The sequence below is a fragment of the Sorex fumeus genome, unplaced genomic scaffold, assembly GCF_029834395.1.
Source record: "Sorex fumeus unplaced genomic scaffold, SorFum_2.1 ptg000051l, whole genome shotgun sequence".
In the NCBI taxonomy this organism is placed as follows: domain Eukaryota; kingdom Metazoa; phylum Chordata; class Mammalia; order Eulipotyphla; family Soricidae; genus Sorex; species Sorex fumeus.
Window position 1 is genome coordinate 19,406,172 of NW_026606108.1, and position 144,179 is coordinate 19,550,350.

The 144,179-nt window shown below is 42.3% G+C and overlaps 2 protein-coding genes and 1 non-coding gene across 4 annotated transcripts; 2 read left to right on the forward strand and 1 right to left on the reverse strand.

Moving 5' to 3' along the window:
• Nucleotides 1-3,398: 3,398 nt before the first annotated feature.
• On the forward strand, nt 3,399-68,963 carry HSD17B4 (hydroxysteroid 17-beta dehydrogenase 4). The gene is made up of 24 exons (XM_056124288.1): nt 3,399-3,541; nt 8,085-8,138; nt 13,422-13,529; nt 17,105-17,164; nt 19,274-19,295; nt 19,478-19,524; nt 21,797-21,881; nt 23,401-23,588; nt 26,801-26,892; nt 29,925-29,949; nt 31,396-31,524; nt 33,366-33,466; nt 36,532-36,768; nt 38,866-38,917; nt 42,922-42,993; nt 44,645-44,748; nt 47,705-47,770; nt 52,935-53,004; nt 53,620-53,726; nt 55,454-55,540; nt 59,498-59,584; nt 60,376-60,514; nt 61,645-61,772; nt 68,554-68,963. The coding sequence occupies exons 1-24, from the start codon at nt 3,484-3,486 to the stop codon at nt 68,641-68,643; spliced, it is 2,208 nt and encodes a 735-aa protein (XP_055980263.1). The 5' UTR covers nt 3,399-3,483; the 3' UTR covers nt 68,644-68,963.
• A 48,767-nt stretch (nt 68,964-117,730) lies between these two features.
• On the reverse strand, nt 117,731-117,864 carry LOC130033201 (small nucleolar RNA SNORA36 family). The gene has a single exon (XR_008793921.1). It is a non-coding gene; the product is annotated as a small nucleolar RNA SNORA36 family (small nucleolar RNA).
• Nucleotides 117,865-125,524: 7,660 nt separating this feature from the next.
• FAM170A (family with sequence similarity 170 member A) lies at nt 125,525-129,695 on the forward strand. Of its 2 annotated transcripts, XM_056124824.1 has the most exons (3): nt 125,525-125,594; nt 127,997-128,137; nt 128,846-129,695. In XM_056124824.1, the coding sequence occupies exons 1-3, from the start codon at nt 125,525-125,527 to the stop codon at nt 129,646-129,648; spliced, it is 1,014 nt and encodes a 337-aa protein (XP_055980799.1). In that variant the 3' UTR covers nt 129,649-129,695. The 2 variants fall into 2 exon arrangements, with proteins under 2 accessions (XP_055980799.1, XP_055980800.1); XM_056124825.1 differs by lacking the exon at nt 127,997-128,137.
• The last annotated feature ends 14,484 nt before the right edge of the window (nt 129,696-144,179 follow it).

The following is a 144,179-nucleotide window of genomic DNA, read 5'->3' on the forward strand; positions in this document are numbered from 1 at the left end:
TGGGTTTATTGGGTTGGTCCCATCACAGTGTTCCCATTTCTCTGTGTTTGTTTGTAACTTTTCTTTGCGCTCTGTTGACTTGTAAATATTGTTTTTCTCTTGTCCCTAAATCCTTTGCATAGTTTATTCAGGGCAGTGTCCTTTTCGTATGGACACAAGAAGACATGCTTTTGTAATGTTACTCACAGTGATATTTCCCTCCTGTGCATCTGTTCTCTCACCTAAGCTTCAGCTGCCTTTACTTCATAGAGCCCCTAAAAGCAGGGTCCCGACAAGGGACTGAATAGAACCAGGGCAAACCGTAAGCTATGTGCTACCCCTGGCATCAAGATGGGCCTGACCAAAGTGCCATAATGCTTAACTATAAGTTAAGAGCTTGGTCATGGACAAATGCTATCATGATCCAAAAAGTAATAACTAGATTTGGACCCTGCTAGGGTTAGGAATGATTAATCTGGCCTGAGCGCTGTAGTCTGAGTCTGTGGCAAGATGTTCCCAGGAGAGACTGCCCTACAAGTCTCAATGTTATCTCTTACTGTGTCCATACAAAAATAGCTAGTACTGATATGTTGATAGTTATTGGACTGAGGGAAAGAGGAAAACACCTTAGGATGTATTTTGCCCTTGGGCAGTCAGGAAGGGCTTTAGAATGCCTTCTAGGTGGGCCCTCAGGAAGGGCTTTCTTAGGTTGATTTGGCTACCTGACTGGGTGAGTGTCAGCCCAGACTCCTAGGGAGTAGGAGGCAAGGGAGTTGGAGAGAGAGGCAGAGAGGAGAGACTTGAGTGAATGAAGAGAGGATTGGAATAAACTGCAATTAAGACCAACCAGCTTGGGAGTCATCTCTTCCTTTGTCTGCCCTTGGCCAACAGTCATCCCAATCCAGGCCACACACAGCTGCTCAAGAGCACCGAACGCAGGCGGTGAGACAGCTGTCCAGAGAGCCCGTGAAGACACAACCTTCAGCATGCTTAGTATTTTACAAAGGCTCTCTTTTTTAATATTGAAATAAAATTCAACACAATATACTTTTTGTTTCATATATTTACTTTATATATTTCTTGCAGGGCCGTAGAGCAAACCCAGGGTCTCACACATGCAAGGTAAGTGTTCCGGCACCGAGTTTAATTCCAGACCAGTTATACATTTGTACACATTGAGAAATGATCATCACCTTAATGATTTACCACCTTTTCTTAACATCTTTCAAATTTGTAATACCACAGTACTGATCACAGCCTCCAATTAATTTTACATCTTCTTTATATATGTTCTTTCACTGGAAGTTTGTGCCTCTTGTGCTGCTTCATTCATTTGACCCATCTCCCAGATTTATTCCCCATTGGTATCTGCTATTTCAGTTTTATCCTTTATTTTTATAGATGCCACAGAGCATATAGTACTTGTCACTCTTTGAGGTTTTTTTTTACACTGCATACTACTATCAAGGTCAATCTATGTCATAAATGGCAGATTTCATTCTTTTTTATAATTGAGTTTCACACACACACACACACACATACACACACAGTTTCTTTTTGGTGAAGACACCTCTCAAGCTGTGCTCAGATACACTTAGCCAACTGGGAAAGCTAGTTTTTTAGTTCCTGGGCCTTGCAATGCTGGAGACTTGGGAATATGGTCTGGGGTTTGAACTAGAGTCACTATGATTTGTACCCCTGCCCTCTGCATTTTTCCATTTCTCTCCCATGTCCCAGGCTTGTCCATTCATTCTTCAGTGGACACTTAAGGGTCTTCCATATCTTGGCTATTGTGAATGATACTATAATGAGCATAGCAATATCTATAGTATTTTACTCTTCTTTGGGTAAACACCCAGAAGTAGAATTGCTGAATTTTTAATTTATTTTTTGAGGAACGTCCATCCTTTTTCCAGAGAACCAATTTACATTCCCACTTCTGGTGCAGCAAGATTCACATTTCTATCTTCATTGTCACGTTTATTTTTAATGTAGTTCATATTTGCTCAGGGGTTCCAGAATTCAGGGCTCAAAATTCTAAGGCAGATGAGGACAAATAATGAGGAAGGTAAGATCTGTTTTAGAGCAAAGCTTTCCCTGAGAAGACTGCTCTTGGGACACTTAGACTGGGATTACAGGGAGACTTTTATTATTAACTGAGCACAGAAACCAAGTTCTCTGAACTCATGAACTAAAACAGTATGGTAGAATTCTCCAGGTCATTGCTTCTGTTTTCTCTGCACACTGAAGTCAGACCATAGCTGTTCTTTACCACCATTCCTTATTTTCACGAATATCCCCTCATCTAGATTCTCAACTCAGAAATATGGAAGTTATTTTAATTGTTCCCTCCTCCAAGTCTAATAAGAAACAAAGATCTATTGATCCAATTTCTAATAGGATCTTAGAGTTTCCCTCTTTACCATCTTGTTGGCCTTCTGCCTCCAAAAATTTCCCCAATAAGTTTGTTTTCTTCGTTTTATCTTCAATCAACCCTCAACATTAAGGTAGAAAAATATTTCTATGAGGTGTGTGTGTTCTTTAAAATAGGTAGGCTGAAGACCACCTTCAGCATAAAATTCAAACATAACCAAGATCTTCTCACTCTGCTTGGTAATGCAGATTTAATGCACATTTTCTTCCAAATAGTGTAATTTCTTATTTCCATCACCAACAATGTTTTTCTTCATTTTTAGAGTTCACTTCTTAAGATAGTTTTCCAAATCTTTTGGAAAGGTCTTCTTTTCCCCAGCATAGATATGAATAGCTTATTTTGGTTTTATCAACATACTTATCCACAAGTGTCCCAAGACTTACCTGTTGCATAATTATTAAAAGGGTTATCACCTGACTTTGAAAGGCCTTACATTATTTATCGTAAAACTGTGTCAAGCACCAGAATATGTTTAATAAAAATTAGATGACTAAATTACCCACTTGATTTCTCAGTATACAGAGGCAAACATCACTTTGGAGCACTAACTAAAAAATTTTGCTTCTTGCGAATATTTTCTGGAGATCAGTGTGGACGTTCAAGGGCTCTGCGTTTTTGGATCATACCCAGCTGGTTTTCTTGCAGGAGGTCGAAGGATTACATTAAATATTTACCAATCTCAAGATCTTTCATTTTTGGGGTGCCTTTCATTTTTAGGAGCTTGCTTGCAGTTTCTCTGGGCCAGTGCCTAAATCCAGAAAGCGCTTGTTGATGGGTTAATGATGAGAAGACTTAGGACGCAGAGGCAGCAATTTACTGCTAACAACAAAATGACCTTTTCAGGCCAAGCTCCTTGGCCGGGCAATTGCAACCGCAGGAGGCGGGCCGGACTACATTTCCCAGGGTGCCAGCGACTTCGGCGCAGGCGCACTGACCAACCCCGGCGTCCTTTTTTACCCAGAAGCTGGCAGGTCACGTTCAGTGCTGCCCGCGACGCCCCTCGAGCTCGGGGCGCCCCGCTTAGTGCGCTCCGGCCCGTTTGCGTGCCTTTGGGGCAAGAGGCCGGACTCATGGCCCAGCCGCTGAGATTCGACGGGCGGGTGGTACTGGTCACCGGCGCGGGGGGAGGTGAGTGCGCGGAGCGGGGTCGGGGGTGGGGGGACCGCGGGGAGAGACGCGAGCCGGTCCTCGGGGGCCGCCGCAGCGGCAGCACGGAGCACTGTGGGGGGAGAGGGGGGTCGGCTTGGCCCGGGTGGGGTCCCGAAGCGGCAGGTCGCGGCGGCGTCAGGGGCCGCGGGTGCCCCCTGACTTCGCGGGTAGCAGCGAGGCGGCGCCGGACCGCGCGGCGCGGAACTCGGCGAAAGTTTCCCCGTCTCGCGTGCGCGCCCGTGGGGGGCAGCCTCAGACCCCCGGTTCCGCCCCTCCCTCCCGCTAGGGCAGGTTCGAAGTCCTTGAGAGCCCTTCTCTGCAGCGGGCACCCGGCCGAGCCTTCTGGCCCGGGCCCTCGGCTCGGCTCCCAAGTTCAGGAGGTGACAGCCTCGTAAGAACGCCGCTTTGAAAGGACTGCGGTCAAACACGGCCAGGCTGGGCCGGGGCGTCGCGGGGGGTCCACGCCGGGGTGCACCTGGTCCAGCACGCCCCCCCCGCCCGCCCGCCTGCCTAGACTTCGTGCAGAAGACAGCGGCAGCCACCACCTCCAAAGCCCCGCCAGCCGGTCCAGTCCCACTGGGGTTGTGCAATTAGTTGTTGCACCGGCCGCCTCCGCCCCCCTCACCGCCCCCCCTCCCCCCAGCGTGACTTTTAACCTCTGGAGAAGATAAACCGGAAGCACACGTGACTCCACTGCACAGGTCGCAGTGCCGTCACCCTAGAATGGGCCGATGGCTCCTTGTTTGAATTTTGTGTTTAAAGTCACCGATAATGGGCTTTTGTCAATCCAGAGGTGCTTTCACATCGCCATTGACACAAACCGTGTCACCTTGTGGAAAAGGCTTTTATTTTTATTCCAGGGATTTTTGCATTTATTTTACCTTTAGGAAGTGCTTTTAGAATTAGTTACTGACCAAGTAAATTTACATCTGTCTTTACCAATAGTTATTCTAATAGTTATATCCAGTAGTTATTCCAACCTCGTTAACTTCTGGGGAAAGCGTTTTGTTTACACTTTGCTTTGGATAGAGATAACTGATGCGTTCAGTTTTGTTTTACTTTATTTTTTGACGGAGCATTCCCTGGCAGTGCTGAGGGTCACTGGGACTACACTTTGCTGTGTGCTGAGGGGGACTAAACCCTGGGTCCTGTTCCAGTCTGGCATTTGTTCTGTTGCCCTGCCCCCCTCTTTTTCTTTTCTTTTTTTTTTTTTCCTGTACTTTATGAAATAAACTCCAGACCCATATACACCGCTCCCAGTTATATTTGAAACAGCCACGGTTTGGTACCTATTGAATACAGTACACCCAGAAATGTTTTGATCAAGTGAAGATTGCAACCCACTGAAAATTGATCTTGTGCCATATTTCTGAGTTGTGAGTAGGTAGTTAGGAACATAGCTCTCCCTGTTCACAAACAGGTTCATGTTTTAACGAATCCAGTAAACTTTCATCACCTGGATTGCAGTGATTGTTATCGATTTAGCCATAAACTGTATGCTGCTGTGAGGAAGGAACATCAGCTTGTAGTGAAGTTGATGAGGCTGTGGAGGCCATCACTGGGAGGAAGGGCATTGAGATCTAATTTCAGTTGTGTAGACTGTTGAGCCAGAGGAACTCCTGTTCCCATTTGGAGAGTGGTACTTACAGAATGCAGTCAGTGCGGAGCCTGGAGCAGTTCATCAATGCCTCGTGGGCCAGTGCCTGTGTCACTCCAACCTGCTCACATTCTAGAAATGAATAAGAATATTTATGCACTACTGTGGTTTAGCTTGGGATATAAGATGGCTGCATGGGAGACTTGGGATGAAAGGTGAAAAATGGCACAGGCATTTGGGAAACAATTTTGCCATGCTTGGTGGCGTAATGGAAACAGTAAATTGTCTATCAGTTTGTGGTTGCCCATGGAATTGCGGCAGAGCTGGGCAGTGGAAGAAGGGCATTTGGCTGTTTTGAACTTGAGTTGACTAGAGGATTAACAGTGCAAATCTGGAGATAGTGAGAAGTGTGTGTGGGTAGATTTGGAAGGCAGGAGGGATTTGGAAGTGGTTTGAATTTCTTTGATTGGTGAACTATTAACTTGGGGGTTCAGAGGATTCTAAAATCCCCGAGAACCCTCAGTACTATTGGAGGAAAAAGTCTTGAAATTGACTTGCTAAAGAAATGACGGTTACAACCCCAAATGGAGGGTCAAGGGCTCTTGAGTTTCGGTGTGGGAGAGATTTAGTACAGGATTCAAGAGCTGATTAAGACAAAATGGTGTTGGGTTATGTGTGTGACACACCACTATTAATATCATTGTAGACTATAGAATCTCAGCTAAAAAAAAAAAAAAGACAAAATGGAGATGGCTGGGAGATACCCCAAAGGGCTCAAGAGACTGCCTTGCCTGCAGGAGTGCTGGGGTTGGTTCCTGGCACTCCATGCTCTACTGGTATGCCCACCCTCTCCAAAATCATTGTTCAGATGGTTAAGAAAAGTGTAAATGGCTAAAAAAAATTGAATGTTCCTATCTGCACAGACATAGAGACATGAACAATCCCTTACCTATCTTAAGCATGAACAGCTTAAGGAAGGAAGCTGGGATTGGAAACTCACCTTTCACTTCTTACACAAGTGTGTTCGGTGTGTGGCAGATTGGGACATCATTGGAGGGAGTTGTGTAGCCTGGTTTTATGTTGAGACATTCCTGGCTAGATCACTTGATGATCTGCCCAATTTTCATTCGACGATTTTCTACTCTGTTATCAAATCTTTTGCATTCTGGTCATGATATTTTGTTTCCTCTCTTAAGTCCCGTATTTAGAAATGCATCAGCCTGGATCTAATAAAATGTGAGAAGGGTTACTGTGTTGGCTGAATTCTTTTATTTAGAATAGATTTATGTTTAAAAAGAATTTTTTTTTTTGGTAATTTATGCTGGGTTCTTTGGGATAATGGGTGTATTTGTTTGTCCATGCATGCATACTCATTAAACCATGTCAGTTACATATTCTCTAACCCCTTTGCCCCTATTTTGGGTTCTTTTTAGAAAAGCCCCATAAGTTAGGCAATTCAGTTTGGTGTTGATGTTCTTATTAAAAGAAAAAACTTTTTTTTCTTTTTGGGTCACACCTGACGATGCACAGGGGTTACTCCTGGCTCTGCACTCAGGAATTACTCCTGGCGGTGCTCAGGGTAACATATGGGAATTGACCCGGGTCGGCCGCGTGCAAGGCAAACGCCCTACCCTCTGTACTATCTCTCTAGCCCCCTAAAAATAAGAACTTTTAAAGGAAAGTTCTCAATATGTACATGAGAAACCATTATTAACAACATTGTAAATCACTGTAGCACTGCACTGTCCTCCCGTTGGTCATCATCATTTGCTCCAGCGGGCCGAGTAACATTGTGAGACTTGTTACTGTGTTTGGCATATCGAATACATGACGGGTAGCTTGCTAGGCTTTGCTGTGCGGGAGAGATACTCTCAGTAGCTTGCGGGGCTCTCTGAGAGGGGCGGAGGAATAGAACCTGGGCCAACTGGGTCGGCCACGTGCAGGGCAAACGCCTTACCCGCTGTGCTGTCGCTCCAGCCCAATTATAAATCACAGAATTCTCAAAATAAAGAAATTAAAAAATAGACATATTGGGAAATTTGAATGCAATTTAAAGGCAGGGCCTTCTACCTCTGATTGCTAATTACACAATTCTGTTTTCCACAAGTAATCACTAATTGCTAATTTCTTATGTAGTCTTTTTGAGATAGCTTGCAGCTGTAAGTCATGTATATATTCATACACATTCCTAATTTTGCATACTTTTGTTCCTTGTATCTTTGAATCAGAATTAAGTGAATTTTTTTTTTGTTTGTTTGTTTGGTTTGGGTTGTTTGGTGGGTTCGTTGTCAAGGTTCAGCCTAGTGTATAGAAATAAATCCCTAGATAACTGGAGCGAGAAAGAGTTCAATGTGGTGTTTTCTCCTCATATGCTTTGGGGAGTAATATAGACTTGGCCAAGGTTTCTGAGGCTGCCAGGGGACTGCCAGGCCCATGCAGCCTGTGGACACCAGTGGCCTAGATAATGGAAGATTGTTGTCCAGGGACTAGGGGAACTAGTTCATCCAGGAAAGTGCCATCATATCTACTGTTTGTGAATATTTTGAAAGCTGCCAGAAGGCTTTTTTTGTAACTAGAAATCAGCAGCTGGAAATTGTAGGAAAGCTGGAAATTGTAGGAAAGCGGCTTTTGCCTCATCCCCAGATCCCCAGGTTTCATGCAAATACAATCCAGTTCACATGTGGAGTTCTGCCAGCTCTGTGGAGTGCATAAAGTGGTAGGTGGAAATACAGGTTTCAGCATTCTTATCTCCGTAGGAAGGTGAAATGGGGCTTGAGCGTATCAATGAAGATTTTTTACTGTGATTATGCCATTATAATGTGATTGTTAACAAGTCACCTTAAAAAGGGTGATTTCCCCACCCCGCCCAATTATGTTAACATTTCTTCATTTACTCAACTTTCTCTTTAATTTGTTTCTCATTAGGGTTAGGCCGAGCCTATGCCCTGGCTTTTGCAGAAAGAGGTGCATCAGTTGTTGGTAAGTTGACCGAAGTTTCTTTTGAATTAATTGCTTAAAATGAGAGTTCAATCTTCACATGCCAGCTGTTTTGTCTTTATGTCAAAGACTTTGTCACAGTCTGATTCCATAAAAGTTGCTTCTGCAAAGAAAATTCATACTTTGTCCCCCTAGGCTCATTTTGTAACTGCCTTTTCAGTGAGGTTCTCCTAGAAGATGCTCAGACGGCGTGGGGGCACTTCCTGGAAATTCTTCACCAACTCGGCCAGCATCTGAGAGCCCAAGGATGAGCTGTTGCCTGGACACTAACATGCCTGGGTTCACCTGGGCTTCTCTCATGGTGCTCAGGGACGTCTAGGCTGCACCCAGAGATGCTTGAGGGACCAGGTGGTGTCAGGGATAGAACCAAGATTGACTGGGTGCCAGGCATGTGCTTTAATCCCTGTACAATCCCTCTGGCCTCAGTTTTTCTATACCGTATGGAGACAAGGATAACAGAAGAGTAGGCAAACTCCTGGGTTTCTTAAAGGCAATTTCAGCTCAGTAGACTGTTCCCCTAGTGTGAATGTGCAACTAAGCTTTAAGAAAAGGACCCCGAGGCTTTGCCTTATTATAACTTATTTCAGATCGTCGTTGCTATTGGCCCAGTGTGCTTTTATGGCAAGGACAAATGAAAAATCCTTTATTATTAGTGAGATAACATGGTTATAATAATACTTATGCTTTTAGTGTACAAAACTACTGCACCTACACCACAACCAAAGTGCCCCAAACCCTCCTTAAGTCACTTATAGACACATACCCTCCACCATCTGTATGTCATTTCTAATCTTCTCCATTCCTCCTCTGTCTCCAGCCCTGCTGTCTTGTAATTTGATATCTTGAGGTCAGTTGTCAGTTCGTGGTTTGCTGTCTATTCCCTTGTTTTGCTTCATATTGTCCCACCTGTGAGTGCAGTCAGTCAGAGTTTGTCCTTTCCTCTGGCTTATTTCACGTTACATAACCCCCTCTAGTTCATCCAAGTTGTAGCAAAGGCAGGATTTCGTCTTAGAGCTGATAGAGCTCCATGGTGTGTACGTGCCACATTGTCTTCATCTGCTCTGTTATGGGTGTCTGGATTGTCTCTGTCTTGCCTTTTGTTAATAGAGCTGCAGAGAGCGTGGATGTGCATCATCTTTTCCTGTTAGTAGTTTCTTGTTCTTGGGATGGATGTCAAGTAATGGAATTACTGGGGCATATGGGGATTCTTGTTAATTTTTTGAGTAGTCTCCATACTTTCGGTAGAGGGACAAGGACACACTTTAACAGTATGGTATTTTACCAGGATGTGTAGTGTGCAGTTTAGCTTGCCAAATTTTCTGAGTGTAGTTCATGTCATGGCCTAAAGACAACCCTCCCTCCCCCCTCCCCCCTCCCCCCTCCCATCCTTCCATCCTTCCATCCTTCCTGCCATCCTCCCTTGCCTCCCTCCTTTCCTCCTTCCCTCCCTCTCTTATTCTTTCCTTGTAGCTTTTACATTATATGCTTTTTTTGTTTGTTTGTTTTTGTTTTTAGGGCATAACTTCTCCGGGGTCTCCTTTGGTGCAGAGGCAGTGGTTGCTTGCAGCCAGCATGCTGGGGAGACCATGCAGTACTGGTTTGCGACCACACTCAGAACTATGATTCAAAGCCTGTGCTCAGGCCATTGAATTCTCCCTAGTTCTGTTTTTTATACATTGTTCTCACTAATTCTGTAAGTGCAGGGACTTAATTTTATCCTTGCACCTCTCGAAGGACCGAGGTAGAATATTTGCTGTCACATTGCCTTGGTGCAAATAGGCGACTTTGTTCCTTGGCTCTTCTAATGATGAACAGGCTTTTGGTTGGTTGCGTAGGTCCTGGGATTCTCAGCTTGTCTCTGGGAGTGTCTCTGAATACACTTTTGGGTTTTATTTTTTTTAAATGGCTAAGATAGGAGTTTATAACTTTGTTTATAACAGAAAAAATGCAGCAGTATGTGTTTGAATCAGATTTCTCAGATGAGTTCTTGAGTTCTGAGGGAAAGATAAATGGGAACAGGCTATTTATTTTTTTCATTATCTGATGATAGAAGGTGGTATTAAAGCAAGTGGTGAAAAATCCAGAAAAGCAGATTTTTATCTTAGAAAAATATTAGCTGAGCAACCGGATTTAGTTTAGTTTGAGAAAGGAGTCAATTCATGTGAAACTGCCAGAACTTGACTAATATTTACTTACCACCTTTTTGCCATGACTTACCTGGATCTTTCTAGGCCAACAAATGTTCTCCTTCATCTCATCTCCTCTTCTTTCGCTTTTACAGCACAGATACCAGGTTGCTTCACATGCACCAATATTGGTCTCTTGTTCCTTTTACTTTGCTCAGAGGTGTTGATCTGTGCTGCTATGACAGCAAGTTTCTTATTTGTGGAAATGTGAGGTAACACATTAGCCCCAAGGCCAGTAAGATGGAACCTGAAGAAACATCAAAAGACCTGGCTCCAGCCACTCACCTTTGGCACAGTTATGCTGTTTATATATAAATGTCGAAAATCGAAGTGTTCTTGCGAGACCACCCCCCTTTCTTAGACAGTGAGAAAAGTCAAATATTTTATTGTTGACCGGGAGAAGTTGACCTTTGGACCAGTGCACTGATAGTCTGCTCAGAGCAGACTGCCGAGCTTCCTTCTCTGTACTGTGATTACCTCCCGTCAGCTAGAGCCTGTGGTCAGTGAGAGCTTGTGTTTTAAATCTTCCCTTGATCTTGATGGCCAGTTGGTGAATCAAAGAGGACAAAATGAAGTTCCCTGGAAGTTAGGGCAAGTTTCGTATCCTGACTCTGTCACCTGATTCCATGATCCCTGTGAATAGGTGATTCAAACACCTGATTTATTTATAGTCACATGAGTATTTGAATCCCTGATTCATTTAAAATCACAGAAATAGGCCAAGTTCTCTACCTTCCAAAAGCTTTAACCTTGTAAACCGGAACTTGCATGAGGACTTATGATGACTGTGTTGTAAGTTGGGGTATTTTGATGGTTTTTTTGAGAAGACCATCCATAACCTTTATCTTAATGCCTCCAATGTACCTTCCTCAAGCAGAGGTGCCTTCTGTTTTTTGTAGTGGAAATGATTGTGCTCTTCTTAGGGTGAAAAAAACTTGCTTATAGCACTGACAGAGCAGTGGCATTGTGGTTGGTGGTTTCTAGTCTAGATCTTTTTTTTGCTTTTTGAGTCACACCCAGCAATGCATAGGAGTAACTCCTGGCTTTGCACTAAGGATTTACTCCTGGTGGTGCTCGGGGAACCATATGAGATGCTGGGAATTGAACCCAGGTTGGCTGCGTGCAAGGCAAATGTCCTACCTGCTGTGCTATCGCTCTATCCCCTCTAGTCTAGATCTTGCTGTTTCTGAAGGCATCCTTCGCTTTGTAGCCCAGAGCACATCTCCAAACCTCTCGAGACCAGCCCTGAAATTAGAAACAGTTGTTCCTGCCAGTTTTCTAAAAGTTTGTAGGAAATCACATGCAGCATTGTACCTAAAAGTACTTTGAAAATGCCAAATGTACTTTCCACCATTTAAAAGATGATGATTTTATTATCAGAATTTTATCCATATGTTGAAGGCTGGCGGTATCACACAGTGGGAATATGTTTCTTTGTGTGTAGGATTGCAAAATTCTCTTTTTGTCTGGTTCTCCTTGGCCTTTGGCATGTGCATCCAGTGCATAACGCTTGTCATCCCTATCATGTAATTATTTGTAGTGGAATAAGTGAACAGGGTTAGTATTAACAGGTTCTTGAGTATAGATTTGTCTTGAATAAATCTATTCTAATATTCTTTTAAAGTTCCATTTCACATTATTGATCTCAGTAATTTGCAATTCAGGTGCTTAACTGTTTGGTGCACTTTGAATATTTTCCACCTGGGGGTGGTGTTGTATTGGCAGTTCTTTCTTTACTTGAATGCTGCTTTTGTCAGTTTGCTTTTCAGTTTTTCTTTGCCTTAAAAATGGTATTTAAGGGACTTGTTAGGTGCATTTTTAAAAATCTTGAGTTTTTTTCCCCACTGGTTATTTCTTATTTGAATAATTCACAGAAATGTACAATTAGTATGCATTTTCTCTTGAGAATCTTCTTTCTTGCAAGAAATAAATTTTTCTGTTATTTTGTATTAATGTAGCATTTTAAAATTTCACAATAAGACTGGTAGGACTGTGTTGTGAGAAAAAATTTATCTTCATTCACATTTCGAAAAACTCATCTCCTTAATAAAAAAAAGTTAACTTCATTTGATTTAGTTGATAAGTGTACTAGGCTTTGACTCTTTTCTCTTGTACCTCGAAATCCACCATTTGGCAGCTGTTACCCATTTTGAAAAAAACTTTCTTAAGTAGAACAAAAATTTCCCCTTCAAGTGTGGTAATCATTAATCTAGTAGTATTAAGATCTAAACTTTCTTTATGCTCTTAGTTTTTTCTTTTTTCTTTTTGTTTTTGGCCCACACCCAGCTATGCTCAGGGCTTACTCCTGGCTCTGTGCTTAGGAATCCCTGGCAGTGCTCGGGGGACCACATGAGATGCTGGAGATAGAACCAACCGTGGTTGGCCATGTACAAGGCAAGCCCCCTATCCACTGTACTGTTGCTCTGGCCCCTTTATTTGACTTAGCATCCTCAACTTATCTCTAATGAATTAAAGACTAAAGAAATATTCACTCTGAAATTCAAATATTTCTCAGAATAGTAGATTTTATGGTAGTGTGTTTTCAGTTTTTGAGGACGCACTATACTGTTTTCTTAAAGTGATTTTTGTGTGTTTTCTTCCTTCCTCCCTCTCTTTCTTTCTCCCTTCCTTCCTCCCTCCTTCTCTTCCTTCCTTCCATCTTCCCTGCCTCCTTCCCTCTTTCCATCCTCCCTCCAAAAGCGGTTGTCATGTCCAATTCATCACAAAGTTAAAAATTTCATTATATTGCCAGGTGTGTGGCCCCAAAAGAAATAACCTAAATAATTCTTGATATGAATTTTCTTCTGTTATGTTTATTGTTACTGTCTATATTTAGGAACAATTATCTCTGAAATTATTTAAATATGTAATAAACTAAAGCAAACTAATATAAAAAGGGAAAATGTTTAAAATACAAACAAAAGCACGTTTTGAAAGTATACATTTTATGGTAATTTTGTAATGGGGATAGGGTAAGAAGAAATTGGGCAGATGATTGGAGAAATATACCAATAACAGAATTTAATTTCTAATTCATGTTTTTGACGTTCTGGAACTAACTTTTGTTTTTGCTTTGCAGTGAATGACTTAGGAGGGGACTTCAAGGGAGTTGGTAAAGGCTCCTCAGCCGCTGATAAGGTTGTTGAAGAAATCAGAAGGAAAGGTGGAAAAGCAGTGGCCAACTATGGTATGTTATTTGAAAGAATTATACTATTTCTTTTATCTTCCTTTGATGTTGCTGCCTACAATAGTAACTGAACATTCTAGTGTAATTTTGAAATTAGATTTATATGTTAGCCAAAGTTCTTTGTATAATATGTGAGGATTTTTTAACCTTCTGATATGCGTTATTTCATGATCTTAATTTAATCTGTTATTTAATACTTTATTGATGAGCACATGGCATAATCAATTATTATAGATGTGATATGAATATATTTTTATTCTTAAGACTTGTTTAAGGTAGAAAGGGCTTAGAAATTAATATTTAATCATTAAATTATTCTTTTTTAAGATGTCAATATTTTTTTTCTTTTTGGACCACACTGGGCAGTGTTTGGGGCACCTCGTGGTATGATAAAACTCCAGTTTCCTGCATGAAATCATGTACAGCCTGTTAAGTTGATTTTCCAGCCCTAGATACTTTTTTTTCTTATTTTTTTGGTTTTGGTGCTACACCTGTTGGTGCTCAGAAATTACTTGTAGCTACATACTTAGGAATTACTTCTGGTGGGATTTAGGGGACCATGTGGGATGCCAGGGGTCCAACCGGAGTCATCCACATGCAAGGCAAACACCTCACCTGCTATACTGTTGCTGTGCCCCCTATTTTTTTTCCCTTTTTTAATTTTCTTTTGTGGGGGGCCTACACCTGGCAGTGCTCAGAGGTTTGGGATTTATATTCATCTTTTAAATTATTTTCCTTTTCATTTTCTGTGACCCCCACCCCCCCCGGCAATGCTCAAGAGTTACTTGCAGTATGTATGCTCTTAGTCCATTAAACTAGCTCCCTAGTCCCCCCCAATATTTTTAAAGTATTGCAGTTTGCAGTGTGGGTCTGGCTCATTTGGCAGAACATCATCGATTTGTGTGAGGCTTTGTTTTTTAATTTTTTTTTTTTAAAGTTTTTGGGCAATATTCAGGGCTTACTGCTAGCTCTGCATTCAGGAATCACTCCTGGCGCTCTGGGGGTGCTACATAGGTTGCCATGTTTTGCGTATGCAAGGCAAGCACCTTACCCACTGTACTATTGCTCTGGCCCTTGTGTGAGGCTTTAGGTTTAATTCCTGGTACCACACTCCGTGTCCCCGCTTGGCATTGCTGGATGTGCCCAACCCTCCTCAATTAAAAAAAAAAACTACAGCCTAAGAAGTTAATGTCGTTTTTTCTGTACCAGACTTCCATCATCCTTCTGCCCAAATAATTACTGCTATATGTAGCTGACTTCTATCTGTAAAATTTCTTTCTTTGGTTTGTTTCTGGGCCACACTCGGTGTTCAGGACTCCACTCCTGGCTCTTTGCTTAGAGATCAGTCCTGGTGAGGCTTGGGGGACAATATGGGTGCTGGGGATGAAACCCAAGTTGGCGGTGTGCGAGCACCCTATCTGCACTTTTTGACTCGGCTCATAGTAAAATTTTAAAAGTCAGGGTCAGGCATTAAAGTTGCAGGAAAAATCAGAAAACGTAGAATTTACATTAGGGATATTGATTCCAATAGCATTTGTAATGAGACGTCTTGAATACATACACTTCAGAAAACTAATGCATACTGATTTTATGCAAACTAGATTATTATTATGGTCCAGGGATAAAATTAAATTGGCGATGGCTTCACTTTGAAACTTCGGAGTATAGGAAATAGGTTATGATTGGAATGTTTGAGGAAATAATGAAACAGATCAGTATCTTCTTTCTATGTTGAGGATTTTCTCTTTATTTCCCTGCAGTTCAAAAAGCTATTTTTAAAGCATAGCACTGTAGCACTGTCCTCCCGTTGTTCATCGATTTGCTTGAGCGGGCCCAGTAATGTCTCCATTGTGAGACTTGTTACTATGTTTGGCATATCGAATATGTCATGGTTAGCTTGCCAAGCTTTGCCGTGCAGGCAAGATACTCTCGGTAGCTTGCCGGGCTCTCTGAGAGGGCAGTGGAATTGAACCCGGGTCAGCCGGGTCGGCCGTGTGCAAGGCAAATGCCCTACCCGCTGTGCTATCGCTCCAGTGATATTTTGAAATTTTTAAACATAAAAGTTTCAAACTTTGTTTCTCTGCCATGATTTTGATAGACAACTTTTATTAATCTGGATTCATTCAGGAAAACAATAGCCTGTCTCAGTTTTCAAAGTGTGAAGGTTTTTAATGCAGAGCAGTAGGTAACGAAAATGATTACTTACATGAATAAGAGCCATTGGAAGGGCCGGGTGAATGTGTTGGGAAGCTGTTGCAGCAGCAGTTTAGCAAAAATGACTTAGCTGTGCTGCAGATCTTTTTAAATTTTTGTTTCTGGATCACACTTGGTAGTGCTCAGGTGGGACCCGGGAAACCAAGGGAAGTGCCAGGGATCTAACTGGGTCAGCTGCATGCAAGGCAAGCGCCTTAACCCCTGGACTGTCTCAGCCCTGTTGCCAGTCTTTTACTCAAATCTGCTCGCTGCCATTCCCAGAATTCTGTTTTCCCATTCCTGGGTGTTTCTTTTTGTAGAGCCATTTTCCAGTTTCTCCCTTAGGATTGCAGAGAGCATGGACAGAGGCAGTTGTGGTATTGTTGCCCAGTCCTTAGGCATGCAACTCGGGGGATGTTAACCCTTTTGCTGCACTGATATATCCCTGAAAATACTGAAGCTATTGTATTTGGTTAAGCTTTATTTTTTAGACACGAGTATTACAAAAACAGACTTGTTCTCCAAATGTGGTTCTGTAGCATTGAATGTTCTTTTTTCAGATTAGACTCCCATTTTCCCAAATTCTAACTTGCGTCATTGAAGAGATGTGCCTATGACAATTAATTGATTAATTGGTTTACCCATTTTTAAAATAAACCAATAAAACCATAATTATCTGGTAGTCCTCAGGGCCTGTTCCCAGCTCTGTGCTCTGAGGTTACTCCTGGTGGTGCTCAGGGTCCTGCAGTGCTGGGGATTGAACCTAGACCTCCTGTGTATAGAGCCTGTTCTCCATCCTTCGAGCGATCCCTCTGGCCCTCTGAATATTTAAAATAAAATAGAACGAAATAAAATCCAATGGCTTGGTGAGTGTTTGTTTGCTGTGGATTTGGAGCCACACCTGGGGGACTTCCCCTGATGTGTTGTTCCTTACTTGGGAACACTGAGTTGCTGGGCTTCCTTGGGCTTGGGCTTCAACACGCAAAGCAGGAATTCCTGCCCTTTGGCACATGTCCCCAGCCCTCAGTTTGTTTCTTGTACTGGCCACATTTCAGGTGAGCAGGAACCCCAAATGGTGAGTTTAAAGACCTTTAATGTCATCATAGGAAAGTGTACTGGCCTGCACTGTTTATTATAACTTGATTTTGCCAAGAGGTTCTTTCATTTTATTTATTAAAACTTTTTCTTAGGTGCCAGATATTTTTGTTAATAATGGGTCATCTATGGTTTTATTCACTAGGTGTCTTTAATATAAACTAGGTGTTTTTCTTGGGAGTGACTTAAGTTGTGTGCCTTGTGTCTGTCAAGGCCCTGAGCACAGACTTTAGAAAGTGTCTGTGCAGGATATTACCGATGAGAGTCATTGTTGTCCTTGTCCTCAGACTCGGTGGAAGCAGGAGAGAAGCTTGTGAAGACAGCGCTGGACGCTTTTGGGAGAATAGGTAAGATGTCTTTACTCCTTCGGGACATACACAGCAGACTTGTCATAAAGTTTTTTGTTTTATTTTTGTTTATTGAAAGCACTGTCTTTATGGATTATAAAGTTTTTATAGTTCCTTTACTATATACCCTACCTTCTGCTCTACAGGGTGTGAGATGAAGTTTTTCTGTGTAAGTTAAGTTTATTCATTATTTTTTTAAAAAAAACCACTTAAAGGGTATGCAGAAAATGTGTAAGCATTCTCTAAATTTCTTATTTATCATCATTTATTGGCATTCCAAATAGGTACTTTATTTTCAGGAGTAGAAGACTCAGTGGAGTCTTTTGGATAATTGCGAATCATTCAAAAGATTTGATTCAGTATCTTAAATGAACTAATTTGAATGATACACAGTAATTTTTTTAAAAAAAGACAAGCATTTCAAGTATATTGTTTAATTCTTTTAGATAATAAAAGTCCCATACTTCCATACTTTCTTAATAAAAGATTAAATAACTAGAGGAATCAATACTGCAGATAAACCCAACATGTTTACATTCTGAAAACTATTTTTATAGTTTGACTAAAGTGTGGTTGAGCTCGTTAAAGACTTGTTTATATATGGTAGAGATACAGTAATCCAAAAAGTGGGAAATGATTAGTGATAATATCTTCATATGGTGGTTGACCCTTAAACAGTTATTCCTTTTTTTTCATAGTGAGAATAGAATTATTTGGTAGACCTTGCCTATCCTCCCCCCCTTCCTCCTCTTCTCCCCCCCCACCCCCCAATCTGGACCATACCTAGTGGTGATCTGGGGCAGGTCCTGATTTTGTACTCAGTCTCACTCTTGGTGGTGGCACAAGGGAACCATGCAGTGTGGGGGATCAAGCCTGAGCCTCCAGCATGCGAAGCCTGCTCTCAGCCTGGTGTGCCTTTTTTCTCTGGTCCAGGTCCTCCATTATTAACGCTAATCCTATAATGGTATTCTTGCAGGCTTTTTTTTTTTTTAATCTGTGTGTGTGAGGGGATGGAGTAGAGCGGGGGTGTGGCTGGGCTACACTAAGTACTGCTTGGGGACTACTCCCACCCTGGTGGCTAGGGGGAATTACTCCCAGCGGTACTGGGGGACCATTCGTGCCAGGTCTGAATACAGGCCTCATGCCTGCTGAATATTTGGCTAACCTATTGCGCTAGCTCTCCGGCCCTGACTTGGCCTTTTGCCATCAACAATAACAGTAACAATAACGAGCCTCATTCCCCTGACCCTGAAAGAGCCTCCAGTATGCTACTGGGCTACGCTAGCATGCGACAGGGACTAATGGAGACGCTACTGGCACCTGCTCGAGCAAATCGATGATGTGTGGTATGACAAGTGACAAATGTTTTTGGGCCACATGTGGCAATGCTGGGGTTTACTCCTGTCTTTGCACTCAGGAATTACTCCTGGCAGTGTTCAGGGGATGTGCCCATGGCAGCTATGGGCAAGTTAAGTGCCCTATCTGCCATACTATCTCTCTAGCCCTTGATGAGCTTTTTGATTTTGAGTGGCAAGAAGGAAAAAAATCTTTATTTTTTGATTTGGGGCCACACTGGAATGTGCTCAGCGGCTGTATTCCTGGGGTTCATTGCTTGGAGGTTGCTCTTGGTGGTGCCCAGGGCATCATGCAGTAGAAGGGATGAATGCAGGCTTTCTGTGTACAGAGCATGTACTTCCAGTCTCTGGAGCTGTCATCCTGTTTCTGGAAATAGCTTTTAAACTTTGGACTTCTTGCATGGATTTTGAGGTTAGATGAGCAATGACCACTGCAGAATCCCGAGAACCTGAATTGGGCAGCAACTCATCCTATAAATCAGCTGACGTAATGTTAACAGAAAGCAGGGGTGGAAAAGAAGGTAGATACATAAATTTGGGGGCAAAGTGCTGATAGAATGTGATACTTTTGTGAGTTAGATGTCTTTTTTGGTATTAGTATAAAATTTTCTCTTGCTGGTACACTTACCTGTTATATTTACTATTGTGTGTGGGTGGTAAAACCCCCCAAGTTTGAAAGAAATGTAAGTTGTGAACAAATACAAACTGAAATGCTTGCTTTTACGTTTGTGACTTGGATCTTTTTACATTGTAGATATTATTATCAACAATGCTGGGTAAGTATTTTCTTTTTTAATTGTAGTGGAGTAATGTGCATGCAAAAGCTTTTCTCCCCCTTAAATGTTTATTAGTATTTCCTTTTCTGATTGTAGTAATGAGTAATGTGCATGCAAAGTATTCCCCCCCCCACCCCAGTGTTTATTTTCTTCTACCTAATCTAATTGTTTTTTTTTTTTAGAATTCTTAGAGATCGTTCCTTCGGTAGAATAAGTGATGAAGACTGGGGTAAGTAAAAAAAATTTAAAGAATCATGATTTACAAAGGTATTAATAGTTGAATTTTAGGCATATCATATTTTAACACCAATCCTATCAGTGTCAGCTCTTCCCCACCATTTTCTCCATACTCCATCCCATGTCACTGCCACCTTGTCAGGCACAATACAGAGTTTGCTGGTTGCAGTTTTGGTGTCATGTTTTCAGTGTTGTTGATTCTGTGCTTTGGATGTAAAATTCTGCTACTCTCCCATATCCCCAGTATTAAAAAAACCCTGACTTTGTTCTCCATTGCTTCCCTTTCTCCTCTTCTGGGATAAGTAATTTTTTCACTGTAAATCTTATAAGTTATTCCTATCCATTTAGGCTTATAAGTTGATACCTTTGGAAAAAAGTTCTTCTAACGAGTAAGATGAAATGAATATTTTGCCTTTTAAAGTCAAAATTAAAAAATAAGTTTGCTTTCTCTACTTTTGCTTCTGTATATGTGATTTATACTCATTTTACATGTGAGGACAAATAATAGGAGTAGCCTAGTTTTTGTTTAAGAATTGATTAGAGTATGAGACTAATATCCAAATTGAGGGTAAACAGAAGCCAGGAAGACAGGTCAGTAGTTGGCAGCTTGCCATAAGAGTGTGTGTGGGGTAAAGGGCACAGGTAAAGGGATATACTTGATAATCTTTTATTATCTGCGTGCAAACCATAAGGCCCAAAAGGAGAGAGGGAGGGAAGGAGGGAAGGAGGGAGGGAGAGAGAGTGTGGGAGGGAGGGAAGGAGGGAGAAGAAAGGAGAGGGAGGAAGGCAGGGAGGGAGGGAAAGTGCCTGCCATAGTGGGAGTTGGTGGGACAGGCTAGGGACGGGGAGGGAAACTTGGGGACATTGGTGGGAAAAGTACACTGGTGAAGGAATCGGTGTTGTGACATTCAGTGACTGGACTCCAATCATGAACAACTTTATAAATGTTTATATCGCTGTGATTCAATTAAAAAATAAATAAATGGGGAAAAAAACGAATTGAATAAAACTGTTGCAAACCTGTTTGCAGAAGTTACTCAGAACTATTTTATACTTTTCAATTTGTTTCTCTTTTATCTCCTTGAGAGGTTGCTGTCATTTTCTAGCATACCAGCTTTTTAAAAGAAAATAATGTTTAGGGCGTTTAGCAGTTTGTGTGTCTACATTAAGAAAAAGAACCAGGCTGTGGGAGGGAGACGGGCAGTAAAAATAACAGAGACCTGAAAAGTAGATATGAAGAACCCATTTGTAATTTCAAAGCTTTTAAGCAACAGTGACTTCCATTAGGAGTGTCACTTTGGAGAGAGACCACTTAGATAATCAAAAATCACTGTTTAAAAAAAAATCACTGTTTTGGTTTTTCCTGTTTGCTCTTGTTGGCTCTTTCATTGGACACGAGAGTGTAAAACTGTTGTTCTGAGAGTTGTCATTGTGCTAACCGAGGTGACTCACATTGCCTGTAGGGTCTGCTGTTGATCTACTGCAGTTCTCAACTGCAGTTCTCTAGTTCTTCAGGAGACGCAGAGTGTCCACCTTTGACTTAAAAGGAGGGAAAGAGGAACTTTTTTCCCTCTTGGGACAGCTGAGGGGAGCAAAGCAGCTGAGAAGGGAGGCTTGCTGGAAAAGCTTAGCTTGGCACTGAGCTCTGATGAGGCTTCCCTCTGGTTCCGAGCTGAACTCACTACTTCCAACTACTCTTTCCCTTCGACTATTTGTGTTGTGTTGTGTCCAATTATACATGTAAATTTTTGGTTTTGGGCCATACTTGGCAATGCTCAGGAGTTTCTCCTGACTCTGCATTCAGGAATTTCTCCTGACAGTGCTCAGGGTACCATTATGGGATGCTTGGGATTGAACCTGGATTGGTCATGTTCAAGGTAAGCATCCTACTCACTGTACTCTCCAGCCCCCAGTATATGTAGGCATTTCAGATATTTTTGTAAGTGAGTTTTTATCTAAAGCACTAAAGGGGTAGAGTTTTGTATATGGGATTCTTACGTACTAGCAGGGACAGTTGCATTGCCTTTTAGTTGTTGAGGTATGGCAGTTTTGTCATGAATTATGGTGGACACAGACTTGAATGTTGGCAGCATCACGGGAGTAGAGGCTAAGTTAGTTCTTCAGTGAGAGGTGTGGCAACTGATGATTTATACAAAGAAAGGGAACATCTTTGTATGAATAAATCATTGCTTATGGGACTTCTGGTGTATGCCTAACTGTGCATATTTTGACAAAATATTCTTAACAATAATTTCTTATTTCAGATCTAATCCATAGAGTTCATTTGCGGGGCTCCTTCCTGGTGACAAGGGCAGCTTGGGATCACATGAAGAAGCAAAAGTTTGGAAGGTAGTTCCATGCAGCCATGAAGGGGTGGAGTTTTGTGTGTGGACTCTGCTGTACTGGCGGGGACAGTTGCTTTGCCATTGAAAACATCTTCAGATAAGCACAGACCTTTGAAATGTAATTTTGGTGCATAAGCTCTCACTAAACGGGTGTACTTTAATGACAGATTTACTGAGCTTGGCAGCTTTCTATTTCTTTTCCTAGGCAGCTGTCTATTTATTTTCCTCGCCTGCTTTTCACTACTAATGAGTTTCCTGCTGTTTTCTGATCTTTCAGCAGAACACAGAGGGTTTAGCTGTACTTATTCTCAAAGTGTCCATATGGTATGTCCTTAGCTTCAGTGAAAGTATGGCTGTTTCCTGCTGTCTGGTATAGTCAGACATTAATCTCTGTAAACTGTTGTAGAACTGTATACCTCTGGGAACTGGAGACCTGGCTCAAGGGGTAGAACATGTCCCGAGCCTGTGTGAGGCTCTGAGTTCTCTTCTGGGCACTTGAGAGCCCATATCCTAACCCAGCACTACTGCCTGGTGGTCAGCAGCACTGCTGGGTATGGCTCGTATAGAGGAAATAAAAGATGCTCTGAATTGGGCAGAGCTGCTAAGTGGCTCTACTGCCCTAGTGTTTGAGTCCTTCCAGATAATTTAGGGTTCACTCACATCCTTGAAGTCAATCAGTGTGAAATGTGTTCTTATTGGAGATTTCTTGTCTCTCCCGATCCCAGCAGTTTGTAAAAGTAAGTGATTTACTTTATTTAGTTTACTAGAATAGCGTTAAGATTATGAGGTGGTGTTTTAGTGTGAATAAATAAATAAATAAATAAATAAAGGGCATCATTCCCCTGAAAGAGCCTCCAATATGGCAGCGGTGGGAAGGATGTGAAAGGAGAGGCTGCTAAAATCTCAGGGCTGGGACGAATGGAGATGTTATTGGTGCCCGCTTTGCAACTTGAACGGTGGGATGACAGTGGTACAGTTTTAGTGTGAGGCATTTGATGTTGTCTACAAAGGGAGAAGGAAGGGCAAAGTAATGAGGACTGAAGCGTTGCACTGGTTAACCTGATATTCCCTGCAAAAATAAAAAAAGAGAAAACTTCTCTTCATTTTGGTGTTTGGGCCATTCCTGCCGTGCTCAGAGGACCATGTGGTGCTCGGGACTGCACCAGCCCTTCTCCTTTAAAGAGTATGCTCCAGCCTTTTGAGCCATCCTCAAAACCCAGACATTTGATTCACATACTGTCAGTTTACTTTATATTATAAATATTATTGTCAGTAGACAGTTCATATTCGTTTAGTTTGCATTCAGTTTACATTATATACTAGAATTCATTTGGTCTTGACCTGATCTTTTTAGTTAAATATTATGGTTGAAGTTTAAGGAACTAATCTTATGGTTATTTAACCTATTGGCATTATAGATTGCTGCTTTTGACATGTCTCCTACTATTGAAAAAAGGGGGAAGGAGTTGTAGCATTATTGAAGTACAGGAAAGACAATGTAGAGAGATTGATTTTTCTTTTAGGATCATTATGACTTCATCAGCTTCAGGAATCTATGGCAATTTTGGCCAGGCGAATTACAGTGCTGCCAAACTGGGTCTTCTCGGCCTTTCAAATACTCTTGCCTTGGAAGGCAGTAAAAGCAATATTCATTGCAATACTATTGCCCCAACTGCTGGATCACGGATGACCAAGAGTGTTTTGCCTGAAGGTAAGTAGAGTTTTCAGTGCTGTTACACCTTTATGTGGAATCAATTTGTAATTTAATTTTCAGAAATTAAAGATTTACTTCCTCTCAATTTCAAATCCCCATCATGCAAAATTTGTGTTTCTTATGGAAAATTTAAAAAAGCTAAAAGGAAAAAAATCAAAATGACCTATTATTCTGCCACACTGAAATAAACTTTCATTTTATAAGGCAAGTGTCCTACCTGCTATACTCCTTGTGGCCCGTATCTATCATTTAAAAAACTTCTTTGCCTTCTTGTGTCTGTGACCATCCTTTTGACTTTTTTTTTTATTATTATTAGTGATACACCATGAGTTACAGTTGTAGACTTAACAAACTTTAGTGCTTGTGTTTCCTTTATACAATGATTGGGTCACCATTCCCCCCGCCGCTCCCCCCTTCCCGCACCTGTGGCAGGGAATTCCCTTTTGCTCTCTCTCTGTTCTTTTGGGTGTTGTGGTTTGCAATAGAGGTATTAAGTGGCCATCGTGTTTGGTCTGTAGTTACTTTCAGCATGCGTCTCACATCCCGACCGAGTCCTCCAAACACCCTTTACTTGGTGTTCCCTTCTCTATCTGAGCTGCCTTTTCCCCCAGCATAGTAGGCCGGTTTCTAAGCTGTGGAGCAGACTTCCTGGTCCTTATCTCCACTACTCTTGGGTGTTATTGACTTTGTTTTTCATCTTTCTGAATATGCCCTTTGGATGCCTCATAGGGCCTGTCTTTCTTACATTTTCCCATTTTAATTGAGAGATACTTTCTCTTGTCAGTGTTTTATCAATTCTTCAGAAATCTGGTTTCTGCAGTAACAGGTTCTTCAGAGCACCAGGCTCACAATGAGATAAATTGTGTCATGTAATGTAGAAAATAGCAGTGACTGAGTAAAGAATCACAAATTCTAATTTTGATTTCACATAACTTTTTATTTTATACCCTATGAGATTTCACAGGAGTTTTACCTACTCTTTTATTTTTATTTTTTGGCTTTTTGGGTCATACTCAGTGATGCATAGGGGTTACTCCTGGCTCTGCACTTAGGAATTATTCCTGGCGGTGCTTGGAGGACCATATGAGATGCTGGGGATCGAACTTGCGTTGGTCGCGCGCATGGCAAACGCCATACCCACTGACAGTCGCTCCAGCCCGAATTTTACCTACTCTTTGGAGCCTTATAAAGTCGAATTTAATAAAATGCTCTTTAGCCTAGAACTTTGGGAGAGTGTTGAAAGAACTGTAAAGCAACAGTAACACTGTCATTTTGTTGTTCATTGATTTACTTGAGCAGGAGTCAGTAACGTCTCCATTCGTCCCAGCCCTGAGATTTTAGCATTCTCTCCTTACTCATCTTTCCCAATGACTGCTGTATGGGAGGCTCTGTCAGGGTCAGGGGAATGAAACCTGTTATTGTTACCGTTAATGGCATATCTAATATGCTGTAGGTAGCTTGCCAGGCTCTGCTGTGCAAAGCAACAGTGTATATTCTTAGATTATGTGAGAACATAGTGTAAGATGAAAGGCACACTTACTTGTTCTTTCTGATACAGTGTTTTCTTTTTTCATATATTACTATAGATACCCAGTTGGATTTTATAGATGTGTTTTTTGTTGCATTCATTGTAGAGTTAGCATAATTATTGAAATATATATGTGTGTGTATATATATATGTGTGTGTGTGTGTGTGTGTGTGTATCTTCTTTACTATTCCTTTTTGTCCTGGATGCATAAGGGTGGGAAATAGAAGGAATTGGAAATGGGTGGAATAATTGTTAGGAATTTATCATACAGGGGCGGAGCGAGAGTACAGTAGGGAGGGCATTTACCTTCACATGGCTGACCCAGGTTCGATCCCTGGCATCTCATAAGGTCCACTGAGCACTGCATGATTCCTGAGTGCAGAGCCAGGAATAACCCCTGAGCATCATTGGGTGTGACCTAGAAAGCCAAAAAGAAAAAAAAAAAGATAATTTATCATACAGTATGAAGTGATTGGAATTAGTTTTCTCATGCATGTAGCAGAGAGCAGTATGGCATTCGACTTTTGTGTACACTTGAGAACTTTTGGGGGCTATAAAGTGAAAAGTTTTAAGAGCTGCTTTTGTTTTTTTGGCCCTTCCCCAAGGCTACCCAACCCCTGTCAGTGATACTTTGCCAACAGGGCCAGACAATTCAGCTCTGCCTCAGGGCTGCAGTGCTGCGTGGGTCTAGCACTGCTGGGGGTGCTGGAGACTGGGCTTGGGTCCTTGTGCACCAGAGTCATGTTCCTCATCTCTGTCCCTGGCCCCTTAGAGCTGCTCTTTAATTGCCATGACTGCAAATTTCATCTTTCATTGCTCAGCTATATTAATATATTTTGTAATTTCACAATTAAAATGCATTAACTTGATCTATTCAAGATTGTTACATTTAGAGATTACTCATTTGAGCTTTGGAACACTGGTGGAGGAAGCAAGGAGAACAGTTTTGATTATTCCCCTTTTTCTCTTTTTTTGGGAGTTGGAGGATGAATGTAGGGCCTCACATATGAAAGGCCAAGGGCTCTCCCACTGGGCTGTGTCCCTGGCGTGATAGCAGTCCTAATCATTCTTTAAGTGAGAAGATATAGGTCCGTGGCTTGAGTCGCTGTGGTGAGAGTCCTGAGTCGCCTGCATTGCTGTACAGTGCAGGCCTTTGTTCTCATTGTGTAATTCCTTTCTGCTTTAAGCTACTTGGAGCAAGTGTGTGATGGGAAGGTGTGCCTTTCACTTTTGACTCATTAGAACCATTTCTAGGGCCATTCCACACCAACAGGTGACTGGCAATTGTCAAAGGTGTTTTGTAGTTTTTGTAACTCCTGCTTAAGTAGCTGGGAGTGCAGCAGCACTTTGTGAGTGGTGCCTAAGATATTTCTGGCTCAAATATGTCTTTTTCTTGGTAGTATGTTTTCCACCGTGGAAATGGTGATCTGATTGCTTCAAGTTCAGAAGCTTAACAAAGCTTGCAGATCACCTCCCTGGGATCCTGGGATAACAAAGCTTCTCCAGAAGCCTTAAATGCTTGACTTGCTAGGTTTTTATTTACTTATTTTATTTATTGATTTTTATTATATTCTTTAAAAGTTTCTGAATTGTGGTGTGAGAAATTTTCAGAAGGTAAAATGATTAATTGAATATGTGTCTACTTTTGTTTACGAACTTAGGATTTTATATTGATTTCAGATCTTTTGGATGCTCTGAAGCCTGAGTACGTGGCACCTCTGGTCCTTTGGCTGTGCCATGAGAAGTGTGACGAAAATGGCTCCTTGTTTGAGGTATTCTTCCCCTAATATCTCCCTGGACAGTACTCACAAAATTCAGTATAAAAATGATTCAAAAACAAGTATTTGTCAGTTGATCACTTTTGCTCAAATCTGTATTTGTTGATATCACTTATTTGAAGCGATTGATTAGCATTATTCATTTGAGCGAAGAAAACTATTGTCTACATATAAAAATAGTCCCTGCATATCTTCTTCGAGCCTAATAGCCACCATCAAATGTGAACAGTGGAAAAGCAGAGGTGAGAAGAAATCTTTACAGGTCTCATTTACGGAAGATTAACAGGAGCAACATGAAGCAGACTAGAGCTCAGAAACTCACCTCCTTTCCTTCTCTCATGAAGGAATCTTAATAGCGTCATCTTTCACAATTATATTATGAAATCTATGAACAAATAGCAACTCGTGCTCTTGTAAAAAGTTTCTGTTTTACAAGAAATGTTTGTAAAACATTTCAAATATACAAGTATATGGAGAAAAAGAAAAATTACTCACATTGCCACTCTCCACAAATGACTATTTTAAATATTTTTAAGTTGTCCTTCCCAGTCTTTCACTGGATTAACATTTCCCATGAATGAATTGTTTTAGATACACATTTTAGACACAGCCTAAACTTCCACCTAGACAGTTATGTATGTTGTGTTCTTGTATAATATATGAACATTATAAAGTGAGGAATATTTGGGGGCTAGAGCAATAGCACAGCGGGTAGGATGTTTGCCTTGCATGCGACCGACCTGGGTTCGATTCCCAGCATCCCATATGGTCTCCTGAGCACCACCAGGGATAATTCCTGAGTACAGAGCCAGGAGTAATCCCTGTGCATCACCAGGTGTGACCCAAAAAGCAAAAAAAAAAAAAAAAAAAAAAAAAAAGGAACATTTAGTTTTGCCTAATTGCTAAGAGATGAGGTCTGTGTAACATCCAGATTTAAACTCTGAGACTAAATTGCCACTTGCTGAAGTTCTGATAGATTCTTTGTGTGTTTGGTGTCAGTTATTTGACTCAGTGAGAATGTTTATACTACCTGAAAGGAACTTACAGCTTGTTTATTCACTCTTGAAATAGGATAAAAGTTCATACAGAATTTTCTTTACATCAGACATTTTTCCCTGAGATTTTCTTAGAATGGCCTCTAAGGTACCAAAGTATGACTGTATCAGTGTCATCCCTCTGTTCATCGATTTTCTTGAGAAGGCACCACTGACATCTCCATTCGTCCTAGCCCTGAGATTTTAGCAAGTGCCACATTGGAGGCTCTTTCAGGGTCAGGAGAATGAGACCCATCATTGTTACTGGGTTTTGGCATATCGAATAGGCAATGGGGAGCTTGCCAGAATCTGCCGTGTGGGCAGGATACTCTCAGTAGCCTGCCGGGTTCTCTGAGAGCGAGAACTAGACAATAAGAGGTTAAAAAAAAAAAGAAAAGAAAAAAAAACCCAGAAAGCAGTCTCTTTGTGTGTTGCTATTGATACATTTGCAGATTTATCTCCCTATTAATGTGTTTTGTATGGGGCTGGGAAGGGAGTGCCCAGGGCTGGGCACATGGATGAAGCCTGTGCTTGATCTCTGTCCTGCAGGACTGCATGGTCCCCTGCATTGCTGCTGAGTGTGGCCCTACTGACCACTGTCCCCTAGCCTCACCCCTGCCATCCCGGCATCTCGGCCTGGACAGGACCCCATCACCAGGCCCAACTACCTCACTCACCACCAGACGTCAGGATGCTAAGGATTGCTCGGAGTGGCCCCCGGCACCCCAGAACCCAGCTGGGAAGGCCTGCCAGGCCCTCCTCACCCAGAGTCTCCTTGCAGTGACTCTACTGAAAACATTAATAAAGTCCTTTATTTACAGGAAAGTAAAGAAAAGGGTTCTAGGTGGTTCATTAAGTCATACCTGATTTTATTTTTGTAGGATTTTCACGCTGTTCACTAAGTCTTTTCAGAGGGAAGTGTAGTTTGAATCTGTGATCTGCTGACCTTATTGTCCTTGTCTTCCATAAGAGGACACTCTGATGTTGAGAAATCAAATCCTATCACCATGGCCACAGTGCATTAATAGAACAGCTGTCTGCCTTGGCGGCTGACATCCAGGTTTTATTTCCTGTCTGTCTCTGCATGCTGCCGCTTTATGTGTCAATATAACAGGGATGCTGCAGTCATGGGACTGCTCCTCTTAAGTAGGTCTATGTCACATTCATCTCTTGTCATCTAGTATTGTAATATCTAAGACACTTGCCTTGTTTTTTTTAACCTTTAACTATTTTGTTTTAGTTACCATGCCTTACAATACTGTTAATGAGAGGGTTTCATCTATACAACATTCCAACACCATACCCTTCACCAGAATGTTTGCTCCCTCTGCCATTGTCTCAGGGTCTCCCTCCAGACCTCCCCTGCCACTTGCATCTCTCACCATGGTAGCTCAGTTTTGTGGACTAGTTCTCAGGTTCTTTTGCCTTTGGCCCTTTGTTGGTCCCTTGAAAAAGATGAGCCTGTTCATTTTGCCATTATGTGGAACTGTGCTGAGTAAAGTCAGCTGGGATTTTTGGCAGTTTGACCTCTCTGTAGAGCTTGGTTGTGAGGCAGTGAAGTTGGTCCTTCGGTGTGGCGGCAGCTGTGGAGTGTGAGTTCTGGGGCTTTTGGCAGGGTGGAGATTCGGCCTCTCTCCGAGGGTGCCCCTGTTTTTCCAGCCAGAAAACCCGTGTACTTGTGAATTTTTGCTGCTAGTTGATATCTTTTGAGATTTCATCTCTAGTCTGTAAGACTGGCTTGATGGGTGAGCTTATATGGTAGGTGCGGGTTTGTAGAATATGGATCTGGCTGCTGGGGCTTCTGGAAATTCGGGTGGGGGGTGGTGGTAGGAGGCTGCCCATCCCTACTCTGAGAAGACCCTAGAGTTCTCAGCCTGAAGACTGGCATACCTGGGAATTTCAGTTACCTTGTAAAGAATTCTGTGAGTTGATTGCACATAAGTTGGAGTAACTACCTACCCTCTTCCCCCCCCCCCCCCCTTTTTTTTGCAGGTTGGAGCAGGCTGGATTGGAAAATGTAAGTGTTTTTCTTATGCCATATGGCTATTTTCATCTCTTTAAACCTAAGTTTCCAATTAAGCGCTGTGGGTGGGTCTTGTGAGAACCTTTACATAATCAGTCAGACATTGCTAAACTGGCAGATACACTAAAACTTCCAAGTTGCTGTGGTGCCCAGTGGCACATCAAAAGCTCTTCAGTTTTTTCTTCCTGTTCTTATCCAGGACTTGCCCTGTCCTAGTCAGAACTGACTGCTCCTTTAGATAGCACAGACCCTCCTTATATGGATGTTTGTCCTCCCACGAGTCTAGCCTCTTTCATACTCGGTCCTCTGTCTTAGACGAGAGGTGAGAGGGAAGGCTGTTTCCATGCAGATAGGAAGGATCCTCTCCCGGAGGCCATGATGGCCGTGTGCTCCTAATCTCTGGCTGGACTCTCATTTCCCTGACATGTTAGACATCAGGAAGATAGTGTGGAACTCCCTGGGACAGAAACTGTAATAACCTGTGATCATGGTTTCCCTTGAGCCCAGGAGTAAACTTGTTTGGCTTCAATCCCTTTTTGTGCCACTTCTTATTTCTTGTGGGTTCCAAATCAGAAAATTGTCTTGCACATTTTCAAATACTTGTGACAGTTCTACTGTTCTGATTCATGTTTTCTGTTGGTGGCTGCCAGTTACAGGTTGCCATCCATGGAAGGAAGAACTGTAGCCACTGTATACATTTTCATCATGAATTTTCATTCCATTATTACAAAATATATTGCTCATTTTTGAGGCTGCAATGGAGAGTTTATCTGATATGTCATCAGTTGGCGAGCTCTCAACGCAGACGTGTCTGTTCTCCCAATAGCCATTGGACTTTGACCTTTATGTTTAATAAGGTTACCAGCGTCAGAAAGAAAACTATTCTTTTCATGGTGCTTATCCGACAATAATGATTTTTGTGAATTTGGTCACTCTAGTAGTGACTTCCTGTGGGAAAAGAAGCACAGAGGGAGAAGAAGGGAGACTCATGTAGGACTCTTTCATATACTAATTTTGGATTGTTTGGAGTCTTTTGCCTGTTTCTGCACCACAGATCCTTGGTTAGCTGCCCAACAAAGTTTGGTCTTGAAGTTTATTACCTGAGTGATCCATGGGCATGCAGTCTCTGAGCGATCTGTATTCGGAAATGTTTCTGATCCAGCATTCCATTCTACCTCTATGTGTGGCAGGCTCAGAGAGGAAGATTATTTCTCTTAGCATCAGATAATAAGGGGAAGAAATGTTGACTTCCTTTTGGATTTACTGTTTTAGGAAAATTGCATATATTAAAGCTGGTAGCATAACCCTTCAGAGGTTTAGAATCTTTTTCGCCCAGCCCTGAAATTCTCTTCTGAAAGTTAAGAAACAGTCCCAAGGGCATTTATGGATTTTCCTTTCTCTTTCATAAACTCAGTCTCTTACTTTTGTCTCTATAACTAGTACGCTGGGAGCGGACCCTTGGCGCTGTTGTCAGACAGAAGAACCAGCCAATGACACCAGAGACAGTGAAGGCTCAGTGGACAAAGATCTGTGACTTTCGCAATGCCAGCAAGCCTAGCAAAATTCAAGGTAACAAGCCCAGTCAGCGCAGCCGCGCATGCTCTTCTCTAGGAGAGTGCCTTCTCTGCTCTAGGAGGTGTCAGAACCCTTCCCATTCCAAATGGGTGTGTCATTCCCACGGGCAGTCTTCCAGGTGTTTACACGACCCCCTTGTGTGGCAGGACTGCAGCGAGTGTTCACCCCCCGTGCAGAGTGCAGAAACTCAGCATCCAATGGCTCTTTCCACAGGTGTGGGCTCAGCCTATTCAATTCAGCGCCTTTCTGTCTAGTGAATAGATGGGCTTAGTTTCAGCATTTTGGGTTTAATGCTTTCTTTTTTTTCCACACCACTTTTTAAAATTTCTCTCATATTTTGTTCTTCTTTTCTACTTTTATCTCTGCCTCTGCTGATCTTAGGTCTTCTTTAAAAAAAAAAAAAACCCTCAGCCCTAGATGTTCATTATACACCCCCACCACCAACCTCCCCAGGCATTCTGGACTACATTGATCTCTCTCTTTGCTCAGCTCTTAATGCTCTAATCCTAAACTACCTTCCAGGGCTTTTGTTTCTTAAGGACGTGGTCTCTGAATTTCTCCCCTTACTTTCTCTTGCTGGCTTTAAACTGTGTATCTCTCTTTTGTATTTGTTGCTAGTACAGTGCAGAACTCCTGGAAAGTGTTTAGTAAATTCTTTCAGTTTATTACCTTGAGCTGTTGAATCATCTATGATACACAACAGAGATAGTCAAGTAAAAGTTACTGTGTAAACTCACACAAAGGGAGCACGCACTCAGCAGCGGTGGCTCTATCTCTTCTGCCGCCCATGTTCGGTAGTCTCACCCTTCTCCCACCCCCGGGAGGTCGATGGCGCTTTAGCAGTGTGAGACTGTTATGAGGGAAAGTAGTGAATGGAATTATGCGATTATAATGGAAAGAATACTTCTTACATTTAAAATACTGCTATAAAAAAATTCTGCGTTTCTGTATAATTGTGATTTTCCAGAATACTTTTCCAGTATTCTTGTTTTACAAAAGATGTTAGTATACTTAAGTGCTCAAAAAATGAAATAACTGGTCCAAACATTCTCATTCTTTGAGCTCTGAGCAGATTAGGGGTCTGTCTCTGCGTGCAGACCTTTCTCTTCCCCTGGCCGTGTCTTGCTCAACATCTGGCTGGGGAAGGCTCACGAAGGGGTAGCGGGCAGTGAGAGCCTGGGAGTTGAGGCTGTCCCAGCCCATCTCCCCCTATGTGGTTTGAGGATGGAGGCCTGCAGCTCTAAGTATGTTAGGAGACCCCTGAGCCCTTAGATTTAGGGCATATGTTGCTGTGCCAGTAATCTTTTTACTTAAACAAAAGTTTAGGCCTAGAACTATAGTGTCTAAGTCCTATCTGGAGTCACTGGTTATAATAGTTTCCTCCAGAGGAATTTTTAGTACTGTCTTTGGAGCTGTTCCTGTGTCTAAACCATTGTTAATCCCAGAGGAGGTGGGGAGTAGTGGGAGAGAAGGGCAATTTGTTGTTGCCCCCCACCAACAGAAATTGCATGTTTGGGGACTAGGGTCCCCCTGTCAGAGTGGTGAAATCTCTGCAAGAACAGCGAGGCTCAGAGCCCCTGTAGTGTTGGAACCCTGGCGGATTCAGTGATGCCTGGCTCTCTAGTCTCCTTCAGCCTTTCACAGTTTTTTCCCTTGATGGCCAGAGAGCGTCCATCCCGTTACAGAGTGCCTGTGAAGGTTGCAGCTGGCTTGCAGAATGGTGTCATAGCAGTCATTTTGTATTCTGTTGTCACTTTCCTTAGTTGCAGCTTTAACAAAACCATTATTGTTGTTGCTGTTTTCTTTATTATTGTTATTTTTTTATTGTGTTTTAGAGTCAATGAGTGGTATGATTGCCACTCTCAGTGAAATCGATGCTGATGGGGGAGTGTCTGCCAATAAAACCAGCCAAGCAGCTGTTGACACATCTGGATATGTAAGTGTGGAAATTAGCCTAAAGCTGGAGATTTTCTCTTTTTTTGTCTCTCAGGCCAAAAAAAAAAATTCTTTTTCAAGCTATTGTTAAATAGAAAAAACCAATTACCACAAAACTTTTAATAACTATGCACTAAGTATATGTAGAATTGGACTGAACATCAGACAGAAGTGTTAAATGTTGCTCTCTCCCTTTGTATTCTTCATGCTGCTGGACAGATGGCGGCCCCTTTATTTGAGCATCATTGACAACCCTGTGTTGTTCTCTACATTTCTGACTTTTTCTAGAGTCTTATTAAAATTGTTTTGTTGGTTTGTTTTGGACCACACTGAGCAGTGCTCAGGACTTACTCCTGGTGGTACTTGGGCCTCTTTGTAATACTAGGGATTGAGCGTGTGTTGTCTGCATGTAAGGAAAGCACCTTGCCCACTGTACTATCACTCCGGCCCCTTCTGACTTTGTAGGGAAAATGTTGTTAGTACCTCTTCTGAATCAAGTCTGTTAAAGGAAATCATTATAGATTGTGTTTTTAAAATATTTCACCATGGATGCAAATAAAAATCTTCCTGTCAAATCAGAAATTCTGATAAAATTGATTATGGCTCATGTGAAGTTTGCTGATTTACAATCACTTACATTTACCCTTAAAAAATTGTAGTATTCAGATGGTAAGAAAGAATGTACTTGACATGTTCGATTTAGGCGTTATCAATCAGGGTGGCTCATGATAAAATTATGTAATTTTGGAGAGACAGCTCAGAGAACCAAGTGAATCCTTTGTGTACAGGAGGCAGAGCCCAGGGTGTAATCTCCAGCACTACTTGGTGGTTTGATCCCTGAGTACTGTCAGGAACAGCCTTTGAGCCACACCAGGTTTGGCTTAATGCCACTCCCCCAAGAAAACCATATTAACACAAGAATATAGTTGGTTTGTGAATGTGATTTTTAACTTCAGGGATTGATAAACTTTTTTTTTGATAATGGCTAAATGGTGAATTTTTTTGGTTCCCTCGGTCAGTGTCATTTTTGTTACATATTTTCTTTTCCCCATGCTTCTTTTTTATTTTGGCTTCCAAGCAGTGCTCAGGAGCCACTTTTGGTGATGTGTGATGATTTGCAATGCTATTAGGATTCTGCAAGTCTGGGAGCCACTGTGGCTGCATCCATTTGGACTCAGAGGACTCCAGGGCTACAGGAGGAGCATAGGAGGACTCCTGGTGGTGTTGGGGTCAAATACCAGGCTTCATGCATATAAAGTATGCACTCTAGTCCTCAGTGCTAAGTGCTCAGCCCTTCTTTCTGATTGGTTTAGTTTTTACCATTCTTTAAAATTGTAAAAACCATCTGAGCTCTCAGTCATTGTTTGCCAACTCTGGCTTTAGAATAAAAAATGATTGAAAATACTCTTATCATTCTTTCACACTTTTAATTTTTCACTTCACTTATTAGTAAGTCATATCATCCACAAATAGAAAAAGATAATCTTCAGTTAAAGGAGATCCCTTGGAAGGAACTTCAGATAGAAACATAATTTTTTTTTTTATTAGTGAAACACCATGAGGTACAGTTGTAGATTTACAATTTTTTGTGCTTGGGTTTCGATTATACAATGATCAGATACCCATCCCTCCACCAGTGTCCATTTTCCACCACCATGGATAATATCCCCCCCATCCCCCCATCTCCCCATCCCCCCCTGCCTCTGTGGCAGGGCAATCCCCTGTGTTCTCTCTCTCTCCTTTTGGGTGTTGTGGTCTGCAAAAGAGGCATTGAGTGGCAAACATGTTCAGTCCATAGTCTACTTTCGACATGCATCTCCCCTCCTGGGAGGATCCTCCAAACACCCTTTATTTGGTGCTCCCTTCTCTATCTGAGCTGCCCTTTCCTCTAGAATGCCCAGCTGGCCACTAAGCTATGGAGTAATCCTCCTGATGCTGATCTCAGCTATTCTTGGATATTAATCTCATATTTTATTACTTTATATCCCCCAGATGAATGCAATCTTTCCATGTCAATCCCTCTCTTTCTGACTCATTTCGCTTAGCATGATACTTTCCATGTTGTACCACTTGTATGTATATTTCATGACTTCATTTTTTCTAACAGCTACATAGTACTCCATTGTGTAGATGTACCAAAGAGAAACATAATTTTTACTAAAACCTTTATGAGGCACTTTATGAGAAAAAAATCATCCAACCCTATCAAAAAAATGGGGAAGAGAAGTGGGGGAGGACGAGGGGGAGGGGAGGGGAGGAGAGAGAGCATGTGCCATAGAGACAGACTGGGTAGGGGTTGGGTGGTGGGAGGGAAACTGGGGACATTGGTGGTGGAAATGTACACTGGTGGAGGGATGAGTGTTGGACCATTGTATGACAGAAACGCAATCATGAACAGCCTTGTAACTCTGTCTCACGGTGATTTAGTTAAATTTTTTTTTTTTTTTTTTTTTACAAAAAGAGAAAACTTTTCCTTTATGAGGCCAGTCACATTTTGGGCATTCAGTAGTGTTTCACTCAGTAAAGTTTTTACATTAGATTTTATAGAGCAGTTCACTTTCTATTTATCACAAGTTAATGTTTTTTGTTTATTGTGTCATACCTGGCTGTGCTCAGGGAATACTCTTGGCTCTTTGCTCTTGCTAGTATGTGGTGGCAGGGATCAAAACTGGGTCTTCAGGTGCAAGGCAAGCATCTTACCCACTGTACTATCTTTCCAACCCTGTTTTTTTTTTTATTTTGTATTTATAAGAGACTGAATTCATAGGATTCTAAACCATCAGACAGAAAAGTTGAAAATGAAACATAGTATTTCTTAGCAAGAAGCAAGCAATAGAATACTTGCTCTGTAAACATAGTCCTTTTATACATATAATTGGTTTCTATTGAAAAATAAATATAGCAAGACAGTTATTATACTCCATCAAGTTCATTAAAGTGACAGTTACACCTTTTCCAAAGTAATAATCGGGTATATAAACTGCTAATAGTTTTAAAAAGTCAGAATTTTAAAGATTTAACAAAAATGTCAATTAAAAAATATTATTTTCTACCATTGTCCCCTAGACTGGAGCAATCGGCTATAAATTTCCTCCATTTTATTCTTCTTATTCGGAATTGGAAGCCATCATGTATGCCCTTGGAGTGGGCGCATCGGTCAAGGAGCCCAAGGATTTGAAATTTATTTATGAAGGAAGTTCTGATTTCTCGCCTTTGCCTACGTTTGGAGTTATCATAGCTCAGAAGTCTCTGATGAGTGGAGGATTAGCTGAGATTCCAGGGCTTTCAGTCAACCTTGCAAAGGTATGCACTGTGTAAGACTTTATTTTACATTTCTTTTGTTTCCTGAAAGATGATTGGTAAATGTCACATCTGTGTATGAGTACAGTAGATCTTGATTAATTCAGGATTGAAAGCTTAGTGTAGCACTTGATTTTGTGAAGAAAAACAGAAGAGAATGGAGTGGAAAGGTAAGCAAAAAGGAGGAACCATTGATTATGTACAGTTTTACAGTGCTGGTGTAATGTGATGAATTCTCTCCCTGGTGTTTATTTTCTGTTTGACCAAGGGTGAATAACTTCTCTAAGCTTCAGTGTCATCATCTGTTAAATGGAGAGAATAGTCCTTACTTTGTGAAACTGGTAAAGGAACAGGCTCAGTTATTATCTAGGGAGAAAGTATTTGAGGACAGTCAAATACATGGTAAAAGCCTTTGAGGCACATACCTAATCATTCTCCATCCCCCACACTCGGTGTCAAGGAGCCCAGTAAGTCATAGAGGGAGCATGGGAATAGTGGCAGGAGAAGAGGACCTTTTTCTCTCTGAGCAGGGATTCAGCATGTTCCTGATTTACAGGGGAGGCAGTTGAAGCACTGTGAGCTGAGCTGTGGTAGGGCTGGTTTTGTTCCCTGACAGGCTCCTCTTGTACTGTATGGAGACTTGATTGCATGTCAAACCTGGAGGCAGGGAGAGAGCCCAGTGACAGCTGGTGATTCCTAGAGCTCAGGGCCCCTTTCTGTGACTCTTGAGTATTCGGAGACCCCCCCTGATTTGAGGTTCGATGGGTTCATTGGTGTGCGGAACCCATTAGAACTTTCCAAACTACCAGAGTGCTTGATGGATGGAGGAAGGGAGAGAATAATAATATGCTTGGCAGTTTGAGGTTTCAGTCACTACCCTGTGGCGTTGGCTGCATTTCATTCTTCCGTTTGGGTAATGTAAATGCAGTATGCCCAGACCAGTGCTCCCAAAATGTCCCGCAGAGCTGGGAGGTGTTAGAAATCATCAGCAATATTCAGAGTGGGTATGGTGAGCATTAAGGAGTCTGTGCCCCATTTTCCCAGCCTCAGATGCAGCGAGGTTTCATTTGTGTGCCCAATGTGGTGTTGGGGCTCAGTCTACCCACTATCTTTATTTCCACAGTCCTGTGGGCCCATTGCCATCTGGAGTCTGGGGAAGACTTGGAATTAATCTGTTCTCAAAACAAAGGCATGTCGCAGTTTGGCTGAAGGGTCAGGTTTCATTTTCCCTGCACTTTTGTTTTTAGACATTTATCTGTGTATTCTTGCTTTGAGGTTGGAGCAGTATTGAGGGCAATATACAGTGTACCATCTCTCTGTAGATCACTGTCACTGTCACTGTTCTCCCATTGTTCATCGATTTGCTCGAGCGGACCCAGTAATGTCTCCATTGGAGACTTTTGTTGTTACTGTGTTTAGCATATCGAATACGTCAAGGGTAGCTTGCCAGGCTTTGCCATGTGAGCGAAATACTCTCGGTAGCTTGCCGGGCTCTTCGAGAGGGGCGGAAGAATTGAACTCGGGTCGGCCATGTTGGCTGCATACAAGGCAAACGCCCTACCGCTGTGCTATTGCTCAAGCTCTCTGTAGATAGTATCAGGTATTGTGTGAAGGATATGTTGACATGGATAGTGTTTTTACTGTCAACAGGGTTCAAGGTTTACCTTGATGTTTTAGTTGAGTCATTAGTGTTCGGTTTGTGTGACATGAAGTAACTTGACTAGCAATGGCCCGTTTATTCATTTTTATCCATCCGCTACATATTGGGTACCTGCAGTTTTCCAGGAACAGTAGTAAGCATTGGAAATTCTCTTTTGCCATATAGTCCATGATTATCAGTGAAGGATTACTGAATGCCTAGAAAGACACACAGAGACTAGCTCTCCTCTGCTGAAGGAGAGCTGACTGATAGGCTGAGGGGTGGGTGGTTGCAGATTTCTGTATTACAAAGAAGTAGAAGCAGAATGGATACATAATTTGGGGACCATAATATGAGCAAATGAGTAGTGAAATGCAGTGAAATACCCACTACAAAGGAAGTCTGGAAGAAGGAAAGCGGGCAAAGGAATCTTGCTAGTAAAGTTCTGCTTACCCTAACAGGTTCTTCATGGGGAGCAATATCTGGAGTTACATAAGCCACTTCCCAGATCAGGTGAGTTTTTGAAACACTAATTCTGTAACAGTACTATTATTCCCCCCTCCCCCCCCCCCCCGTTCGTCATGTTAAATGTACTTGGAGTGACCTCCATAGAGCCCCTCAGTGTTACTTATGTGCAGGTCAGTTTTTAGACTAGATAGAAGCTAAGTGATTTTTGTGACTTGAACTGGTTCTTTATTAGTCTTATTTAGCAAATTACTTCAAAATCCTGGAGCGATAGCACAGCTGTAGGGTGTTTGCCTTGTGCGCAACCAGCCCGGCCGAGCTGGGTTTGATCCCCCCACCTCTCTTGGAGAGCCCGGCAAGCTACCGAGAGTTTCTCGTCCGCACGGCAAAGCCTGGCAAGCTACCTGTGGCGTATTTTATATGCCAAACACAGTAACAATAAAGTCTCACAATGGACACATTACTGGGCCCACTCGAGCAAATTGATAAACAACGGGAGGACAGTGCAGTGCTTTCACTTCAAAATCCTAGCAATTTATTAAAGTATATGTTAACAACTGGAAGGATCATTTGTATGTGTATATGTTTGTGTTCTAAACTTAGTGTGTATAAAAAGTTGTGATTCCTGTGGTTCTTTGTGTTTTTCTCAGTAGTGATTTTCATAAAGCAAGCAATGGTGAAAAACATTCCCCCCACCCTTTTTTTTTTTTTTTTGCTATGGGCCTCACCTAGCTGTGCCTAGGGGCTGTTCCTGCTGGTGTTTGGATCGAGAGTATCTAAGCAAGTACTACTGGTGTTTGAACCTGGGGCTTCCATATGCTTCAGCCCTTTGAACTATCTCCCCAACCCCTGGAATTTATTCCCTCTGAGCCCTGGGGGTCCCAGACATTGGGTATATTAGAATGCCTCCAGTGCATCTGTCATATAGAGTATTAAACCTTGCACAGCCTCACACGTGTGCTGGACACTTCTAAACTTCTGAGTCAAGAACCTGCAGTTCCCAGAATTTCGAATTTGAGAAAATAAAACCAAATCTGCTGGAGCAGTCAGTTTGTTTTTCTCAGTAATATCTTATTCAGTAAAATCTCTGTCTCTCTCTCTGTCTCTCTCTCTCTCTCTCTTCTTCTCTCTCCTTTCAGTATAATTTGGCATGCTTGTTTCTCTGTTTGGATGTCACAATATTGTGCAATTATACACTGACTATCTAAGGTGATTTGCATTGTATAATATAGAGGTTAGCAAGTAGCTGGGGACCTACTTTCATTTCTAAAACTTTTGTGCTTTCCTAACAAACTGGTATGATTTTCATTACTGCAGGCTGAATAACTTCCAGTGTGTTCATTCCATTGACATTCCTGGAGATTATTGATATAAAGGACTTTGTTGTTTGTTGCCTTTTTTTGTTGAGTGGGTTTGTGGGCCACGTCTGGCGATGCTTAGGGGCTGAAGATTGGGGAACAGTGTGAGTGCCCACACCGGGCACTGGGAGAGGTCTCATTCTTAAACAGAACTTGGACTGTGGTGGTTCATAGGGACAGTGGACAGCGATGACCCCTGTGTTTGTGACATGCTCTAGGAGATGGATGAAGTGGTAGGTTGGCATAGGAGCACGGAAAGACATCTCTTATCTGGAATGAAAATTGAATAGTTGAGGAAAGCTGCTTGATGAAAATGAAATCTAAATTGAGATCTGAAGAATGAAATAAGAGTTAACCAGGTTTAACAGGAACACGAAAGGCATTTTTAGACAAAGGAAACAGAGTGAAGGCTTGGAAGTGAGAAACAATACTGACTGGGAACGGAAAATAGCTCATGGTTTCATAATGGAAGGTTTCGGGTGGGGTTGGAGGGAACAAGGTAGGAATGGGGAGAACTAAGAATGGTCTTAAAAAACCTTGGAAGTCAGCGGCAAGAGTTGGGGTTTTATTTTACTGGCAAAATAGTCACCAAGGGACTTTAAGCAGTTTAGAAGTGTGCCACCAGATTTGGATTTTACAAATTTCATCAATTGGCTAATTTTTGTGATGCTTATTAGATTATAAATCAGTAAGATAGAGGAAGAGCCAGTTGTAATAATCCAGCATGGTTGATGGAACAGGATATTGTCCATTCGATTAGATGTGTGCGGTAGAAGAACTGAAAAGAGGTGTAGGGAGTAGGCGTTGGTGTTTGGTTGGGTATGGAGCGCTGCTCATCTCCAGAGACCATCACCCGTTTGTTGTGCTTGTGCACCAGGAATTTTGCTTGAGCTGTGTATCAGGAGAACAGAAACAGATTTGGACCCTCTCTCTCAAGGAGTTTATAATCTAGTTGGCAGGGAGGGAAGCCCTAAATGAAAGTTCTGCACAGGTAAATGTGCTCTTGCTGCTGCATTATCAAATATTATAGATGACACATACACATACCATTGAGGCTTAGAGTCGGTTTACAGAAATGTTCTCTGAGAATTGGCAGGAGGAGAAATTGGAAAGAAAGATTTCAGCTTGGTGAGAGGTTAGACAAAGAAGGTAAAAAAAGCAGTTTCCAGACAGAGCCACTGGCTCTGAGGTTAGAATTATGGCTGAGGAGGAGCAAAGGAAGGTTTGTGTGACTGGAAGACCTGGTATGAATAGTGGGGGAAGTCTCACGTTAGGGAGACTAATATTTATCCCAGAACCTTGGGAAGGGTGAGAATAGGTTGTGGTGGAGATCCTGAGAATAGTTATGTTGTCAGATTAGAATTTGAGAAAAAAAATCACCTTTGACATAGTGCAGACCGTGTTTTGAAGTTGTTCAGAGCGGCTGTGTGGGTCTGAAATCTGTTGTAGTTGATCATGTGAAACAATAGTAATTTACATTAAGGTAGTGATAGAGAAGATGGATTGAGAAGGGAACAGTGACAGAAATCTGAATTAGACAGTTGCCATATTCTCAACTTTGCTACAATCTAGAATCCTATTTCTGCCAATCTGTTTCCACTTCTTTATTTGGGCCCTGTTCATCTATCAGCTCCTGAAATGTTCTTACTGCCTGCATTCTTGTTCCTTCCCATTGTTCTTGCTAGAATATCAACCCCAAAATGCATATTTGTTTTTCACTTCCTTATATGTGGAAAAACCCTTGATATATTTCATATATATATGAAAAATATATGAAAAATCCTAGCTCTCCTTGGACTTCAGGATGAAGTCAAAAGCTTTGGAGTATGTATAATCTTGTTTATCCCATCCTCTGTATAGTCACGACTTGCAAAATGCTTTTCTCTATTTAATGAATTGAATTGAAGATTATGTTCAAGTTTCTGTCTTAGAGGCTGGGTGATAGTAAAATTCATACAGGAAACAAAAGCAAGTTTGAGAAAAAAAAGATGATGAAATCACTCCCAACATATGAGAACCCACCCTCACCAGTTGGTATTGGAAGGAGTTGAGTAAGAGAGCTGATTAGAAAGAAACACTGACTGAAACTTGTAGAATAAGGTTTGAGAAAGAGTGGTGTAAATGGTGGTGGTTGTAAGCTTAAATGTTGATTAAAAGATTTTACTTAAAACAAAAACCTAGGGGCCGGAGAGGTAGTATAGTTGGTAGGGTTGTATACAAGGCAGACCATGTACAAAGCTGACCTTGGTTTTATTTCTTGCACTCCATATGGTCTCCTAGGCCCCTTCTAGGAGTGATCCCTAAGTGCAGAGCGGGGGAGCTCTGGACACAGCTGGGTGTGGCCCCCAAATAAAGAAAAAAAAACCCCATCTAATTAATGCCTGATCATCACTCACCACTAGGGGTCACTCCTGAGCACAGAACCAGGAACAGTCCTTACTACTGCTGGGTTGCAGCACCTCACATCCAATTTCTCATTGATGTTATTGATGTTTCAAATTTAGTGGCTGATATTCTCATTGCTCCTAATATTGAATTATTTTTTCAGGTGAATTTAGGAAAATTAGCAAACTATACTTTTTCAGCTTTACTCCAATTATGGTGAAAAAATGGTGTTAAGTCCTGACAGGCTTTAATGTAATTGTTGGTGGTCTTGGAAAAAATTACGATTTTTTATTTTACTTTTTGTTTTAGGAAAATTAAAATGTGAAGCAGTTGTTGCTGATATCCTAGATAAAGGATCCGGTTTAGTAATTCTTATGGATGGTAACTCATTTCCATTTCTTTTTTTTCCACTAATATTAGAATGATAGGCTTTGTGTTTAACAGTGCTTCACCATAGAAATATATTTATAAGTTTCTATCTTCCAGTTTGTGAGAAAACAAGCTACATACTCTAAAAATGTATAAACTCCTAAAAAATATGAGGGGGGAGGTATATTAAGGAGAAGAGTGGGGGATCAGTTTGGGCCATGAGCCACTGAAAGCCAAAGCCAGAACAGAGGGTATATAAGAGCACGGCTTAAGCTTGTTGAAGTGTGTTTGGGGCAGGCAGGAATACCAGAGTCTCATCTGATAAAGTATGCAACACTCACCAGCATTGTCGAGTGTAGCGTTATCCAAATCTTTGGAATTTGAACTTACTTTACACTGAATCATAATTATAAATAGGAATTAGATTTATAATCTTGTTTACTGAAGCATGTTGAATTCTGAACATGGTTCAAACCCCAAAGCTACATTTTATTTAAAGTGGGAAAAAGAATAGATGTTTAATAAATGTTGATGTACTAGTAACTAAGCAAAATGAAAGCAATATATATAAAAACATAAGAGACAATGTATTGTTAATTTTGGGAATGAACAGTGGAAAGTTTGCTGTCTGATATTTGGGATACAGGATTTATCATTTTTGTTCATTTAAAACAAAACAAACACAGATAATCAAGCTGAATTTTCTGTTTAGCTTTGTTTTTACGAATGCAGCATTGCATGTTTGTTTCCCTTTGCCTCCTTCCACCTCATCTTTTCCAGAATTTTTTTGAGTTTTCTTATTTTCTTATTGTTCTATGTACTGGCCAATTTTGGATTCCAAGTTTCCCACATTAGTTTTCCCCTCAAGTGTAAATTAAAACCCAAATTAAACCTTAGCTTTAATTTGTACTTTTTATTTTGATTCACTCAATTTACTTAGCTATAACTTCATAATGCATCATAGTATATAGAGTTTTTAAAGTACAAATTAAATTACATCGTTTCCTGTATAATAATGATATAGGTCTTATTTTAAGTGAAGATTGCTAGGCATCCCTTTTTTTAATAGATTTTTTTTTTGACTATGCAATTCAAGATTCTATTCTTAGTTTTCTAGAGCAAGAGATAGAGATATTAGTCACTCTCTAGGACCCAGTAGAGAAATGGATGTCTGTCTCACATTCACTTATGACTTGTGTATTTGTTAATTTTCTCATTCGTTTAATTATTGTTTTTCTTTGGGGTCACACCCTGTAGTGCTCAGGGACTAGTCCCTAGCTATGTGCCATATAGGGTCCAGTGCATGCAAAGCCAGCACCCTAAACCCCTTTCGATCTCTTATTTTTTGATTTATTAATTTGACAGCTATTTATTTGGTTCATTTATGTAACAAGTACTGTTTTAATTTCTAAGGATATAATGGATCAGCAAAACAGCTATGGTCCTGTTCCTCGGAACCATATACCATTATTTTCTCTTAGACATCCCTGCTTTTCTTGAGTGTTTTCGCAGCATGCTTGGCAGTTTGAGACTGGGAGTGTTTGAAACATTTGCGGTGCAGAGATTTGAAATGTGAAAGACAGTTGGGGTGGTGGTCGTGGATCTACTTAATGTTTTTTATAACGACTTGGTCTCCCCCCTTTCCTTTTTGTTTACTTTTCAGTCTACGCTTATTCTGATAAGGAACTTATTTGCTACAATCAGTTTTCTCTTTTCCTTGTTGGCGCTGGAGGTATTGGTGGAAAACGGACATCGGATAAAGCCAAGGTAGACTGTGACTGAATATTGTGTATTGGAGGAAGTTTATCTGAAGGGCCATGTGTGTCATTGCACAGAGAGCCTCAGGAACCCTCATTTTCTGAGTCAGAATATGCTCCTTGGATTTGATTTCTGTTTTTGTGCTCATGTTTCAACATGTAACTATGTGTGTGTGTGTGTGTGTGTGTGTGTGTGTTTAAACTCTATCTCAGTAAAATACTTGATATTATTAAGGAAATATTCTTTTTCATATACACATAGTAGCACCCAAAGACTCTAGATAAACCTGACACACACAAGTAATTCGTGTGTAAATTAAAACCATTCAACTCATAGTGATTTAAGTGTTTTCCTTATGTGAGTTCTCAAATTCTTAGAAATGTTTTATTTGTATTTTAATTAGATTTAATACACTAATTACATCTAAGTATTTAAATATTTTCATTTGACTTAATAATTACTTGTAATTTATTTGGGGTAGGAAGATTATGCTGTAGTAAATGCAATATTCCTTAGAACCTGTCTCCACTGAAACAGCCCTAACTGGTAAAAGTTAAAAAAGAAATATTTAGCTTCTGGAAATTGTTATGAAGGCTTTTAGACAGTTGAAGAGAGATTTATTCAAGAGGCTGGGAGAGAATCCAAAGGGCTGGAGCACATGCCTTGCATAGTCAGGAGGGTATAGTACCTAGCACCATCTGCCCCCCACACCCACACCCTCACCCACCCCAAGTGTAGTCCTCATGGCCGCTGAGCAGTGACCATATAGCATTTTTCGGGTATCAGTAGCAGTGGTGTCTGGATCATCTGAGTGCTGCTTGGGAGGTACCTATTCCTTAAAAATAGAAATATTTATTCAAGAAAGTCCATGGTCTTTTTAAAAAAATTTTATTTATTTTGTTTATTTTTTAATTTTTATTAGTGAAACACCGTGAGGTACAGTTGTAGACTTACAAATTTTTGTGCTTGGGTTTCAGTTATTCAATGATCAAGTACCCATCCCTCCACAGTGCCCATTTTCTACCACCACGGGTCCCAGTATCCCTCCCACCCCCATCTCCCCCATGCCACCCTGCCTCTGTGGCAGGGCAGTCTCTTTTGTTCTCTCTTTCCTTTTGGGTGTCGTGGTTTGCAAAAGAGGCATTGAGTGGCAAACATGTTTGGTCTATAGACTACTTTCAGCATGCATCTCTCATCCTGGGAGGATCCTCCCAACACCCTTTATTTGGTGCTCCCTTCTCTATCTGAGCTCCCTTTTCCCCTAGCATGTGCTGTTGTCCTCCAAGCCATGGAGCAAACCTCCTGGTACTTATCTTGTCTATTCTTGGATGTTAGTCTCCTATTTTGTTACTTTATGTTCCCCAGATGAATGCAGTCTTTCTATGTCTGTCCCTCTCTTTCTGACTCATTTCGCTTAACATAATACTTTCTATGTAGTACCACTTGCATGTAAATTTCATGGAAAGTCCATGGTCTTGCTAAAAACAGTGAGAATGTGACATTTGGGCTAAAGTTCTTTTTCTTTAACTGATGCAACGTGAGAGGCGGAACACTTGTATTTCCTGCAGTGAGGAATGCAGGGGCCCACTGTCCCTAACCTCCCTGTACATGTGGGATGCACATATGTGTGCATGTCCCCCCCATCTCTCCCCCCCCCCCCCCACATACATATATGTAGGGCCATACTTACCTTCCAGAAAAATGCTGGCCACCAGCTATTTGCTGTGGAAGCCTTACTTCAGGTAAAAGGGACTTTAGAGTTGTGGACGCTTTCCCTGACATGAAAGGAAGAGGAAAGAGGGGCAGGGAGATGTCTCAAAGGGCTGGAGCACATGCTTTGCATGCGGGATCCCCGTTATTGATTCCTGACATTGCTGGTATAGTGCCAGGCTTTAGTGCCTAGAAGGAAAGGAACAAAGAAAGAAAGAAATAGGAGAGAAAGATCCAGACACAGTCAACAGTACAAGACAAGCAATGGAAAGGACCCGAGTAGACTTAATAAAGATTTCAAAGTAACCGCCATAAATATGTTTAAGTAACTAGAGGAAATCACTCTTAAATAGAGGAAATAATGATAATAAGAGAAATAGAGAAAAATTTATAATTGGAAATTATTTAAAGAAAAAGGATATTATAAGCTAAAAATACAACAAAATGAAGAACTTACTAGAACAATTCAGTATATTTGAACCGTATGAATGTATTTTTTGTATGTATGCTGCAAACCCTGGGCCCCACATGTGCGGGGAATAAGAATTGATCATTTGAGGAAAAACTCAATGAATTCCAAGTAGGATATAAATTCCAAGTGATCCACAGCCTTTGTCAAATGCGTTTTAAGTTATATTAAGTTATATTGAATGTGATCAAAACTGTATCAAATTTATTTTTTTAATTTTTTAATTTTTAAAAATTTTATTAGACACCATGAAAAACTATCAAATTTAGATGTGACTTGATTATCTTGTTCTTTATAGTTGTCATCTTTAAAACGAATGTGAAAAGGTCTTTTTTCTCCTTTGTGGCCTAGAACTGTGTTTCCCGGTCTTTTTCTCTTGCCCCCTCCTAACATTTTGCCTTCCTGTGTTCCCTTGACCTGCCTTTTAGGCCCCCAGTCTCATGCCAGGGTCCCCATTTATGTGATTTTTCTTGTAGCCCCTTTGGAAAATATTCTGGCCTGTCTGGAGGTGGTGGAGGGGTGTGGTCTGTAGTTGAGACAGCCTGCTTAGAAAGCGGATCTGGTTATATCATTCTTTCTGTTTAGGCTTATTAGAGGCAAATTCTACATGCAAATGAAGCCAGCCATTTAAACAATTTTCAAATGCCTTTTCCTCTTGTATATAAAATACTTAAAAAACAAAAGGTCTTTCTATTTAGTGGAGCCTGGTTGTGTATGAAATGCCAATGTAGGTGAAAACAGTTAACAATGGCCTTGTTAAAAGGTAAACAATGCTTTTGATTCTAGGATGCTGTAGCCATCCCCAGGAGACCCCCAGATGCCGTGCTCACTGACACCACCTCCCTGAACCAGGTAAAAACTATAACTCTGAAGTGCTTCCAGATCCCTTTCATGTACCCTTCAATAGCATGGAAATGAGTTTTGTGGTCATTTCCTTCCTTCCTTCCTTCCTTCCTTCCTTCCTTCCTTCCTTCCTTCCTTCCTTCCTTCCTTCCTTCTTTCCTCCCTTCCCTCCCTTCCCTCCCTTCCCTCCCTTCCCTCCTCCCCTCCTCCCCTCCTCCCTTCCTTCCCTTCCTTCCCTTCCTTCCCGTCCGATCCTTCCTATCCTTCTGATCCTTCCATGAATCACCATGAGGTATTGTTATAAAGCTTCCATGATTGAGTTTCAGTCATACAATGATCTAATACCCATACCTCCACCAGTGTACATTTTCCACCATCAACGTCCCCAGTATCCCTCCTGCCACCCCCACCCCACTCCTTGCCTCTATGGCAGACTTCTTATTCTCTATTTTTGGGCATTATGGTTTGCAATACAGGTACTGAGAGGCAATCGTGTTTGGTCCGTTACTCAGCTTCCAGCACACATCTCCCATCCCGAGCATCCCTCCAACTATCATTGACGTAGCAATCCCTTCCCTGTCCCAACTACCTTCTCCCCAGCTCATGAGGCTGACTTCTAACCATGGAGCAGTCTTCCTGACCCTTGTCTCTACTGTCTTTGGGTGTTAGTTTCATATTATGTTATAGAATGCACTTTTTAAAAGAGTTTCCATTGCCAGTCTTCACTAGACAGCAAAAGCGAAAAAAGAAAAGACTTTTTATTGGTTACTCAGAAAAGCAGCATGCCTTGTTGGCAGTGGAGTATGGGCTGGCCTGAAGGAGACTTAGTGAAGAATTTCACTTTAAAGGGTAGGATAAAAATAATCAAAAGACACACTTAAATCAGCTTTCCTTTGGGTGGAGGGGGCGGGGAGAAGTAGGGGAGTGCCGAGCTGTGTCACATCACTTGGAGACTGTTCTTGTTTTTGCTAACTTGAGTGAAAAGACAACAGTGATCCTGAAAGAGGCTAAGGAGAGATAAAATGTTCTGTCAGGTGGCAACTTCTGTGAGCATGCAAAGATTTAAGAAACCCAAGGTAATGATAAAGATGAGAAAAGTAGTATCGATTTTCAGAGACCTGAAGATCCTTCTCTGCAGTGACCAGGAGATTAACCAGGTAGACAGAGCTGTAAAGCTCTGAAGTCATCCTCAGAGGAACATTTCATGACCGCTGATGATTAGACAAGTTCACATGTTTTGGGGAAGCTAATTTTGTTATCCTTGATATAAAAATCTACATAAGATTTATAGTCTGCTGGCAAATAGAAATTTAATTTCATGAGCCAGAAGAATTATAAAGTTGGTACCTACTTTTGTTGTGGTAGTTTTTCTATTCAGTTAGATGAACAATACTTTTTTCCATCAGATTCAGTTTTCGCCTTAAATGTTTTTCCCTCATCCCTTACTGGTTCTTATCAGTTTCCTAAGAATGCACCCGTGTTTATGTTTAATTAAAGTTTCACAGAATACTTTCATCAGGGCAGTAAAGAAGAGAAAAGACTTCGGGGTTTTATGGCTCAGAGAACCCAACAATGCTGTTATTATTCTTGGGGTACTGATAAACAGAGTGTATCTGCTGTAGATAAGAAAAGCTGAATAGTTTTCCATGGCTTGAATTTCTGCGCACAGTAAGGAGGGAGATTTGCTTTCTTTGACTCTTTTTGAGATGGATAGAACTTTGTGTTACCTTTAGCAGAGTTTTTTTTGCTGTGATAATGCACACTTTTAAAATTAATTTGTGTGTGTGTAAATGTGTAAATAATGGGTATCTATCCTGTGACTCCAGCTCTTGGCCATTTTGTATCATAGTGAATATTGTGAAAGCTACAGGCAGCTTTTTCCAAAACCTTTTTTTAATAAAACAGCAGAAGTTTCAGGAAACTAGGAGCGATAGCACAGTGGTAGGGCATTTGCCGTGCCGAGCCGGGTTCGATTCCTCCTCCCCCCTCAGAGAGCCTGGCAAGCTACCGAGAGCATCTTGCCCACACGGCAGAGCCTGGCAAGCTACCTGTGTCATATTCAATATGCCAAACACAGTAACAAGTCTCACAATGGAGATGTTACCGGGCCCGCTCGAGCTAATCGATGAACAACGGGAGGACAGTGCTACAGACAGTGCTCTAGGCTATTTTCACCTGCATCCTGTGGTGGAAGAGACAGAAATCAAAGACTGAATGGACAGTTGGATACTCAAGGAACGGCAGTTTGAATAACTAGGGCGCCTACTCCAAGCAATGATTGATTCAATAAAGGCCTTGAATTGTAGATTCTGTGTTGCAGATATTCACTGAGGGCATGCTCACCAGGATTGATAGGATGTAACTGATGAAGGGGATCAAAAGGAACGAGTGTCCGTGGGGCGAGAGATCAGGATGTGTGTGCAAGGAGGAATAGTGGGAGGTTTCAGTTTGGACAATAGGAGCAGGTGATTGTGGATGGGCACTGCAGTTTGTGGTAAGTTAGCCACGTTCAAGTGAGAGCCACTGGTGTTGGGTGTCGGTGCCTCTATGCCAGCATTTTATTTATTTATTTTTTTATTGAATCACTGTGGGAAAAGTTACAGAGCTTTCGGGTTTAGGTCTCAGTCATGTAGATACCAAACACATTTCCCTTTACCAATACTCATTTTTAACCCCGAACCCCAATAGACCCCCACCTCCCACCCCTCCCAATTCTTGTGAGGCAGATGAGTTCTAGTTAATACTCTATCTACTTTGACTAGATAGATTATTTCGATAGAAGATGCACAATTATTGTTTAGAGTTTACGACCCACCCCCCCCCCCCCATCAGACATGCTGAAACAGCGTTGTGAAATGATTTGCTTTCTACAACGTGGTTTAAGAATAAAATGATGTCGCGCGGCCGCTATTGCGGCCGCGTGGTTTTGAATTTCTGCTATTTTACTTATTGACCCTGGAAGAATTTCTATTAAAAGTTAGCTAGTTAAGAGATTGGTTTCTGTGCCCTGGAGTCGTGGCCGTGCCGGAGAGCCGCTTGTGGGGGGCAGCTGGCGACCTCGGTGGGGCGTGGGGGACGGCCCACAAAGCCCCCCTTCCCATGAGGTCCCCGCCGCTCCCCCGAGCCCGGCTCAAGCCTGCTTTCCACAAGGCTCCCGTGCGGCCGCCATCTTTCTTTCCAGAGAGGAGCGGGCGGGCCGGTCAACGCCCTTCCCCCTCCGGGCAGGCTTGGTGGCGCGGATCAACACAAGTCCATTTGCTTTTCTGCTCCAAGCGGCTGGTTCTCTGTGCAAAGTCCTTGTGCCTCCGGGGCTGTGGCCGTGCCGGAGAGCCGCTTGTGGGGGGCAGCTGGCGACCTCGGTGGGGCGTGGGGGACGGCCCACAAAGCCCCCCTTCCCATGAGGTCCCCGCCACTCCCCCGAGCCCGGCTCAAGCCTGCTTTCCACAAGGCTCCCGTGCGTATGCCAGCATTTTAAAAAGGAGTCGGAATTGGGGAGGAAATGTGTCACTCACTCTAGCAGACACTTTGCTCTGAGAATTGAGATGGAAGTAATTTTTCCAGGAAGAAAATTGGTGGCCATATTTTTTAATCTCAAGTATACTTGACTCTTTTTCATAATCAGTAAGCAGAGGATTCATTTCTAGCAACCTAGAAATATCAAAGAATAAACAGACATTAGATGTCAGGTTCTGCGTTTGGGGAGAGCAAAAACAAGTTACCTGTGGTTTCCTCCAATACATAGCTTATACTGCCTACTCTAACAGGGTCATAGCTTATCACGTTATTAAAGAAACTCTTGGCATTTAGTTAGACTGTAGATTATAATGTACATTTTCATTAAAGTGCCATGTGTATCTTATATGTTCTGCCCTAGTTCTGTGGGTTGCCTGAGTGGCCCTCCTGCAGCAGCTGTGACTTGCCCTTTCTGTCATCTCCTATGAGGACTGAACATGCTGATCCAGGATCCAGCTGCTGTCCCAACCCTGGGGCCTTCATGCCTCTCCTCTGAATGGGACTCTTTTTGTCTTGGGGTATCCCGTCTCCCAGTGCCTTTCCACAGAGGTGTCTCAGGCGGACCTCTCTCTAGGTTCCTGCAACTGTTTGCTGTGCATCTCCAGTTACACAGCTTTATGGAACTCTTGTCTTCGAGGCGCTTTGACCTGGTACACAGGAAAGTCCTATACTTGTGACAGTCTCATTGCTCCTACCTCAGCTTATCACTCCACAGCACTTCTGTTTTTATTGGTGTCTTTTGCTTCCTACTTGTTTCCTGTATGATATAGAGCCCATTTTATTTTCTTGTTCCCTTTTCCTTTATTGCTCCCATTTTGAGGGAGACATTAAATACATTCTGGAGGATATTTAACATTTATATATTCTTTCTCTTCTGTTTTTATTCTTGTATTTGCAATTAAATACGTTGCTGGAGCACTGGGGTAAATCGCCTACCCCACTGGTTTCTTGCAGACAGCCTTAGATGGATGAGGAAAGGGCAGAATAGTTTAATAGCATTTGGGAGATTAGCATATACAGGGCCAAGTAGTTCTTTCCTGAGCTTCACCATCCTCTAATTTCTTTTTTGTTTATGGGTCATTTATATTCTTTGTCTTTTTTTTTTTTTTTTTAAATTTCAGATTCCAGGTCCTTGCTTTATATCTGCAGATGTTAATTTCTGTGGCAGTGGCAGTTTTCCTCTATCCAGCCCTAACTCCAGTGCCCATTCTCTTCTTTGGCATTCTCCTTTTCCCCCCACACTCAATGGCAGGTGTTACAAAAGCGTTTGATTTATGGTTTTTCTTTTGGGTTAGAACGCTATTTTTTCATCAGAGCCTCAGTTAGGTACAATTAAATGCAGACTCGTATATGCAAGTAAGTTTGTATGCACGTTACTTTTTTTTTTTTTTTTTTTTTTTTTGCTTTTTGGGTCACACCCGGCGATGCTCAGGGGTTACTCCTGGCTCATGCACTCAGGAATTACTCCTGGCGGTGCTCGGGGGACCATATGGGATGCTGGGAATCGAACCTGGATCGGCCATGTTGGCTGCGTGTAAGGCAAACGCCCTACCCGCTCTGCTATCGCTCCAGCCCCGCACGTTACATTTTTTCTGTGTTTTATGTAAAGGATTCCAAGAAAGCACTGAGCGCTAGTTATTCTTTTTGACTCTCTCCACAGGCTGCCTTGTACCGCCTCAGCGGAGACTGGAATCCCTTACATATTGATCCTATGTTTGCTGGTGTAGCAGGTGAGTGGCTAATAGTCTATACCAACGAAAATTATTAGCTCTGTTACCTAAATAACATACTTTAAAGACATTGCTACATATCATGGCAGTTTGAATTTGCACTTATGGAAGTCACAAGGGAAGCGGGGAATGTGGTATCCAGAAAATGATGTACTTGAAGAAGTTCAGTGTATGGTGGAAAGTCCTGCTAGTGCAAAGCCAAGGATTGAGCAGTGGAGGGGGTATTGGTTAGTGTGGGATCAGGGTGTTGGAGGAGAGGGCAAGAAACGGAAGGGTTAGAGAAGGAGCCATCTCCACATGGAGACTGAAATCACCAAGAATGACTTTGTTTTACAACCAAAGCCAGACAGTTAACTCAGATAATTCTTTATATAGTAATTAAATATGAGGAAATAATTCTTTGTGTTCTCACTCTCTCACATCCCCCTTCCCCTGCCTCCTCCCCACCCTCACCCTGAGCCCTCGGGTTTCATACTTATCTCAGGAAATATCATTTGTAAAATATTCTCTTTACTCCTTAAAATAGAATTCATGTCAAGGAAACCATGGAGGCATTATTTTTGAACCCTGATTTAACTACTTAAACATGAAAAAATCTCTATATTTCCTGTCTAGGTTTTAAAAAACCCATCTTACATGGATTATGCACATTTGGGTTTTCTGCGAGGCATGTTCTGCAGCAATTTGCAGATAATGATGTGACAAGATTCAAGGCTATTAAGGTATGTGTGTAGTATGGCGCAGTGGCACTTTTATTTTTAGAGAGTAAAGGGATTTTAGTGATTTCATTGAAAACAGGTACATCGGGTAGTGTGCTTACTTGCACACGGCAGATCCGGGTTCAGTCCCAGGCATCCCATATAGTCCTGTGTGCATTGCCAGGAGTTATCCCTGAATGCAGAGCCAGGAGTAACCCCTGACTTTATACTTGAGCACCACTAGAGAGCAGGGGCCAGAGATGAGCTCAGAGTCTGTGCTTCTTCTGCCTCATGAGCTAGGGGAGAAGGCAGCTGGGATAGAGAAGGGATCACTAAGTCAATGATGATTGGAAGAATTGTTCGGGATGGGAGATGTGTACTGAAAGTAGATAGAAGACCAAACAGGATAGCCTCTCAGTATCTGTATTGCAAACCATAATGCCCAAAAGTAGAGAGAGAGTATGGGGGAAATTGTCTGCTATAGAGGCAGGGGAAGGGGTGCAGTGGGGGTGGGGGGACACTGGGGACATTGATGGTGGAATATGTACACTGGTGGAGGGATGGGTGTTACATCATTGTATGATTAAAACTCAAACATGAGAGCTTTGTAATTGAAAAAGAAATGTAATCTGGAAAAAAAAATATATGTCTGCGTTTCATATGTATGATGTCCTGGATTCAAGTACCAGCTCACTCCAACCTCCCAAAAGAAGAAACCCTGAAAGACAAATCAAAATGAAATTTTCTTGAGATTTAATTGTTTTTGTGGATTTGCTTCAGTTTATTAAAAAATGTGTAGAGGCCCTTAAAGACAAATCGAAATGAAATTTCCTTGAGATTTATGCTAATTATTACTTTTTTGTGATTTGCTTCACTTTAATAAAAATTCTGTAGTGGGCATATTTGAATACTAATAAACATTTCTGTATCAACTTGATAGTTACTTGTTGAATTTTCTATATTTCTGAATTGGTTTTAAGTTTGTACCCATGAAGAATGCCAAAGAGATATATGTGTGTGATATTGTTGAAGTATAAATTAAATTATGTACACTAAAAAAGTTTAAGACATTGTCAAATAGCTCCACTGGCTTTGATGAATAATGTTCTGCGCAAACAGTAAAAATGCATTTCTTATGTCTTTCCCTTGATAACACTTTATTCTTAGGCTTTTCTTTTTAGTAAGACTCTTTATTGGTATCTAGTAATATATACACAGAAAAACTAGAAAGCAGTGTAGATAGCTTTGCAATTAAAAAAAATAGCATAATTTTCTCATTTAAATGTACTACAGATTTCATTAATGAGATTTACTTAGTGCCTTATGTTTTGTTTGGTTTTCGGAGCCTGCCCAGTAGTGCTAGGACCAGTAGAATTAGAATGACCTGTACTAGGGATTCTGGGAATCGGTACAGGCTTCCTGTATTCCAGATTTGCTTTCCAGTCCTGTGAGCCAGTCTCGGTGATCACCTGTCTAACTCCACTTAAGATAATCATGCTTTTGTTTTTTTTATTTGTCAGCATATATTGACTCCATACTTTGAAAGAGCAAAGAATTAACTCAGTTTTGCTATGTCCTTTCTTTACTGATTTTATTATATTATCATTATTATTTTTAGTAATTTCTGTATAAATTGCTTAAATTGCTGTTTTTTTTTCCAGTGCTCTAATTTCCCATCCAATTTTTTTCTCCTTCAAGTAGAAAAGTTTTCAAAATATTTTCAACCCTAATACTCTTTTTCTTTCGTAAAGGTTCGTTTTGCAAAACCAGTATATCCAGGACAAACTCTACAAACTGAGATGTGGAAGGAAGGAAATAGAATTCATTTTCAAACCAAGGTATGCATAATGGAGTTGTAGTTGTTTTGTCACCTGCTTCATATATATCCTCTGTTTCTGTTCCAGCTAGCTCTTAGTGGTTAGTACTCAGGCTTGGAGACAAAAGTTAGAAGGTGTCATTATTTCAGTCAGTACTCACCTTTACTGGAAAAATAAGAGACCTATGTGTCTTTAAAATATTTTTTTCCTTTTTTTTTTTTTGAACCAAATTGATAATAGCTATTTGGAAAATCCAACCAATTAGATATTTATTTTGAGGGCGCAATCATAGTCAAATTGTTCAAAATACAATCTTCAAAAAATTGAAGATTGACTCTAAGATATAAATAGGACAAGCATTTAGTTCATTTGTGAGGAATGGCTTCAAAGAGAATTGGAACAGCAGTGATGAGATAGAGAAGAAAAGTGTCTGCCATAGAGGCAGGTGGCTGGGAGGGAAAATGGGGACATTGGTGGTGGGAAGGGACGGGTGTTGGAACATGGTATGACTGGAACCCAGTCATTAACAACTTTGTAACTGTGTATCTCACTGTGATTCAGTTTTTAAAAATAGATATTTTAATAGTGTTGTTCTGAAATAACTCTGCTGAATTATAGGCATCACTAGTTAATGTCTGCCAATCCCTTATGGTTATCTTTTCTACTGGACAGAAAGACTGTGCGTCTTGATCATAAAAAAATCTGAAAATTAACATGTTGTGTCCCAGGGTTGAATCCTAATTTGTGAGAAGTCCAGGACAAATAAGAGTGAATCTCCTATAGAGTTTAGTAATGGGGGTGTGGTGGGAGCTTTAACTGTGCTCCAGAAATCCTAACGGAATGTGATCATCTGATACTCCTTTATTAGTACGCTTCTTAAAATTTTGTTAGCACAGTTGAACAGGCTGACACTTTCTAACCTGGTTGTTGTATGACAGGTGGTTTGTACTGAACAGTCTAAGCACCACTGTCAGTAGTAGCAGTTTCCGTTTACTGTGTACCTGTATTCTGCAGCCCTCTGATTTTATGATTTCACTCAAGTTTTGTTTTTTGAATAAGAGGATGAACTCTAAAAAAATTCTATGGCTAAATTATAGCCCTACCCTCTGTCCCCACCTTCATACACCCCGCCCCCCCACCAATTCTATTAACAGAATAGTACAGGAAGTTTCTTGGATCTAAACTTAAAGGGTGGAGAGGATTATAATAAAATTCTTGTCATTGTGCTAAATTCTATATAATTCTTATCTTAATATATTTAAAATTCTCTGATAGTGACTAGACATACTCTTTTCTTTTATATAGTGTGTGTATGTATATTTTCCTTCCTCTCTTCCCTTAAACTAATATTTTAAGATATGCTTGGCTTTATTAAAAGAAATTAATTTACAAAAGTGTATTTTGTTCTTCAGTTTTCTCTTTTCCTTGCTTTTTACTGTATATAATTTACAGTGAAATGAATTCTTTTAGAGATTCTTTTTTTCCCTCAAGTATTGTATTCACTTTGTGAATGTTTAAACTTAGTTTTAATAAATGCTGCCTTAATTTTTAAACAGTCCTACACATTTGTAGCAGTGTCCTGCTTTCATGAAAGCATAGCCTTTGGAATAGTTTCAGGTGAAACATTAGAAATTATATTTAATGATTATTTCGATAAAAGGCTATTTAAGCTTTAGTTTGATCTCCATATACTGTTTGAAATAAAACTAGAATTGTTGCTTTAAAATGGTCTGTTCTTAGCCAGTTGTACACCTTTTTTGTTTGGTTTTGGTTTGTTTTTTGACTTGGGGCTATTCCCAACTGTCTTCAAGGCTTACTCCTGGCTCTTTGCTTAGGAACTGCGTCTGGCGGGGCTTGGAGATCCTATGGGGTGTCTAGGTTTGAGCTCCGATCTGCTGGGTACAAGGCTAGCACCTTCCCCGCTGTACTGTCTCTCCAGCCCTGCCCAGTGTAGTTTATATTAATAGAATAAATGCATTTTGAGTACCTCTGTGACTTACTGTCCCATACCTTTGTCTATGTACAGTAAGTTAGCAGGTCACACCTATGCTCCCCCCTCCATTAGATACACTTACATTCTTTTTTTTTTTTTTAATATTTTTTATTTATTTGTTGAGTCACTGTGAGAACAGTAACAAAGCCTTTCAGTTCAAGTCTCGGTCGGTCATACAATGATCAAACACCTGTTCCTTCACCAGTGCACATTTTCCACCACCAGGAACCCCAGTATACCCCCCTCCCAGCCACCCCCCAACTGTGTAGCAGATTTCCACTTTACTCTCTCACTATGTTGATCACATTCAATATTACGACAAAAGACCAACCATTGTTATTTGGAATTTTCCCCAACATTCAGACCCGCCACAGAGACATCATTAGAAAATTTGTTTTCTAATATTGATTATGAAGAGCATATGATGTTGTGTGGTCACAATGGTGGCCACGCGAATTTGGATTTCTAATATTTTAGTAATAAACCTAGAGGGATTACTGCCAGAAGCCCCTGGGTTCTGAGATTGGTATATGTGCCTCTGGGTTCATGGTTGGTCAGAAGCCGGAGGAGGTGTTTGAGGGTGGCAACCCGGAGCACTGTCTTGGCGGGGAGCAGGGCCGATTCCATCCCCCATCCCTGAGGCCCCACGTGCCTCGTCAATGCAGTCACATACCTGGCTGTTCATTAGACCTTAAAAGATGCAGGCCACCATGTTGCTGCCGCAGAGGGGGACAGGCGGAGGGACAGACACCTTCCCCCTCCCAGGGCAGCATAGCACCATGGTTAAATACACAGTCCAGATGTATTTCGTTTGGGCATTATCTTTTGCTGAGATTTTCCCACCACCATTCAAACCTGATTTTCAGGGAGAAATGCTGGATGATTTACTTTCCATTGATTACTTTGCATGTCAGGAAATGTCGTAAGGCCACATAAGTGGCCACGCGGTTCAGAAAAATTGTCCTGGTACCCGCATGCCAGAGCCATGCTTGTAGAAGCTCATGGTCACTGGGATTTCATCTGGAGAATGTGGGGAGACAGCACCTACCCCATCTGGGACCTCCTGGTGATATTGGTTCTGTTTGGGGCCTGGAGTATTCTCCGGGAGCTGTGGGTCCCTCCAGCCGGTTTTCTTCTTTGCTGCTCTGTGCTGTAAGATGGCACTGGGGGATGAGTTGTAGGCGTGACTTCTGGAATCAGAGGTTGCCTGGGTGCCCTGGCGGCCCCATTGCAGTTCGTAAAAATTGTCCTGGTACCCGCATGCCAGAGCCATGCTTGTAGAAGCTCATGGTCACTGGGATTCCATCTGGAGAAGGCGGATAGACAATACCTACCCCATCTGGGACCTCTCGGTGATATCGGCTCTGTTTGAGGCCCGGAGCATTCTCCGGGAGCTGTGGGGCCCTCCAGCCGGTTTTCTTCTTTGCTGCTGTGGATACACTTACTTTCTTACAAAATCCTCTAAATACCAAAGCCCAGGCTTACTTGTACCATTTAAATTTCAGCCTGCCTGGTTCATAGGTTTGTCTTGTTTCTTTCCTTTTTGTTTTGCTTTGTTTTCTATTTTTTTTTTTTTTTTTGCCATACTTAGTGTTGAGGGCTTACTCCTGGCTCTGTGCTCAGGAATCACTCCTGACTTGGCTCAAGGATTGTCGTGCCAGTGGTTGAAACTGAGTCAGGTGCTTATAAGGCAAGTGCCCCACCCGCTGTGCTATCTCTTTAGCTCCCATAGGTGTTTAAACATAATGGCTATGGTTGAGTCTAATATGGTTGATTAGTCAGAGTTAATGTAGTAAGAATTATATTAAATGAGTAAACCTTCCTATTTACCTCTCTTGATAATTTGCGAGCTCTCTCATTTGGGTTAGTTTGTTTTTCTTTTGAAGGAAAATTATAAATTTCTTTCAGATGACTCTATACTATTTCACAGAGAAGTCACGTTTTCGTAAAAGTCATCAGTGTGATCTTTTTTCCCCCCTCTTTAGAGTCAGGAAACTGGAGAGATCGTCATAGCCAATGCATATGTGGATCTTGTGTCAACATCTGGCACTGTAGCCCAAGCTCCCTCTGAGGTGGGTTTTATAAACTGTGTCTAAGTCATTTTCTAATGTCTGAATTTCAGGTCAGATTTCTTTAAGAATATTTAGAATACTTTAGAAAATTTTTAATTCTGAGAGATTTTTATTCTTGAACTAGAGGAGAATAATTCAAAACTACTTGGAGTAAAAGGAATGTCTTGGTGTTTGAATTTTTTAAAGATTTTTCTTGGGGGGGGCAGGCGGAGGGCAGATTTTAGGCCATATTTTAATAGTCTCATGTTCTATTGGCTGAACATAAAATATGGTTTAGGCTATGTTTTAAGAGAAAAAAAATAAAGGTTTAGAGTAATTGAATTTATTTAATAAGAAATATTAACCTAATATATTTTGGAGGGAAGTATATTAAAAAGTTAAATGTCCTATATATCTGAAGATTTTTGAAAAGATTATATGCAAATGTAAAAATAGTACCAATTCTTTACAAAAATTAAAATAAAAAAATCTCACTGAGTTTTAGAGCTAGAAATTTAAGCTCACACAATTTTAGTCCATTTTACAAATTGTGTCCTGTGTCTTCTACTGAAATTAGGACATATGTTGTCCAGTTCTTAGTTTCAAACATCTTTTTCTAAATTCTGGTGATAGTAAAATCTTGTTAGGAAGACTGGAGTTTTGCTTGATGAATTTATATAAGGGGACTATGAAAGAAACAGAATATGGAAAAAATGTTTCCCCTGTTCATGGTCAGGTTTTTACATTTCTTCCCTCTTGTGCATATAACTGTAATAATTTCACCCTCCCTTGTTTTTTTTTTTTTTTACTAGGGTGGCAAGCTTCAGAGTACCCTTGTATTTGAGGAAATAAGTCGCCGCCTCAAGGACGTGGGGCGTGATGTAGCGAAGAAAGTGAATGCTGTGTTTGAGTGGCACATCACTAAAGGAGGAAACACAGCAGCGAAGTGGAGTAAGTCCCAGCCTGGCATTTTTAACCTGAGGGAAGAAAGTATCTTTGTCCTGATGAAAATCGATCTCTTAGAAGGGAGGTAAATCTGACCTTCTTGGATGCGTTTTTTTTTTTTTTTTTTTCCCCTTGGGACATATGGGTTTCAGAGCACCCAAAGACATGTGGAAGTTTTAGAGATAATAAGGTATGAATTCAAAATAAAATAGGTATTTGAAAGACTTCATTGTAATATCTGAACTTGGTGTTGTTGAACAGCCGTTTTTAGTGGTAAGCTGCATTAAAATTGAAAGTTCTCTGAAACTTAAAACAAGTACCTCTGAAGTATTTTTTTTTTTTTTTTTTTTTTGCACCCTCACCTGGTAGTGCACATGGTTTGTGTGGATCAGAACTCAGGGAACTATCCCAGAAGCTCGGGTGACTACATGGGGTGCTGGGGATATAACCTGGGCCCACTGTACTATATCCCTCTGGCCCCCTAGAAGTATTTTTTAAGTATTTTGATAATTTTAAAATTGTCTTCCTCATCTCAGAGTTGTAATAATTTGGATTGGTCCATGTAGGCCATATTTAGCGGTGTTCATGGGCCCCTTTTGGCTTTCTTTTGGGGGGGCCATGTGGCTCAGGGGCTCAACTTCCTGAACAGTCTAATTTTTAAATATGAAAAACGGCATCACAGGAAAAGAGATTGGGATGCAGGGCAGCAGGAGATCACTTGTGTTACTGTTTTTTGTTTTTGTTTTTGTGTTTTTTTTATGGGTCACACCCGGCGATGCTCAGGGGTTACTCCTGGCTCATGCACTCCGAAATTACTCCTGGCAGTGCTCAGCGGACCATATGGGATGCTGGGAATCAAACCCGGGGCAGCCGCGTGCAAGGCAAATGCCCTACCTGCTGGGCTATTGCTCCAGCCCCCCACTTGTGTTACTTATTTAAGCTCCTGGGTTCAGAAATCCATATGTCGAAAAATAAACAAAGGCATCTCAGAAAAAAGGACTTAAAGACGTTTTGTAAATGACAGATGTAGAATAATAATTCCTATTTTGGATATCTGCATTTTCTGTTGGTTTATTTTACTTTCCTTTTGTGAAGAATAAAGTATTCATTTTGTATTCTTTTCTCTCCCCCCCCAGCTATTGACCTTAAAAATGGTTCTGGAAAAGTGTATCAAGGCCCTGCAAAAGGCTCCGCTGATACCACGTTTATCCTTTCAGATGAAGATTTTATGGAGGTCGTCCAGGGCAAGCTGGACCCCCAGAAGGTAATGTTCCTAAAATAGTCAGTTACTCATATTATTGCTTTGTTTTTGACAGTTGAAGTATCTGAGCAAACCTCCCACATCCTTACTTATAAGACATTCCTTAGAATTCTGAGGAAGACATTGTTGAACCCCTGCACAATTGAGACAGCTGTATAAATTTTCACTTCTCTGAAAAATTAAATCAAGATCTGCCTGTTGGTTAGAACCCTTGCTGGTGACAGCAGCAGTCAGACAACATGCATTTCATTTTTTCATGTGTATTGGTGTTCTGTTTCACGGATTGATGATCACGGTCCTCCCGTTGCTCATCGATTTGCTCGAGCGGGCCCAGTAACGTCTCCATCATGAGACTCGTTGTTACTGTGTTTGGCATATCGAGTACATCACGGGTAGCTTGCCAGGCTGTACCACAAAGAAACTAGAGAAATGGAAATATTACTAAGAAGTTATTTTCTTGCTAATAATCACAAATACTAGCTAATATTTGGTATTAAAGAAAGTATTATAAAAATATTAAGAAAGAGAATATACCTGTAGTAATTTTTCTGTTATTTTATTTGGGCCCCACCTGCTGTTTCCAGTGGGAGCAGAGGGCAGAGGTCTGGCTTGTCCCTGCCTGGGGTTGCTGGTCCCTACCATCTTGTTGGCGGGATCTTGTGGTTGAGGATTGATTCTGGGCCTCCTGCATGCTAAGCCTGTGCTCCACTCTCGGAGTCACCTCCCTGGGCCCCAGTTATAGGGATTTGATGACTTGAGATTCCATGATCAACTGTATATTTATCTTAATAAATTTACATGTAACAGATCCATGCAGTTTATAACCTCTTATGCTATGCAGTCTGAAGAGAAAGCAGAGTACAGGGCTGGAGTGATAGCATAGCGGGTAGGGTGTTTGCCTTGCATGCGGCTGACTCAGGTTCAATTCCGCCGTCCCTCTCGGAGAGCCTGGCAAGCTACTAAAAGTATTCTGCCCGCACGGTAGAGCCTGGCAAGCTCCCCCTGATGTATTCGACATGCCAAAAACAGTAACAAGTCTCACAATGGAGATATTACTGGTGCCCACTTGAGCAAATCAATGTACAACAGAAGGACAGTGCTACAGTGCTAATGTTAATTGAATTTGGATTGGTGGATCTTGTATATGTGTATCTTAATAAATATTATTTTTTCATGGTCCTAGGGCTCAAAACCAGGGCCATATATATGAGAGACGTGTGGTCTGTAATTGAGCTGCATTCCCAGCTACATTTAATACATTTAGATGTATTTTTATTTTAAAGTACATTTTTATAAAATGAAGTTTCATCAACAGTATTTGACACTGAACTTTGGGTGAAATTCTTCAGTATACAGTAGAACAATATAAAACCCATCTAGATCTTAGTTTAAAGAGGAAGCCCTGTGTTCTTAGATATTTCATTAAGTTAGTCATTTTATTTTGGTACATAAGATAAAAAAGTTGTCATAATTACCATTAAAATGATAAGGAAAAGTCCCAACAACTAGTGTCTTACCTGATATGAAACATACAGAGGGGAATCATGCTTCAGACAAGAATGCCCTCTTTGACCATTATTATTTAAGATTGCTCTGAAACTTTTGGTCGTTAAAAAAAATATAAAATAAAATTATTTCATACTAGTTACGATGAAATAGTTTTTAAAGTCATAATTATGAGGCTAGAAATTGCAAAAGAATCAGCTGAATAATGCTTTTTAGAATGAAGGACTTTGAACAAATAGTTTGGTGCACAGTAATTGTTTGAAAATAGTTTCCATGTAACACTAATACCATCTGGAATATCGAATTAAAAATTTTGTTTAGGGGTCAGAAAGACAGCTCAGTGGGCTGGAGAGCACATGCTGTTTGCTTGTAGGAGGCCCAGCTTCACAGGCTATCCAGGTACACTGCGAGGAGAGTACAGCCAGGAATACTCCTGAACTTCACCTGGTATGTCCCCAAAACAGAAGGAAACAAAATCCATTCATAATCAGAAGAAGTGCACACAGAACAAACTGAATACATGAGAAAACAAACAGTTTTCCTGGATATAGAGAATCAGAAGTCGCAGAGTGCTTAAATATATCATCTCTGGCATTCGATAAATGTAACTTGCCTCTTTGCTCAGTCACACACTCATTGGTGACATGAAAATAATAATTACAACAACCCCACCGATTGTTAGGATAACTAAAACCCAGCTGTGCATGCCAAGAGCTGCCTTAGTCCCTGCCTGGTGCCAAGTGAGCCCGCTTAGGGATCTGCTCAGCACCTGCTCTCACGTGGGTTCGAAGCACGCAAAGGAGACGCTGCCTCTGCCTGCAGGGTTCAAGTGGCCATCAATGAAACATGAGCTCGTGGATGGATATGGCTGTGTTTCAGTCAAATTGCTGATGAAAACACTAACTTGAGCCTCACCAGCTGGTTTTGTTAGGATTGTTCAAAACAGGGGGGCGGGGGGAAGCATCATTAAGAAAGGCTTGGACTCGATCCAAGTGCCAGCAGGAGCTGCTGTGCGGAGGACCCTGTAACTGAGAGGGGCGAGGAGGGGAGGCGGGAGAGGGGCATGAGGGCTCTGTGGCCGCACAGGCTCTGGGGTGAGCTTCAGGTAGGTGAGACTGTGTGTGATGGGGAGTTACTCGAGAATTGGACAGGCGCTTTTTAAAGAAATATCACAGTCTGGTCATTCTCAGAGTCTGCCCTCAGAAACGGGATGGGAGCAATGATCCTTGGACAGAGTTCTCCCACTCTGGCTGTGAGCAAATGTGGCTGCATGTCATCCACTGAGCGGTAGGCGGGAGATTAGCTCCATTTGCACTCTCGTGGTTCTCGGGGCCATTTCTGGCTGCTGCCGTCATTTGTGTGATTGCAGGGAGGGTGGTCACACTTTCAGCCTTCCATTTTCCTGGCACACTTACCAGATTCTGCGAAGTCCCCCTTGATGTTCCTCTAAATTGCAAAAACATGCATTCTCTCTCTCTCTCCCTCTCAATCACCATGAGATATAGTTACAAAGCTTTCATGTTTGAGTTTCAGTCATACGACCAAACACCCATCCCTCTCCCAGTGCATGTTTTCTACCGCCAATGTCCAATGTCCCCAGTATCTCTCCACCCCCCCCTCCCGTCCCACCCCTTCCCCTGTCTTCTGTGGCAGACAATTTCCTTCTTATTCTCTCTCTACTTTTGTTTTCCATCCTTTCACTTTGAGTCTATGTTTGCTGACTGTTCAGATGTGTTTCTTGTAAGCAGCAGAATGTTGGGTTCTGTCTCTGAATTCATTTTGCCACTCTGTCTCTTAATTGGTGCATTTAGACCATTGACATTGAGAGAGATTATTGTCATGGGGTTTTGTGCCATCTTTCTGTGGGGGTTTGTTGTGCTTGTAGGGGTTTTTCTTGTCTTATGGTAGCCCTTTTTGTTCTTCTTTTAAGTTTGGTTTTGTGTCTACTTTTGGTTTTGCAATACCGATACTGATCAGAGGCCATCATGTTTGTTCCTTTACTTTGAACACACATCTCCCATCCCGAGTGAGTGAGTCCTCCAACCATCATTGACTTAGTGATGCTTTTTCTTCTCTTTTCCTTTTTTTTTTAAGTATTTATTTATTTATGGGTCACACCTGGCAATGCACAGGGGTTACTCCTGGCTCTGCGCTCAGGAATTACCCCTGGCGGTGCTCAGGGGACCATATGGGATGCTGGGAATCGAACCTGGGTTGGCCGCGTGCAAGGCAAATGCCCTACCCGCTGTGCTATTTCTCCAGCTCCAGTGATGCCTTTTCTATCCCAACTGCCTTCTTCCCCAACTCGTGATGCAGACTTCCAGTTGTGGAGCAATCATCCTGACCCTTGTCTCTACAGTTCTTAGGTGTTAATCTATTATTTTATATTTCCAGAAATGAGTGCACTCATTCTATGTCTGTCCTTTTCTGATTCATTTCACTTAGCATGATAATCTCCATATTAGCAAATTTCATGACTTCATCTTTCCTCACAGCCACATATTATTCCACTGTGTAGATGTACCAAAGTTTTTTTTACCAGTCGTCAGTACTCGGACACTTGGGTTGTTTCCAGATTCTGGCCATTGTGAACAGTGCTGCAATACAGGTGCAGATGTCATTTTTAATGTGCTTTTTTTGCACCCCTGGGATATATTTTCAGAAGTGGTATTGCTGGGTCATACGGAACCTCAAGTTCTGGTTTTTTAAGAATGCTCATATTGTTTTCTAGAAAGACTAGACTAATTGGCATTCCCACCAACAATGAGAGTTCCTTTCTCCACACATCCACGCCAGCACTGGTTGTTCTTGTTCTTTAAGAACACGCATTTTTAAAACAGCCCAACACATGCCAGCGCACTTGAGAAGCACAGCCACCACTTCATCTCGGCTCGGCTGAGACAAGAGTACAGTGAAGTTCTGCAGCACGGCCAGAGGAACCGGCGCAGAGAGCCACCAAGAACCAGGCTCGCTGCTGCAGCCCGTCTGCTCTGACTGGCAGCAGCTTTATCTCACAGGCAGATCAAACGGTCAGGGTCCTCCCGTTGTTCATCAATTTGCTCGAGCGGGCCCAGTAACATCTCCATCGTGAGATTTGTTGTTACTGTGTCTGGCATATCGAATACGTCACGGGGAGCTTGCCAGGCTTTGCCGTGCGGGCGAAATACTCTCTCGGTAGCTGGCCGAGCTCTCCGAGAGGCGCGGAGGAATCTAACTCGGGTCGGCCATGTTGGCTGCGTGCAAGGCAAACGCCTTACCCGCTGTGCTATCGCTCCAGCCCCCACAGCCAAATAAACCCTCAATATAAGATGAGCAAAATTCACTTAGGCCATTTACCCCAGTGGGAATATGGGGGACCTCGTGGAACCTGGTTTGCGTGCCAGGAAAGTAGAAGGCTGAAAGTGTGACCACCCTCCCTGCACTCACAAATGACGGCAGCAGCCGGAAATGGCCCCGAGAACCACCTGCCAAGTTCTGGAGTGCAAATGGAGCTAATCTCCTGCCTACCACCCAGCAGATGACATGCAGTCACATTTGCTCACAGCCAGAGTGGGAGAAATCTGCCCACAGATCTTTGCTCCTATCCCATTTCTTCCTGCTTTACATATCCCTTGATAAATAAAAAATGGCCTTTGTTGTCCCTTCAAATGTTTTTCAACCTGAAATACATGTTGTCGGATACTAGTAAGGCCACCCTGGCTTTTTTAAGAGATATTTGCAGGAATTATTTTTGGCCTTACATTCCCTATAGTGTTTTCTCAGTAAAAGAGCCAGCTGTGAGCACTGTGATTTGTGTTCTGGATTTTCCTCTTTGGGAATTTGAGAGAGAATGCAACAACTTGCATGAGTATCTGTGCCAGGTCGGTACAGGTTGATACAGAGCAGTTTTTTTTTTTTTTTTTGCTTTTTGGGTCACGCCCGGCGATGCACAGGGGTTACTCCTGGCTCTGCACTCAGGAATTACCCCTGGCGGTGCTCAGGAAACCATATGGGATGCTGAAAATTGAACCCGGGTCAGCCGCGTGCAAGGCAAACGCCCTACCCGCTGTGCTATTGCTCCAGCCCCGGGTCTTTTTTTTTTTTTTTTTAACTCTTTTATTGAATCACTGTGAGGTAAGCCCTAAACAAAGCTGTTCATGATTGGATTTCAGTCATACACAGAGACGGTCTAGTAGCAGTTTTGCAGCGTTTGGCTTGGTAATGAGCTTCATATGCTCTTAGAACAGGTCAGACACTAAATGCTTGCCACCTTTTCCTTTAACTTCCCCATCAGAGCTGTGGTCAGTAGCTGATGTGTATACCCTCTGTGGATGAGGAGGATAGTGTTTTCCCTTACTAGTATGGCCACCGAGCCTAGCTTTTAAAACACTCAGACATTCTGGTGTGACAGCCTAGGATCTGTTCACCACTTAGTTACAATCTTTTTCTGTCATCAGAGTTTTGTTTTGTTTTCAGACCGTACCTGGAGGTGCTTAGGTTTTACTCCTGACTCTGGGTTCAGGGCTCTTACAGGGATCAGGGTATTGAACTCGGGCTGTCTGTATACATGCACAAGGCAAGCATTTTTCCCGCTGTATTCTCTCTCCAGCCCATGCTATTATATTTTTAATATGCTTTTCAAAATTATCCAAGAGATAGCTCAGCTAGAATTCATGCCAGGCCTATTTGAGGCTCCAGGTTCCATCCTCAGCACCATTTGGCTCCTGTGAGCACTGCCAGGGTAGCTCTGGTGGCCCCCAGCACCACCAGAGCTCAAGCAGTACCATACCACCAGGACTGACCATTGAACTGTCAGGCCCATGCTGTAGGATGAGCGTGACTGGGAGCAGCTCCAGGCCTTTGAGCACCATGGAGGAGGCCTCCCTCCCCACTATCACATGCACAATTCAGGTTTGTGATTATTAGGTCCACAGTAAGGCTTTTGATTGTAGGGTCACAACTTGATGTCTGTGGAAAGAGACTAGAACCAGGTTGATGCAGAACTTTGACCTCTGTGAGCCCTCATCACCTCATCATTCATTCTGTGGTGTGTGTGTGTGTGTGTGTGTGTTTGTGTGTGTGTGTGTTTAAATATCTAATGCATCTTTTTTTTTTGTACCTGAAAATATGGGTGTCATCTGTAAGCATTAAACTATCCTTGCTGAGAAAAAAAAATTGTCTCTCTCTAGAGACAGTTGTGTCCAGTGAGAACAAGGGTCTTTTATTTATAAGAGCAATGCACTGTACAAGAGCAATGCACTGTAATCTGCTCAAGGCTGGCACGCTCTCTCCTTCGCAGGCTTTCTTCAGTGGCAGACTGAAAGCCAAAGGGAACATCATGCTGAGCCAGAAGCTTCAGATGATTCTTAAAGACTACGCCAAGCTCTGAAGGACACCCAGCATTGTGAACAGAAACAAGAAAAATTGAATGCTCAATTCCCCCATATCTGCACAAATGGTTCCATGGAACTGATCAAAATGATATGGAACTGATCTTCACACTCTTGAGATTTCAGATAACTGTTCAGATGTTTATTTTCTACTAATTTTTCATGTTATTATTTTTACAAGGAACTATAAGGAATTGTTAACTATCCTCCTATTCTTTGATCAATGGCTTCAAAATAAAATATAATCATCTAAGTATAACCTCTGCAGCATTTGGGAAAGCGTTATAGGTTGAAAGGAAAATTAAATAAGTGAAGGCTACTTTGGTGTCTTTTGTGTTTCATTTTGTTATTTTCTCATTGATACACCACTTGAATTTTCATAAAGACACTTTTTTTGGTTTTTTGGGTTACACTCAGCGATACTCAGGGATTACTCCTGGCTCTACACTCAGGAATTACTCCTCATTGTGTTCAGGGAACCATATGGGATATCAGGGATCAAACCTGGCTTGACTGCATGCAAGGTTTTACCCACTGGACTATTGCTCTGGCCCAAAGCACTCAGTTTTTTCACTTTGCTAGTAAAGACAGTTATTCTTCTGTTCACAAATAACTTCCCTTCTCCTCTCTTTGCCTTTTTTCTGCTTTTGCTGGAAAGTCATTACTTTTATATAATCACTGTTACTGTCCTCTCGTTGTTCATCGATTTGCTCGAGCGGGCCCAGTAATGTCTCCATTGTGACAATTGTTACTGTGTTTGGCATATCAAATACATCATGGGTAGCTTGCCAGGCTTTGCCGTGTGGGCGAGATACTCTCAGTAGCTTGCCGGGCTCTCCAAGAGGGGCGGAGGAATCGAACTCGGGTAGGCCATGTTAGCCGCTTGCAAGGCAAACGCCCTACCCGCTGTGCTATCGCTCCAGCCCACTTTTGTATAATATTTATAACCAAATATTAATGATATTGCTTTCATGCATAAATGATAAAGAAGATCACTAACAAGAACTGCATTGTTCACACTGTCAGCATTTAATGTACTCAGATTTCATGTACTGAAGAAATGCTGTTCCGATGAGTGGGTCACGGAGGTGACCAGCAGTGGGAGGCAGAGATGGAGCAAGGTTCAGTCAGGGAGCCCCAGGGAGAATGTGTGAGAGTGTGTGTGTGGGGAGAATGTGTGAGAGTGTGTGTGTGTGTGTGTGTGTGTGTGTGTGTTGTGGGGTTGGGGGTTGTTGAAGAAGCAGTGGATCTAGGTGGAACTTCTGGGGGGAGACTTGGCATGATCCATGCATAGGACATTTATTTTGGAGTGCTTTGGGGATCAGTACTTGTAGAGTAAGGTGGAGGGAGTGTGTTGGGAAGCCAATGTTGCACTTACCATGAGGCCTCAGTTGATCTTTTGAGGTGCCAAAGCTGGGATGGTCCTTTAGAAGTGTCCTCAGCTACGTAGCAGTTAGGTATAGAGGACAAGGCCTTAGCAGAGCTGCAGAGAAGTTCCTAGAATGTGCTTCAGATCAGTGGGAATATTCCTAGCACCAAAAAACTGTGTCCTCAGTACTGAAAGGCTACTGGGGCCAGCCCAGCACTTTGCTTCTGAGAACTAGGATGGAGGTAACCAGAGTTTAGAGATCAAATGAGTCTTGAATTGTCAGGGCGGTGGGGGGGAGGTGTGTGTGATATTTGGAACACAGTTGAGAACTTTCCCGTTCTTTTGTTGATTGAATGAGCAGGAGCTGTGGAAGGTTTAGAAGATAAAGACATATTTGCCAGCTCTGTCGAGCTCATTAGCTTGATGGTAAGAAATTAACTGTTTTAATTGAATTAAAATAAACCTAGGGCAGTCTTTTATTGTTGGCCTTTCATAATCACTCATTCCAGTCGAGCTTAAAAGAGCTTAGTATCCTTCCACATAGAGCATGTTAAAATTAATTAAACACCGCCACATGTTAAATCATAATGTTGACTGTATATCCTGGAGATATTAAGAAACTAAATGTTTTAATTATCTTACTCATCTCTGTCAATCTTAAAGGTCAGAGTTACAGTAGCTTCTTATTAATCCTCATGCTCCTTTCACTTTCTGTAAGCTTCCTATAATATTTAATATCATTGAGTACACTTGTCTCAGCTTTATTAAAAAAGCATTCTCTTTTAGCTTTCAATAAGAAATATATTAATTTCTTAATGAACTTAGAGGTTAATCTTTTTGACTTCTACTTATCTCTTGTAATTTCCTCTGTCTCCCTGTCATCACAGGATTTTGATTAAGGTTTCAGGCCCTTTCCACTTTGGGGCAGATACTTTTTCCTTGATGATTTTATCTGTTGTCACGTCTTCAGCATTGTCTGCTGGTAACTTGCATCGTCACTTCTGCTCTCTCCGTAACCAACTACAGTTCTGAACTGTATAGCTCCTGCTCAGCTGTGAGGTTAAGGACACTGAGAACCAAATCACACATGTCTACCGTGAAGGTTCTTTGAGCTCTCCTAAATTATTATTATTTTTATTAATCTCAATAACACCTCTCTGACAGGTCAGTTTTCTTTTGAGCTTTTCTTAACCACCACTGTAGGACAGTATGTGACATCTCACAGAGCTTTATATAATCATATAAGTCATGTAATGCCACAAGAAAGTTTTCTTACATCAAGAGGACTAGATTTGAATATGAATGTAATATTGTGTCAACATTATTGCATAGGCCAACCAATACATCAGCAAAACCACATGTTTCACTATGAAATGCTGTAGTTCACGAACTTGACAAGTTTGAAGTTGGGGCTTGGAAGAGGGTTTGGTGGCTATGGCTTCTGCCTGTCAAGTGGGACACCCTGAGTTCAAACCTCAGTGCCACCTGCCTGGCTGGTTTTATTCTAATAACTCTGCTATTGGGGAACCCGGGTGAGGGGAGAAAAAGACAAAACTGGGATTATGGAAAGTAACTTTTTGAAGAGAACATTTTATTTTGATGGGGGTAGGTGGGGAGGGTGGGGGAAAGGGCAGTGCTCAGGGAGGCTGGGATCATTCAGGGTGATACTCAGCTTGGCCATGCTCTGGGTCAGCACCAGGGCACTTAAGAGGTCAGTGTAAACAGAACTACTTAAGAGGGGAGAGGGGAGAAAGTAACCTACTTTTAAAAGCCTCTAAGAAGGCAAAATAGAAAAATTGCAGACAGACCAGGGCTAACAGGCAATCTAGATTCATATTATGTATGTAGTATGTTGGCTGGAAAAAAAAAACTGAGCCGGTAAAATGTTGAGGCACGGAGTATAGGGCATTTCTTTGCACACAGCCAACCTGGGTTCTATTCCTGGCCCCCTCACATTGTCCTCCAAGCCCTGCTAGGAATGATTCCTGAGTGCAGAGCTGGGAGTAATTCCTGAGCATTGCTGTGTGTGGTTCAAAACAAATCTTGAGGCAACTAAAATTCTAAATTTTCACCTGGATGTGCTTAGTCTTCAGAGCCCATTTTATAAGCCGCTCAGTCATATCACCTTTGAGTCTGCAGAGCACAGTGGAAAAATGGAGCAATTAGGAAGAGTCCTGTTGGGGGAGCACAAGAGGCAGGAGGTTTTCTGAGGGCACAGCAAGCAGACACAAAAGGAAACCAGAAAACACAGACGGAAGGGCTTGTATCCTTGCGTTGCATTTTTTACTCTGTTTAATGTTACAAGCGTCCTCAGTGAAGAACAATGAGGGGTTATGACAGGGGGTCCCCAAACATTCTGTAAAGGATCAGATAGTAAATATTTTAGTTGTTGCAGGCCCAGGATGGTCTCAGAAGGATATTCTTAGAACAAAACAGAACAGAAAAAAGCAACAAGGAGCTCTGCAAAAGTGTTTGCAAAGAGTGTTAAAACCTTTGTCAGGACAGACTGAGGGTTGAATGTGGCCTCTCCTGGGGGCGCCTGGCCTCAGGGCTTGAGAGTGCTGGTTTAGAAAATACAGTTCTGCACTGTCCTCTATATTTGCTCTCAACATTTCTGAAAGTATGAGTTCCTGAGAATTATGCATCCATAATCCACATCTTTCCCCACATGTGTGCAGCCACAGCTGCGCCTACATGCAGTAGTCCTACTCTGACTAGCCCATGTCCCCTCTTTGCTCCCTCCCACATGAGGTCTGGCCAGGGAGTGGGACCACCATTCACTCTGGTTTCCAAACCAGCAACACGAGTACCAGCCTGGTCATCCCTGCCATGGCCATCAACATTCTTGAACTTCTGCACTCAATAAAGCTCACTTCTTCAAAATTGTTTCCTTAGATGAAAACTCAATACGGCTTATCTGTAGAGCTGCATGCCTTTTGTGTGTGAGGCCCTGGGTTCAAATCCTGGCACCAGAAAAATCTCACCAAGAACAAAAACCTAGAAAATGTAGGTGTGAAATGATGGGGTCTAAGGGAAAAGGCAGCTTTAGGATAGCCCCTAGTGCCCCAGCTTCCTCGGGGCTGACTTCACAGGGGAAGTTGAGGTAAGGAGAGCAGTGTTTGTTGGAAAAGAGACAGCCATGCACAAGTGAACATTGCCACTGTGTGTCAATCCCCAGCGTAACTGTGCGTCATGGAGCAAGAACAAGTCATGGGAGCAGGGAGACTTGGATCTTGGTTTCAAATGAGGTGGCTTTGGGGTGTGAATGAGACAGGAAGTTGGGGCTCAGAGACCAGGAGGAGCAGGATGTGCTGTGGCTGAGGAACAAATAGCTGCTCAGCATTCAGAGGTGTTGCTTAGAGAGCAGAGTGGAGAGAGCAGACCACGCTCTGTGTTCATATGGTTGCATCCTCAACTGGAGTTGGGCCCCACTGGCAACCCAAGACTCAGTTTAGTGAGTTGCTGCCTTTGCCTGTGTCTCTGGGGAGGCCCCCGGGCGTGTGAAATCGGTCACCCTATATTTCGCGTTGGGAGATTAGTAATGACCTCCCTGTACGTGTCCTCAATGAAAACAGGCCACACTGCTTTCTCCTCTGCCTGACTGAAAAATGCTCCATTTTACTGGTCTGTGGAGATGAATTTTGACACACTGGAACAAACCATTGACACTTTTTCTTTACCACTTGGTTTATTATGGAAGTTATTACAGAAATACGTGGGTTTTTTTAAACTACATATAAACATATTATCAAGTAATAACTTTCAAGACCAATGAATTTCTTTGTATCCAGGACATTTGAAGTGAATAAGGAAGACCAACTTTAGGTTGCTGAGTACATCAAATGAGTGAATCCAATTTCTTTTCCTTTTTTAAAATTTTTTTTAAATTATTTTTTAGGCCACAGTTGGCTGTGCACAGAACTTGCTCCTGGCTCCACAGTCAGGGGTCACTCCTGTCAGGGCTCAGGGGACCATATGGGATGTCTGGATTGAACCCTGGTCAGCTGTATGCAAGACAAGGGTCTACCTGCTATACTATTGCTCCAGCCCCCTCTATCCAATATTCTGTTACTTCTTTATTTTGCTTTGAGGTCACTCCAGTGGTGCTCACAGACACCCAACTTGGTGCTGGGCGTTGTTTCTGGTGCTCAGGAACTATGTAGTTCTGGGGCTCAAATCCCAGGGTGCCAACATGCAGAGGGGGCTCACCAGCCCTTTGGCCACTCTAGCCCCTGCTGTTGCTTCTTAGGAAGTGTTCTTACTTAAATCATTCTTTAGCAGATGTTCAGTGCTTTTTATTTTTAAGATTTAATTTAAATCGTATTTTAAAGTGTAAACGTTTCCCTATGACTTGTTGAAAGGAATATGCTTTTTACCACATGCACACAGTTTCTATTCTTTAGCACTGACAAAACAAAAAGACTCTTGAAAGATGACTAAAATTCTGGGAAGTGAGTGACCTGTCTGCTGGGAGAAGGCCTCAGAGTCAGACGAGAAACGGGGTCATCAGCTCTGAGGGGAGCTTTCTCTGCAGCACATTCCAAGAAGAACCTCTAAGCATGAAGCTCCGTCTAGGCTCAGAGGGGCAGTATGATTTGCCTTAATTAAGGGAAATGATTGAAGAGATAATGAAGAGAGCGGCTTCTATGAAGTCAGCAATACTTATACTCTTTTAACTTGTGAGTTATAGAAACTTTTAAAAATGTGAAGTAGGAGGAATCTGAGTACGGTTTAAATCCTTAGATTCTTCATCTCTGACAGATTTTACCCCTCACCCCCTATTTCTGACTCATTTTGCAGGCTTGAAAATGTACTCCTGGCTTAAATACTTAGAGCGCCTTTCTTTTTGTATTAAAGTTCCATTTCCAAAGTGCTTTTTGATAATATCTCAGCAACTCGTCTTTCCTGGAGTGCCTCTCACTTCCCAACCAATATCCTTTTATTTTTTTTCTTGATAAAATCTTGTACTAGTTAAGCAAGTTGAATTCACTCTTGAATCTAATTAAGCTTCCAACTACTGTAAAAGAATAATTCATACAAACCTAAGACATTTTTCTTACCTACAATTTCCATACCGTGCAATAGCTCATATTTATCATCTTTGTATATCTCAAACTGAAATTATTTCATTTTTCATCAACATATTGAATTGTTAGAGAATTATAACTTTATCATTTTGCCATTGAAGAAATAGCAGAGGTTTCAAATCTCCAAGTAAGCTAATAAAAAATGTGTTTCTTGTGTTTTTATTTCATAAAATCAGTGACAATTTAATCACTTATTCAATAATTAGATTACAATAAGTATTTAGGTTCTTTGGTAAAAACACTCCATTTTCTTTTTTTTTAAATTTTATTGTTATAAAGTTTGCAATAGTTCATTACATTTACTATTCAAACACCACCACCATTGTACCTTCCTACCACCATTATTTTGAATTTTCCCACCACCACTCAAGCTCAGACCATGCCCCCAAAAGCAGAACCAAAACAATTAATTTTGTATTGCTTGTTATGAGTAATTCACTAAAAATGGTCCAATAAAGTTTCCTTTGAGGAAAGTGTGTGAAGAATGTTGTATTTCATCCTGGGGCCATTAAGTCCTTGTCTAAGAGATTACTAACATGTTAGTTAACCCCCATCAAATATTGTGTGCTACTCTTGGTACATCAGTGGTGTAGAGTACTCCAGGAATTATAAAATTTAGAATATGGGTGAGGCTTGTCCGAGTCTGTGGAGAGTGGCCTGACCCCTTGAGTACTGGCATTTTCAGTCACTGGTCCTGCATACCTGGGTTTTTCAGTGGATTTATTTCTTTTGTGGGGGGCCCAGGATGAGTTTGTGAAGATAGGCCCTGAGGGTGGAGGCCATTGGGTTCTGGAGGTTTGCAGCTGCTGGGGTTCCTTTGGGACAGGGGGAGAGAGGGCTCCTGCTCCCTCTGAGGCATCCCAGAGAAGTCAGACCTGGTGCTCGGTCTGGAAACATCTCTGCCGCGAGCTGCTTGGTTCTGAGATTCATTTGTGAGAGCTCTCCATTTTTCTTAATTGCTTACTTTAAAGACACAGAAGAGAAAGAAAACCTAGAAAGGTTCTGTTAATTAAATGGACTGTTTTCATGTTTGATTTTGCCTCCCTGTCAAAGACTGAGCTTCACCTCAGTGTTTTGTTCTTAAGGCAGCACTGATTTATTACTGGAAAGTTATCTGATAGAATAACATATTGACAGTTGGCTGGTATAGTTGAGATAAAGAGATTATCCATTGCTGAAATGGATTAATGTCTCAACTCAGGAGCATTATGAATGACCTGATATACTCGGGCATTATTTTTTTTAATGCTATTTTTCTGCCTGTGTCTGGTGATGAGGAGGCTGGCAGTTTAATTTGCCTGGTAGTCTTTGCCTGAATAAGTCAAATCCATTTGCTGCTGCCATGAGAACCAGGCAAATCATTCTCAGGGCTGGCAAGAGTTTGCACTGGGTCATTTCCAAGAGTGTTTCTAGTTCACAGATGTTAGGAGTCTGTGAGCATTAAAGTTTCAACCTCACTGGGAATCAAATGTCTCACTTTACCAAGAGTTTTACTCTCTGTTTATGTCTGATAAAAAAGCTGATGATGAAAAGGGAGAAAACGATCTTAATGAAAATGACAGCAGCCTTGGAAGGGCTGACAATGGCAGAGCCCCAAGTCCCCAGTGACCTTTCATTGAAGAAACCCAGCGTGCCTACAACATGCCAGAGTTTCCCCAGTAGTGCCTACCCAACATGCCAGATATCCATGGAGGTGGTGGGGAGGGGGGGAGGTGAGGATGGGGTGATGTTAATGTTTTTTTTTTTTCCTGAGTCAATTGAATCAGCAGTTTCTCATCTCACCTTCTTTTTGCTATCTTCTGTCATTGCATTTCATCTGAACTGGCACAGCATTTGTTTTTAGGGATAATCCGCCCAAACCATACACCCTCATTGTAGTTATGTATATTAGATCAGAGGTTCCCACATTTACTTCACTTGCTCCCCTCACACACCTTTAGAAGAAAAATCCTTCTGTCTTGCTCTCCCATACAAATCTTTCTTCTCTCCATGAACAAACACAGTGTCCCCTACCCTCTCTCCCCCTACCCTCCCACCCCGACTCCCCCAGTCATCCCAGTGAATTGAGGAGCAGTAACACCCACCTGGAGAAAGACTGCCTCAGACCATTTCTTGTTTTTGTTTGTTTGTTTGTTTGTTTGAGGGCCACAACCTGCAATGTTCAGGGGGTTACTCCTGGTTCTGTATGATTATTAATGCAGATTATTCCTGTGGTGCTCAGGGGACCATATGGAGTGCAAGGGATAGAACCCAGGTCAGGCATGTGCAATGGCCTCAGACCATTTCTTAATGGAAGGATTAACCTGGAAGGCTTGCTTCAAACTTTTTTCTGGCCTGGCCTTTTGAAATCTGACCACTCCCACTACTGAATAGTGAGGAACAGCCTGGATCCTCTCACCTCTGCCCCCTTCACCTGCCCTGTATAGAATCTCTAAATACCACCGCTTTTATTTTAGGATACAGAACAGTGGAGCTCAGCTTCTCAACCAGACCTGTACAGTGTTTCTATACACCTACCCAAACAAAAATTTATCTCCCTAAGAAGAATGTGGCCGGTCAACAATATTTTCCTTTTGCACAAAGTAAAATGGCAAGTTAGGGAAGCAGAGAAGACCTTGTGGAGAACTAGGATTATTCTAGTCCTGCAATTACAGATCTACAGATTCTGTTGAGAAGTACCTCATTTCTTACTGCAGCCTTTCAGAAATTAACTGGTGAACCCGAAAAAACCACATTGTCTTTTATCTTCAGTGACACAGCAAGGACACGAGGTTTGCATGGAACTTTGGAATAAGGGTGTCCACAAACACCTTTTGATATGTCAAGATTCCATAAAAAGGTAAGGTATGGGGGCTGGAATGACAGCACAGAGGGTAGGGCGTTTGCCTTGCACGCGGCCAACCCAGGTTCGATTCCCAGCATCCCATATGGTTTCTTGAGCACTGCCAGGGGTAATTCCTGAGTGCAGAGCCAGGAGTAAGTAACCCCTGTGCATCGCCAGGTGTGACCCAAATCGAGAAAGAAAAAAAAAAAAGGTAAGATATGTTGAGTGTGTGTTTAAGGAGTGAATGAGAGAGAAATGAAGTTCACTGGAAATCAGCAGTCTCAGTCCATTTCCATCCCGCCAGATATTGGTATTCTTTTTGCAAAACATCCTTTGCTCAACCTAGTGATGGAGAGAGGGAAGGGAGGGGCCATGTTAGAGCAAAGAACAGCGGTGATCTATTTCCTGGTGGGATCTGCCGGTCTGGGTTTTTGCTTAACGAAGTAATCTGGGAGACCAGATTACTCCTGTCACACTAGTTCCCTTTTTTGAAAGATAGTCAGGCTGTTGTATTGGGACTAGGAAACGTCATCTTTATACAGTGAAAGGACTGAGGGCCTCACATGACCCTGAGAATCCCCTTTCCCTCTTGACTCTTTTTTTGGTGGGTTGTGTGGGCTATTTTAAGGACTAAGTGACAATGAATTTGAAAGAGTTTTTACAACAGTGCCTTATAATATGTTCTGTGCTTTAAGACTCATTAAACTGGTATAGAATGTGGCTCTATGTGGGCAAGTGTGCAGTCTGGGATTATTTGTTTAGTTGTATAGGAATTGTCAAGACCTAGATTCCTTGTGGGCATGAGTATGTGTGTATTTGCGTGTGTGTGTGTGTGTGTGTGTGTGTGTGTGTAATAGTGTCTGAGGGGGGATTCTCATAGTCAGAGACCCAGTGCCTAGAGAGGGAATCTATGCCTGTCTACCTAGAAGGTAGGGGGGACATTTTCCAGCTCCTAGGCCAGAAGCTCTTCACTGGCCTGATCCTTCGCTTAGTTTCCAGAACCTTCTACCACTGAATCTTGATCCTCTTAAGCTCCAGGTTTTTGTTTGGTTGTTTTTGGGGCACACCCAGTGATGCTCAGGGCTTACTCCTGGCTCTGGACTCAGAAATTACTCCCAGCGGTTGTACTCAGGGGAACATATTGGATGGAATCGGGTTGGCCATGTGCAAGACAAGGACACTACCTGCTGTGCTACCTCTCTGGCCCTCAAGCGCCTGGTTCCTGACCTGATTCTAGAAAGTGGTTCTTGGTGAAAGGCTCCCACATGCCAGTCTTCTCCTTTCCATGGTGGGGCTTGTCTTCTCCTCTCATACTGAGGGCTTTTCCTTAGTAGGCTGATTTCTGGGTCCCACCATTTCCTGCCCCCTTTCTCCCCTCCCCCCCTCACTGCTTTAATTTTCTCAACCCCATCGTCTGCTTTTTTGGGTTGGATTCTCTTAACACCACGTCGTTGTCTAAACACATGGTACCATATTCTAAAGGTCTGAGATGGTGTTTGGGACAAGTGGTTATCCCCAGGAGGTCTTTAGGCAGGCGGAATCAGCATCTTCTGGGCATTTGTTAGAGGCAATGTTGGGGACCCCACTCCATACTGAAGGAGAACTCTGGGTTAGGATCCTGTCATCTGTGCTGGGACTGATTCTTGGCAGGTTCCAAACACAGGAGAGTCTGTCCTGGCCCCACTCTGTGAAAATGGGTCAGGCACTTTCCCTGCCCACAGACTGGGCCTGAAAAGCCTCATGGCCTGTCCGCTGTCACTGACTTTCTACCGTGGCCTGTGGCTGAGGCCACCCCGTCGCCCTCCCCCCATCCCCCCACCATACCTGCTTCTGACTTGGTTAGGTAAAGAAGGCTCCCTTGGGAACAGAATGAGACTTACTTTGTGGTGTCATGATTACCTTCATCCGTCCTGATCAGATTGAACTGGGCACATCACTACAGGGACAGATGCCTCTGGAATCTTTTCAAATAAGAAGAAATGCCAGTGTGGGCTGGGAGTGGAGGGCACTGGGGTGGGCAGCCAGAGAGGCCAAGCCTTTCCTTTTTCTCTTCCCCTTTGTCTCTTAGGTGGGTAATTTGACAAAGTGATTGGCTAAGGAAAAGAGAGAAGCAAGTGTTGCCTCATTTCTAGACTTCGGGTGTCAGGCTCTAGAGGCTTCAGGTCCTTGGGTAGACCTTCTGATTGCTGCTTAATTTCTTCAGGAATTGGGGAGTGAATCTCTGTTTAGCAGCCCCGGTTTTAATTAAATTTAATTAAGTCTCCCAGAAGCTTTAAATTTAGGGCAACTTCAGAATGCAGGTGGCTTCTGTTAAGCACAATTATATTCCCTTTATAGCTGCCACGATTTGGGAAACCTGTGCTGTCAGAGTTTCTTTAACAAGCTCACCTATGCTTTGTTTTCTGAGTCCTGAGTTTTTTGGCTTTTGTTTTGTGCCTTAGCTGGGGGTGCTCAGGACTTAGTCATGGCTCTGTGCTCAGTATCACCCCCAGTGGGTCTCAGGGGATAATCTCCAGTGCCAAGGATCGAACTAGGATTGGCCACATGCAAGGCAAGTGACTCCAGCCCCATCTTTTTGCTCAGCCAAGCAGTGCTCAGGGGAGCCAGGGGACACCCCGGACAGTGCTACACCTTGCAGCCAACAGGTCAGTGTGAGGCTGAGACTGGGGGGCTGTGAACTTTGCATGTCTCCTGGGCCATTCTGGAAGTGCTTGGGGGCTTTGGGCTACATCTGAAGACACTGAGGGGGAGACATGAGGTGCTTGGGATTGAACCAAGGTTGGGCACATGCATAGCAGCCTATGTCCTAGTTCTGGACTAGTTATATGTCCCAGGGAGTCCCTCTCTGAGTCCATTTTGAAGCATCACCCACTAGAAAGCCTCTCTTTCCTTCCTTTCCTCATTTTCTTCTTCCTTTCCTTTTTTCTCCTTTCCCACCTTCCATCCTTTACTCTTTCCCTTCTTCATTTCACATTGCCAAAGACCAGCGCTTCTGGGAACTTATACTGCCCAGTCATACAACTTCACTAAAAAGTTGGGCTCAGGGGCTGGAGCAATAGCACAGCAGGTACGGTGTTTTCCTTCCACGTGGCCAACCCGGATTCGATTCCCAGCATCCCCTGAGAACTGCAAGGGGCAATTCCTGAGTGCAGAGCCAGGAGTGACCCCTGTGCATCACCGATATGACCTAAAAAGAAAAAAAAAACCCAAAAAGTTGGGCTCAGTATTTCAGATGTTAGTTTTCTCAGAAGGGCTTTTCACCTGGTTCATCATCGGGCAGTTTGGGGTCTATGTGGCCAGTCTACTCCTTGCCATATGGCTGGAGGCAGACGAGAATAGAAGTCTGGGGCTACCCTCACGGCAAACACCGGCTGCCAGAATGGAAGGTCAGTTGGGTGCACCGAGATGCTCCTCCACCCCACCCCCATCCACCCCTCACTTCTGTATGATCCAATCTCTTTTGAGACAAGCCCTCCCGTTTCCATTTCTAAACATAAAAAGCAGCTGTGCTTTTAAAAATAACATGGCAGAAAGCCTTCTGATATAATCCTGTTTTCCTAAAGATAAAGGGAATCACAGTGAATAATTTACTTCTTGTTTGTTTTCTGAACCCTCACCTGCAAATGGAGGTGGCTGGGGAGAGGAGGGAGAGGTGGAAGAGGAGGGGTGAGGGCGAGGGGGATTGTTATTAAGCACCTGCACTGGGCACAATGGTTCCTTCAAGTTCTAAGGCTTTTATATGAGAAGAGCAACTCCACAGAGATCCCAGGCCAATTGCATTGTCTGTAATTGTGCTGAAGTTTCACATCAGCGTTTTTCTCACCTAGGTAAGAGCATAATATATTATTGCAAAGGTAATGAGAGGAAGTTGTCAGGAGTTTGATGAAGGCCAAAATGTTTTTTGACTCTTGATATCAACTACATTTCCCTGGGCCTGCACACAGATTATCTAGGTCAATTCAATTTCTTTAGAAGCAAACAATTTTCTTTGAAAGTTGCAAGCAGGTTCCTGGACAACTCCTACACATTTTATTTGATTCCAGCTGTAGTGAATTATATATGTAATGGCAGACGTAATTGCTGTTAAGGTATGTGGTCCTTGGAAGATAAACATTGAGCTGCTGAATAAACTTTTAATGAATATTTTCATTAAAATATTAAGACAGTGATTTTTTGGGGGGTGGGTAGGGGGCCACCACTGTCGGTGCTCAGAGATCACTACTGACATGCTCCAGGAGACCGTATGTGGTGCGGGGACCGAACCAGAGTCCGTTGCATGCAAGGCAAACACCTTAACATTTGTACCAGCTCTCTGGCCCAATAGTACTATTTTAATAAGACTAAAGTGATAGTTTCTTTTTAATAATTGTTTAGTATATTATTATATACTATATTACTATATACTATATAAAGTTCATTGCTATATGCTTACTATAATTTTATTATTATTTTTTTTGTCTTTTGGGTCACACCCGGCAATGCACAAGGGTTACTCCTGGTTCTGCAATCAGGAATTACTCCTGGCTCCTGGTAGTGCTCAGGGGACCATATGAGAAGCCAGGGATCGAACCTGGGTTGGTTGCATGAAAGGCAAATGCCCAACCCGCTCTGGCCCTAACTTATAATTTTTAAAAAGTCACTTTTCTTCCTGTCCCTCTAGGGAACTATTCCTCTTTGATCCAGGATTGGATCAAAGGCTGGACCATACAGTGGTGTTGGGGAATAGTATTAATGGGGTAGAAATGGGGTTCTGGTTCTGTAGAAATGGGGTTCTGGTTCTGTCCAAGTATGGCCTGTGTTCTCGGAATGCCCACTGAATCACACAGCGTTGCCAAGAGCTGATCATTCTGCTCGCCACTTCTATGCACATTTGAATAGTTTTATATGCAGTGTTAGCCCCTCCTACATCATATATGCTCTAATGCAAAGCCATTGCTTTTTAGTCACCCCAGTTTGGCTCCACTGTGGCCCCCGACCATTGCTCTGTCCCTCCCCTCCTCCCCCCATTCTCAGGAGTCTGCTCTCTCCAGTGCTCTGGACAACGGTGCTTTGTGGTTAATTCCTCTTTCACCAGCCCAACCTCCTGGACAGTGGGGTCCAGGTGAAAAGTCCTACTGTGGCCTCAGACTGAAACTGGTTTCCAGTTCTGGTTGCATATGCTGATGTGGGGCCTGGCTCTAATCAGTCAGTCTCTGCTGGAGAGGCTTGCTGAGATTCACTCACCCTAAATTTGTATCTGCCTAGAAGTGTGACGTGTTGAGTGGGAGTGGGTAAGTGGGTTGTGGGGTAGGGGATGCCTGCAGGAGAGAAGGCACCTCCCGACTCAGTCTTGTCTGGGTGATCCAGCCTCATTTCTGTGTCCTCTCAGTCCCTGGGCAGGGAAGCACACAGCAGGGCCTGGAGGTGAGCCTGGGTGGGAAGAAGGCTCCCCCAGGGGCATGAAAGGCTTTGCAGGATGAAGTTTTCCTTCCTCAGAACAGAGTAGCACAGAGGAGACCTCAGAGCTTCTGGAAAGACAGATGTAAGCCTGAGCTCAAACAGCACACTTGCAAGGAAGGCTGATGGCACTTCTCTGCTCTCTTAGGTGTGGGATGTCCATGTCAGGCCCCATGATGACCCCCAACCCTCAGGGGTGCTCCTCTCCTCTGTGCCAGACTGGCAGCTTTGGGACACAGGCACGTCTTGGTTCCTAACTCGGGGTTTCTCCTCAGGCTTGTACCATATCACTCTTTGTCGCAGATGATTGAAGTGGTTTGATTGTCAAAAGTGTTAGTGGTGAAAAGGTCAGTCAGAAAGGACTTACTTTTTTTTTTCCCTTTTTATTGAAGATGATGGAGGACTATCCTGAACTCCCTCTCAGGATTGTCCTATTGTCCTGAGGTCCTTCCCACACATAGTCCATGCCCTATACCAAATCTCAGCAACTCAGGTACGCTTCTTCCCTGCCAGAGCAGAGGTTGTATTCCCAGTGTCTGTCAGTGGCTTGGGAAGGAAAGGTGACTTACATGGGGATTTGGGGCTCCTTTCTGGTCTCTTTCTCCCCCTCCACAGTCTCCATCACCGTCTCTAGCTCATCCTTGACATGTTTTTGCCTCAGAATTGTTCACAAGTGATGAAAGTATTCTATTCTTACCGGAGAGTTTGGTGATGTTTTTAAATGCACAGGAACTCACTGAACTGTGACTAAACAGTGAACTCTTCAAAGGATGGCACTTTAGAACTGAGTTTCTTAAACCGAATACGGTTTTGCATACCTGAATGTGGGGGAATTGAAAAATTTGGCAACAGTAAAAGGTTTCTATCTATGCAACACCCCCAAGTTAATACAAAATAAACTGTCATGAGTCTGAGGTGTTGTATTTCTTGGGCAAAACATGGATTTTTAAGTGGAAAAGTGTTAGGACTTGGTGAGCAGGTTTCCTCTGTCTTCAGAAAAATGGATTACATGGTGAGAAAATATATAACAATGCTATGACACTGAATCAGAGGGAGTCTAGATGAAAATCTACACAAGGGGGCAGGGCTCAGAATGAGGAAGGCAGCTGAGGTGAGGTTTGCAAGACCTAACCAGGTTCCTGAGAGTAGAGTTGTTCTTGAATACTTAACTGGTTTGTTAAGTCCCCCAGGCTCCACCCGCCAATCTTTTAAGTCTTTGAGGTTGATAGATTTTGAAAAAGTCTCATTCCAGATTGAAGGTGGGGGCTGGGAGACAGCTCAATGCACTACAGCACATGGTTTACCTGAAAGCAATCCAGGTTTGATTCCCAGTAACACATGCTCCTCTGAACAGCCCCCAGATGTGACTACCAAACAAAATCAACAGATCGGAGATAAATGTGCACAGATTTCTGCAGGGTTTCATATATGGTCACTGATCCAGCAGAGTTATTATCCTTACGGTAGTTACTAGAAATGCAGATTCTTGAACCAGGGTCAGGAATGAATGGGGGCATTTTTAATTTAAGTTTTTGTTTTTTGTGGCCAGACCTAATGGTGCTCAGGGTTTACTAGGGTTCATCATATGTGGTTCCTGGAATATAATTGAAGTTAGCTGCATGCAAAGTAAGTGCCTTACCTTCTATTCTATCTGACCAGGAGTGCTATTTTTGATTTTTTGGGGGGGAGGGGCACACCCAGTGGTGCTCAGGGATTCCTCTTCCTGGGGTTCTCTATATGTTGCCAGTACTCCAACCTGGGTCAGCCACAGGCAAGGTAAGTGCCTTACCTGCCGGACCATCTCTCCAGCCATGAGAGGACTGTCTTCAACAAGTTCCCAGGTGATTCTTATGCGTGCTCCATTCTGAGAATCACTGGTCTCTGTCAGTGGGCAGAGTAATAGGAACAAGTATAAGAGGTTCCCAGAACTGTCAGTGAGGTATGGATTAGAGCTTGACTTATAAGCTCTCTGAGAGTGAATGAGTGAATAAAACAGCAAGTTTTGGAAGCTGAAATTGACCACAGATTCAACACCGTTCATGTTTCTCAAGCTCTGGGAAGAGTCTTGCCTTTTCAGAGTAAAGTGCTCCTGAACATAAAAGAAGAGAAGGACTGAAAAAAAGAACAGAAAGTTCTGGGAAACTCCAAGACTGGTGATTAAGTTGCCATGATGGAAATCACTGTGTCCAAAAGGGAACTTACTGGATAATATTAAATGAAATTTTATCCCAATGAAAGCACATAAAAATTAAGTATGGGTTGATAGTAGACATGAGATTGTTGAATTTTAGCAAAGGTCATTTTCCTTTGTAGAAATTACAATTTAAATTGTGTACCAGCTCAGAGGCAACATCAGTAGTGGGATAGAGTGATGGAATTCCTAGTCAATTAGATTTAAAACAGTGATGTAAGAGGGACCTAATGAGAATCAAATGGGTAAGGATTCAATGTGAAGCCCCTCTTGCAAATCATTATCCATGTAAAGTCATTCTTCACATGAAGGTTGATGGATTAACTAAAGGAATTTCAGTTGTGATATAGAATTTCATAAATATTTTCCTTCAATGTTGTTTCCAGAATTTATTAAGTGGCTTCTGTGCAGACAGCAGAAATAGTATGTTCTCTCCCTTCCCCCAAATGAAAAGAAATAACAATAGGAATAACAATAGGAAGAATGAGCCACATTCATCTGAAGGGCGAATAAGCATTTTGGCTACAGAGTTATGCCAGAATAGAAAGAAAACTAAATTAAAAACATATTTTTTCCTCATGCTAAATTCTAAGCATGTGAAAATGAGAGTGAATCTTTGTATGCATAAAAGAGAAACCCACATAATTTTCAAAATACCACATCGGGGATATATTGCCTTTGTGATAGGGGTTCTTAATTTTCTAAAATTTTATCTTTATTTCTAGGGATATTATATTGAGTAAATCATCTCTTATATGGCATCCCTTTTAGGTGAATACCCTTGCTATCAGACTATCCTGAAATGGTGAAGACAATTTTTTTAAAGACTAGATGTATGATCCAAAAATGGCCTAAAGGCAGATTCCTAAATTCTTTATATACTCACCGTATGACTTTCTCTTCATATTACAGGTTTTCCAAATAAGTTGTGAAACAGATTTTCATCCATTATTTTTGTAAACAATTGTATTGAATATTTTTAATAAAATATGCACTTTCTGTGGCTAGATATCTAGGGGAAACTGTAGTAATATATTATCCTTGGAACCCTGGTGAGGATTCTCTTATGTTAATGTCTTTTGAACAAATGAGACTTTAGAGTAAAGTCCATCCAACAAAACCTATGGGAAATAAATGATAAGCAAAGAACCCTAATCAGAAATGCAATCAGAAAACAAGGCAAAGGTATTTCTTCTCCTAGGAGGCCAGCTGAAGTCTTTATGATTTATGGTCTGGGAAGAACACTTTCATTATATTTAAGCAGTGAGAATGTGAGAGATTAAGACATTGGAAAGCATGAAGTGGGGGAAAAAGCATCAAAACAAGGAGGAGGCTCCCATACTTCAGCTGTACATCTAGTTACCCTGCACAATATATCATACAACCCTCAAGACAATACTTCAAGGGGAATGTTTACGTTTTATGGATGAAGTACACAGGGATCAAGCATATCCTTACTATTGTGGGCTAAAAAGGACAGTTTATTGTAGATTCCTTAAAAGAGGCCCTATTATTTGGGCTGGAAAATTCCAGGCCATGCCAGAGGCTGGTAACATGAAGAGTTGACCAAATCATGTGCCAGTTGAACTTCACCTTCTATGGAGATTTTCCAGTTTTTTTCTGTCCATGCTTCATGACACACATTTCTTTACCACACTTTCATATTTCAACAGTGTGGCTGGAATCACAGTGAGTTTTAGGAGAGCAGAGATGGTAAGGCTGGAGGAAAAAAGCTCCGTGACCACAGAACCCTCATCGGCCAATTCTTTTGGCCAATTCACTTCACTTCACCTGTAAAGTGAAACTGGGGAATTGGGAAGAAGCCGCAGAGAGAGAGAGGCTGGTTTCCTCCTATTGTCTGCACATTGTGGACTTCTCAGGCTCCATGATCCTCCCTCAATCCTTCTCTTTATCGCTATTTCTCTCTATAAATATCCAAAGAGATCTCTTGCAGATTGGTTACATGTGTGAAAATCAACCAGTGCAATACATCATAGAAATGACAAAAATCATGATTGATGAGGAAAAGCATTTACCAAACTTCAGTACTCTTCCTTGGTGTTGAGCTCTGCATGTGTGTTTATGGGGGCATATTTAGTTTAATCTCTGGCAACATGTGGTCCCCAAACATGTGGTCACACAGGTGTGACCCCAAATTTCCACACACCAATATTCCTTAATAAAGGTCACCTATGGAAAATGGCATCATACCATCTTACTTAATAGTGGAGTCCTGAATGCTTTTATAAGGCAGAGTGTTTGCTCTTGCTGTTTCTAGTCAAGACTGTGTTGGAGGTTCTATTTAGGGAAGGTTTGTGTGAAAAAACAAAAGTCATCTAAATTGGGAAAAAAATAGTGTAAAACTATCTGTTTCCAGATAACTTGATCTTGTATGTAGAAAACTATAAAGAACTCATAAAAACTGATTGATTCTGTTAACCTGCTTATCAAGGTTGTGGGATGCAAGATTAGTAATCAAGAATGAATTGTATTTCTGTAGAGTAGCAAAAAGAAAGACAAAGTTGAAATGAAAGCAATTCCATTTACATAGCATTAAAAAGGATAAACTATCTAGGAATCAAATCAAATGATCAAATCAAGGCCGTCCCGTTGATCGTCGATTTGCTCGAGCGGGCCCAGTAACGTCTCCATTGGAGACTTTGTTGTTACTGTGTCTGGCATATCGAATACTCTCGGTAGCTTGCTGGGCTCTCCGAGAGGGGCGGAGGAATCGAACTCGGGTCAGCCATGTTGGCCGCTTGTAAGGCGAATGCCCTACTGCTGTGCTATTGCTCCAGCCCCATCTAGGGATAATTTAAAACAAATATCTCCAAACCAAGTCACAAAAGAAAAACCAGGAAGCTGTGGAGAGAGTATAGTGGGAACAGCACTTGCTTTGCATGCAACTGACCTGAGTTTGATCCTCTGCACCACATATAGTCCATTGAACCCCATTAAGAGTGATCCTTAAGCACAAAGCCAGGAGTAAGCCTTTAGCACTGCTGAATGTGTAACCTCAGCCCTGCCCCACGCCAAAGCAAAGTATAAAAAAGGGAAAGAAGAAAAGTTAAATCAAAGTTAAAAAGAAAATTTCTTCAAAAGATATCATCAAGATAGTAGGAAGATGGGCCAGAGAGGTAATACAGAGATTCAGATGGAGCTTCCCTTGCATGTGTTTGACCCTGCATGATCCCTCAGCATCTTTAGGCATCACCTGGAGTCTCACAAATATGGGAGTGACCTTGGTGGTCCCTGGTACTATAGGGCATGAGTGGCACCACATCCTGGTCCTCACAGTTGGCCATGAGTTTTTGGGAGGGGCTCCAGGGTCCCTGAGCATTGCTTGAAAAGTCTCCCAAAGAAAACAGAAATAAAATTGAAAAGATGAAAGACAGTATTTATGCACCCTCTGACACAAGTTCATAATTTAGAATATACAAATAAGGCTTATACCTCAACAATAGTAGCACTATAGCACTGTAGCGCTGTCCTCCTTTTGTTCATTGATTTGCTCCAGTGGGCACAGCAATGTCTCTATTGTGTGACTTGTTGTTACTGTTTTTGGCATACTGTACAGTTTAAAAAATGGACAAAGAGGAGCCAGAGTGATAGTACAGCAGGTAGGATGCTTATCTGGCATGCAACTGACCTGGGTTCAATCCCTGACCCCACCGATAGTCTCCGCAAGTGACTCCTGAGTCCAGAGCCAGGAGTAACTGTGAGCATCACTGGCTATGACCCCCCACCAACACCAAAATAAATGGGCGGAGAATGTGAATAGACGTTTTTTCCAAAGAAGACATACAAATGCCAGGGAGCACATGAAAAGATGCTGAGCCTCGTTAGTCATTAGGGAAATGCAAATTAAAACCATAATGAGCTACTTCTTCATACTCACTAGGATGTGGAGAAGTTGAAACCCTCATTTATTTTGCTGATAGGAGTGTAGAATGGTACATGCACTGTGGAAAACCTTGGCAGCTCCACCAAAAGTTCAACAGATTCATCATATGACTCAGTCACTGTACTACTAGGTATGTGCTCAGAAGGGAAAGTACAGGCCCACACCACCCTTGTATGTTAGGGTTTACAGCAGCATTCTTTATAATAACCTAAATGTGCAGACAGTTCAATTGTCCGTCAAGTCATGATAAAAGAACATAACAGTATATCCATGCAATGGAATATTTTCACACGGTAACAAGGAAGAAGTATGGAAAGACATAACCACAGGGATGGATCTTGAAAATGAAGGAAGTTAGACAATAACTGGCCACGTGTGTGGTTCTGTTTATTTGAACTACTCCAAGTAGGAACTCCACAGAGACAGAAAGCAGAGCAGAAGTTTCTCAAGATGGGAGAAAGAAGGGGATGGAAAGGGATGGGTAACGGATATGAGCACTGCTTTGAGAGTAATGAAAATGTTCAGGGATAATGTTGCAATAATTGCACAGTCCTGTCAATATACTAAAGGTTACTGAATTGTACGCTATGAAAGATTGACTTTAATGGAATATGGATTATAAACCCAGAAAAACTAATTCATAGTTCAGTAAAAATAGAAAGATCAACAGAATAGAAAGCTGTCTCTCTGGAGAGGAGATAACCAAATAATTATTTTCAGAGTAATGACAGAAAAAATGAGTAATAAAAAAATAAAAAAATACTGCTACAAGATATTCTAGTATTTCTACAATACGTAGTATTACAGACAATATTGCAGTGCTGTAATAAAATATTGCTAAGGCATGCTATAACATTGTTACTAATGTGAATTTGATGTATTGGGATTGATGATTTATCATGCTCCTATTCTCAAATGGTGCTAGATTCAGGGTTTTTCTGGGCAGGCTATTTTTGTTGCTGTGTGAGATACCTCAGCAAGTGACCTTTTCAGAGTCCTCAAAGGAAATAAATTGGAGACCCGGCTGTCCAAACCTTCAGCTCTGGGAAATTCCTGGACCAGTGGTAGGGATGTGGCTGTTTTCTCATGTCCTATGTACCTTCTAAGCCTATATGTAAACTGAGCACTATATGCCACTAGATGGCACCATATCACAACTTCCCCGAAAGGATTTGCACTGTGCAAGTTTGCATTTCTTAGCTCCTGGTTTGTAGAGGCTTGTCCAGGACTTTGCACTATTCTCACAATTAAGCATTTCTTTTCCATGACTTATTTTGAAATTTGTATTATACTTACCTAGTTATGGGTTTTACCCTATTCGGAGAAACTATGCAAATGACCTTTAGAGGAAGTGGAGACCTTCCTGATGGCAGCAGTTGAACTCTTTTGCACCCAGATGTAGTCTCTGGGTAGGAAGCACAGGACCTGACTGTGCTGGGACAACCCCATATTAATTGGAGGCATCTGTTAAACTGGTATAATTTCTCTATCAGTCCAACCATAGGAATGGCACTGGCAGACTGTTTCTAGAAATGCAATTCTCCAGGATTACAGATATTCTCTCATTAGAGAAAAGTTCTCAGATGAGGTGAATATGATGCAGGCAGGTAGACAGGGAAGGGCCATCATGGCAATTGAATTCCTCGAAAGTAATAAAACCAATAGTACTACTGCTGCAAAAAAGCAGACACAGTAACTGGTAAGGCTTCAAGAGACCCAGAGAAGACTGAACCCCGCCTTTGAGAGAAGCTCCAGCAGGACCAAAGTTCAAGGAAAGGAATTTCAAAGAAGACCATCAACCACTCCCAACTCTACCCTTTTGGTAACCACTCTAGCAATGGACTCTTACCTAGGTAGATGGCCCACATGGAACAACTTGGGAAAAACCCTATACAAGTCATCTTGAACAAAGGAAGTGAGTGCATATGCTACCGGAGTGCCTGAGTGGCCGAGAACATGTGGTGCCCGAGCACATGCGTCATCAGCATTACCCCTCTTGAGATGTGTACTGGGGCGCTCTCCACCTTTGAAGAAGCCTGCATTCTCTCTTGAATGTGTCACTCCCACTTTTCTCTCCCTCCATTGCTCTCCAAATAAAATCTGTCTTTACTTCACTGCTGTCTGCTCTTGAAATTCCTTTTTGTGAACTAGGACAAAGACCCAGAAACCCTGGGTAAGTCCTAGGTCTGGCTTTCCTCTCCTCAAAGAGCAACTGCTTGCTTCAGCCTGAATCTGCGGTTCCCGGAGAAATTGGTTGTTGGGGATCAACTTCTGTGCTAAGAAGACCAAGTGGACATGAGGTGTGGCTTAATGGTCACCTGGTGGAGCTGGCAGGGCTCTGGCCTGTGCCTTGCAGGGGCTCATTATAGCCTTTATCAGTCCTAGCCTTCCCGGAGGGTCCCAGGATGGCAGAGGCGGATTGGAAGAAAGTGACTGTCTCTCTCCTCTCCACTCACATAAGCCACAGTGGGGACCCACCGATCTCAGAAATACAAGATGATAGTGATTATTTAGAAATTATGTAATTTCAACTCAATCCAAATTTAAAAAACAAATCACTTAGATGAGTTTTTCTTGATGAATTCAATTATTCTGACATTTGTACAGGAAAATGTCTTCCAATGATGATCTTTTATTTTAAAAATTGGGGGTGGGGCTTGGGCCTCTCTCAGCAGTGCCAGAGCTTACCCTTGACTTTTTGCTCAGGGATCACTCCTGAAAGGGTTCAGGGGACCATAACCAATGTTGGGTATGGAACTGGGCTTGGCCACATGCAAGGCCTTGCTTTCTGTACAGTCTCTCCAGGCTCAACAATCACTCAATCACTCTTTCAAATAACAAAATATCCACCCTCTTAGCAAGTTCTTCTGTGCACATTATAGTTTTGCTAATTCTAAGCACTTAGTTGTATGTTAGATATCAGAATTTTTCATGGAAGCCAATTTTGGAAAAGAAGAGTGAAAAACTAACATTCCCTGGCAAATATGAAGACATACTACAAAGCTGTAGTAATGAGAAAAATTTTGTAATATTAGTGCAAGGACAAACAGATTAGTGGATCTAGAGCAAGATGGAGAGACTAATCACAGACTCATATTGATGGAGAATTCATGTGAAAATAATGGCAACACCACAATTTTGTAAGAAAAGGGAAAGGAAGAACTGGGAAGTAAATGCAGTAGAACCTAGAGGCTAACAAGATGGTGGAAAGTAAGATTGATCTTGTCCTAATATCAGAAATGGGGGTGGATTCCAGATGAAGGTGAAGTTCAAAGTTATACCTACAAAGTTATTAGAAAAAATATAGGAGAATTTCTTTGTGACCTTAAGTTGGGGAAGGAATTATTAAAACTTCAAGTGCAAAATCCACTAAGGAAAAAAAGTTAGTTTTGATTATATCTAGGCAATGTTACTATAGAGAGTAGAATGTTAATAGGCTATAATTGAAGTGACTAATGCCAACAAGGGACTACTAATAGGTAGAACAGAGAGAATGACTCTGAAATTAATAAGAAGATGGTGTAACCTCTAGTGGGGAGTGGTACTAATAGAGGAAACTAATTTCCTGAACTCCTACAGAATTTTCCAATGGAAATAGAATATATATTGTTGCTTCTGGTGGTACTGGTACACTGTAGGGATTTAAAGACATAGGTTAAAAATTGTTATTGGCTAAATAAGAGAGGGGTTACTGTGGATCAGTGAACTGTGTACCAGAAATGAAGAGTGTAATCATTCTCATCTTCTCAGAAGGCAGCCCCCCAAAGCAAGCAAAAAGACAGCTATCTCTTTTTATTTTTTTTGCTTTTTGGGTCACACCCGGCGATGCACAGGAGTTACTCCTGGCTCTGCACTCAGGAGTTACTCCTGGCGGTGCTCAGGGGACCGTATGGGATGCTGGGAATCGAACCTGAGTCAACTGTGTGCAAGGCAAATGCCCTACCCGCTGCACTATCTCTCCGGTCCCTATTCTTAGTTTTTTTTATTCATTTCTTTCTTTAAAATTTTTTTCAATTTATTTTAATATAGACAAAAACTAAACTGTTGATACAGTTCTAGAGTTGAAATTAAAAAAAATTTTTAAAAAATTTTTATTAGTGAGACACCATGAGGTACAGTTGTAGACTTACAAATTTTTGTGCTTGGGTTTCAGTTATACAATGATCAAGTACCCATCCCTCCACCAGTGCCCATTTCCCACCACCACGGATCCCAGTATCCCTCCCAACCCCCATCCTCCCTTCCCACCCTGCCTCTGTGGCAGGGCATTCCCTTTTGTTCTCTCTCTCCTATTGGGTGTTGTGGTTTGCAATGGGTGGCAATCATGTTTGGTCTATAGTCTACTTTCAGCATGCTTCTCCCATCCTGGGAGGATCCTCCCAACACCCTTTATTTGGTGTTCCCTTCTCTATCTGAGCTCCCTTTTCCCCCAGCATGTGTGGCTGGCCTCCAAGCCATGGAGTAAAATTCCCGGTACTAATCTTGGCCATTCTTGGGTGTAGAGTTGAAATTGATTAGATAATAAAGCTCCAACATTAAAGTCAATGTTAACTATTGTTACTATTAAGTATTAACAATCAATTTTTTAAATATGGGAATTGTTATTTTGATTATGGGGTTGTTAAGTCCTAATCTAAGAATTTATTAAGCTATTTGTTGCTAGTTGAGCCTTTTGTGTTACTCTTTTTTTTTCTCTCTTTTTTTTTCTTTTTATTAGTGAAACACCATGAAATACAGTTGTAGATTTCCATGTTGTGGGGAGTACATCAAATCTGGCGGCTTGCGCAGGTGGGGATTTTGGGGTGTAGAATCTCTTGTCCTTCCTGTTACCTTAGAGTTGAGCTGTTTAAACTTCCCAGTGCTTTGCTCTTCCCCTCAGATACTCTTTTTTGGTAGGCCTGACATGAGATCAGGCATTGTATTCATCTCTTAGAGCTTCCCTGGTAGGTACAGTAGCTAAGGATGTCTATTGTGGAAAGCAGAGCTTGTATAGGAACACTGGGCCTGACATCCCCTGGTCCTTTCTTCCAGCAGAAAATGACTCATTCTCATGTCCTCTCTGATACTGTAACAAGTGCTGAGGGGCTTTTTGGTGCTGACTTTTCCTTCGCTGGGAGCTCCTTGGGTCTACAGGAGCTGTACTGTTAAAGGAAACATCTGGCCCTGTTTTTCTCTCTGTGGCATGCTGAAACTTGGCTCCCTTTGGGCCCAAGTGCTTTGGAGTGTTCTCTTGCCCCTCATGTGGGAAATCATAGGCCTTTTTCCAAGGGGGAAGTTTTCTGTGGAATTGGACCATTTAAATAGCAGCACAAGATCAAAGAAAACACATTTAATGGAAAGGCCATCGACTGTGATAGTAAGTGTAAGTTTTCAGTTCTTGGGCTCAGATGTTGAACTGGCTTAGAAAACCCCAGATTCTTATTAATGCAGAGGACTGCAAAGACATTACAGGAATGATTACCAGATCCTCCCTCTAGGAGAACTTGTTAATTATCTGCATCCAGCTGGGAGAAGGGAAGGTGGGGAGGAAAAGGGAACAAAGGCAGAGAGAAAGTACCTGTATCAGGAAGGAGCAGCCACCTCTGTCCTCTTTTCAGGAAATTTGATCTCCTGTTATTGTCAGTCTCACTCTTTGTCCTTCAAGCTCCCCCAAGGCTAGGCTTCGCTGTGTCATTGCCTTTTCAAGAAGTTAATTCTCAGTCCTCTTGCCTTGGTTCAGGGGAAAGATCAGAGCTGGACCTCCTAAACCAGCTTCCTTGAATAGCTGTGCCAGGGGGAAAGGTCACGAAAGATAATCAGTAGCTTCTAGGTAAAGAGCTCACCATTCCTGCTCCCCAGCTTGAACTTTCCAACTATTAAAATGTTAAATGTAAACAAGCTAGACCCTTAGGTCACCTTAAACAAACGTGTCCCAGTTAAGAAGAAATTCCTCTCATTTTTTTTCCCAGTGAGTTTTATGAATCTCTCTCTCTCTCTCTCTCTCTCTCTCTCTCTCTCTCTCTCTCTCTCTCTCTCTTTACATGATACCTTTCAGGAGATGAATGAGGAAATGGTTTGTAAGATATGACTGAATGCGTTGTTCATATCTTTTCTCCCTGCCAAGTGCGGAGTCTGCTTTATTGAGCTTAGGCTGCAATGGGGTCTTCACCCGCTCTACTTCCCCCCTCCCCTGTAGCCCAACTCTCATTCCTGTGACCCTGTCCACCAGGGCTGAACCCTGAATGAAGAGCATCAAAATCTGAAGGACCAAACAGGGGCTTCCTCATACATGTTCCGAAAGGGTTAAAAAACAACAACATGGCTCTGTACTCATGTGCTGGGCTGTAAATTCAGTAAAGACAGTAAAGAAGATGCTTCCACAAGTGGGAGCAGGGCTTCAGAGGCGCCTCTTGGCTCCACTGGCGGACCTGCAGTGCCTGGAAACAGCACCAGAGCAGAACCAGGCCCAGACAGAGTCACCAGTTTGGGCCAGGAGCTGAGTTCCGGAGGGCGAGGTAGGGAGCTGCACTCTCAGAGTTCTCCACAGTGCTGTGTTTCTGCAGGCATCATTGGCGATCTGGGAGAACTGGCTGCAGGAACTTTCTCAGCAGGAATCACAGTGGGTGCACAGGCAGGCAGGCTGGGGTGGGGGTGGGGGTCGTATTGGGCCCATAGGACAGATGCCTTCTCTCTCTTGTCTCTTCCTAGAACCCTTTCACCAGGTGATTTCTCCTGGGCCACATGGAGTAAGAGGCCTCCAGAGCAGCTTCAGAAACTGAGGTCTCTCCTGGCAGCCGGAAACTTTTAGTTATATTAAAAAAAAAAAGACCAAACCAGGGCACACCCCTAAATTAACTCCCGTTGAAGAGGTGGCAGCTGCCAGAAATTATGTGAGCAGATGTGACAGCAATGGGTTTTATTAATTATATAATTTTGAGCTATTTTCACGGCGTTAAAATTATACTGGGGCCATTTGATAAATAAAGAGATTCTGAGTGTGACTCATGCCTTGGTATGTATTTGCCCTATATTTGAGTCAGTCTCCTTATTTATGTGCCAGTCATCAATGTGAAGTCAATACCCTTTCCCTCTCTTCCACCCCCCACCCCCACACACACACAGTTGGCTTATTTGAAGTGGAGAGGAGAGAGATGAGATGGCCACTTTCTCCTGATCTACCTTTGTACCCTTGGATTGGCTGGGAAGTTTAGGAAGGATAAAATCTGCAATGAGCCCCTTTCACAGCATGAACGACAAATCTACCAGCCCTACTAGGTAGTTGTCAAGCCACACCTGAGGTCTACGTGTCCTTCTTAGTATAGGAGTTGCTTCTTACCACCTGATTTCTTGGGGAGTTGGGGACTCAAGCTGGAGTGAGGAATTGTTCTGGGCCTTATCCTGGCCCTCTTTATTTTCTCACAGAAAAGAATTTCAGGAGCAGATGGGCAGTGAGTAAAACCAGATTTTATATGAAAGCTTTTTGAGGAAAAGCTTTTTAAGGAAGTAGAGGAAGAAACGGGGGGGGTGGGGTGAGAGGGAGAGAGAGAGAGAAAGATAGAGAGATTAGAGAGTGAGCCCTGTACATCTCTCAAGAAGGGACACACAAGCAATACATGTATTTGGGCACCACATGTTCTTGGCCATGTAGGCACAAGCAGCACATGAGCTCGGGTAGTATATGAATACGTTTCTTTTGTTCAGGTTGCCTTTGAGAGGGTTACCCCCAAGCTGCCCCATGTGGGGCTTTCTAGTTAGGTAAGAGTCTGTTGCTACGGTGGTAGCCAAGGGGTAGAGTTGGGAGTGGTTGATGGTTGTTGAATTCCTTTCCTGTCCTTTGTTTCAGCTGGAGCTTCTCCAGGAGGGGTGGGAGTCTAGCCATTTCTGGGTCTGTTGGCACCAGCTGAACTTTTATCAAGCCTTAGTTCCTTGGTTCCTATGTCCCAGAAGAGTGGGTCCTGACAGCGTTAGAGCTAGTGGTTTTATTACGTCCCAAGGAATTCCACTGCCATGGGGGTCTTTTCCTGTCTTGCTACTGACATAAACTGGATCTGCCCTCACTAGAATTATTATCGTTCTGAGCAGTCCTCCCCCGATGGATTTATTTTCCTGCAACCTGCTCCTGAACAAAGCTATGTGAAGTGCCGTGTCTATGGTGGTCTCGGAACTGCTCAACTTTGTACCCATTTCTTTTTTTTTCTTTTTCTTTTTTAAATTTTTATTAGTGAAACACCATGAGGTATAGTTGTAAACTTACAAATTTTTGTGCTTGGGATTCAGTCATACAGTGATTCAGTACCCATCCCTCCACCAGTGCCCATTCACCACCACCAATGATCCCAGTATCCCTCCCATAACCATAACCCCCATCCCACCCCGCCTCTGTGGCAGGGCATTCCCTTTTGTTCTCTCTCTCTTTTTGGGCAATTTTGCACCCATTTCTTAACTTTGCCTCTAATACCTTTTCTCTGGTTAAGCTGTCTTTACACTAAACTGGTTAGGAGAACCCAACAACAGAACATATACACAGTGGAATATTATTCAGAAAAGATAAAGCTATGCAATTTCTTGTTACATGGAGATTATCATGCTGAGGGAAGTTAGAGCGAGAGGGATGGACATAGAATCATCTCTAATACAAGTGGGATATAAAGAAATGTTGTAAGGGAATAACAAAGCCCAAAAGGCAACAGAAAAGAAGAAGAACAGGAGCACTCTTCTTTAGTAGAAAGCTTGCCACTGGGTTGGAGATGTTGGTGAAGGTAGGAGGGTAAGTTAAGGAGGGGAACACAGGTCAATGGGGGAGGGGGAAATGCCTACCCTAGAGGCAGCCTAGAGGATGGGAGGGAAAATGGGAACATTAGTGGAGCAAAGTGGACACTGGTGAAGGGATTTTGTTGGAACATTGTATGCCTGAAGCTTAATAATGAATAATTTTGTAAGTCTGTCATTTGTGGTTATCAAAAATAACATTAAGTTATCTCTATTTATATATTTCTATCTATTTAAAAATGCCCCCAGATTCTTGTTAGGTTGGAAAAGTGAAAAAGACCTTAAGAAGGGTCTCCACAGCTTCCCTTGGGTTATCAGATTACAGCAGCCAAAAGCTTGAGTTTTGGCTTCATCTGCTTCTCTGCCTCTGCTAATTTTCTCCAGCAGCTGACCTAACTCCAGGGTTTACCCCTCCTGGAGAGGTTTGTCCTGGATTGGGTCTCTGCTTAGTGATGGATGCTCCTGAAGCCCCACCAATCTCACATCCTGCTTTATTCTGCAGCTTGAAGGTGTATTGATTCTTTTTGTTGCTAACACCAAGGGGACATAATCTCCTGTTGGTCTTTCAGCTTCTCTACCAACTGCTACCCTATCTATGCATGAAACCCTGTTGGTTAGCTCATTTTTGCAGTGAAGCACAAACCCACGTCCCCATTTTGTAAAGGAGGAATTTGAAGTTCAGAGACAGCTTCCAGAATCTCTAGGTTCTGCATCTAGAAGTAGGAAAACTATCATTTCTTTATAGCGAACAGCTATTAAAAGGCTGGTTCCTAAACCCCAGGCATCCGCCCTCTAAACAAAAATCCACTGAGCCCATTATCTCCAGTTTTGCTAGCAATGATTCACATCATTGTCACTTCCAACATTTACGAGTAACTTGGGGGCTTTGCCTCCTTGACAATGGCATTGCTCCTAAGCTTTGCCTTCATCAAGTAGAGCACCGCAGTCTGGGTTTATGAATTCATCTCCCCAGACACCTAATTTACTCTTATCTGGGGACTCACCTCCTGGAAAGCATCCAGGTAGATAATTTATAGAAGCATCCCAAACTGGAACTCCCAGAACTGAATGAAGGAGAGTTTTCTTTCTTTCTCTCCCCACCCCCCGCCCCCACCCCGCTCTTAGTGAGAAGCTGTGGAGGGAGGAAAGGTTTGCTGGCAGGAATTCCACTCCAGCATTCTTGCAGCTCTGTGGCTCACCTTTTCCTCCAAGGAAGTTTGACCTCTTTAGAACCTCCAAAGGCTTTGAATCTGGGTTCACATTTCCCCCCTAGGCAGTCCCTAAACAAAAATAGGCACTTGGCCAGGGCATTGGTGACTGGCCATTTCTGTCCAATGGAGACGCCAACTGGGAATAATCTGTTTTGGGTTTCTGATGTGTGTGTTCTGGTCAGACTTGCAACTGTGATTAAGGCTTCTTTTGCTTAGCATTGCTTCCTCCCTCTTTCCTTTTCCAAGTGACAAATTGGATTTTCTAAATCAGAACCTTTTATGATCTTTTATCTTTTACCTTACCACTTCCAACACCTTGCTTCATTTTTAAAGAGGACATTCCTAGTGTTGGCCACCCACCTCCACCCACCCCAGGCCACTCTCAGTGATGTTTGGCTCAGTGGTTACTCCACGTGGTAACTGGAGGGAGGGAGGGGACAGATAGCATAAAGAATGGAACTCAGGGTATTGCAGTAAGGGGAGTGCTCAACTGCTGAACCCCACCCTTCCCTGCTGGTTTCCTAGACCAAAGCTGGACCTTGGATCTTCAACAAGCCCAAGCAAGGTAGGAAAGTTGTTTTTGTTTGTTTCAGTGGAAATGCTACAGTTGGGTCAAAATCGAGTTTTGCCGAGAGGGGAAAGGGATGGCAATTCTATAGATAATTGGAAGTCTCTTTGTTTTTGTTTCTGGAAAATCTTTGAGTTTATGAGACAAGGTGCCTTTGCATAAATCAGATGGTAATGAGGCGTGAGCAAGGACAGCTGATGTTGGCTTTTTGGTGTCATTTATGGAGCGATTTCAGCTGCTGGAAAGGGGAGGAAGGAAAGAAGATGCAGCTCTTAGGTGAGTGTGTCCTCTGGTTACAATTCTGTAGTGTAAGTTGGGTACCTGCATGTAATAGACAGGACATTGGAATCTATTGTGATTAAGGCTTTTTTTTTCTTTTTGGGTCACACCCAGCAATACATAGGGGTAACTTCTGGCTCTGCACTCAGGAATTACTCCTGGCGGTGCTCAGGGGACCATATGGAATGCTGGGAATAGAACCTGGGTCAGCAGCATGCAAGGCAAACACCCTACCCACTGTGCTATCGCTCCAGCCCCATGTTTAAGGCTTTTTACTGAAAACACTTATCCAGCGCCTGCATGTGTTTCATAAATTCTTGTATTAGTACGTCAGAGAGCTCTGCTCTCAGAAGCAGAAAGGGGAATGGAAATTAAGGGCCTAACTTGCTCTGTGCTCTCTTCTGAGGGCCCCCAAGAACTGGAACTTGAAGGCTCATTGTAATTTGAGTGTGGTAAATCTTATAATTTTATTATTCTTGTCCTTGTTGTCCTTACTATTATTGACTACCATTGGGTCATACCCAGTGTTGCTCAGGGGCTATTCCTGGCTCTGTGCTGTGGCATGACCTTCACCTGCATCTTCCACTCCAACCCCCCACCACAGTGCTTAGGGGAATGTATGTTGTGTTGGGGATAAAAGAGAATTAGCTGGAAGCAAGACAAGCACCATGACCTCCTGTACTTATAACCTCTGACTCCTAAGGTGTAGATGATGGAAAACCATTAGAGTTCTTTCTAACCGCTACGGGAGATAGCAGTGTTCTCTCTGTGAATCTGACTGACCTCCAGTTAAAGGACAGTTCAGGGGCCTGAAGAGAGAGCACAATGTGTAGGGTGCTCTTTGGGCATACCTGGCAATGCTTAGGGTCTGCTCCTGGTTCCTGGTGGTGTTCAGGAAATCATGAAGTGCTGAGATCGACCCAGGCTTCCCACATGTGAAGCCCCTGCTCCAGCCTTTGGAGCTGCCTCGTGGGTTCCAAGTTTTATTTGTGCCATATATGGCAGTGCTCAGAAGGTTGGGGTCACTTCCTACAGAGTACTTGGGGGACCACACAGTGGCAAGGATCAAACCTGGTATTCACTCACGCATGTAAAGATACTCTCTAGCCCTTGAACTCTCCCTAATCCTGGTGTTATTACCTTTCAGAGAGACCCCATTTGGTCTACATGCCACTCTCTTAGAATTGTTTACCTTCTTTTCCAGATTAAATCTCCATTTAACCGATCAAAATTTCTCACTCCCTAAGATTTCAAAGTCTGTCACAAACTAAAGGTGGTTTTTAAAAAGGTGATCAAAATATTTTGAATCACAGCAGTCGTGCTGGAGGAAGGCCATGGATTCTCAAGGTGTTGAATTGGAAAAAAAAATTCTTTTCACTCTGGCAGATGTTAATCCACCTACCCTATGTATAGATCAAATAAATATTCAGTCACCCTTTATAAATCTAAGCAAATATTTTAGATATCATATTTTTGAATAGTGACAGTTAAGAGCTCATTTAAAAAAACAGAATTTTAGTGACTTGGTTGTAAAAGTGTCAACATTTACAGGTTTGATACACAATATTATCACACGTACCCCACCACTACAGTGTCCAAGATCCTCCACCATTGTCCCTATGTCATCTCTGGTCCATCTCTTTATCCCCCCCAACCCCACACTGCAAGTATTTATAATTAAAGGTTAAGGAGTTGTCATTACTTATAGTCTATTTTCTTGTTTTGTATACATCACAGATGAGTGAAGATCATCTTATTTTAATTTTTGTTTGGTGTGGGGGATGGATCCAAGGACCTCACACATGCTCTATCACAAAGCTGTATCCCAACAATCTTTCATTATTTTTTAAATTAAATTTTATTTTTATAAAGTTCACAATAGTTTATTGCATTAAATATTCCAACACCAATACAACCACAATTATACCTTCCCATCACCATTATTTCCAATTTTACCCGCCACCATCCAATCTGCCTCAATAACAGGCCCTAAATAATTTATTTTTTATTGCTTGTTATGAATAATTCTCTAAAAATGATAAAAAAATTCCCTTAGAAGAAAGTGTGTGAAGATTGTTGTATCTCACCCTGGAGCCATTAAGCCATTGTATAAGAGATTACTAACATGTTGTTACAGGTTGAGCCTTGTGTGCTAATATTTTTTTAAATTGAGATTAGTTGCCTTCTACTTTACATCCCATCCAATGTAATGTGCTAGTACTGGTAAGAGTTGTCACTCCAGGAATTCTAAAATTTTATATAGTGTGATAAAGCTGAAGTTAAATTTTTATCTAGATGGTGTCTGCTTCTCTAATATAAGGTAATTACCAATTTATTATATTGTCAAGTATGTTTGATGTTACAGGAAAACCTCAGCCTTTATTTGGCATTAATTATTGTGTTTTTTTGTTTAGTTATCCCAAAAGAATAACCTAAGTGCCAAATGTTGCATAATTCACAGAACTTTATTTTTTTGGTTTGATTCTCTCTCTCTCTCTCTCTCTCTCTCTCTCTCTCTCTCTTTGTATGCTTTTATTGGATAAAGGGAAAAAATATCACACTGAAAATCAGTACCGCTCCCAAAGCTGACTTGTTGAAGGATTTTTACTCTAGAGTCACTCATAGTAATTTTAGGTCAGCTTTACTATATTTCTCAGGAGAGCATTTCTTGAAACAAATTCTGGGAATTAATAGATGTAGCTGAAAATTGTTTTTTTGTCAAGCTTATATATATCCCTCCCATGGAGATTCCATTTACAAGAACATGTTGATGGTTCTGAGAAGTCTTATAGGTATAAGAAAACAAACCAAAACAAAAAATTTTAATTAATTTTTTTCAGTTAACTGTATCACTGTCATCCTGTTGATCATCGATTTCCTCGAGCAGGCACCAGTAACGTCTCCTTTGTCCTAGCCCTAAGATTTTAGAAAGTGCCACATTTGAGGCTCTTTCAGGGTCAGGGGAATGAGACCCATCATTGTTACTGATTTTTGGCATACTGAATACGCCACGGGGAGCTTGCTAGACTCTGCCGTGGGGGCAGGATACTTTTAGTAGCCTTCCTGGTTCTCCAGAGTAAGAACTAGATAATGTATACAAGTATGTATATACACGTACATACACATGCTTGTACATGTCTTGTACTGGGTGCCTGTGTATACATATACATGCTTATACACATCATGTGCTGGGTGCCTGTGTATAACTGTAGTCATACATGCTTCTGTGTGTTGCTTACTGGGTTTCTTATATGTTTTTATGAGCATGCTTATTCATGCGATATGCATAAATGCATTATGCATGCTTATGATATGAATGTTACATATGGTTTGCATGTGTATGGGTATTCATTGTAATGCATGTGCATAGGCACATATACTACATGTGTTCATCTGTGTGCACACACAAACATGTGCATAAACATACACATGTATCCATATATGTGCACAAAATGCACGTGTGGCATACATGTGAGTGTGCATGCAAACTTGTCCATATTGTGGGTGTGCATTCATTAAGCACACACATACATGTGTACAAACATACATGTGAGTGTGCATAAGCATGTGTGTTCATATATGTGCACTAAGATGTGTATGGCATACATGAGTGTGCATATGTAAGCATGTACCTGTGTTCATGTATGCACACAAACATGCATTTGTGTGGCATACTTGTGTGAAGGCATGCCTGTGCAGGAGTACACAGGAATACGTGCACACATGTGCTGGGCTGCAGGGAGGAACTGGGCACTCACAGCTGGAAGGGTGGAGGGAAGAGGATTGGCAGGTATGGAGGTAGAAGCGGAGGCGCCTGGACTCCGAGAGATGAATAGGCCCAGGATGGGTTCCCAGGCAGAGAGGATGCAGGACCTAGAGAGAGAGACCCAGAGCCAGCTCATGGGGTTGTGGGCAGTGGCTCAGGTCAGGGCTGACACTGCCCCTGTGCTGCAGATCCACTCGCACTCACCCCGCAGGCGTAGTTCATTGTGGGCTGTTGCCTCCCCCAGGGCATTGGTACAGACATAGGTGCCCTCCTCGCGGAGGCCGAAGTTGTTGTACAGCCACAGGGATGCACTGAGAAGTGAAGAGTCACCATCACTCAAATGCCCTCCTCCTGCCTTCACCCAGGTCAGTTAACAGTTCCCATTAAAAGCTAATATGTCTGCAATACACCCACTTCAGAGTCATTCCATTGAATTAATTGCTCTTATTATACATGGAAGAATTTGCTTTAAAATTTGAAGGAGCTAAGGATGGTTTTACCTCTCCATTTCCCATTTATTAAAAATATTCCAGGAAGAAAAAATATTCCAAAGCCACTAATTTTAGTGTTAGACATCAGAGTTTGACAAGGACAAAATGATATAGAAACTGGAAAGATGTTCTATAGTAATAATTTAAAGTACTTTTCCATGGTAAACACAGATCATTTCAGAAAACACTCTTGTTTTGAATTCTAATAAAAATGAGAATACAATTATCGCTTACCCAAATTCTATTTCAAATTTTGAATCATTTCTTTCTAAAAAATTGTATAAATGTAGTGTTTGATAATTATTTTAAAATACTACTTGTTGCTTCAGTGAAAGGGAGAGATGTTTATAATCTTAATATCAGCTCCTTTGATATGAAATGCAGCTAATCTCAAATTAGGAGTTGATTCTCTTTTCTGAACTTTGTGTGTTGAGCATTACAACTCCCTAAGATCCCTTTTCTTCCCACAACCCTCCCAGCTGTCCTTTTAGTCTCTAAAGAATGAAATAGATGCAAACCTTAGCTGTCATTGCCAATACCACTTTCTCCTGGAAGTTTTTTTTAATCTTCTCTAGACAATTGGTCCTCAACCACCAGTCCATGGATTGGTATGGATCTACAGGTATAGAAGGGTTGAAAACTATTGGTTTACCACTTTACCACTTTGGTTATAACTGCTGCTGTGTGGACAAGATTACAGCACAGAGCCATCTTGTAGGGGTATAGGGGTGAAAGGGCTGAGTATTACTCTATATCTATAGCCCTGAGTGGCACCTACTTGTTTTAGGGCTTTTCCTTTCTGCCGTTGGATTTGGTAGCTATGTTCTACCCACATTCTACCTTAAAACCCTGTTTGCATCATTTTCTTTTGGGGAGGGGATGTTCCTAAGCAGTTCGTAGGAGGCTGGGGACCCTCTTGGTGATTTTTGGGGCAAGAGTTCAGTGTGAGGGCCTAAGGATGGGGAATTTCTTGGGCCCTGCAGTGCCAGAGATTTTCTGGGCCACCCCAACAGTGCTCAGGGACCCCCTAACTTCTGCACTATGTCCCGATCCCTTGTTGTGTGTCAGCACATGGCTGGGATTCTGCATTTATTTGTTTTACCATTCGTTGAATAGTGAAAAAAGGAAATTTACACCTAAGTACTTTTGGTAAGTACTGTCACACGAGAGAACTGGTAAAAACTACATGGGCATCTGAGGACAGTCTGTTTCCTTGGTGGGGTGGGCAGGTATCAAGCATTGAATGGACTCATTAGTACCCGAGAAGGAATGTCAAGTTTGTCTTCTCATGATTGTGCTTCCAAGAGGCAATACTAATTTCATCAGCAGAATATTTTTCAGTTTTTCTGTTTCACAGAGTTTTTTCTAGCGTGTTATTATTTAAGAGTGGGTCAATTCTTGGCAGCTGTCGGATTACACAAATAAACAAGAACCAAGGATGCTATGAAGTTAGAACATTTATAAGGCCCATTACCTCTTGACTTTGAACAATTGCCTAATTACCTTAAGTTCAAAGCTAATTCACAGAATTCCACCAAATAATGACTTACATTTGTCTAGTGATTGGAGGTTTATAAGGTGCTTTCATTGAATTCATTTGTTCAATCAATCAACCAGTCAATTAACACATTAATGCTTCTGCAGACTCTAGTAGGCAATGCACATTGCCTCGAGTTTCTTGGGAAGGGGGGGATTTACTCAAGTAAATAAAGCAAAGATCTGCTAGATTCATTTGTGGACCAAACGTGGAGACTGAAGTTGGTGTGCTTGTGAGGCCCTGAGAGAGGAAGCAAGTCACCTTGCTCCAGGAGAGGAATGTGGAGTCCTGAGCATTCCTAGAGGAGGCTCCACAGTAATGTCAGATTTGATACTTCATGTATCATTACTGTCTGCAGTTTATAGTGGGGGATCCAACTCAAGGCTGATGCAGACCCTCCCCACTAACCCCCTGTGGTTTTCAAAACAGAGCAGTCCCACTTCCCTGGATCTTCTCTGTATCCCAGCCACACAGACCCGGGAACAGAATCTCATCTTCTAGATCAGAGGAGAAAGTGAAGGTAAGACGAGGGAGCCTCTAATGGAGGAGTCTGTGCATTCTAAACCAACCCAAGTAAGGAGAGCAGCAACATGATTAGAATCTTACTTGTTCACAACCCCAAAGACAGGGCTTAGTGCTGGAAACAATGGCGAGGTTAAAATTTAGTCTGGGGGGATTTCACAGTGCCTTTGGGTTAGGGAAAGAGAGCTGAACCCTTTCTCTGATTTTGCTGTCATTTTGTGCAGCATCTCCACCATCACTCTAATAGGGACTCTCAGCTTTTGGAGGTTTGGCTTCTATTAAGGTAGTCTGTAGAGGAAGTAGGATTTTTTTTTTCAAGTTGGCATTTGTATGATGTGGTTTATTTTATTTATTTATTTTTTAAATTTTTAATAGTGAGACATCATGAGGTACAGTTGCAGACTTACACATTTTTGTGCTTGGGTTTCAATTATACAATGATCAAATACCCATCCCTCCACCAGTACCCAATTCCCACCACCATGGATCCCAGTATCCCTCCCACCCCCCATCACCCCCATCCAATCCTGCCTCTGTGGCAGGGCATTCCCTTTTGTTCTCTCTCTCTTATTGGGTGTTGTGGTTTGCAAAAAGAGGCAATGGGTGACAATCATGTTTAGTCTATAGTCTACTTTCAGCATGCTTCTCCCATCCTGGGAGGAAGAGGAAGTAGGATTTGAAGGGACGGTCTACTTCTACTGGCACCATCCACCGGCTCCCTTTTAATTTCCTTCTTTCTCTGGTCATCAAAAACTGCAGGGTTTTCACCAGCAGAGGTCCTCATACTTTTTGTGAAAGTGGCCACATTTCGCTGAGTTGGTGACACAATGATGAACTGGGTACCCATATTTTTTGTGTTAGAGTTTAAATTTTTTTTCGGGTGATCTTTTATGCCTCTTAGGAGACCTATCAAGAGAAACTGAACAGGTAAGTTGCAAGATTTTTTTTTAAACACATAGAAACTGAGAGCAGACAGGTAACAGTTAACTTCCAGCTAATGGTAGTGAATATTTTTGTTATCTTTTTTTTCCTTTTTGGGTCACACCCGGTGATTGCACAGGGGTTACTCCTGGCTCTGCACTCAGGAATTACTTCTGGCAGTGCTCAGGGGACCATATGGGATGCCGGGGATCAAACCTGGGTTGGCCGCGTGCAAGGCAAATGCCCTACCTGCTGCACTATCACCTACTTTTAGGAGACCTATCAAGAGAAACTGTCTTTTGCACCAGGGCTGGCTAGGTTTGTTAAAAAGTAAGCAGAGCATGCAAAATTTGTTTTGATTTTGGGACACAGCTGGAGGTACCCAGAGCTCTGTGCTCAGAAATCACTACTTGTCAGTGCTCAGATAGTGATATGTGAAGCCCGGTGGCCATGAGAAAGGCACATCAGCCCTTTGCCTAACCTGCTGTACTTCCTGGCTAGCATATGAAAATTTTGAGTTGTTTTGTGCCCAAGCATACTTGAATAGTGCCAAATGAACATGCTTGGAAGTTCTCTATCCATGGTAGTTGGGAATATTTTTCTTTAGAGATGTGGAATCAGGCTAGGGAGCTATATTTGACTGACTCTAGCTTAAACATGTGCCTCATTTGGGAAAACTTATTGTCTCTTTGGGGTTGGCAGTTCTTAGGTTTTGACTTTTCCGTCTCTGGGTTATACACGCCAAGCTTTTGGGTGACTTCGATAGACTATTACGGCATTAGAACTTTGGGATGGTCTCTTTATTCTTTGTATGTTTGGGGGGACACACCAGGTGGTGCCAGCTCAGTGATTGTGGGTCACTCCCCACAGCACTTGGGGACTATGTAGTGTGAGGAATGGAACCCAAGCCTTATGCTGAGCATGTGTTCAGCGGTTTGTGCATTCTCCCTGGCTCTTCTTGTCTCATTAAATGTCTCTTTTATATTTTATGAATTTTTTTTTGTTTTTGCAGAGAACTTCTCTCATTCCCCAACACTCCACTGTGCCTCACCCCCTGACCTGAGCATTCTCACCCTGAGTAAGAAAATGGAAGAGTGAATGCCAGCCCATTCCACCTGCCAGAAAAGGAACACGGATCGTATCCCCCAGGGGTCTGATAGTTGGGGTGACTTTAATATATGAGGATCAGCACATAATTAAATTATAAGAGACAAGAGATATCTTTCTTGTCCTGAAATCAGAAGAGAGTCAGAAGAGCATTTCCATGAATACAGTGCCCTGGGGGTCCTCATTCTCACACTATAGGCACTTCACAGGAGGGAAAGGACACACAGGCGATGTCACCAATGCTAGCTCATTTCTCCAGACCACACTAATCTGGGATTTTAAAGGGAGGTCCCATAAATGGGAGGGGCTCTGTTTTTAGCTTTGGACCCTGTCGTCTCCTCAGCCTCCATAACTGAATTCGGGGCTGTTCTCTGAGCTTCCCCCTTTCTCCATGCCCAGTGCCTTCCTTCCTCTCCATCTCCTACCCCTATGCTGCTGGGTAGGAGGCACTGGGAAGGGGTCACTTCTGGGCTTGGTGATACTGTCCAGCTTCTACTTGGACACCTTTCTTAGAGTTCTTGATGTGAGCCACCCAGGAGTGGGACATGTCATCTTCCCCTCAGTGGGATTGGTGTGGGTGGCTCTCCACAGGGAAGGCCTCCTAGTTCACTTTCTATTTATTTTTTGATAGATGGCCTCCTTCTCAGCCTCGGCAGGTGAGTCAGGAGGGTTCGTGGGTAGGGACAATCACACAAAGCTGCACCCAGGCCCTAGAGTGAACTCAAAGGGCTACTGTGTGTTTCGCATGCAGGAACCGCAGGTTTCATTCCTGACACCACATGGTCCCCTGAGCGCTGATGGGATTGATGCTTCTTCACAGACCTGGCAGTGCTCCCTGACCTCTGCCGGGTGTGCCTCCAAACCCAAACTGAAACAAAACCAAAGCAAACCAAACCAGAGTAAATCAAATCCAAACACTGCATTGATGGCAATACCTTGTTCTCACTAGGGTTCCTTATGAAAATACTTTTGCATAGTTTCTGGTAAATACCTAATAATTCTTATTCCTAGTGTTTCAGAATCACAGCGAGAAATGAAACTGAGGCTCTAGGTTCATTTTTTTCTTTTTACTTTTTTTGGAGGGATGGGATGGGGATAGGTTGGCAAGAGGAGTTTGGGTCACACCTGTCTGTGCTCAGGGTTCATTCATGGTAAGATTCAGAGGAACATGTGTGGTGCCAGGGATTGAACCTGAGTCACCTGTGTGCAAGACAAGCATCTCCCTGACACTTCAGCCTTGGGCTTTGTTTTTAAGGCTCAAAATATCAAGATTCCGGGATCAGAGTGATGGTACAGTGATAGGGAACTTACCTTGCCACATCCAACTCGGGTTCAATCTTCAGCACCCCATAAGGTTCCCTGAACATCCGAGGAATGACTCCTCAGCACAGAGCCAGGGGTAAGTCTGAGTACAGCTGGTCCCCAAACCAAAACAAACCTTGGTTCCCCAAATCAATTTTCAGAATATAACCGGGAACTGATTTTACCCTCTGCACTTTCTTTCTCTTAATATTCCTAAATTCTCTATTCTCTTTCTTTAATTCTCTCTCTCTCTCTCTCTCTCTCTCTCTCTTTCTTTCACTTAATGAATCCTTAGTCTATGAAGAGAGGAAAGGAAGGAAGCTGAGGAGACACGTTGCTCAATTTTAGTTGAGAGAGGAGCCTCCTCCTTCCTAAGATGAGTGGCACCAAATCTACCCACAGATTCTCTCATTCTGAGTTCTCAGAAATAGGGAGTCCAGGGGCTGGAGTGATAGCACAGCAGGTAGGGCGTTTGCCTTGCATGCAGCCAGCATGGCCGACACAGGTTCGATTCCCAGCATCCCATATGGTCCCCCAAGCACCGCCAGGAGCAATTCCTGAGTGCATGAGCCAGGAGTAACCCCTGAGCATCACCGGGTGTGACCCAAAAAGCAAAAAAAAAAAATAGGGAGTCCAGAACTCAGTGAGGGCACCCAGACAGAACAAGATGCTTCTAGCCTGGGATCTGAGAACAGGGCTTGGGTTGCTGCCAGGGAGCCAGAGTTTGCAGGTTTTGAATTTGTGGAGGGCAACGAATGTTGTCCTCTGGGTGTTCTGTTGGACTCTCCTAAGTGACACAGACAGTCCCTTTTCTGGACTGAGACTCCTAGGAATGTATGGGGGTGGGTGGTGTAAAATAGGTTGGGGTTCTCTCATGACTTTTCCAGCAAATCCCCTTGCTGAGATCACCTCTCCTCTTCTCTTGGCACTCTGTCTGTTCAAGCCACAGATGATGAGCAGTCTCAGGACAGGTGGGTGTTTGCCCAGCAGGTGCCATTTCACAGGTGGTACAATGTAGTGGGATGCAGTCAGCTGGGTGTCAGAAGCACTGACACTTTTTGTTTCTAGGAACTCTCTCTCTCTCTCTCTCTCTCTCTCTCTCTCTCTCCTGTCGCCCATTCTCACTTTTCTCCTCAAAGAAGCCCTGATATTTGAGGGGTGGGAGGTGAGCTGTGTCGATCCACTCGACCCCTCTCCAAAGCTCTGAATGCATCACGGGAGGGTAAAGTTATGGACAGGCTTCACCCACCGTGAGGTTTCCTTTAAAACCCTGATGCTGAGGGTCCAGTGATGCCTCCCTTTACAGGACAGGGTAATAACCTTCCCTTCACAGGATAATTGTCTTCTTTCACAAAGGAGGAAATTGCTGTTCTGAGAGGCTGAGGAAAGTTGCTTCACATAAAAAGTTAAGTTCACAGCACACCTGGGAGTCAAGTTCAGGTCAAACTTGTTCCAGAGCCTGAATTCTTTGCCTTGTGTGGCTGTGTGCACCCAGTGGCTGGCTGTTTGCTTTGCCATAACCATAGAGAATTTCACTTTTGATGAATAAAAGTGTGCCAAATGAAAAGCAGATTAATGAGATAATTGGGATGTTTTGTAGGAAATAAATTTATTTCTTTCAGAAGAAATACATTTCTCCCACTCAAATTGCTGAAGCTGTTATGCTCACCCAGGCCTCCTTGGTTGCAGTGGGTGGGAATGAATGCTCTTAATTTTATTGCTTGGAGTAGATGCTGGGGACCATCAAAGCTTATAGAGCCTCTGCTCAGAAGTCAGAAGGATGCACTGTTGGCTTTCTCCATCCATCACCTATTGCCTTTTCAGTTTAACTGTTGTGTCTTGATGCATCATTACTTGAGGAGAAAAGCAGAGTTTAGAATTGGATCAACATGAAAAATAGTAGAAATTTAAATGCCACCTTGTTTTCCTAAAAAAAGGTGAGGCCTATACAATTGTTTCAATATGATAGCCTGAGAGTTTAGTCTATTATTATTGTATAATGGTTAATATTATAAATTACCTGAGGATTTTCAATTACCCCTTGTGAAACTGATACATAAATATATATTTATATGGGTAAGGTAAAGGTAAAGGCCCTCCCGTTGATCGTCGATTTGCTCGAGCGGGCCCAGTAACGTCTCCATTGGAGACTTTGTTGTTACTGTGTCTGGCATATCGAATACTCTCGGTAGCTTGCCGGGCTCTCCGAGAGGGGCGGAGGAATCGAACTCGGGTCGGCCATGTTGGCCGCTTGTAAGGCAAATGCCCTACAGCTGTGATAATTTTGATATGGTATATGACAGAATCTGAAGCAGATGCTCACGCTGATGTTTAGAATGTGTGTCTGCTTATGCTAGGTGTTGAGGTTTGAGGGATATGAAAGCATGCAAATCTTGGTCTTTTAGACCTAGTCATTAGTTAAAAGAGATGAGATGGAAGTTGAAGTCAGTAGTTTATGCTGTGAGGGGAATGAACCAGTGTTTACTGTTGTCTTCACAAAATAGGCATTGTATGTATCAACATTTTACAGAAGGACATGGCAAGAATGTAGTGAAATCCTAATTTCTAGGGGGAGGAAATGACTTTTAGAAGATGTTATCCCAAACTTTTAGTTAATGTGCTCATGTGGTTCTAGTGACAAACCTGTGCTCTTATGTTCTATTGTGAATTAGGATGAATATGAGTTGACCTGTATTTGCTTATGATTGGGTAGTCATTAAAGGAATTAACTCATCAAGTTGCCTGATGATTTGAGATGGCCATTTTTGACCTGGGGCTGTTTGCAGACTGGAGAAAATCAAATAAATTCTAGCTCTTTATAAAGAGTTTAATCCCCCCAAATAAAACATTGCCCATATGTGATGTTTTTCTGTTTATGGGTAGTTTTTAGCTGATGGATAGAAAAGATCTGGATTTCATTTGGCAACTTAGTTACAAAAATGGTTTTGAGCTCCAGTTCTGGGGAATGTACATTAAGGCAGATATAGAACAAATTGGATACATTTTGTAGAAAATTGGACGGCAATGGAGAAATGGAGTCTAGATGTTTGGAGGAATGGGATTGTAAAGTTGAAGAAAATATTTGAAATACTGAGATAACCATCTAAATATTAGAAGAACTATCTTCTGGTAGAAGGAAGTAGATTTTTTCCCCCTCTCTGGTCCCAAGGATGCAAGTAGAAACTGTCAGCTCTGCAGAGTGGATTTGTCCCTTATAAAAGGAAGTTTATGTTATACCTGCCAAAATATCATACTTGCTTCTTTATTTTAATGTATAGAAAGTGGATATTCTTATTCCTTGAAGGCATTAGACCATGCATGAAGAAATTACTTGGTGGAGCCATTGCAGGGGAAATTTGTGGGTATCAGGGGATTGGCTTTTCCAAGCATTGAAGATCTTCCCAACTCTGAGTATTTCTCTAGTTGCTGAATTGTCCTTTTGGAAAATGGGCTTTGTGTTCAATTTATTCAGAACTGGCCATGATTGATAGTCAGGTCGGGGGAGGGAATACTAAGACAAGTACTCAAGTGCTTCTCTTAGTCTTTGGGAAATCCGACTGTGTAATTCGTGGCCTTCCACTTAGCACACCATCTCATACTAAAGGGTTAGTATAAATGCATTTTGAAAACAATTTTGTAAGATGTCAAGGGTTGCCAGATTTTGACAATAAGGCATTTACCTTAGCCACACATATAAATGGTAATTTTAGGTTTGCAAAACATTGTGCCTACCTCCTCTCTCTGGGGAAAGACGAAACTTGAATTCTTTTCCAAATTTCTATGAGATGGAAATTTCAGGACAATCCTGAGACAGAAAGCTGGTTATAGGGTTTCACATATATTGAGGGTATTGGACAGAGGTTCAGGTTTGTAAAGGAGTTCACTGACAGAATGAAAGGCTAAAAAGATTTATGAGAAACCAGTAGTCTTGCAAAGAAACAAGTCTTTAACCCACTCTTTAGGCTAATTTATACTTTGATTCCTCTGTAGTTATTTGATCTCCTGGAGTCTCAACTCAGTTTGTCAACATAATTAACTTACAATCAATTTATGTGTCTCTGTTCTCACTACATACTTCATCCAGGGTGCCAGCTCAGGATGAATTTGCAAGTTTCTTGAATATTCATGAGGAAGCTTAATTCTTTTTAACTTAATTGGATTATCATTGGTTTACAATATTATGGAATTTCAGGGTTTTAGTTAACACCATTTTTTTTTTAAATGTAGGAGTACTGCTATTTATTCAACCACTGATTAAGCTTAGTGAAGCAGGCATGAACACCACATTACTAGTTAACACCTTCATATGGTCAATATTCTTTCAATCACCAATGTTCCAATACCATCCCACCACCACCACAAGCAATTTTTGAGGGATTTTTTTTTTTTTGCCATGCCCAGTAATACTCACCTAAAGGCCCTGCACTCAGGAATTTCTCCTGGTGATGATCAGGGGACTGTAGGGGGATGCTGGGAGTCAAACCCTGGTCAACTGCATGCAGAATATGAGTCCTATCCACACACTGCACTATATCTCTGCTCTCCCCCTCCAATTAACCCCTCAATTCATTCCTGCCAACCACCCTCTTTCCCTACTGGCACCCATCATTGTTTTTACAGAGCCTAACAGTTTGGTAGGTGCTTTCCAATTCATTTACTTTAGTAATTCATATACCATTTCTAAATAAAACTTTCAGCAATTGTCTTTCATTTCTTAAATTATTTCAGAAATGGTCACTTCAAGATTCATCCATTTTGTTCCCAAAGACATGTTTTAATATTTTTAATGGGAGAGTAATATTCTGTCACATATATAAAGCACAGCTAAAAAAGTGTAATGTTTGTTTTCGTATCTTCTCATTGCCATTGCCAGCATCTAGCTCTTTACCCTATACTGTTCTCTCTTGACCCCTCTCCACACTTTATCATTAAAAATGTTCCAGTTCTCAGTTCATTTGTTTCCCTCCAGTCCTTTCTGAAACATGGTTGATAATAATCTAAGGTATCACTTCTTAGGAAATCATTTGTGTTTTAGGCAAAATCTTTTTATTTTTGGCAATGATTTTTTAACAAAATTTTTATTAAAGCACCATTTTACAAAGCTACTCATAGTTGAGTTTTGGACATACAGTTTTCCAGCACCAGTCCCACAACAGGTATCCCAAGCAGGTATCAGGAAGTCCTGGAATCCTTCCAGGCAATTCTTGGTCAATTGGGCTGGCAGTTCAATGTGAGGGTCCACGGACCTGGTGCTGCTGCTTAGACCCTACAGCATCAGAAATCATCTGGGTTACCCCAGCAGTGCTTGGGGGCCTCCAGGGTTGAACCTGTAAAGCAGGACTAGGTGGTGCCCAGGATCAAACAGGGCTTAGCTGCAATACAAGGCATGTACTGTAACCTCTGTTCTCCCTCAGCTTTTAATAAAGATCTTTGTAGACTAGCTTTTTGAAGGACTGAATCTCTATGGGTAATTTGTCTCTGAAATAATATTAGATGGAAAAGAAAGGAGGTGGGTTTCTTACACAGACACACACATGACAAGCTTGGCTCAGAACTGTAGGTGTGCTGACAGGTTTGGGTTCTGAGTAGAGAGGGCATAGCTCTGCTGACATGGCCTTGGAAATGGAAAAGCAACTCTCAGGGCATGGTTTTCCTCACTGGAGAAAGAAGTGGGCAGTACTGCTGCAACTTACTCATTTAAACATTGGTTTTGCTTGTGGTGGGGGATCAGGTCTCAGGGACGGCATTAAGTCTAGGTTGTGGAGAAGCCAGAGGTAAGAAACCGCGGCCACAGTTGTCCACAGATTCTTATTCCATGTGGGGCCTCAAGTTCTTTTGTGGTCCAGTCTGAAGGCAGGTTAGTAGTGGTAAAATACACTGCTAGGAGCTCACGTGGCCTGCTATCACTGAAGTTTCTGGAAGCACTTGTTGTTAAAGTGGGATTGTAGGTGAACTTAGAAATTATTTGTCCTTTTATTTGTCTATTTACTTTGCTTTTTGGGTCACACCTGGTGTTGCACAGGGGTAACTCCTAGCTCATGCACTTAGGAATTACTCCTGGTGGTGCTCAGGTCACCATAAGGGATGCTGGAAATATGGGATGCTGGGAATCGAACCTGGTTGGCTGCGTGCAAGACAAATGCCCTACCCATTGTGCTATCACTCCAGCCCCTCTCCCTTTATTTTTAAGAAAACTTTTACATTTGTTTATTTATTTATTTATATAATTTTTAATGGGCTGGAGTGATAGCACAGTGGGTAGGGCATTTGCCTTGCACACAGCCAACATGGCTGACCCGAGTTTGATTCCTCCGCCCCTCTCACCCTGGCAAGCTACCTAGAATATCTCGCCTGCACAGCAAAGCCTGGCAAGCTCTCTGTGACATATTCAATACGCCAAACACAGTAACAAGAAGTCTCACAATGGAGACGTTACTGGGTCCGCTCGAACAAATCGATGAACAATGGGAGGACCATGACCGTGACCATGCAATGATGAAACACCCGTTCCTTCACCAGTGCACATTTCCCACCACCAAAAACCCCAATACACCCCCCATCCCACACCCTCCTGTGTGGCAGATGGTTTCCACATTACTCTCTCTATACTTTGATTACATTTAATATTTTGACACCAGATCCACCATTATTATTTGGGATTTTACCCCAACACTCATATTTGCCGAAAAGGCAACATTAGACAATTTGCTTTCTATTGCTGATAATGAATAGTATACAATTGTATACAATTGTATACTATAGTATTCAATTGTATACAATTGTATACTATAGTATTCAATTGTATACAATTGTATACTATAGTATTCAATTGTATACAATTGTATACTATAGTATTCAGTTGTATACAATTGTATACTATAGTATTCAATTTTGGAGTTCTGAAATCTTAATAATTAAATATGGAGGGTTTTCTGCCAAAAACCCCTGGGTTGTGAGATTTGTTTCTGAGTCTCTGGGATCATGGTTTAAACTGCTTGTTGAGTAGCCAGAGGGCTTGCTTGTGGGCAGTGGCTCTGGGTCTTGTTGGGTGGGGAGGAATGGGCTGGCCTCATCCCCGTCCCATGAGGCCCCGCATGTCTCCTCACTGCAGACCCCCACCCAGCTGTCCATTGGCCTCTGGAAGATGGTGGACCCCCGAGCCACCAGGGGGAACAGAGAAAGGCACAAACCTATTCCCACCTGGGGTGGCCTGAGGCTGTTCACCTAATGTGGAGTCCAGACGCGGTTCTGCCAAAAGCCCCTGGGTTTCAAGATTTGTTTCTGAGTCTCTGGGATCATGGTTTAATCTGCTTGTTGAGTAGCCAGAGGGCTCATTTGTGGGTGGCGACTTGGGGTCTTGTTGGGGCGGGGAGTTACATTTGTTGTTTTAAAACATTTTTGGGGTACTATTTTGGATTGACGTACTATGATTTACTGTAATATTAATGATTATTTCCCATACACATAATTTCAACAGCACACCCATCACCAGTGCATCCAGTTCCCTCCTACAGGGTCCCCAAAGGTCCTCCCTTTTCATCTCCTCCAACCCCTACCAACTCAGTTGTGTGGATCAGTTCTCTCTTTGTGAAGGACTGAATCTCTATGGGTTGCCTTTGGCTCTTTGTTGCTACTTTGCTATCTATCTTTAAGTTTCTCATATGAGAGAGATCATTCTGTATCTGTCCCTTTCTTGCAGTATGTTTGCTCAGCATAAATATCCTCTGGTTCCACCCATATCATGGCAAATTTCATGATCTTGTTCTTTCATAGCGCTTGCACAGTAATTTAATTATTTCCCCTTTGAAAACATTTGCTTAAAAATCTGTAGGCTAGGAGGGAAATGAGTAAAGAAATACCTTCTACCTAATTATCTCCCCCAGATTGTGTCTTAATGTCTCAAAGTTTAATTATCAGCACAGGGGAGCAGCCCTGAACTAGGCTCAATGCTTTGGTCAGAAAATATTTGCTTTTGGTGAAAATGACTGTGCTGTTCAGGAGAGCAACTTATTTGAGTGGGGCTCCACGGCATGTGCTGGACTGGGGTTTGGAATCTCAGAGAGGCCTAAACACAGCAGAATTTTGAATGCTTAAATAAGCATTTTATTTGTCCCAGGTTTGGAGACCATTTAAGATTGGAGCTGAGAATAGCATCATTTTAGAGAATTAACTAGGACCAGGATGAATTAAAGGTAAGGGGCTGACACGCTTCTATATCCACAGTTAGGGGAAGAGTCGATGGCCACTTCTAATTCATTCACAGTGCTTTGTACCTGGGGCAAAAAATAAATGGTGCATCTGGGTGCATAAATCCTCTTCCCAGATATGTATTTTTTCTCATCATGGAGCAAATATTCGGCAGCAAAGTTATCTTTAAAGTCACACGAGCAAAAGCTATTTGGAATAAATGTTTCAGAACCATTTGTTACTTTGCACAGACCTATGAGCAGAAAGGATTGAGTTCAAGCATTTACCGTCTGAAACAGCTTTGCCGCGGCTGCTGTGCGATTATATATACTTTCATCTTGGCTAAATTCAGGCTGTTGCCACCACGATTACTCAGGGACCTGGGGTGTCAACAAGATAATCGAAATAGCAGTGCAGGAATGAAGAGCTGTTGTTCCTGTTTTTTGACGTCTTGGGGAGATGGTTTCCTTTGTATTGTCTATACTCAGAGTTGGAAACCTCCCCAGCAGCTAATGTGTATGCGGGTGGGTATTTCAAACATATTAATTGAAATTATTTCCCACTTGCTTCTCAGCTTAAAAAAGCAAGCCTGGTTTTTAGGAGCCTTTCAACCCTTGTTACCGAAGCTACTTATAAAAAGGAAAAAAAATTAACAGAAAATTAGATGTCAAAACTTTATTCCAACCACATTTCCTGGTATATAAACTCTGAGGAGAGCATGTTGGGAAAAGGTAGAGGATGAGTTAAGAGATCAGAGGTCAGACCTACTTTGGGGAATACATAGCTTGATGGTTTATTGGTTAAATCTCCATATTTAATTGGGAGTGATTAGATACTTTTTTTTTGTTTTTGGGTCACACCCGGCGATGCTCAGGGGTTACTCCTGGCTCATGCACTCAGGAATTGCTCCTGGCGGTGCTCGGGGGACCATATGGGGTGCTGGGAATCGAACCTGTGTTGGTCATGTTGGCTGCGTGCAAGGCAAACGCCCTACCCGCTGTGCTATCGGTCCAGCCCCGATTAGATACTTTTGATATGGTTTCTGAGTGACTCAGTAGTTACCTGGAAGTTGGGAGTTTGGTCAATGGTGAAACACATGTGATAAGTTATGATCATGATCAGTGATTTTTGTACAATTGACAGATTTACTTTTGAACATCTAATTCCAGTTGGTGGGAGTGTGGAACTCCCTAGAATTATCTTTTTGGCAGTTCCAGGGCTCAAATCTAGGCATGCCTCATACATGTAAGGCAAGTTCTCTATCCTGAGCTACACTCCGTCCTCAGAATTCTCTCTCCAAATGATGATTGGTGATTTCCCACATAGTAAGAGCTTGTTCATCTGAATCCAGGAACAAACCCAGTGAAGAGCAAACTCCTAGACAGAGCACAGGGTCCATGTTTGAGGACTGGGCTGCAAACTTATGTTTTCTGTATTTATTTATTTTGAGGACTTCCAAGCAGTGCTTAGGAGGCCCAAAAGCTCCTATGGTGGTGACTGTTGGCCAATTTGACTGTTAGTTCAATTGGGGTGTGAGGATCCAAGGACGCAGTCCTGCTTGAGTCTTGGGGTGACAGGAAGAGAATACCTGAAGTATCCGGCGGCATTCCAGGCTGCACCCTATCATGCTCAGAAAGCCACCACATGATGCGTGGGATTAGACCTGGGTCTACTGCATGGAGTGAGGCTTGTGTTGGTCTCTGTTTTAACACTGGCATCATGACCCCATCTGAGGTTGCATCACTAAATATGGTGAGTCTTGGGAAATTTGGCAACAGTAAAAGATTTCTGGAAGTTCAATGATCAGAAATAAATTCAAACCCACCAAGTATAATGAATCAAGGTGTTTTTGGCAGAACTCTCCTGGGTTTCATTTCTCCAGTGAAAAAGGGTTGCCAGGGGGCTGGAGAGATAGTACAATCAGTAAGGTGGTTTACCTCACACACAGGAGACCTGGCTTTGATCCCTGGCATCCCATAGAATCCCCCAAGCACTCCCAGGAGTAATTCCTAAGTTCATATTTAGGAGTAGCACTGTAGCACTGTCTTCCCGTTGCTTTATCAATTTGCTTGAGTGGGCACCAGTAACGTCTCCATTGTGAGACTTGTAACTAGGAGTAACCCCTGAATATTTCTGAGTGTTCCTCATCCCCCCCCCCCGAAAAAGAGGCTGCAGTAGAAATAGTTTAAGAAGTCTTATTTTAACTATTGAGACTGCATGTTATTTGTTACAGTAAAATAATACAGATTAATCTTGGTTGATTAAAGTTTGGTTGATCAAAGAATGTAACTGAGAGAATTGGGGGAAAAGCTGTAGGTTTATAGAAGATCCAGAAAATCCTCCCTTTTTGGCCAGAGAGATAGGACAGGGGTGAAGGCATTTGCATACAGCCAAACCTGCTTTGAATCTCTGGCACCACATATGGTTCCGGAACCCAAGCACTGCCAGGAGTGATTGATCCCTAAGTATAGAGCCAGCCTGTTTTTAAATATCACTGTATCACTGTGATCCTGTTAGTCATTGATTGCCTCGAGCAGGCTGCAGTAATGTCTCCTTCGTCCTAGCCCTGAGATTTTAAAAAGTGCCACATTCGAGGCTCTTTCAGGGTTAGGAGAATGAGACCCATCATTGTTACTGGTTTTTTTTTTTTTTGCATATTGAATATGCCATGGGGAGTTTGCCAGACTCTGCCATGTGGGCAGGATACTTTTGGTAGCCTGCCAGGTTCTCCAGAGTAAGACCTAGATAATAAGATGTCGGGAGCAGGGTTTTATAGTCTCTGGGTCTTGGCCATTGATGGGATTACATGGCGCCGGGGGCAGTTGGTGGGTGTAATGCCTGGAAGATGGGGGATCTGGGTGGAGGAGGCCCTAGTCCCAATCTGAGCAGGCTTGGAGATCTACGCCCTGGGTCCTGCACACCTGGGTTCCTCTGCTGGTTCCTTTATGCATGAGGCTTGTCCGAATGTGTGGAGAGTGGTCTTAAGCATGACTGTGGCTAGAACTGGAGGTTTTCAGCTGCTGGGGCTCTGCTCAGGGTGGGGAGGGAAACTCAACCCACCCTCCTCCAAGGGGCCCCAGTGAGGATAGTCAGGCATGGAGGCAGGAGACTCTGCGCTGTTCTCTTCTGGGAACAGGGTTTTATAGTCTCTGGGTCTTGGCCGTTGATGGGATTACACAGTTCTGGGGGCAATTGGTGGGTGTAATGCCTGGAAGATGGGGGATCTGGGTAGAGGAGGCCCCAGTGTTTTTAAATAAAACATTTACGAATGTGTCCTGTTATTTTAAATGAAAAAGTTGCTATGGTTTCTTTAGATAGATATCAAAGCTTTGAGAAAAATATTTTCCATCACTGGAAATACTGAAATAGATTTGAAGACTTATTTAGAGTGGTGCTAGAGATTTGAAGGTGGACATGAAATATAGTAAAAGATGTATATTTGGTTTTTTTCCTTCTTCTGCCCAGAGTTCCTAAAACTCTTAAGATTTCCTAAGCTATGTAAGTCATAAAAGGTATCCCCTATTGTAAGGACTGGTTTTAGGAAGCAACAAAGGATCCCCAACCAAGTTAGCTGGTTGCCAGTGATGTGGCTGGAGGGTCAGAACTTGTTTTTTAAATTTTTTTTTATTTTATAACGTAGTTCAAAATATTTTATTATATTTAATATTTAAACACCAATACCACCACCATTATGCCTTCCCACCACTATATTTTGGGTGTTTTCATCCTCAACCCCAATCCTTGCCCAAAAGTAGAACTTCCACATCCCCCAATCCTTGGGGAGGCCAGGGTATTGGAGGTTAATGTGATTCCCAGTAAATAATGAGTGTTTCAGTCATGCCTGTGTAGTGAAATCTCAATAAGAAGTCAAAAAGGAGGCAATATTTCTGACAGCTTCCAGGTGGACATGTGGAAATTCAGGGCAAGCTCCCTGTTCAGAGATCCTGGGTTCTCAGTCTTTTCCCTGTGTTTTTGCTGGTGCGTTTTTTCCATCTGCTTCTTTCTGAGTTGTATCTTCTTATCATAAACCCAGTATCTAGGAAGTACAATGTTTGAGTGCTGTGAGATGCTCTCATCAGTGCATTGAATCCAAGGGGGAGGAATGGTTGGAAGGTCTGGTCTGTTGTCAGCTGATCAGCAGCACAGCTGACAGTGTGAATTTGTGGTTGGCTTCTGAGTGATTTGTATGTCTGGGTGTCAAGGTGTCTTACAGCAGTCTTTTCCCACGAGTAGGACAGTGGGTAGTGTCAGAATTGAGTTAGTGTCAGGATTGCAGGGCACCTTGATGATATGTAAGAATCCTTGATGATGTGGAAAATCCTTTGTGACAAACCCCTTTCCTTACTGGAATTGTTAATAGAATCTGGGTTGGATTAGAGAACTTCAGCTTCCATTCTAGTTTAAAAGAATTCAAATTTTCAGCTCTCGAGGGTAACTGCACACCTATGTTTATGCAACACATGTGGTTTCTGAAATATTTGCTCTCTTATGTTAATTTATTCACTGTCTTCACTATCACTATCACTATACTTCCATTGTTCATCTATTTGCTTGAGCAGGCCCCGTAACATTGTAAAACCTGTTACTGTGTTTGGCATATCGAATATGTCATGGGGAGCTTGCCAGGCTTTGCCGTGTGGGTGAAATACTCTTGGTAGCTTGCCAGGCTGTCTGAGAGGGGCGGAGAAATCAAACTCGGGTTGGCCATGTTGGCTGCATGCAAGGCAAGTGCCCTACCCACTGTGCTATTGCTCCAGCCCATTCACTGTTTTATGGATAGAAAAAGGTTTTACCTAGAGTGCCTGCATGGGGATGTGCTAAGAAAAATATGTTGGGAGGAAAAAGTAAATGTTTTTGTTTCTTAAAATAGGAATCACACCTAGCAGTCCTTGGGAACGACTTCTGGGGTATCACGTTGCAAGGTTGGTGGGGACATGTGGTGTTGAATCTCAAACCTAGGGCCTCCTAACTGCTAGTACTGTGCTATTACCCCTGAGCTATCCTCCCCACCCTTAGAAATTCTTTACTTGAATCCAATACCAACTACCTACGCTCTCATAATCACTACAGATTTTATTTTATTTAATTTTTTTTTGTAAAAATGTGGGATAAAACTATTATGTGAAACTTTTCAAAAAGGTTATAAACCAATTTGGGGGCTGATAAAACAAGGTTGTGATGAATATGTAGTGAAATATGGGAACCTCTATCTTTAAGCAAGATAGAGGTATTCTTATTTTTAAATTGATTTTTGATTTCCAGGTCATTGAAGATTTTCATGATTTTCATGCAGTTGGCTCGAGCGGGCCCAGTAACGTCTCCATTGGAGACTTTGTTGTTACTGTATTTGGCATATCGATTACGTCACGGGGAGCTTGCCAGGCTCTGCCGTGCAGGCGAGATACTCTCGGTAGCTTGCCAGGCTCTCCGAGAGGGGCGGAGGAATCGAACTCGGGTCGGCTATGTTGGCTGCATGCAAGGCAAACGCCCTACTGCTGTGGGTAGGGCGTTCGCCTTACACGTGGCCAACATGGCCTACCCGAGTTCGATTCCTCCGCCCCTCTGGGAGAGCCCGGCAAGCTACCGAGAGTATTCGATATGCCAGACACAGTAACAACAAAGTCTCCAATGGAGACGTTACTGGGCCCGCTCGAGCAAATCGACGATCAACGGGAGGGCCTTTACCTTTACCTTTACCTTTCATGCAGTTGTAAGCAATAATACAAAGAGATTCTATTTAAAGTCCTCCTCTCCTCCACGCAACTCCTCATTCTTTACTGCACCCCTCACAGATTGGAATCACACAAAGCTATTGTGTATCATCACAATCAAGATTTTAATGTGGAATTCAGGCACAAAACAGTTTAGTCCCCACGAGCAATTCTTCCTGTTGCTTTTTAAAAATAACCACACTCACTGCCCCATCTCACCCTTTTTTTCCCTCCTTAAGTGAACTATTGTTTTTCATTTAAATTGGGAAAAATTTGTGGGTTTCCTGTTGTGCTGCAATAGAAATAGGGAAAATTCTTAAGTCACAGCAATAAAATTAATGAACTCCAAATAGTGAAAAATTCTATAGCAGAAATATCTTTCTTTTAGAGAATTTAGGAAGCCTATTCTCTCCCAGGACCCCAAGACATAATTCTCTGACTTAATTGTTAGCTCCTCCCTCTGGAAGGGTAAAGAGGGGGGACAGAATTCCCCAAATCCTCCCTCAGTGACGTTTCTGCTCAAGTGTACTTTCATTTTTATTGAGTTTGGGGTTTTAGAAATAAAAGTCACAGGTTCAGTATACTCTCACTGCTTTTGGTCCCTGCCATGTTCCTTTGATGCATGAGACAGTTTCCTTCCTGGATGAAGAAGGAAAAGTTCAGGGCCCTTCTCTCCCACCCCTGACGAGACCCCAAGTTGTCATCCACGAGCAGCTACTCCGGCTTCTTATTGAGTTCCTTAACAGCCATGACTCCAGAGGCTCACAAACCAATCTCGGAACCCAGTGGCTTTTGGCAGAAATCCCTCCATACTTAATTACTAAAATATCAGAATTCCAAAGTCGTGCAGCCGTGATTGTGGCCATGTGACATCATATGCTCTTCATAATCAGCAATAGAAAACAAATTATCTAAGGATGCCTTTTCAGCAGGTCTGATTGTTGGGGGAAAACTCCAAATTATAATGGTGGGTCTTTTGTCGAAATACTGAATGTAATCAAAGTAAAGAGTAAAGGGGAAATCATCTGCCACACCAGCAGGGGGAGGGGTGGGATGGCGGTTACTGGGGTTCTTGGTGGTGGAAAATGTGCACTGGGTGTTTGATCATTATATGACCGAGACTTAAACCCAAAAGCTTTGTAACTGTTCTCATGGGGATTCAATAATAAAAAAGAAAAATAAAAAAAATTTCAAGGTTTAAAACATTTTTGATTAATTTGAACAAATGAATGTTTGTATATTACTTGAGTTTCCATGACTAATTAAAGAGACATTAAAAATGATGATAATTTTCAATAAAAAAGGAAAGTTTCAAATAAAGGAAGAGATGAAAAATGCTAAAGGTCATAGTCAAACTATTCTACCCTCTTTAGAAGATTAGAGAGGTCATCTAGGAAAAGAAATTGTTTTGGAAGGTAAAACCTGGGCATTTGCAGAGACTGTTTTGACCTAGGTCCACAGAATGCTGTGATGTCATCACTGAGGTCAGAGAATCTTTCAAGGGCCTGGCGCCCTTTGACCCTTAACAGACCTGCACTATAGTGAGCTCTGGGCAGTGCTGCTGACTCTCTAGGTGCTGTAAGGCCTTCAGCCCTTGAGGAGACATGGCCATTTTAATTTGTAGTTGATCAATTCAATGAATTTCCCAAAAGCCAAGAAGATTCAACCTGTAGGGAAACAGGAGGGCAGTGGGCATCTTTAAAGGGACTAGCAGGCACCATGAAACGGCGGCAAAAGAGGAAACATTTGGAAAATGAAGAATCGCAGGAAAGTGCAGACTGGGGAGGAGGTATGTGCTGGGGGACTTGTCTTGTGTGCCCAGGTCACTGGCCTACTCCACATTTTCCAGGGTGCAGGCGTGGAGGAAGCTGGGAGGGAAAACTGTTTGTGACTAAGGATCAAATCCACCTTTAAATAGGTGTGAAGGGTGATGACACAAAAAGTTCAGAAATCCCCAAATTGACAGGAAATGGAAAGTCAGCCCCTACCTGGGCCTGCTCAGATCTCACCAGACTCATATAAGATTGGGGTAACCCACACATGGATGGACTCAGATGTCACTCTTTTAGTCTCTTTGTTTTTGCTCCTTCACTTTTTTGTTTGTTTGAGGGTCATACTTGGCTTGTACTCAGGCTTTACTCTTGGCTCTGTGCTCAGATATAATTGCTGGCAGAGTTCTGGGGCCCATATGCAGTGTTGGGTTTATTGAGTGCAAGGCAAGTGCCCTACCTTCAAACTATCTCTGTGGCTCTCCTTCTCATCATTGGATCTTTCCCTGGTATCAGTGACTGTGGTTGTTAGGCTCTGGAGAGAGAGAGAGATCTTTGGAAAGAGAAACCCAAAGATTTAAGGGCCTGGTTAAAAACCATCTTGAAACATAATGCTTCCCCTGGAACATAGGAGAAAAATTGGTTTAGAAATGGCATCACATGGGAAACATAGAGATTTTATTCCCTCTTCAGTAAGATTTACCAGTTGATCCATGCTAAGTGTGTACATCCTTGGTGTGATTCCCCAGAGCAGGGGAAGGGAAGGACAGGGCATCCAGACACTGGTGAGGGAGGTACATCAAGGCCCAGGAAGAAGGGGTTTACTTTTCAGGCTGTGTTGTAACTTCTTGCTTTGGTCCAGAGAGCAGGAGTATGGACAGGCATAGGAGGTATGATTGAATATAATATAGCCCAGAGAGCCAGCTAGAAATTTCCAGGACCCTGATGTCTACAGGCTGAGCATCACAAGGGAAGGTGGGAGTGGAGCAGGCTTCTCAGCAGTGGCTGGGTCAGGATGGGGAAGGCAGTGATTGCCCAGACCTTCAGCTTCAAAATCTGTGTGTGTGTGTGTGTGTGTGTGTGTGTGTGTGTGTGTGTGTGTATGTGTGTTAGAAATTGCTGCAGGAAGTTGCAGATGGAAGTTCATCAGAAGCTCATAAGATGTTAAGTCTCTCTTAAGGTTCATGCCATGGTGTCAGTCTGGTGATTGGTGACACTACACCCACTACAGAATCTTTGTTAAGGGTCTATCATACAATGATCACTCAGGCAACCCACATGCTTTAGTGCAGTTACACAGACGCAATTTCTTTATTCAACCACATTAAAACCCTTGAGGGCCCATGCACACATGATTACTATACTATGTTCATACACAGTCCATGGTTATCCTAGGCTTCTCCTTCTACAGCCAACTCTGGAGAGAACATATATATGTATGTATATACATATATATGTATATATATTCAGGGTTTCCAGATAGACCACACCACAAGGCATGCTTCTAAATTTCACATAAGCAATCTTTCAATATAAGTATGTCCCTAATAGTGTTTGGGCTATATACTAAAAAGTTATTCATGATTTGGGACTGGAGTGGGTAAGGCACTTGCCAGGCATGTGGCTGACTTTGATTTTAACAATGGTATTGCATATGGTTTCTAGTGCACTGCTAGGAGTGATCCCTGAGCTAGTGCCAAGAATAAGCCCTGAGCACCACCAAGAGTGCCCCCCAAACAAAGGCAAATAAAACAAAACTATGGTTTTACTTGAAATTCAGATTTTTACCCAGTGTCTTCTGGTTTAGTTTGCTAAATCTGGCAACCCTTTAATATATTCCACCAACCAATATGTTTTATACTTAATATATCTGTTTTGAGAGTCTGTCATCCCCTGAAAGAGGAATTAGCATGATCAGAGTCAAGGAGAGTGGAATAAAGCCTGATATATAGTAGCTGCTGGTTGCTATAAAGTTGAATGAATGAATGAATGAATGCCATAACTATGAACCTTACCATACTGATAAACAAGTTTCATGGTACAGTGCATACATAGATGCTCCTTCACACACACACATATACAAACATACACACACACACACACACACACACACACACACTTCTACTCTGCTCACCACATGAGTGGCACATCTCTCCAGCGTAGTTGATAAACAATGCACTCTCACCTTAGATATACTGTCACCACTTAGACCCACATTCTTAATAATACATTAACAAAATAATCATTGATTATAATTAAATATTGTGGTTTCTATCAGAAACCAGACTTCAAGGCTGGTGTATTTGCTGTGCCTGACACATGTCAGGCCCTCTGTAAATATTTTTGGAAGGATGACTGTTAGAAAAACATGCCCAACACTCCCCAACACTCCCTTTCTTTGAGGCTCTCCTTCCTTCCTCAGGAATATTCACGTCACCAGAGGAAGCCTCTCAGCGTGGATCCAGTGGGGTAGCCAAGGGCTGGAATCTAGGAGTCAGGGAGGTCTCCTCAATCTCTGAGTACTTCTCCTGTGTTTCTTTTCCACGCAAGTTCCTCCATGGTGGTAAGGTTGCTGGGCTCCTTGGGTGCACATGGGGCGTTGGGTGGGGAAAGAGCATGCAGATAGAAGCATGAGTCAGACAGAAAACTAGACAAGGGAAGGGATCAGGTTTATCTTGAGAAGAACGTCAGAGCCCTTAGGTGAACATGGACAGGAGCTCAGCACAGGAGCACGTGAGCCCTAGTGCCACTGTGATGGAAACAAAGGAGTAGGGGCCAGGAAAGCATGGCACTTTGCACTGTAGCTCTCAGAGTGGGACCAGAGGGTGCACCTTTGGAGGAAGTTTGAAGGCTTTACCTTTGCTTTGCTTCCAGAGTAGTAGTTTCTCAGTGCAGGTCTGGGCACTGGAATGGACCATCTGGACCAGGTGCACACCGCCTGTCTCACATATAATCAATCACATTCCACACTCACCTGTTCTCAGCACACACACTAAGTGCAAATGCATGACCCACAGCACCATCCTCCTTCACCCCAGCATTGCACAGGGAAACACATCCATGCTACCAAACACACACACACACCTTCCTCCTAGCACCTCTCTTGGCCAGTCCCTCATGTACTGCTGCCCTGACTCCACCCCCTACTGGCAGATACACAGGTGAAGTTTCCCCAGATGCAGCACCCCATTCTTGGACAGCCTCACTCACAGGCCTTCCCCTCCTGGCAGCCCCCAGATCCTTGTCTCATGTTGTTCTTTACCTTTTCCAGGAATATGGAGATTACATCATGATAGTTCCCAGCATAGATCCCCCCTGTCCCAGGTTCATGAAGAATGGGAAACTGCTCCTCACTCCCAGCACATCTCCTTCTTGTCCCCCTCTTCCTATAAGACCTGTATTTCCTCTCTATATGTGAACAAAGAAGAAAGTGGCATGAAAATATACTATATGAAGGTACAAATGCAAAATGGTGTAGCTGTCTCTTGGGAGACCGAGGAGACCTCCATGTTTGTTGAAAAGCTGCCAAGGATGGAAGAAGGGACCATTCCTGAGGACGTGGGGGTAGGTAATACTCCGTCTGATGTGTCCACCAGAAACCTCCTGTCTGACAGCGAACCCAGCGGGGAGGAGAAAGAGCATGAGGAAAGGACCGAGTCAGACAGCCTACCAGGGTCCCCTGATGTGGAGGAGAGGCCTAGGGCCAAGACACCTGACTGGCTGGTGACTGTGGATACTGGCTTCAGGTGTATGGCTTGCTGTCGGGTCTTCTCCACTTTGGAGATCCTCCAGGAGCATGTGCAGTATGGGATCAGGGAGGGCTTCAGCTGCCACATCTTTCACCTCACCATGGCCCGACTGACAGGCACTGTGGAATCGGAGAGCATGCAGGAGGAAGAGGAGGGTGATGGGATCGAGGACGAGGATGAGGAGAACAAGGAAAAGGCGAAAGAAGAGAAGTCACAAGAAAAGGAGAATGATGAGGAGCCACCCACAGGGAACACCCTTGGCCTGAAGAGACCCTTGAGCCAGTGTCCAGGCTGTGTGTTTCATTCTTCAGAGGACAGGAAGTGAGCAAGGGCTGGGACCGCCAAGGGACTGGGCCTTCTCCAAGCCTGTACTGTTTCTCCAATGTAGGCTCATGCCTCTGTAAGTGAGAGTTGAAGGCTTTGTCAGCTCAGGGAGCAATGGAAGGGAGTGGGGATAACTGGGATTCTTGCTTCTTGCTTTGGTATGTCTCAAGTCATGAATATAAAAGGGAATTTCTTCAGAGATTTTCCAGCCCTCACAAGGAGTTCTGAGAATTTTCAAGGGTCAACAAGAGCACCTTTCCTCTGTCACTAAGATATGTTTTTGTTTTGATTTCTCCATAGCATCTAAGATTGAGGGGCCAGAAGATCCTGGAAGATGGTATGACCTTCTATTGGGAGAGGTATGGCCCACGGCTGCCATGCTGTTCTGAACTCATGGCATGAAAATGAAGAGTTTAAGGGCAGGGTCTATGGGACTGTGCTGGAATATCCAGTGGCTCTGAAGTGACAACAACTTTGGTATATCCAACTTTGGTATATCTGCAGGGGTAAAGACCTCCATGTACTTGGTGGAAAAAGTGGAGAGACTTGAAAGTCTCTCAGTATCCCCAGGCTTGAGCTCTAAGAAGGCATACTCCTAGATGCCCCTTGAGGCAGGAAGACCTCAGGAGTGGTATAAAAAGAAGATATGGGAATTAGAAGGACCAGAGCTTTGAGGTTACAGGCCTTCAGCCTGAGCTAGAATATTACCCTGGCCCTTAGACATTGTCCTATGAGCAAAATGGGAATGTGGAGAGAGAAACATAGAAATGTGATCCCAATAGGTCTGAGAATGTTTTAGAACCTTTAGTTTTCTATAATTTTCCCAGAGACAAAATTATTGTGGTATGTGATATGCATGGTTGTGCTTCACAAAGGAGAAAGGTAACTGAACTCTTATTATTGCTTCTTATCTCTTTTATGCCCCATTTGTTTTCTTCCAGGGAGAAAAAAACCAATTAAGGAAGTAGCAGCAGACAGAATGCCAATAGTATGAAGAGAAGAAAAGGACCAGTACTAAGTCAAAATATCAAAATTATATGCAATAAAACCATTTTCCAACTCTTTCACTGATATATTCTTTAATTAAAATTTTTCTGTCATCATCTGTCCACCCATCCACCCACCCATGCATCCAGTTAATCATTGACCATCCATCCATCCATCCATCCATCCATCCATCCATCCATCCAACCACCCATCCAACCATCCATCCATCCATGCATCTATCCATCCATCTTCTATACCCTCTATCTAGTGGTTTGTGAATGAGATTTCATGTAAGCACAAGCTAACTACCAACCTTTTATAGAAGCAGCAATATAGAAACTTCCGGGATGGATTAGGCTTCTGTGTGACAGTTTTCAAGGCTAGATACCAGATTTCACATGAGAACCTGAAAAACAACACCGAGTGCAGACAAAGCATTTGGCAAATAGCAGGTACTGTGGAGACCATGTTCTTGAATGAATGGTGATAAAAGCACTGAGAATGTCTCCTCAGGTCTGTCCTGGAAAAGCAAGAGTTAGCTGAGGCTTCACAAGGAAACACAAGGAAGAGCAGAGCTTTGTCCGCACTGAAACTGTGATGTGAATGTGTCCTTGCTGAGATGGTGAGATTGGGGTACCCAATCCTCATCAGGATTTCTGGGAAAAGATAACTGTACTAGGGGTTTGAGCCAAATACTTCTAGTTTTGACTCTAAACATTCTTATTCTAGCTTTGCCAAGTTTTGGCCCTGTCATCTCTGCACTTCATCCTCCCACCACTGTCACCAGCCTCTGAGACTAAGGGCATCTAGGAGATATTGAAGACTCATTTGGATGCTTGAGGTTATCCATGACTTTCAAGGTGATGGGGGTTGTGGGAATGACTGGGGTGCTGGGGGATGTCTTACCAATCTGAATAGGGTTCAACCTCAGACTTTAGAAGGATTGATGAAATTAAAGGGAGATAGTTTTTGGAATTCAGAAAGTATGTCAGTTTCGTCAAATCCCAAAGTCTTAAGGGTTTCTTTTCAAGATGTGTAGTGGGTTTGTCCACAAAGTTGTGTGGATAGCTGATTGTAGATGGAATCAGTTTCAGTCTGTGAGTGGGTGTTGTCAATATTCTTCCACTAATACCAACAAGCATGCTTCCTAACTGGTTTCCCAGCCTTTATTTGCTGTATCCCCTGTACAACCACATCCTTTGCTTTGAGATGCCCAGGGTCTCCTTTCCTTGTCATGCCAAAGAATTCAGAATTTGTGGCTTCCCACCAATCTTCTAGATTCATACCACCTTCTGGGGGTTCCATTCACTATCAGATATCTCTTCATATTCTCATGTCTTCTCAATTACTCTTTACCTTCTATGGAACTCTCTTGCTCTCCCACTCTGAACCCTAACTCCTGCTGCTCTACCCCCTAGCCCAGGAGCCATTTTCTTTTGCCTCCCTCTTTCCTGGGTCCATTTAATTCCTCTTCTCTCATTGGAATATTTCTTACACTTTTTAAAAACATTGATTCATCATTAGCTTACGAGCTGATTGAAGTACAAGATTATAGTTTCACATCTCTGCCTACACATAGAATTTTCCACTCCCATCACCAAAGTCCCATGCTACTGCCAAATTCTGGACCCCTTCCTCCTTTTTCTCCCTTACCTTTCCCTCTGGTAACCACCCTGGATTTCACAGAATCTATGAGTCAAGTTTTGTTGTGTTTTGCCTGTTTGTTTGCTTTATTTATTTATTTATTTACCATGTGACTGAAACCATCTGGTAATTGCCTTTCCCTTCCTTATTCTACTTAGCATAATCTTCTCAAATTCTATCCATTTTAGCCCATCAGGCACAATTTTATCTGTGTTTTTAAAAACAGCAGAGTAGTATTCCATCGAATTTGTATGCCAGATATTTTCTGTCATTTATTTGTTGTTGGGCATTTAGGTTGAGTCTGTGTTAGGCTTTTGTGAATAATACTGCTCTGAACATGGGGTGCGGATAATGCTTTTTGAATGATTGTTTTCATATCCTTTAAATAAATACCCAGGAGTGATACTGCTGGGTTATGTGATATTACCATTTTAATTTTTGTAAGAAATCTACATACTGTTTATTGAAATATTGCTTCCTTTCTCTCTTTCACTGACTTATTCAGACAGAGAGGTTTTGTGGCATGTCAATTAGTAGGCTTCAATACGAATATGTTCCCTGTAGCTCCTGCTGAAATAGAGTTGATGATAACCCTGTGAGAGGGTGAGGCAGGGGCCTGCAGATAGGATTCGGAGGGTGGGGAAGAGGTTCTGACCATGTTCACAGAATCTTACTTGTGCCTGCATGGATAAGGAAGTGGGCAACTAAGGTTTGTGGCATGCATGCTTTGCTAGCTGCACACATCTACCACCTTAGGTCTTTATGGGTCTGCTGACACAGCAGATATTGAAGAGGGCTCTGAATTCCTGCTCAGAATAAAATAATCTTGGAGCAGTGAAACTATCCTTGAGTTCATTTGTAAACTACTGGTTAGGATTCCAGTAAAATAGATGCATGGCAATGACCCCTCTTGGGGTCACTTGGAAATCCACTTAAAGGAGCTGGAAGAGAGATTGGAAATAGATAGGGGTTTCTCCTCAGTAGTCAGTGACGCAAACCTTGCCACACAAAATCTCTGGGAGGCGCGATTGAGTATGGAGCCTTCTGACCTATGTTTTCAGGAAGACGGGGATTCTGTGGAAGAGTCCTTTGGTGTGTGTATGTCTGTGTACTCTGTGTATTTGAGGGTGGAGGAATCACATCTTCTCCCTTTCCATGCCCTCTCTTGTCCTTTGGGCATCCTTTCTGACTTTGTGAGCCTGCTAGCTCCTAATCACAGCTTTGAAGGCCACACTTGCCCCTCAAACACTACTCACTTCTTTCCTGCTGATACTGAGACAGGAAGTGCCCCCTATTGAAAGGGCATTTGCTTGACATTTACCAGAGAGTAAGAGCTCTTGTGTTTTATTCCATACTTTTGTCAAAAGTGAGTTCAGAATTTTAGATGTGAGGACTTCCTGCCACAGTGTGGAGAACTGTGAGTTGTTTGATACTTCTCAACACAGAGACAAGTTCTCTAGATCAGTGTTTAGTATTTTTATTATTGTATTAAAACTTTATTTAGAAGTATGAGGGGCGAGAAAGAGAGAAATACATCTTTGAGAATGAACATAGGCTTCTCCAGAGTGGAAAGGCAGACAAAGAAACAGACAAGCAAACAACGTAAGTTCAAGAACACAAAGGCAGACAAAGAAACAGACAAGCATACAACGTAAGTTCAAGAACACAGGCTTGAAGAGCAAGCTAGGTGGGTGCTTCTTAATCCCCAAGGTGTCCCTCTTCTGGCTTTGCTTCCTTCCTGTATCACACTCTGTTATACCAATTAGCCCCTTAGTCATGTGTGTGTGTGTGTGTGTTTGTGTGTGTGTGTGTTTTCTAGGGGCTATGTCTGGCAGTGCTCAGGGTTTATTCCTGGCTCTGTGCTCAGAGATTACCCCTGGCAGCACTCAGGGAAGTCTAATGGGGTACTGGTGAACAAACCTGGGCCAGCCACATGTAAGACAATTGCCTTACCCACTGCACCAGGCCACTTAGTTTTAAGCCATGGCTCCTAATTTATGCGATTTTTCACCTGTGGTGGTCCTCATCATTGTAGTCCCTGGATAATCTGTTTCACTTGGAGTGTCCTTTTTTTTTTTGCCAGCCATTAACACCAAGGCTAACTCTGGTTTTAGGACTTTGTGTGATATTTAAATATTTGTTTTTTGCTGTGAAATATTTCAAACACTTTTAAATTTTTTTTAAATTTTTTAAAAATTTATTTTATTTATTTATTTATTTATTTTTGCTTTTTGGATTACACCTGGACATGTACAGGGGTTACTCCTGGTTCTTCACTTGGGAATTACTCTTGGTGGTGCTCAGGGGACCATATGGGATGCTGGGAATCAAACCTGGGTTGGCTGTGTGCAAGGCAAACATCCTACCCACTGTGCTATGGCTCCAGCCCCTCACACTCAGTTTTAATGAGTCCTAATATTTTTTTTTTTACCACATTTGCTTTATTTTTTAAAACAATTTTTCACTCTTTAACTCTTTATTGGATTATCATAAACTTACATAAAAACCCTAAAATGCAATGTATTTATAAAATGGAATTCTCTCCACATTTTCTTTAAATTATTTAAAAAATTTATGGATCAGACTAGAGCAAGAGCTCAGTGGGTTAGAGCTCACACTCTGGAGGCCTGGGTCTGATCTCTGGAATGACCCCCAAGTGATCCCCATGTACAGAGCTGGGTGTAGCCCCTGAGCACCTTTGGGTATATCCAAAGTTAAAATTAGCACTGTAGCACTGTCCTCCCATTGTTCATCAATTTGCTCGAGCGGGCACAGTAATGTCTCCATTGTGAGACTTGTTGTTGCTGTGTTTGGCATATCGAATACCTCATGGGGAGCTTGCCAGTCTTTGCTGTGCAGGCGAGATACTCTTGGTAATTTGTCGGGCTCTTCGAGAGGGGCAGAGGAATTGAAACTGGCTCTACCGGGCCTCCTGCATGCAAGGTAAACGCCCTACTGCTTTGCTATAGATAAAGAAACTTAAGGACTCTTTGGGGTTTTATTGGTGGGGGGAGGTTGCAAATTATTCTGATTACATTTCTTATTTAGGTTTTTAATTTTTCTTGAACAAAACTCTTTTGCTAGAAAATTCTTTAAATGTATTGGTTCAAAGTAGTTCATAGATTTTTTCATAGTATTCTGTGACTTAAAAACACTCTATTGCCATTATATTTGCAGATTTTTTTTCTTTAAATTTGTTTACTTGTGTAATTTTCTCACCTAAGGAGAGAGCTCTTTTGGTCTTTGACCAAAAGACCAAAAGCCCTTTTGGTCTTTGAAAATGAAATCTTTTCCTTGTGTGGATATTTAGTGTTATTTACTTCAGTTGTTTAGTTACTTTAAAATTATATTTTAATTTTTATTTATATTTCCCCTTTTGTTTGTGGTTCAGAATTTAATTCCTGGACCTCACACATGTGAAGAATGCTTTCTGTCCCTGAATTCTATCCCCAGTTATTTTTTAGTCTTCATTAGGTGTTTACTTAATTATTTTTCCAGCATCTGTTGAAAAAATAATTTATGAGTTTTAATTATTGATGTTTTTAAGGGAATATATCAAAACTCATTAATTTTAAATACAACTATAATTTTATTCCATATATCAGTGTGCTGTACTTGTCACTTATTTCTCAGTATTCCAATATCTACTTTGCTATTTTATTTAATTTTTTAATTCACTTGATCACTTGATCACTTGATCCCTGTTATTCATCGATTTACTCGAGCGGGTGCCAGTAACGTCTCCATTCATCCCTGTTGCGTGCTAGCGTAGCCCAATGGCATCTGTTTGTTCTAGGAACATGCAGAGCCTCAAACCGATCATTCAGGGTCTTGACGAAGAAGTCGGACCATCTTGTAGGTGGGCGTCCACACGATCTTTTGACGTCCCGTGGAATCTAGTCAGTAATGGCTCTAGTCCAGTGGTTGTCTGTAAACCTCATTACATGTCCAGCCCATCTGATTTTTGATGCCTTGCAAATGAGACAGCGTCCCTTATTCTTGAGCACTGATGGAGAACAGAACTCCAGATTCTATCTCTCATTTGAGTGAAGCATGATACTCCAAGCATAACTCTTTCGATTCCTCTTTGAGAGACCCAAATAGTGTTCTCATCCTGTTTTTATAGGGCCCAGGTCTCTGAGGCATATGTTAAAGCAGGAAGAACAGTGGAATCGAAGAGATGTGCTCGGAGCTGGAGGTTCTTTGTCCTCTTAGTTATTTCTTCAATGCTCTTGAAGGCATTCCAAGCCGCTCTCTTCCTCCTGTATAACTCAGGTGCCAGGTCATTCATCATGTTGATTTCTCGACCTAGGTATATATAACTGTTGCATTTGGAGATGATGGTTCCGTTGAGAGAGAATGGAGCATCAGGAACTAGGCTGTTTCTCATAAACATTGTCTTCGTAAGATTCAGCCATAGTCTGACCTTTCCACACTCATGGTTGAAGTCAGTCAGCATTTGTGCCGCTTGGCTGATGTTTGGTGTTATTAGAACGATGTCATCAGCAAAGCGGAGGTGGTGTAGTTGCCGACCATCTATCTTCACTCCCATTTCATCCCATTCCAGTCGTCGCATGATGTTCTCGAGGGTGGCACTGAAGAGTTTTGGTGAAATGGTATCACCCTGCCGAACCCCTCTCTTGATATGGATGATTACTTCTTTGTAGAATGGTGAGATCCTGGTAGCGAATCCGTAATACAGCTCACGGAGGATCCTAATGTATTGAGTTTGTACGCTCTGATTGGCTAGGGCTTCTATGACTGCTTCCGTCTCAACAGAATCAAAGGCCTTTAAATCAATGAATGTTAGACAGAGCAGCATCTCGAACTCCTGAGAAACCTCAATGAGCTTAGTAATCATGTGGATATGGTCGATGGTACTGAATTTTTTTTCGGAACCCAGCTTGTTCACATGGTTGTCCTTCATCTAGTGTTCTGCCAATCCTATTCAGGATGACTCGAGTGAACAGTTTGTAGATGACAGACAATAGGCAGATTGGGCGATAGTTGCCAATGTCATGGATGTCTCCCTTCTTGTATAGTAGTACAGTCTTGCTGGTTTTCCATTGGGATGGAACCTTGCATTCAGACAGGTAGCGTGTGAAGAGCTGAGCCAGTGTATTGATGAGTACTGATGGTAAGTTCTTCAGGTGTTCAGCTCTGATCTTGTCTGGGCCAGGTGCTCTTTGTTTCTTTACCGATGAGATGGTGTGTTGGATTTCGGAAGGGAGAACATTGGGAACGATATATCCATCGTGCAGAATGTGGCATGTGGGCAAGTGGACGTGGCTATTAAAGAGATCTGAGTAGAAGTCATGAACAATCCTCTCCATTGCCCTTCTAGAAGATGTGATGGATCCATCTGGATGTCGGAGGGCAGTCATCTTGGTCTTGTAGTTGGTGAAGGACAGGTGGGCATTACGAATGCTTTTTCCAGCTTCTGCCGCATCTACCAGCACCTCTGTTCTCCTGTCTTTGAGGTCATCCTTGATAGCTTCTCTGCATTGTTTTGCCAGCTCGGACGTTCGCTTAACGGTTGCCTGAGGCATGTGCCAAGCCACATTGGCGAATAAGTTCAAGAGTGTTTGAAGAAAGGCGGTTTTTTGTGGTTATCTCTCTCTTGGCATTCCTCGCACAATCATGGAGGTGCTGAATCATTCGATTGTATTCCTCATCAATGTTGTCAATGACGGCATCTTCCCATGTTGCCGCAACAGAGCTAAAGAGCTCCCAGTTGGTGGTCGTTCTGGGAGTTTTCTTCTTAAACCTTGCATTCTTTTCTCCTCGTTCTGTGAGGTAGAATTTTGCACGAAGAAGATGGTGGTCTGATCCCGTTTGGAATCTTGGGACAACAGCAACATCGGTTAGGCAAAACCGCCGATTGAATATGATGTGGTCTATTTCATTGTGGAACCGTCCACCGGGAGACTCCCATGTCCAACGTTTAGATTCAGCCTTTTGGAACTGTGAGTTACCATGGAAGGTCTTGGTTTACATGATGAACTCAGACAGTCTGTCACCCTGTTCGTTCCGTTCTAGGCCATGGGTCCCAATGTGGAGTTCATCGGCTGATCTTCTTGGTCCTATCTTGGCATTAAAATCACTGACAATGATCTTGTAGAAGGTGTGATCTTCTTTATAGAACTTCTCCAGCTCCATGTAGAACTTCTCAATTTCTCTTTCACCATAATTGGGTGTTGGTGCATAGACCACAAAGATAGAAACTGCTGGCAGTGAGCCACATCTATTCAAGTGTAATCGTCCGATTCGGGTTGTTAGGCATTTGAATGAATCAATGCTCATGGCTAAGTTCGTGTTGACAAGAATACCGACACCACCGACTCCTCTTTTGTCACATGTTCCAAGGAACAGTTCTTCTCCAGTGTCGAAAACGGCATGATGTGATTGATATCTTCTTGTTTCGGTCAGACCGATGATGCTGTATTTGATCTTTCGCGCTTGCACCATCAGGTCCTCGATGGATGCATCAGATGTCAGCATACGTGCATTGAAAGTACAGACAATCATTTTTGTCTTTCTTCGTTTTGGCAGCCTATTTCTGCCTTGGGATTTTATCAGCCTCTCCTTCCATATCCTTCTCGACTCTGCCGTATTCAGGGTCAGGGGAATGAGATCCATTTTTTTTTTTACTGGATTTGGCATATTGAATAGACCATGGATAGCTTGCCAGGCTCTGCTGTGTGAATTCATACAATTTTTGAATATTTTGAATTCATAAAAGATTAATTTTAAAGTTGTTAAGATTTCATTGGGACTAGTGCATAATTGATTTAAAAATGATTTACAGGTATTTTAAAAGAATATGAGTTCTGTTGGATTTAAATTTGTGTGTGTGTTTGTATGTGTATAAAATCTGTTAATCAAGGTTTTATTTTGTTCATATGTTTTTAATCCTTGCTATTTTAAAGTCATTATATTTGCCAGTTTCTGATAAATACTGAAGTATTCTATAATGATTATGATCATGTCTCTCTCTCCTTATAATTGTGCAGGGCTAACTCATATTTTAATAGCTGCTCATTTTATGCCACTAGTACATAAAATGAGTGATTTGTAACTTTTTAGTGATTTCTGTTGGCAATACTGTCCTGCTTTATCTTGTTTCTATTGGGGTTAAGGTGTGCACTTTATAAGCAGCCAACCCTAGTTCAATCCCAGGAACCTCAGGGTGCCTTGAGCATTGTTGCTTGCATCCTCAGAGGTTCCCTGGATTATCCCTGGCACCACAGGACTGGAGCAACACTATATTTCCAGCCCTAAAGCTCACCTGCTGGCCCTGTTAACTGAGAATTGCAAGTTGGGAGATCAACTTGGATACAACTTGGGAGATCCGATCCCACAAAATACACAAACGTTTCTATTGCTTGGATATTAATACAAAGTTTTTCAGTGTGTTTTGTTTGTCTAAGGATTGTTCTACTGAACTGTAAAAAGGCTAAGCTATCTTTCAATAAGTAGATGTAGCCTGTTCTACTAACTTGGAAGTCTGACTCATTTATAGTTTTTCCCCTTCCTCTCAGTCTATATTCTATTGGCCATTTCCAGCAAGCTATGTTGGTTCCCATCAGTTCTATCCCTAAGTCACTCCTGCATTCCTTTTTTAAAAATGCTTTTATTTCAACAGAGTCATATATCAAGTTGTTCATAATACAGTTGTTTCAGGCATTAAATGTTCTCATCACCAGTGTGCCCTTACTTCCAGCAATGTTCCTGGTTTCCCACCCATCACCCCTCCATACCCGTATCCCCCCCTTCCAGGCATAAACAAATTTACATCATATTGTTTGTTATATAAAGGTAAAAGGTAAAGGCCCTCCCGTTGATCGTCGATTTGCTCGAGCGGGCCCAGTAACGTCTCCATTGTTGTTACTGTGTCTGGCATATCGAATACTCTCGGTAGCTTGCCGGGCTCTCCGAGAGGGGTGGAGGAATCGAACTCGGGTCGGCCATGTTGGCCGCTTATAAGGCGATCGCCCTACCCGCTGTGCTATAACACAAAGGAAAAGGGAATTATCAAAACTTAGATCAATACGAATCAAAAACCAAAAAGAATTAACATAGGCAGAGATGTGGAGGGCAGAAAATTACTGTGTTATTGAAATAGATGGTGCTGGGCAAAGAACCTAGATGGCTCGGTGCTGCCTTTGAGAATGTCTCTTCTAAATGTACTTGTGGTGAAGGTAAAGGCAGGCTTGCACCGCTGAGCTGCACCTCACTGTCCCCACACACTCTTTTTTCCTCTTGCTCAGTCACTGCCTTTGCTAAGCACACTGATGTGAATCATAGCAGCAAAGGAACTGGTGACACCAGTGACCTCTTCTCATTAAGCTTTATTAGTCCATAATTTGAAGACAAAGAGGCCAATAGACTCACCAAGTGGTGTTTGAGAAGATCAGAGAGAGGACATTTTCTCCAGTTCTCTGGGATGACCTCTAGCTCCGTTGCCTCATGCAGTTTCATGGTCCTGTCTATTTTCAAGGGCTGCATTCAGTGATGAATTCGGTCTTCCCTTCACATTGTGTCCTGCTTACACTTATCCACCTCTGATACATGGGAAGGAAGATTGCCCCCTGTCTGCTTTTGGGGACTTGGGGGCCATACCTAGTAGTGTTCAAGAGTTACTCTTGGCTCCATGCTTGAAGGTTATTCCTGTTGTTGCTCTAGGGACCATGCAGCACGTGAGATGGAGCCTGGGCCTCCTGTGACCAGAGCCTGCGTTCTATCCCTTAATCTTCCCCTTAAATCATTTGTACTTTATCCTGTTGTCTCACGAGCATTTCCTACCCTTCCCTAAACTTCCCTAAAATGCCATTGCCATAAATTTGTAATATGATAATAATGCTGCTTCTCATTATATAGTCATAAGTTCCAAAAAGTTTATCCGTTTGATACCAGAGTCCCCACACATAAAAACTTCTTTCTAATTATGTAGCTGTAGGTTAACCTTTGGGAATCATTTCCTCTTTCTTCTTGGCAAACGCTTTCTTTCTTTTTAGGTGTCCTTTCTTCTCCCTTTACCTCTTGGTCCTTTTTCTCCAAAGATTTGAGTTGATTCCTTGCAAATTAGAGGGTGTTAGATTGTTGAAAAAGAGTAGTTGTACTGGTGCTTTTGCAATTATGGAAGCTTCCCTGTCTTGCAGCCCACAAAAGCAAGCCTGTGGACACCTGCAGTTGAGTTCCAGACCTTTCTAAGAAAAAAGCTTTTACTAAGAATACCTCCTAATGAATCAGTGACCCCAGACACGTGCCCAGGCTCAGCTTTAAATTCATATCCAGTTAAGATGATTTAGGCAAAACGTTTGAGGTAATATATCCTAATGTCCACTGAAATAGAAAACCAGAAAAAAAATTAAGGAAATTACAAAAAAATGAAGAAATGAGTTTATTGCACTAACCATAGAAAATTTATACCACACAATGTAAACATTCCCTGTTTTTATGTGTGCCAGATGCTTGCATGTCATGTGTGATGTATGACATATGGTTGTGTGCATAACCTATGAGTGTATGGTTGTGTGTGTATATGTGACTTGCTTGATGTGGTTGTTGGAGTATGGTTGTGTGGTGATGTTATGTGTTTGTTGCTTTATGTACATGCTGCTCTGTGGTTGTGTGACCTGTGTGGATGGATGTGTAGTTATGTGTTTTTTCATTGTAGTTTGGTGCCGATGGAGAGAAAGGGTCCCATGAGCTCTAAGACTTCTGCAGTCAGGGTCAGGGGTGATGCCAAGGACTCTACTAGGTAAAACAATTGCTCTTCCAGGCTTGCTGCTTCTAACATGCTTTCCAACATTCCAAATTATGATATCCTGGCCTCATCAAGGTGCTGCTTAAAATATGACCTGAATACCCTGTAGTGTGGGGAGAAGGGGAGCAGAAACTCTCATCATTCCTGGATATGATTTTTTTATGTCCCATGGTAAATATCTTACTTCTTCAATGTACTCTGTTTTTTTCCCCCTCCAAACTTAAATCCCTTGGACTGGAGAGATAGTAGGTTGTTTACTTTGCACTCATCACTCAGCTGACCCGGATATGATCCTCTGAACCAAAATGATTCCTCAAGCCCTAAAAGGAGTGATCCCTGAGCATAGAGCCAGAAATAAGCCCCGATTAATGCAGGGTATGATTCTTCAAGCAACCCCCCCCAGCAATAACAAAAACAAAATGAGCGTGGGAACATGAAGTTATTGCAGGGGGTAGCCTAGCTCTTTAAAAATATTATTATGCTGCTGGATGAGTGTAAATTGGGTACGGCAAATCACAGATTTGAGATTTTTTTTACCTACTTTAAACATTATTTTTTGGTTTTGAGGCCACACCTAACAGTGCCCAGGGGTACTCCTGGCTCTGTGCTCAGGGATCACTCTGGGGATTTAGGGAGCCATATGAGATGCCAGGGATTGATTCCAAGTTGGACATGTGCAATGCAAAAAACCCTACCTGTTGTACTATCACTCTAGCCATCCTACCAGCTCTTAAAAGTAGTTTCTTGAATGCCATTGATTTTACATCAAGTCTAGGATATAGTTTAAATAGTGGAAAAATGAAGACATGTAGAAAAATACTTAGAGTCAGCCGTATTTGGAGGATAGTACACTGGGGCCAAGGTGGAAACCCACAAAATGACTTGCTGTTTCCTTCTCAAGCTCTTGGAAGAACTCTGCTAAGTTCATAGTCCTGGGGCAGTTACTCATGTTATTTCTTAGTACAGAAGCACCCTCAATTTGATTGAATCATAAGAAGTCCTTAAATTTGGTGTACAATTCTACATTCTTGATGCAATAATAATTTCAGTGTGTGGGAGGATATCCAGCTATGAAAAATTCTGGGAGAAAATTGCTTGTTAAGTTTTGCTTTTTCAATTTTCCTAGTACTTAAAAAAAAACCAAAACTAAACACCGGGAGATTCTCTTTATTTTTTAGATTCTTGTTGTTTTCTCTTTGTCTAATGAACTTTCAAATCCTTTTTGATGAGCTACTAAGGTTGGAGAAAAAGTAAACATTTCTTTAACAGAAAAAAGATAGTGACAAGGGCCAGCAGAGATAGCCCGAAAATTCAGGATGCACATCATTATGTTCAATTGATTGCAATGTAAAGTTCAAGTTTATTGTTTAGGGAGTATAAAGGTCAAAGGCTTTCTTGGGCATCTCTGGGATCCTTAGCAACCTTCATTATTTCCAGAATGGTTGGCAGATAAAACATAAAATTGCTCATTAATAACACTTGATGTTGGCACTGCAATAGGTGTTTATTAAGGCATGTCAAAATGGTAAATGTCAGTGTCAGCATGTTAGATGTAAATGTCAAAGAAATCATTAATACATTTTTATTGTGATTATATCCTTAGTATTAGTGAAATATACCTGTCCTGTAGTACTGTAGCACTGCCATCAGATTGTTCATCGATTTGTTCAAGTGGGCACTAGTAACGTCTCCATTGTGAGACTTGTTGTTACTGTCTTTGGCATATCAAATACGCCACAAGTAGTTTGCCAGCTCTGCCGTGTGGGCAGGATACTCTTGGTAGCTTGGTGGGTTCTCTGAGAGGGACGGAGGAATCGAACCTGGGTCAGCCGCGTGTAAGGCAAATGCCCTACCTGCTGTGCTATTGCTCCAGCTCATACCTGCACTAAAATGATTAATTTTATTTGAAATTAAAATTTAATCACTTGATCACTTGACATCCTGTTACTCATCCATTTGCTTGAGTGGGCACCAGTAATGTTTCCATTTGTCCCTGATGCATGCTAGTGTAGTCCAATGGCATCTGCTTGTTCTAGGAACACGAAGAGCCTCAAACTGATACATTCAGGGTCTTGACGAAGCAGTCTGACCATCTTGAAGGTGGGCGGCAATGCAATCTTTTGACATCCAGT

Coding starts and splice junctions, on each gene's coding strand:
- HSD17B4 (XM_056124288.1), top strand. CDS start 3,484: ATGGCCCAGCCGCTGAGATTCGACGGGCGGGTGGTACTGGTCACCGGC. Junction 33,467..36,531: donor CTGTTGACACATCTGGATAT/GTAAGTGTGGAA, acceptor ATTGTCCCCTAG/ACTGGAGCAATCGGCTATAA. Junction 42,994..44,644: donor TTTAGTAATTCTTATGGATG/GTAACTCATTTC, acceptor TTTACTTTTCAG/TCTACGCTTATTCTGATAAG.
- FAM170A (XM_056124824.1), top strand. CDS start 125,525: ATGAAACGGCGGCAAAAGAGGAAACATTTGGAAAATGAAGAATCGCAG. Junction 125,595..127,996: donor AAGTGCAGACTGGGGAGGAG/GTATGTGCTGGG, acceptor TTCCTTCCTCAG/GAATATTCACGTCACCAGAG. Junction 128,138..128,845: donor ACGCAAGTTCCTCCATGGTG/GTAAGGTTGCTG, acceptor TACCTTTTCCAG/GAATATGGAGATTACATCAT.